Raw genomic sequence first — 144,179 nt, 5'->3', positions numbered from 1 at the left:
CTGGTACCAAGCCTGCAGAAATGGGGAGAGTTGTGTCAGGAATGTGGCATAAAGTCTTTACCCAATCAAACATGCAGATTATCAAGAATGAGATTTCCGTATCAGATCGGTTGGTTAACAACGACCGCCTCTGGTGCCGTCGTTCAACAGGATGCCGGTGGAAACTGTGCTGCTGTTGGCCAAAGACAAAGGAAGAGGAACGTGTGTTCTGACGCAGATAAAGAGAAGGAAAGGCTGCAGTGTGGAGGTGCAAGTAAAGGCCTATGACTGGTGAAGGGAGAGAGCTGGCTGATATGATGGAGAGAATGAGCACATATAAGTTGTGAAGGCAAAGAGAGGATCAGACAGGATCATGAATTTGAAGCTGGAGGCTGAAGAGGTGAATGTTGTTGGTGTTTATCCCCCACAGGCTGGACGTTAGTTAGAAAAGAAAGAGGAATTCTTTAAAGTGTCCCCAGGAGAGAGAGAGTGGTGGGTGGAGCAGACTTCATTGGACAACAGAAGAGACGAGGAAGTGTTGGGTAGGTATGGTGCCGACAAGAAAAATGGAAGATCGTTGGGTTGGCTCTGGAAGTCGAGGAGAGTAAGTAAATAAAGGGTGAGGCAAAGATTACATGTTGGGAGTTGTGGAAGAATGTCTCAGAGAGTACAGGGAGGAGTCGAGAAAGGCTTCGGGTGGTAAGAACAGCTGAAGTGGTGAGGGAAGCTGCCAGAAGGTGTTTGGTGTATCCTCTGGAAAGACAACAAAGGACAAACCGTAGGCTTGTTCTTATACTTTACCGCAGCACTCAAAGCACTTCATGCAACATGCCTCATTCACACCCATTCATACAAGCTCTTCTGTTCTATACCGAAGTGCATTGTCTCTAACATTCAGGCTCTGAACACACCAGAGAGCAGCTTGGAGTTCAGTATATCCTGAGGATACTTTAGCATGCAGTCAAGTGGAGCCTCCAGGGACTGAGCCACTAACCTTCCAATTAATAGAGGACTTGCTCCTGAGCTACAAACACTGAGATTTGGTTGTGGAATTAGGAAGTACCGAAAAGTATCCAAAAGAAGACAGATCAGCGGAAAAAAGGCAGTATAGGCAGACCTGTCATCCCAGACAGGTCACCTGGTAACGTCTAGGAGAGAAGGCAGTAAAGAAGAGATAAAACAATCTTGAAAGATCTTGAAGAGAGTAGGGAAGCCTTAGGAATGGTGAACAAGAGTATTGTACCAATTTGTTTAAAAAGTGCAGACTGTAGTAAATATAGAGCGATGAGACCGATGAGCCATAGAAGTTATGGTGAAGAGTTGTAGAATGTAGGTTAAGGACAGAGCTGACAATCAGGGAGCAGCAGTACGCTTTCAGGCTGAGTATGAGCACTACAGATGCAACGTTTGGTTGAGAAGCATAGAAAAGGAGTTTGAGTTTGTCCATGTGGATCTACAGATTACAGAGTGACACAGAGTGTCAGGAGTGACAGGGAAGGTTCTGCAGGCATTACATCAGGAATCTGAGCCCCTTCTTATTTGCTGACAGATGAGACCAGGCTGGAGTTACCGTGGATGTTTTGAGTCGACATTGTGAGAGTAGGGAGAAAGTGGAGGAGAGCTGGAAGAGGAAGGAAAGTGAGACTGAGGAGGACAGGCGATGCTGCATGGAGTAGAGGTAGTGAAGGTAGATGAGTTTAAATACCAGGGGTCAACAGCCCAAAGCAACAGGCAATGCACAAGTGAAGAAGAGGGTGCAGTGGAGTGGGTGGAGATGAGCGTCAAGAGTGATTTGTGACAGAAGGATAGCAAGAAGAGTGAAAGGAAAGGGATGGCAGCGCAAAGAATGGATCTATGTGGATCCCATGTGTGAAAAGCTGGTGTGCAGTACGAGGGGATGTTATACTGTTTGGGGTGACCCATCGAGATTCGTTAAGTTAAACAGTATCAGTTATTAAGTTGTATCAGGTCGTTGCTGCGTAATAACATTTTGAGTAAAATGTGGAATATTAAAGGTTGATTCAGGTTCCTGTTTTCTGTGCTGTTGGAGAAACTGTGAAAGAACCAGGCTGGTTCGAAGGGTATGTTCAAACTGTCTGTGCAACCTCTGTAAGAAACGAGAGGAGTGTAACACAAACCAGACTCACTTTGTGCCACATCGCACTATATTGTGGGTTTTGCATGTTTGCCACAAATCACATGTGGGATTCTTGTATATTACAGCGATCAGTTTCCCAAAGCACAGCATACGTTTTAGTTTAATGGTTGTTTTCAGTACAGTCTAAAACTGGCTCAAAGACACTTCATGTTCAGCGCATTGAACGCTCACTTTACTTTATACTTTTACCAAAGTTTTTGTTTTTGGCTTCCTGTTTTCTTGTGACATGTCCGAGAAACTCGAGGTTTTTTATAAGCTGACTCAAATCACTAATCTTTAAATTCAACAAAAAGAAACTCAAATCTATGCAGAAAGGATGCAAACTGCTTTAAAAATGTGTGCGGGAAAATGGTCAGCAATATTAGGGAAGTTTCTGACTTTGAGTTAATGCTCCAAAAACAAGTGGAAGCTGTTTTTAAAAAGAGAGTTTCATGCATCAGCATTAAAATACTCTCTGAGAACTTTTTAGTTCTTCTTGATTAGGATCAAGATCACAAGGGGGTCACGGAAGACAGCTAAACACATAGAACTGCTAACCTAGCCAGTCGTTGAACTTCTTGACCTCGGAGGGCAGTCCCAGTTCGGTGAAGTCTCCAGCATGGATGAACACATCCCCGTACGGCATCTGGATGGCATCAGTGCGGGAGTGTGTGTCCGAGATGCACACAAAGCGTGTGTAGCCCGGTGGCTTTGGAGTGTCGTGAGGCATTGGGTCAACCCTGAGACAAGAAAAGGAACAGAGGACAAGAAAGCAGGGAGTGAGGATGCGAAACGGGGCCACTGCAGCTTTTGCTGTACTGAAACAATACAGCAGAAGGGACAACAATGCTATACGTAAAGTCTCTGTGGTAAGAGGCTGACAATGAAAAAAGTTAGAATTAGTATCCAACAGAAAATCATCCCCACAGACTGAGGCAGATGGGGAAACAAGAGACAGCACAAAGGAGGAGGGAGAGGCCACAATAAAAGCACGGTACCCACAGAAGCAGAAAAAGAAATGTGCAGAGATAGAAAAAGAATAAAGCACAAATATAGAAAAGAGCAGAGTCCTGTGGGATTTCCAGTGAGTGTGCAGATCCATGGGGTCTCTGGGGGGGAGAAGGAGAGCTGGTGAATAACCGTGGCCCACTTAAGTGAGCTTTCCTCCAGGTACCTTAACACCCAGCCCTACTTCCTCCTCCTCCTCCACCCATACCACTAGAGACAGAAAAAGATGAGGCGACGAGGGAAGCAGATACACATGCACATAAGACAACCAGCAAGAAATGAGTCACGAAGTAATAAAATACAAAAGAGGGTTCATAGAAAATATAGCACAACTGATGGGACTGAAATATAAGATGATGTAAAGTGACTGAGCTCCACAGGATCTCTTCTTCACATGACTGTTCGAAAGACTCTGTGATTTTATATAATAGCCTAAAGTTGAACTAAAGCTCAGAAATAGACTGAGTGACTTAATTGCACAAGCTGCCACAGCTAGAAATTGAACAAGCAGAATTGAGGTCAGTTATAGTCATGCTATAAATAGCCTGATCTAAGGTAGCTAAAGGGGGGTATTAGAGTGTTAATGTGCTGGTTTGACAACATGCTGGGAGGAGGAACCCTTGGACTGAGCAGTTTCTGTCGTATTGTAGCCCTGTTTATAGAACAATGTCTGGATATGCATCAGAAGTTAGTGAGGGGGATTTTTGCCTGTGCAGCTACGCAGAAACACCCAGGTCGGCAGGCCGCAGCTTTATTGATATATACTGAAATACCCGTCATTAAAACTACAAGAGAGGCTGTCAAAGGTTTATGGGAGGAAGAGAGAGACAAAACACACACATTACATAAAGCTTGAATGAGCATGTCACTGAAATAAGTATTTGATCCCCAAGGAAAATGTGATTTGGTACATGATGGAGAAATCACTAGATTTGCATACATTTCAGGAGGGACTCCAAACTTTCCAAGCCCTTTAGGTTTCTTAGATGTTGCTTTACAACTCAAAGACGCAGCTCCTTCCACAGATTTTCTGTCGGACTGAAGTCTGGAGACTGGCTAGACCAGTAGACCTTAAGAGCCATCCACGACCCACCTTCAGTGTTCTGGCTGAGGGAAGGTTCTCGGCCCCTAAATGCAGTGAAGTCGTCCTGTACCCTAATACATATGCCTACCCCCATGTTTGACTGCAGAGAAGGTGTTTGGGTCATGCTCACGTCTCTTCCTCCAAGCAAGGTGGGCTGAGTTGATGCAAAAGAGGAAGATTTTGGTTTGATCGAATCACCCCACCCCCTTTAGTTGCTTCTATAAGTAATATATTAGAGTTTTAGATGTGGCGTTTCAAATCATTTTTAGCCTTGATTTGCCGTTTAATAATGTCAGCTTTTGACATTACTATATAATACTTGATCTGTGTGGTCAAAAAGTAACTGCTATTGTCTTTGAAGCCCCAATGTTAAAAAACAAGAAACCATATCTTGACATTTATAAGCTACATACTCAAGAGTGCCATTTATTGCCACTTACTGCTGCATCTTGAAACAGTGGAAATCACACCTGAATGAAAACTACCATTAAATATAAACAAGGGGAGAAAAAGGGATTCAGAGCTTCAGATTTCACAAGAGCCCCACAGAAACATCCTACATATGTTCAAAACCTGATCACTGACAATTCCTTACAAAGGCGCGATCTGAAGCTTCTTATTTACTTGGTTGGAATTGCAGTTACGCAGCTGTCTGCAACATCCTGCGGTTTGATGCTCTTGTTATGAAAGAAGTGTTCGGTGCACGGCTTCTTAGCTTTAGGAGATTACTTCTAACCTGACCGTGATTCACAACGTAGAACATGTTACAGAGTCTACTCATTTATTGAACAGCTTTAATGATGTAATTTAATACTATAATTAAATGGCACCGCTGGCCAGATATTGAAGTGTAGCAGAAATTCAATTCAGTCTTATTAAAACATTCATATCTTTATGCTTTACTGGATCATCTGTGTCTGAAGACAAAATATGAGTATGAATTATGTGTTTATATTTTGAACTTTTTTAGTTGAAGTTCATAATTAATGTTATTCATATAAATAATCAGCAGTACTGACAGAGACTCCAAATTGCTTTACATTTTAGGGAGAAGGATAAAAAGTGAGCTTATTGTAGAATAAGTTCACATATGCATGGTTTGTTTTTCATGAAGTTATAAATGCATATCATCCTTTTTGGATTCAAAGTAGAAAACTAGCCTACAATCTACAAAGAGACAATCTGGAACTATGTTATAAAAGCCTCCCAGTACAGGCCAATGGGATTTCGTCTCACAGATGACATGACTCTTCTGGCTCCGTGGCTGCTGCCATGTTGATTTTTTGGAGCCAGAAGTGACAATATACTGACTACGTGGTTGAGTGCAACCATCTCAGCCTTGCAAGCGTGGTTATCAAGCTACACTCACTATGCACAGTCACAAAAGCATGCTGATCAATGCTAAGCTACAGACTGATAAAATCCTCAGATTTCACTAACTAAATATCCTTGGATGGGCTGTAGCGACACAGTGGGTGATATCATGTGTCAGATAATAACAATAATAACTTTGAGCAAGCCACAAGTGGCCATTAGAGGAGCTGCAACACCTGCACTGTTTTTGGCATTTCTGCACTGCAGCCTCGCAGGTTGCTGGTTGATCAGTACTAGCTTAGCATAAACTACAAAGACCCTTTGTGGCAGGAATGACTGACTTCCAGTCTGCGTCTGCACAGACTCACATTACATATAAAGTGAACACTTGGAAGGCTTTTATTTTTTGCAAAATATTGCGTAATGTAAATAATTTATTTAAACTTTAAATATTGAATTTTATTTTACATTTTAAATAAATAAAATTATTACATTATGTAAAATTCCAGTAACTATTTCTTGCATGTTATTTTAGAGCCTGAACTATAAAACAATTGCAAGAAAATTCAAAAGTAATTTTTTGCAATTTATTCCTTAAAAATGTATTGTGCAATTTATTTTCAGTTTTTCGAGGGAAAAAAGCAAAATAAATCACTCTGCTGATGTGGAAGTCTCAAGTTGGCATTACAACAAATAGCTGTAGCCATGGCAACAGATGAAGAAGCTTCATAAATGCAAAGAAAGGAATGTTATTAATTTACATGCATCGTTCCAGGAGCACACGAGATGCAAACGGTCAAAACAGTTTAAAGATGTAGATTAAAAATCAGTGTCAGGTATCTGAGCAACGGCAGACAGTTTGTATTTATTTGACATTAATCATTTCAAAAGTATTAATACATTATCATTATTATTATTATTAACCCTATTATTAGTCTCCTGAAAACCCAACAAACAGAGCTCAGTCCAGACATATACTTTATGTGGCAACTGCTGCTGATCAAGAAGTAGCTGCAACACTCAGAACTATAAATCATTATCTCTACATTTCTGTTATACAGTGTGTTAGTGCAATTTAAAAGATAACCAAACAAAGATATCAACAAATGTTTATGAGCTCCAACTCTCAATGACAGCAGGATGCTCCATGATTACCAGCAGCTACATTTCCATCTACTCACATGTGAACGTGAGGCGGCTGGAAGCGTCCCTGGTTGATATTGTAGAAGGTGAAAGCCTGAGTGGGGTTGGTGCTGTACTCATCCACCTCCACAGCAGTCCTGTTGCCTCGCTGTGAATGTGACTGAGCCTGCGACTGCTGCCGCCTTGCGGCCATGATCTCTGACAGGGTGAAGGCCATGGTGCTAGGGACCAAAGCAAATGGAGGAGTGCAAAGTTGTAGCTGCTGGTTGTTTTTGCTTTAGGGCAGTGGGTGGATTGTCCCTGCCTTATGAGAGGCTGCTGGGAAATGTCCTGACGAGTTCAAACCCTTGGTGCACACACAGTCCCAGTGACCTGAGGAGACAGCATCACATTCTTCTTCTGCACCTGCAAAGAATGCAAAAGAGCAGAGCTGCAATTTGGCGTATGACGTATTTGCAGGAGAACCCTTATTTGAATAACTGAAAAAAGAATCATTGCAGTTATCAAATATTTAAACAAAATGTGCCGTGGAACATTAGCACAGCAGCAAACAAGTGTTTGCTATCCAAGGATACTGTGGAATAATGGCACAGTTAGCAGTGACACTGCCTCTTTGTGTCTGTGGGGTCCCAAAAAACTCTCCATGACTAAAGCAGGTGGTGGAACAGGAGTTGGACCTACTGATTTAGACTAGGTTTAAATCACAACGGACCGTTTAATGGGCACAGTGAACAGTACCTGAGCTCAGCTGGCCGGCTACACTGAACTTAACCCTCCTGCCATCCTTTAAAAAACTCACACCCATCACCCTAGGGACCATTCTCAGCCACGCCATAAAAAGACCATATATCCATATTTTATTCCACTTTAAATTAGCCAACCTTGTAAAACTACTCCTCCCTGAAATATTCATGTAAAGTTTTAATTATATTTTCGTTGTTTTAACCCTTCAAATCCCAGTGTTATTACATGAGCGCCCTGTGTTATAAGCCCCAAAAACCAAAAAACGAAACTAAATATTTCCACAAAAAACCAGTTGAAGTAATATGTGATTGTCATTATAAGTAGGCCTTTAGATGGACCAAAGATTGGCACCAACATACATTTTGACCTGCCATTATTTTTTTTGCATTTTTTTTTGCAATTTAAAAATTAAAACTTCAAGGCCCTGAGTCTTCATTGACATCCAAGAAAAGAAGAAAAAATAAAATCATATGATGATAATTTGGGGTTGAAAAATAGCGTTTATAATGGAAGTCAATGGGCAGAAAATGGTCCCCAGGGTGATGGGTGTGGGGATTTCTGCTGCTCAGCCATTTTAGGCTGATTTAAGGAATTCACACTGGAATATTAACATTGACAGGTAAAAAACTATCCTGTGGCAAGTTTGGTTATATTCCACTGAACACAGTGGAAATGGCAGCCATTTAACACATAGCAGTGGCACAAAAAGGTCCCAAGAAGGCAGGAGGGTTAAATGGCTCAGAGCAACTGCTGTGTTATACACAATACTGGATACCAACTGCACCTCCTGGCAGGGATAACACTGTCACTAAATACAGACCTGTACTGTGTCTTATGAATATGATTTATTTTATTTTTTAATAGGGTCAAAATAATAACTATTAAAGTAAGATTGCAGTTACCTTAAAATAGACTAAATCACAGTTACACTACAACCATGGATGATAAAAAGCACAATTCTGACACGAGGCACGCACAAACATCACAGCAGTGTCTACATGTAAAGGTTTAAGTATATCTGTTAGCCTAGGTTATAAAGAACGAACTGAATTACCCAGTTCAGTGAGAAGCTAAATGACAAACGTGTGTTTGGGCACAAATGTGTGTTCTAAATTAAATTAAAAATGCTCTTTAGGTTTTTCGTGTGCTACATTGTTCTTTTCATTCGAGTTTTTCTTTTCAACAATGAAGTGAACTGATCATTTCCTTTCACTGCCCATCCCTGACGTGTGAGACCTCCCTGTGTGTGTCGCCCATTAAAGCTCAGATTTAACTCTGCAGCTCATTTTTCAGAGGCTCTGACGACTGCTGGGAGAGCGCAGAGCCGCTGAGAGGTGCTGAGATGACGGAGACGCTGGAAGACGGAGGTGATAATTTGGGGACAGGCTGCTTTGGCAGAGTCCGTCTGGACTGCCACACGATGTCGGCGTGCCATCTCGATTCCTCATTCGCTGACGCGACAGATACACACTTCACACCCCGGTTGTTTGTCACGGGCAAATCCCAGCATGGTGGTCGGTGGATGTGTTTCAGGAGTGTGTGCAGCACATGTGCGCATTAGCAGGTTGATGTGTATGAAGGCCTGCGCATGCATATTTTAATGTGCTTCTGTTGTTATAAATGTGACAGTGACAATCCCTCACACTGCTAGTGTCAGACAGGAATGTATTAGCAGATGCTGAGACTGTAACACACTGGGCTCAGACGCAGCTGTCGAAATCACGTAGTCGACGACTGAATATACAGCTAACATCAGCCTGTGCTCGCCCTCCGCCCTTATTTTACTCGTTTTCGATTCTGTCTAAAGAAAAGGGTTTAATCCATTGCTAATAAATAATAAATAAATAATATGATCGATCGATTAAGGGATTTAAGCAACCCGTGGTGATCTAGGTGAACTCTTGCAGTTGTGAAAATAACTGCATTTCCTAAATCTTTCCAGAAAGACGGATCAGGATTTATTTCACTGCTAAGCACTACGTGGTGGAGAGTAAATATTAACACAAGTTGTGATTTATTTGTGACCAAATCAAATAATTTTGGTGTCGAAATCTAACCAAACAGAGGCTGAGTGTTATAAGTCACAGGATACAGGCCTGGATTGGATTTCTCTGCCAAAGGTCAACTATGATGCTCTTATACCACGTCACCTCCTCTAAAGATCTCTTACGACCTGATGGGGGCGCTACACCAGCTAGTCTGCAGCCAAATACAGCATATTGATTCCACATGTTGCGTTGAGCCCTGAACTGAACAGCGACATAATTCTCCAGCTTGAGCAGATTGACAGGTTACAGCTCTTTAATACAAAGTGTGCATGACTTCCAAGTGAGTCCATGTAAGAATATTGCAGGTAAGCAGGTGTCATGTGTGTTTTCTCTGCATTTTCTACACAGGCTGCACCTCATCCAAGCCGAGGGACTACTTCCAGTACTGAAACCTGTCTGTAGTGTGCTACCTGTCAGAAAAAATCACCTTCAATCTCCTGACCTAATTTACCCCATGTTTTCTATTTTTGCATATGTTATTTGAAAGTAATTTGCAGTCGACCTATTGCACTGTTCAGACACAAGGATGTGTTGGGATTGGCTGCTTTTAACCAGCAATTCATTCATTACTTTAAGATATTATTACCAGTGTCACTGAATCATATTATGGTAATAAATGCCACCATTATCTCAATATTATGGCTCAACCTTAGCTGCTATTATTTGATGTTGGTGCTATCAGCAGCTCAGTAATCTCTGAAATGTAGGGTGGTTTCTGAACGCTGAAACAAAACTATATCTGACACATAGCTTAACAAATTCATTTTGCTTTTCATTTAAATATGAAAGCGTGTTAGAAGAAGCATCTGTACCTACACTGGAAATGTTGGCCCACAGTGGGTTCGTACGTGCTCCGCTGAATGCACAATCACAGTAGTTGAGGGCATTCACACTGAAATTAAAAGAGTGTAAGGCGCTGAAATGGTGCGCGCCTGCTGGTATCAGTGTGACGAGTAATTGAGCGATGACAGAGACGGGACTGTACAGCTCTGGAAAGCTATCGTAAGGAAAGAACGTTGTCTTTTACTCAGACAGTTTTCCAATTACAAAGTAATTTACCAGGAAGGTGAGCTTACATGCACCTATTTGCATTCGGTATGACATGCTCTGCTGCATGAAAACCTCAACGTTTTTGGTTTAGTTTCTTTTAAACGGGACTTTTGGTTTCATTAAATGAATAAAATGGCTGAGTTTGTTCACACAGCACTAAATTCAATCTGAGCGCAGGCTTAAACATTTACATGCCAGTGAGACAGCCGTATTGATTAAAATTAATGTACATCTGTTCCATCAGACATCCGCGAGACTGACAACATGTTGGAGACAACTTCTGTGTGGACAGCCTGTTTGTCTCTGAAAATGTTTCTCATAGAGTCTCGTCCTTTGTTATTTTAAAGCGAGTGTTTCTGCCACCGGAAAATCCTCTTTTCTTCCGCTGCATTTTACCAGCTCCCAGCAACATTTAACTTATGTGTGAAAAAGGTGGATGTCTGATGGAAACATGCTAACATCAACATACAAGCATATCTAGGAAAGCAGGAAAGCAATAAAAGCAGTCTTCACTCCACTGTTGCAGTATTGTTCTGTTTTAGCCTGAATGTGTGTCCCTGTTTTTATGGGTGTACAGAAAACCATCAGTGGATTACTGTCACTTTAAGAAATAATGGGTGCCATTTTTTCACGATTTCTAATTGTGTACATTTATGTTGTCTTTTGCTTCATTGTGCTGAATTTTAACAGACTAGCTCCTGTAAATTTCACAGAGATCATATCCGCCACCTCTCTCTGTAATGTCCAATTCAAAATCTTGTTTAAAACATTCCAAAATAAAAGCTGTAAATGAATTTCATAAATTCCTTAAATAATTCTAAGTTTAAATTGATTTGCTTATGCGTACTTTACCTCAGGAGCATTACCCCAAAATGTATCTGTGCTTTAAAGTGTACTGAACCTCATGTGAGTGTAATGCTGTTTTTCAGCACACACTGCAGAGAAGAAACCGGTCACACAGCCTAACAAAGGAACTCCTGTATTTTGTAAGATGGGGGGTCAAGAAAGAAGAAGGACTCGTGCACACTCGAGCCCACACAATCTGTTTTACACGTTCACAAGTTTTCACTCACAGACTCTGTCCAAACAGAAAAAAACATTTCCTGCAGCCAAAACTCATTAGCTCGTGATTTTTGTGTTCTCTGCAAAAGTGCCTTTAGATCATCTGAGTTATGACAACGTCGTCTGATTAAAAATGGGGGTCAAGACTTCTGGTGACAAGACTAATACTGTCTGCAGTGAAGATCACAGTTTACAGGAATAATTAAGATGCAAAAAATTGATGAGTTGACTGTGAAAATAGATACAAGTGCTATTTACTATTTTTCTGGCTCAATTTGTTTGTCATTGTTTGAATTCATAACAGAATTACAATGCTTTTATTATCTCCACTGTATGGGCCCCTAGTCTATTTGGTAATTGGAGAGAAGAGAAGAGAAGAGAAGAGAAGAGAAGAGAAGAGAAGAGAAGAGAAGAGAAGAGAAGAGAAGAGAAGAGAAGAGAAGAGAAGAGAAGAGAAGAGAAGAGAAGAGAAGAGGAGAGGAGAGAAGCCCTGCAGCGCTCACACGGATCCATCAGTGTTCACTAGTGTAAGTGGAGCGGCTGATAAATGCAGAAACGTCTGATTGATGCGCTCTCCTCATGGGGACATTGTCATATTTAACAGCGACCGTCACATTAGACCGTGTGCCGATCCTCCCTGCTTATTCGCCCGTTTCCTGCTACGTATGGACACACAGAGAAAATTAAAGTGCATCTGAGTGTGTCGCTGAATTACAGTTATCTGTTTTACGCGTAGCCTGGAGATAGTGTTGGTCTGATTTGGAGTCACGGCTCTGTGAAATTTGGTGACGGCTGAAAGAAATTTCCTATCCAAGGCTGAAAAATACAAGAGAATAACATCCACAAAGATTTCTGTGCCGATTAACTTCTCTTTTAATGCGGCGTTTTTCACCTTTAATTCGCTCCTGCTCACTTTGTCTCAGCAAAGCGTTTTGCAGGCAGAAACTTTAATTAGAAATCAGGTGAAAAGTTCAAAGTGCGTCTGTGATTATCGCCCTCGTGCGCGTTTTGCAGAGGTGTCCGTGAACTCACACCGAGTAACTGACTTCTAATGAAACTTTTCAGCCGTTTGGTCCACAGGCTGCACCAGCTGTCTGCTTCTCACACGTGGAGCCTGGAAGCTCCGCTATCAGCCTTCTTTTCAGTCTGAACTGCCCTTTGGATGCGGTGCTGTGGTGAAGTATGAACGACTATAAGAGCGTTCCGGTGAGCTCCGCTGGAAAACGCGACATCTGGGGACGTGTATATATATATATATATATATATATATATATATATATATATATATATATATATATATATATATATATATATATATATATATATACATATAGATATATACATATACATATAGATATATACATATACATATAGATATATATACATAAAGCTCTCTGCAACCGAAGCCGGGTGAGTGGAAATGTTGGCATCAGGGCTGAGATTAACCCGAGAATATGCCGCGGTATGCGGGTTCGGGGCAAATCTCTGCTCCGCTGTCTCATGCATTGTAAACAGAGCTGTAAAATAAATAGGAGTCTACCTACCAGCTTCAGTCGCAGTGAGGCTGCTCAGTGTTGGATGGTGTGGAGAGAGGAGTGTCTGCGCTGCCACAGAGACGCGCTGGTCAGTTTGAATGCGTACCCCGTGGTGCACCGGCACAGCGTCGTAGGCACAGCCTCTCTCTCTCTCTCTCTGCCTTTCTCTCTCGCCCTCTCAGTCCGGCCCACTGTGTTTCACCGGTGAGCGGTACAACGAGGAGGAGCAGAGCAGGGAGGGAGGGAGGACCGAGAGCAGCTGCGTGCGGCACCACTGGACTCATTCCCGGTCAGAAAACCCGAGGAAGCAGTTCGGTGCAGTTTTACTTATACAGGACCAAACCACAACAACAGTTTCCTCAACGCACTTTATATTGTAAAGCAAAGACCCTACAATAATACAATAATATGACCGCTTGACTACACGGGGACCACACGGCCCGTGTCCATCCGTTTGACGGTGAATGTTTCTGTTCAACATGACTGTTTCATTCACTAAATCGGTTCATGTGCTGAAACAGCAAACGGACATTTCTTTTCTTATTTTCCCTGCGGCTGTAAAACGATCAGAAAGCAGCATTCAGTCGCTCTTTTTAATTTCAGAAAGCGACTGCAGCTCTGTGACATTTACAGTAAATATAAAATAAAGCTCTAATCCGGGTTAGTTTATTTATTTTTTGTCAGTTTACATTTCTAATAATTATTCAGCAACAATAAATTTGGCTTGATAGGCTCAATTGTTATCAAACGTTAGACGTGATAGTCCAGTCATAATGGTTATTGTCAAGTTAATTTCTCATCTATTTACATATCTCATTAACCTGGAGGTGCAGTGGTTAGCTCTGCTGTCTTACAGCTAGAAGGTTGCGAGCTTTAACCCTGGCTGTATGTTCTGTGCGAGTCTAAGCAGTGTTGATGGATTAGCAGCCCGTCTAGGGTGAACCCTCTCCTCACCCAAAGAGCGCTGTGGAAGGCTTTACCCTCATTTGACCCTAACTTGAACAAGCAGTTAAGAAAATAGAAATCATGGATCAAAACTGTAAAAAAATGTCAAAAAGAACAAAGTTAATTGTCAAGTTTTTGGGTTTGGATTCTTGTTTATTATACAAGCCAACATTTGTGAAACAAGCGCGACAGTAAAACTGTGTGAAACCACAACACAACCTCAGTCTGAACATGTTGGCAGGATTTCACTTTCTATCAAATGCTGTGGTTTGCATACTGACACTTTACTTCTTCAGCTGAACAGTTTGAACTACTTTATAGAAGTTTGTAAGTAAACATACTAAAGTACTGCAATAAAGCGCAGATTTATGCTACTTGCACTTTAGCACCTTTAGGTCAATTCATACAATATTCTGCTTCTACTCCAGATTTCAGGAGGGGAGATACTTTTCACTTCACTGTCTGAAGCTGTTTAGTTACTGGCTACTTTATAAACTGGGATTTTTATACATAAAAATTAGATTATACAAACATAGCTGACATATCAATTAAGTGATCAATCGACCATAATGTTAACTGATAGATAATTTAATGTGGAAACATTTCTCACTATTTCTCTTATTATTTACAAACCAAATGAAAATAATCATTAGTGCCAGTTAACTGGCACTAATGATTATTACTGGATGAAAAAACTGGGTGATAAAAATGAGCTCCACCTCTATCGATGAATACTAATAATCCAGTGATAGAATTTATGCTCCGTTTATTGTTGTTCTTTCAAAAATTCTATTTGTTTTGGTGGCAATTGCCAGATAAATACAACTACAGCAAAGAAGGAATCACAATTACACATAACACGCATAAACAAAGTCCTTCATAATAACAGCAACAACCCATTGCAATAGCATGAAAGCAACACAAGAAACATCAGAAAGTTTAACCTGGTGTGATCCTGACCTCTGTCCAGACTGCATCCATTCAAATTTACCAAAGAGAGGCTGTGATACATCGCATCGTTGTACCGTGTCGTCGGTGACCTGCAATCTCTCTGGATATATTTATCATCTTATTAAGTTTGTTCTTATTAAATACAGATAAAAAGATCCCAGGCAACAGAGAAACAAAAGGAAAAAATGCCACCAGCTCACTGTCTCCAGTTTTTGATACATACATATCTTAACATGCATATCTTGACATGGGATGCAGTAAGTCCTTAAACAATTGAGGAAATGGAACAAGTGGAAGGTAAAACAAGAAGATGCACGCCTAAAAGGCGATCTACAGCATATCCGAAAGAGGACCTGAGAGATGCATCTGAGCCTTCGGTTGATGCAGCCTCATCAGAAATGCGCTCAGGTGGCTATCAAGAAGCTATTCTGAAGGAACTGAAAGACGGCGGCACGGCTGATGTGTGCCAAATTACACAAGACCTGGACTGAAAATCAGAGCTGCCACAGAGTGTTAATCCAAATTTGATATTTGAAAACACAATGGAGGCTCTTTCATGGTTTGGGGCTGCACAAAACAGTCATATCAAAATGTTACAAATGTTGAAAACCAACATATAATGCTTAATGAGAGCTGCACCGAGTCATTTATCCACTGATTACAGATATAAACGATGTCTGCATGATCTGATATTAAAATAAATGTACATATTGTACCCACGAGCAGGATCAGGACTATATCGCTGCCACTGTTTGCAGCTATTCAACAAACACAAGATGTATTTTCTTCAAGACCACAGATGTTTTTAGTGCGTGTCCTTTTCTCCATGTGTGGCTTTCAGCACATGCGATGCTCAGATTGTCACCGTAGAATCCCGCCCCTTCTCACTCACCATGTGTTTATACACCACTCTGCATTTAATTATGAGTTATTATTATTCTCTGGCTCTCTTCCACAGCGTGTCTTTTGTCTTGTGTCTCTCCACTCAGCCCCAGCCGGTCACGGCAAATGGCTGCACATCGTTGAGCCTGGTTCTTCCTGTTAAAAGGGAGTTTTTCCTTCCCACTGTCACCAAAGTGCTTGCTCACAGGGGTCATATGATTGTTGGGGTTTTCTCTGTATTATTTTAGGATCTTTACCTTACATTATTAAGTGTCTTTGGGCGACTGTTGTTGTGATTTGGAGCTATATAAATAAACTGAATAGAATTGAATAGATTTTTGAGCCCTGATCCAAAAGGTAACTGCAACCAGAGCACTGTAGACACTTAAAACAGACTTCCAGTGATGCAGAATAAATGAGCAATATTTGTCTGTTCATAGTTTTTAATGAGGAAGGAGGATTCGGTATCAGACGCAAATTATTTTTCAACCATGCTTGGAAGACACCTTTAAAGGAATCTGCAGACAAATGTGTTTGAAGAACTTCAAGCTGTGACAGTTACACTCTGCCCTGTGCTGTGGTAGTTTGTTAGAAAACAAATTAAAAGAAATGCTGTACAATAAATGTTAAAATCAGAAGATAATTCATGCAAAAGGAGCTGACACTCTTAGTGTGGTGGCCCTGATCCCTTTGGGCCATGACTATGACAGCGTGCCTTGCAGCAATAAAATGCATCTCTGTAGCAGATCTCTGCAGGTAAAGTGTTTCACTTCCTTCAGCCTGTGACCTGTTTCCTTGTTCATTACAATGTATGTTATTAATGTATAAAGCAAAGCAAGCAAAGGCTTGTAAAATCTTCATCATTTCTGCTGAAAGGAGAACTTCATCATTTATTGGCTGTGTGAGGGATAATCAGTCAAATTACAGCATTACAGCACATCCCCACCTCTGCTCCTGTTTATCCTCAGGTAATTGGACTGGGATTTAGGCCAGTAATGAGCTGAACAAACAGAGCGCAATCCAGAACTCAAATATATGCCCAGGGTGGAAGCTTCCAGAGTAACAGGCTGAAGTGAGTGCACCATCTGGTGGACACTTCACTCAGACACAAAGCAAGTACAAAAAACATCAGTTGAATAAAAAACACCAGTAGCGCTCCACCCTCTCACACCGGACCAACAAAATTACAGTTACTCAGAATAACCTCAGTTTCGGGCTTTTGTATCTTCATCTCTTGAGTGTATCCTTTGACGATGACACAGCTTCCTCCTCGAGAGTCCATCCATTCGCTTCCGCTTATCCTTTTCAGGGTCGCGGGGGGCGCTGGAGCCTATCCCAGCTGTCATAGGGCGAGAGGCGGGGTACACCCTGGACAGGTCGCCAGTCTGTCGCAAGGCTAACACACAGGGACAAACAACCATTCACACTCACATTCATACCTAGTGACAATTTGGGTTATCCAATTAACCTATCCCCACAAGCTGCATGTCTTTGGACGGTGGGAGGAAGCCGGCCCCGGAGGGAATGTTGACACACACTCCTCGAGAGTGTTGAACACAAATCTTTGGTGCTATGCAGCAAAATTACAAAAAGCAAAATGTGTTGTTTTCTAAGTAGTAACGGACTTCAGTACTGCTCACACACCTGGACTAAAGAAGCTTCTCGGACGAGAGGTGAAACGTCTTCAAGAAACCTGAAGAAGTCCAGACGCTTTTCTTCTGTTAAGACTACGATTGATGACTGAGAACCACAGACATACTTTACACTCAGTTCTTTCAATACTGCGGTAAAATCACCAAATTGGAGATGAGACACTTCATTTCTGGCTGATTTTGCTGAAGTAGAGCCTGAAGAAATAGAAAATATGGTTCAAATTCTTACAGTGTTGGCTGCATATATATTAAAAGTTCAGTATCTGGTTTATGCAGTGTACACTATATTATGCACATAATAGGAAAATAAATAGAATAAAGTTGCATTTTTGCAGATTTATAACATACCTTATATGCACCCAATAAATGTGTAATTTGACCAAGTGATCACATTTTCCTAAGCAATCGGTCCGTGTTCTGTCTTTATCACTTCATAGCCAGTGAACTTTCAGAAGAGCAAATGACTGAGGAAGGGAGACAAGACAGCGAAGGGAGAATAATCTCAGCATCTGGCACGGTCGCATTTGCCTGCAGATGCTGGCAGCTGATTGGACGTCCTGGAAAGATCACGTAGGAAATATCAGATCGGCCTGTCAAATATGATTAATTACTAACAGCAGAGAAGCTCAGCAGTTACAGTGATATTATAAACAGGCAGTGAACTCAAACATTAAAGTAGACCGCTGCTGCCAGTCAGGTACAGGCCACTCAAATTAGCAATATATTAACATTTATATCACATATAATAGATTTGATATAATTACAGTGATTGTTCTTAAAATGGAAGAAACTGAAGGAAAAAAAATCACCATTGATTTATCACGAGGAGGTGATACGACTGAAAGAGTAGAGAATGTAATTTTGATGTCAAAGCGACCATATTTGACACAATAACACAAAATGAAACATGAATGAAAGTATGCTTGCTGTGACGCATTATCTCACTCTGTGGAGGCTGTTGCTTCCATTTCAAACTAACAGTAATGTTGGATATTTCTATTCCAGTGCTGCACAAAGAACAAAAACTGAGGAAAGTGGGATAAATATGTCTCTTTTTGTGACTTGAAATGTGTATAATTTATCCAAAGTCACTGCACGTTCATATTTATATATCTACAGTAAAGTATTATAGGAAGACCACTACAGAGGGCCACAAGCTCCACTCTGTCCCTGCCACCCTCAACCCCACCCAGCAAGAAAGACTCTTCTATTTGAAAACTAAAAGGCATTTGAGGCACATGTGCATTTGAAGTATATTACAGCTGCATTATTGTACTTGGAAAGAAAATACAACCTAGTCTGATTTTGCACTTTGCACAGTGCATATTTTTCAAAAAGTTGAATAAAAGAAAATTGTTATTTTCCAAATATTTATTCACATGTTTTTCAAATTTTACAGATTCCTTGATGTTTCTTGATCTCTGCACAGCTTCTCACTGAAACTGGCTCTCTTTAAGTGTGCAGTATGGCTCCTGCATGATTTAAGAAATAATCACTACTATTTAAGACCTTTTTAAGACCTCAATAAATAAAACTTAAAATGGAATATTATTAATGCATCTACATCTCAGGTTTCTGAAACAGTCCTGGTAAGATATAAAGCGGTCCATCATAACAACAGTCCCTGCATAATCATGCTCAGTGCTTTCTTTTGCCACATAACAGGAAAGTGAATCTAAGACAAGGGATTCATGTTTATGTGTGATTTTCACCACTTTCTGGGCTTCAGCCAGTTTATTGGTTATATTCAGTTAGAATGTCATTGGAGCTAATAGGGGATTGCATTGTTCTGTAACACAGTAGTAATAACGTACTAATTTGAGAAATCACCTCTCACAACTACACTTAGAATTCACATAATGAGTCAAGGTCACTTAAAGTGACTGTGGTAAAAGTTATTTTTGCAACAGCTGGTGGAAATACGACTATAACAATACTAATAACACACAGACTATATGGGCAGTTCTAGTTATCTAGTATTTAATAATGTTACTGTTTTCTTACACCCCATGGCTTTCACTGTGCTTTGTTAATCAAATAAAAATGATAACAATAATAAAGAATACAAAAAAAGGAAAATTAGAGATGCTAAAGATTAGACATACAGTGGCATGAAAAAGTGTTTGCTATCGTCTTGATTTCCTATTTTGTTTCAGATCATCAAGTAAATTTAAATATTAGACAAAGATGACACAAGTATGCAACACACACTTTCTAAATGTAGGTGTTTATTACTAAAATAGGAAATCAGGAAGGGGGCAAACACTTCTTTCACACGACTGTATGAACTGTCATGATGTGACTGTTTAAGAGTATTTTTACTGTTTTTCTTTTTCTTGTTAGTCCTCACACACAGACGCGCGCACACACACACACACACACACACACACACACACACACACACACACACACACACACACATATATGTATATATTAGTGATGTCAATAGATTGAAAAAAAAAATTATCTGATTAACTGATCTCACAATTTTCTATAATTAATCGCGATTGATCACAATTACTTGATCAATAGTCTGGCTGTAATTACATTTTTTCAACTTTATTTAAAAAGCTTGTAACTGACATTTATGCAATATAATGAGTAAATGCAGAATAAACACAAAGAATGTTAAATGCTTAAATTCAAAGAGAATTTGAACAGTTTTCCTTTAGCACAGGCTCAACTTTTAAAAAGCCTATATGCTAATAGGGAAGTATACACTGATATATAATATATATTAGTGCTGTCAAACAATTAAAATGTTTATGCAGATTGATCACAGGGGAACTGTGGATTAATTTTGATTAATGATTAAACATCATTTATTTTTATTCTATATTAACCACATGCTAACCAGTCCCCGGCCTCCTTCCTTTTGCTTAGCATACATGCTCAGGGTCAGGAGCTCTTTGTCTTGATGTCAGTGGCTTCTATCTCCTCCTTTGGCCAGTTTTTTTTTTCATCCCATCAGGGTACCTGATGTACAGGAGGTGACTGATGAAGGCTCCATTCCATAATCTGTATCCGTAGCCAGTCTTGTCAGTGATCTCACTGAGGGGTTTCAGGCCTATGCAGAACAGCAGTGGGGACAGAGCATCTCCTTGGTAGATCCCGCACTTGATGGTAACTTGTGCTATGGGCTTGGAGTTGGCCTCTAGTGTTGTACGCCACATCCCCATTGAGTTCCTGATGAAGGCTCTCAGGGTCCTGTTGATCTTGAATAGTTCCAGGCATTCCAGGTTCCAGCTGTGGGGCATTGAGTCATAGGCCTTCTTGTAATCAATCCACAGGTTGGTCAGCCTGGTCCTGCAGTCTCAGCTGACTGCTCGGTCTACCAGCAGCTGGTGTTTTGCGCCTCTGGTATTCTTGTCCATCCCTCTCTGTGCCCTGCTTTTGTATTGAGCCATGTGCCTGTTCATCTTAGCCGACACAGCAAATCAGTTTACCAAAAGCACCTATGCAAGGCCTAATTTCTATATTGTGTGAGTCCCAGCTCCGGGATTGCACATTGCCCAACTAATGCTGCACCTGAGCCAGTTAACATAAAAGCAAACCCAAATGCAAAAGAATCTGTTTTAAAATGCAACTCTTACTCTAAAATAAAGCAGTGAAGAGCAACAAAAGGAGAAAAGGAAAACAGTAACACAATCTCATGTGCAGCCTGCTCTGATATAAATTACATGTCAGTGCATAAATAACACATTTTTATCTGTTGAATGTATTGAATTACCACACCTCCAACTGACTGCTATGTTTACTACACAACTTAATTATTGTCCTCTTAATCACTACTAAAAAGCAATGTACAATAAACATCAGACACATTTCATCAAACTTAATTAAAAAGAGCTGACTTAAAAAAAGCATCTGTACCTTGAATCTCTGCTGTAGGGCAAAATAATCACAATGCGTGTGAATGGCAGCTAAATCTAAAGAGAGAAGAAGAGCACTTGCTGCTACTTCCTCCCTTTGATCCCTTGTGTCCTAAAGCCTTCCCCATTACATCTCAATCTATTTCCTGACCATGTTCATTCCACCTTTTGCTCCTTATATTTCTGGTTTTGTTTTCTGTCGTAGCAGATCCACCTTTTTTCCCCTTGTCTATCTGTATGATCCACTTCAACACTAAACTGTGTTACACAAGGTGCACGAGCACACAGGTAAGGTTAGGGAGAGGCCGGTTGTGTTAAGAGATTTAATTGGGCAATCTACTGTCAGTAGTAAAACTGAACCAGTGGGCTGCTGTCAGTGCTTAAGGGGCTTTCACGCCATCCTGTAAGCTGCATGATTATAACAACAAAGAGGAAAAAAATTATATCGACCAATTGGCCCAGTGCGTAGGCCCACCAGGCAAATGCCAGTTTGTATGCCAGATTTCCAGCCCCAGTTACAAACCAATGGTAACAGCTGGTTGTGGAAGAAAAAAAAAGTGAAAATGCACTTGAACAATCACAATGAAGCCGTGGTAAGAACACAGCTGCATTACTAAATATTAAGAAAAATAAAACTGCCCACATACTCTGTTCTTTATTCCCAGTCAGTAAATCCACAAGCTGTTGTATGCAAAAGTAACTTTTACCTCATTACTTTGGAGTTTAATGCACAAGAAGAAAACCAAACACCTAAAGATCTTTGAGTGCCCCCTACTGGGCTATTTCGGTTTGTGCAGAGTTGGACAAAATCCAGCATAGACTTGTTTCCTGTGTAGGAACGAACTGTCACAGAGGTGGAAGCTGAGAATAGTGTCCAGCTGCTGCAGCATCAGCATAGAGCAGCTGATGTACCAGCTGACTGTTGCAGCATCACTGTATGCCACAAGTCCTGCACACCTCTCTTTAATTTGGAAGCTCATCATTTAGCCTGGAAAATAGTTTGCTGCTTTATAAAAAAGAAGTTGTTTTGTTAGTTGCAAGGCACTGTAATTATGAGGCAACTTAAAGGTTTGATTCTAGAGGAATGGATGTGATCCTCTCTTACTGTATAGAAATAACCTCACTTCCAGCATTCACACCACCACCTCTTTACACTGTCTGATTCTGTAATATAGCAGCTACAGTGTATGGCCATCATGCTATCAAGTTAAAATACTGGAATCAGTTTAGTTATAACTCTCACAAAGGACATCCACCCAACCTGTAACTTTTTGTCTGTTACAAAAACAAATGACACTGTTAACTCCCTCTGCTTTGAATTCAAAAGAGGTCATTATTAACACGATTTAAATTAATGCATGTATTAGGAGTAGGTGGGACAATATGTAAGAGTTATATTTAACAGGCTGTACATTGCTTTAATTATTGGATTTTTCATCTGATAAGCTTTTAAAGAGAAACTGGAAATTTCTGAGACCCCCAAAAATGAAAGTATCTCACCTCCCTCTCTGAATAAAATTGGAATAGTGTGTGGATGATGGTGACGCGTATTTCTGATGTAGTGTCCAGATCTGCGGCACAGATTGTTTCACTTGATGATAAATGCAGTATTAGCAGTGTCAGCTAAATTTTCCGGTAGTGTACCGGAAGACGGTTGTGCCAATAGCACGTAGAAGCACATCTGAGATAAGAGATGAGCGGATAGGAGCGTTTCTCCTCTGAGTCTGTTCGACTGAAGATTCCACACGCAGTCAGAAACGAGACAAGTCAAATCGGGTTTCTGCTACTATTTTATTTAATTTGTTCAGTACTGGAGTTTCATGGACTAAACAATGGCACACCACTGCGTTACAGTTTCTCTCTTTGGATACAACCAACTAACACAAACGTTAAAATTATTCCTCTACAGAATGGACTAAAGTACACATACACAACCTCTGTTTCTATCACAGGCACCCAGCACAAAGACTCACACAAAGAATCAGTCACGCAGCGCACACGTTCTGTTGACACTCATAAACCACATTCGTACACCCACTCACAACCGAATACATTCTCACAAAAAAACAATTATAAATTTTTAGAGCATTTCATATATTTTCCATAACACTCATAATGAACAGGACCCACCTCAAACAAGAAGGAGGCCGTACCGCAGTATGGAGCTGAATATCTAACAAAACGACTAATTTGGGAAATTACACAATGATTTTGGTGAGAACAGCCTTGAGGACACACTGTATTTCCACATGTAGCTGTCTTACAGGGATGATTCTCAGCCAATGCAAAAATAGATTTTTTATTTTCCTTACTTTAAAAAAAAAAAAAAAAAATTTATTCTGGACAAAAACCCTAAACTTTGACCAGTTTATCCCAGGTGAGTGCCATGCAGGACCATACTGCAGGTTTTGCTTCAGCCCATTAATTACAAGTAGTTCACAAAAATGCATACTGTTTTTCAAAGCAAAAGTCTTTTCATTGATTTCCTACCTTCTGGTTTCATTTCAGAGCACTATGAAAATCAACTTTCAGACTTTAAAAATCCATCATTGTAGTTTTTGTAATATCTTGTATTGTGGCGTACATTCAAGAAAATGTGTTTTTGGAACATCAAAGACAAACATGCTGGTCACAGCTAAGTAGTAACTAACGAGTTTGTACCATCGATTCTAATAGATCATTGAATTGGTTTCTGCGCTGTTTCTGATAATGACTTGGATCCAGAAAATGAAACAGTTACATTTTATTGACTGCTCCTTCACGTGTTGACCCAGTAATTTCATTGAGGACAAATGGCATTCACTGGCTAACAGCTAATGCAGCACACCCACTAACAGAGACACATACACATGATACATAATATAGCCACTAGCTGGCTCATCCTAGCTTTCCTTAGCTTTAAAGTTAGCTAGTAATACTGTTGACACTGAGGGAGCATCAAGTAATACTTTGGATTTTATCTGCGACATTCACACTGAAGTCACTCCACAGACTGTTACAGGCAATGCAAATTTGAAACTAAAAGATCTGAAACTGTTGAGTAACTGTGCTCTGAGTTTCAAAATGGTCCATGCTAGCAAACTGCACGCCATGCAAGTTTATATCAAGTAAAGTTAACTGTCATAGTGCACTGAAGGTTTCGTAGCTTCTACTTTGAAAAATACTCAGCAGTGATTTGTGTTTGAGAACAAAAGTAGCAAAACCATCAAGGTGGTAATTTATTTGAACGTCAGTGTGACAAGCTCCAATTTAGCGATGGCTATCCCTTATCTTCCTTGTGCCCAGCACAAAGACTAGAATGACACAGGTAACAGGACATTAGTCTCTAAAAAAATGTCAGCACTGATAAGGGATTTTACATTTTTACCATCAGCATGCATGTTGTTGAACAGAATTACACACAGATAAGTTCAGTGAAGCTGTAGTTGCTACAAACACTCGGGCAAGAGATGCTTCTCTTTCCGACTGCGCCACTACATTCACCTTCAGACCAACACTCCACTCACTCCTGACTCGCTTTTCAACTCCAGTCTCAGTGTGCAGATGTAGAGTCCATCTTCAATATGCGGTATAGGAGTTTATATATTAGTAACAATGGGAATGACACAGAAACGTTTAGTTTGTTATAAAAGAAAAGTATAGTATACTCACATTTCCTGTTTAATGGAAAAGTGCGCATCTGTTTGAAGTCATTTTAGAAACTTGTAGATATTGTGATGTATAATGCCATCATGCAAGAAGCGTTTACAGAGACACTTCTTCTCTCTGGCAGCTATATAACGTATTTGAGGGCTAAAGTAGGACTGGGGGAGTGGAAACACGTACTGTAGCGATGGCGGCATGGCTGGCTAATCCAGCGCTTGCACTGTATTTCTATGCGTTTCAGTTTATTCTACAGTCGAAGGCTTTGAGATGCTTCAGCCTACCTAACTTTCTGTGTGTGTGTGTGTGTGTGTGTGTGTGTGTGTGTGTGTGAGGGTAACTGCAAGCTACAGAGTGGAAGCACAGGAGACACAGCTGCTTCTTTTTCCTATCACCACCACACCAGGCACATAACACAAAAAGGTAACAAAACATGTAACTTAGATCCTTTCCCCTACAGTTTAAAATATAAAATTCAAGTGCAATGAAAGTTCCAAATACTAGTTACACCAGGTACATTTCTCTATAACGTAACAATCTGTTACTTGCAGGTAGTTTTATCTCATCTCAAAATTACAATGTAGATTTTGCAATTTGCCCAATTTAATCTTTCCCCAGTGGATAAAGCATCACTGGAGTGGAAGGATTTAGATGTCACCACTTTAACATTTCTGATTTAAGTGCACTGATTGTTTTCTCATCTCTGTCTTGTGCACGACAGGGCCAATAAAGAAATCCAGTTCAGGCTGTGCTCTGCGTGGGCACCTGTGTATGTCCACACGCTTGTTCGCAGATCATTTTTAAAACATCTGCGCGCCCCTCCGCAAGTTCCAAAATGTTCAGTATAAATATTAAAAAAGGACATAACAACACAGAAAGCAAATAGGAAGACTGTAGAATACAGTTGTTAGAGAATGTGCAAACAATGGGAAATGACTGTGAGAAAAGAAGAAACAGAGTTTGACCGATATATTGGGTAGCTGATGCTGGCCTTTTGTTAAGTGCTGCTGTGTAATAGCATGCGGATTCAGACTTTTAGAGGACTTTAGAGTTTTTTAATATGCATGTTTTAAACAACAGCTACATGTTGATAAATTTGCTTTGTTTTTGAGTTGGATGAGAAGATGAGGTTTTGTTAAAGCTGGAGTAGGCAACATGTTTGCCTGTGTTGGTTATGTTCTCATAACCTTGGAGGATTTTGTATTTGAAGTAGTCTGACAGGGAATAACACCCTTGCACCTTCACAGGGTTCTGCATTCGGGCTTTAGTCTAACTCTTAGCGAGAGACGTACAGTTGCAGGTCTTTTTACGCCTGATCAGCTAGACTATAAAACAGTACAAAGATGGAAAAGGTCATGTTGTAAGCAGAATACAGTGGAGGAATGGATTACGGCTGGTTAGCCTAGCACTGACAGACTAGGAAAGACTAGTCGATAGACCGAGTCGTCTTTTTTCCACGAAGCTGCGCATAATATTTCAGTTTTTTGGCGGTGGGCATGGGGGTCTCCCGCAGATGAAACAAACTGACATGTGGGATGTACCATTACCTACAGGTTGGGACACTGCTGTTTCGCTGCACATCCTCCACTTGATTACCACTTTATATACATTCTATAAAACATTCAGAGGAAGGAAATATTTGCCAGATGATTTTACTAAATTAGTAAATTACCATAGTTACTGTACTGTTTCTGCTGAAAAATATGTATTCATTGTTACTGCCAGATAAACCCTTACTCAGATAGCATGCCTGTGGTAATTAACAGTTCAGTGCAAAATCTCCAAATTTAAGAAAGAATATATCAATACAATATACAGTATAAAAATATAAATACTGGCCTTCAAAAACCTCTATCGGTCAAACCTTGTACAGAAAGCTCCATTGTTAGTGATGTCTTACGAGTTAGAAAGCTCAAATATACATGGATGAATAGACAGAGGCAGGGCAGAAGTGGGATGGGGGTTTGGGTTACATTTAGTTTGCTGGATTTGGAATGATGCAGGATGTCAGGGTTGTTGACCAGGACCGCAGACGGGCCTGTCTATTTGTATGGTCGTAGGAACCTGGAGACTTTGGAGCGCAGCAGCTTGATGAAAGAACGAGGGAACATCTCTTTGGACTCTGCTGCTGTGTACTTGAAATAGTTCTGGGGGTGAGCCAGCACATCAAATAGGGCTTTTATCAGCTTCTTGTCCTGTGGGGAGAATAAAGATACAAAGACTGTCAGCATACTGGACCCATCTTATGAGGTGATGACTTTTTTTTACCTTATATGTTAGTGTGACCTTGGAACAAAGATCAGCTGGTAATATGATCACATTACATGCATACCTTGAGAATCTCCTGGTGATTCTCAGAGGCGTATAGCCTGCCATCCCGCACGATGTCTTCTATCAGCTGCTGGTAGTCCTCTGCAGCATAACAGGGTTAAATCAGTGGGTGAAAATACGCAACGCAGTGAAATAAAAAGCTGTAAGATTGTTTAAGGTTGGCTGTCGCTGAACTGCGATGAAGCTGACTCACCATCGTAGGTGACGTATGGAACTTGGAAGCCTTTGCCGCTGTTCCCCTCGTTGGACTTGAACTGGATCCAGAGCTTACGGGAGCGGGAGGTGAAGGCGATGGGTCGCTCGTAGGTCTGACACGTCTCGTAAGTGGTGATGGAGGTGGGATGGGCTGAAGACACAGCACACAGCACAGTTAGAATCTTCTAGAGCTTGTTTTTCTTGGAGCATGTGGAATGACCTAAAGCTCTAGAAAAAAAGCTGATCTTTAAATCGGTCCAGTCTGAAATGAATGATAAACAGTTCAGGTGTGACAGCATGACATACTGTGCCACTGGACACATGTGCATGTCATGGCAGCGTCATTAAAGTCACTGTTCACAGGTAAGCATTTAGGAAAGAACCCCAGTGCCATATACTTTCTTACAGGCACTGCCAACCCTACCACTGTGCAACAAACACAAGCAGGCACACTTTTGCATCTTCATTTAAAGAAACGTGAAGTCAACGAGTTCATCAGTTCTGTACATTCATATTTCTGTTTACCGCTCTTCCTCATGACCAGCACGTCTCCACATTCATCCTCAATGGGGAGGAAAATCTCTGGCACCACAATGAGGATGCGTCTCTTGTGTGGTGGATTTATCATCCACACACAGTCCACGTTGGATGGGTAATCTCCAGGGTAGTTAGGAGACTCAATGTAGCCTGTGTACTCTCCCAGCTCCCCTCCGCACACCTGGTCTAAGGACAAAATTGTAGAAACCCTTTGGAGTATTTAAACCAATGCCAACAATATTGTGATATACTTCTCATTATCAACCACAATGGGTAATAGTGGGCAGCTTTACTTTTGCACTGGGAGACGTTGGTAGCACCATCGAAGTCGGTGGTGGTGTTGCCCGGGCAGGTGATGCAGTAGTTCTGGCTGGATTCTGACTGGTAGGTGCCTGCTGGGCACCGGATGCAGCGGTGGGTACTGGAGTTGTAGTAATGCCCGGGAGCACAGTGCACTGAGGAAAGGTAAGGGGTAAGTGTGCACACAGTACAACTCTATTAAAGAGCAGACACACAAAGAAAACACTGAACCGCACACTCACTAAACAAAATCAGTTTGCACCAAGTTCCATCTCAACACATCTGAGCACTACTTTATGGCCCCTTAGTTATGTGGCTTTATTAACCCATTAAAGTGACAGCATTGTGTCATTCAGACAATGCGCTCCTTTATGATAGTGTTTACCACAGATTCGATCAAACGTAACCAAACATTAAGAGAACGAGCCACAGTAATCAGTGTGAATCAGCTAAACGCATCATTAATATTCTCATTTGCTAGTGTCGTGAAATTTTCCAGATATTTCGTCTTAAACGCAAGAAGTTCAGCATAAGTCTTATTAAAAGGAAACAAACAAACAAAAATAGTGGTTTTCATCCTCTAGGATCATCAATGGATGAACATGCTAAATTTCTAAATACACTTTACTTATCTCAGTGTGGACTGACCTGAATACATGACAACAACCAACAATCTCTCCACACATCTAACAATAAGACAGCCATCAAACCAGCGGCAGCTGGCCGCAGGGTTTAGGACAGTGGCTGAAGCAAAAAGAAGTTTGGTAAAGTCGTGAAACAAGACTTTGATCAAATGTTTCTGGCACACTGTCAGGGAACTCCGTCCTTACTGGTCGCCTCTGGCACTTCTATTTTAATTGTGTTGTTTATTGTTGTGTATTATTTGAACTGAACTTGCACTATAAAAGCAATTCTGACAAGTACCTTCAAAATAAACCACAAAAAGAACAAAAGACACACCTCTGGCCTCACAGTCCCTGAAGGACACAGATCCTTCATACTTGGTCATGAGGCCTCCTCCACAGGGGAAGCATAGGACACGGCCTGGTTCTGGCTGGTAGAAGCCCAGCGCGCAGGGCTGGCATGGGCGGAACCCATCATCAGAAAAGTGACCAACTGGACACTGACCTGAGGGGATGATAGAGGAGAAACTTTCTTTTTGGTTTTCATTTCTTCTTTCTACAACATTAATATTAATATCCAGATTTTCTGACATTATAAAATGGAAACAATCTCAGTATTAGTGAGGAAAAAATGGGATAGGGAATTACCTCCACACTGGGATACATTCTTGGCACCAGCGATTCCCTGTCCTTCAGTACTGGGACATGGCTCACAGGAAAGTTGTCCCACCGTGTCCTGGTATGTACCAGGGGGACACTGGACACACTGCTCTTGCTCCCCACTATAAAATGTCCCCACACCACAGCTCACTGAGAAGAAATACACAAGTTAGATCGATAGATCCTGATGAAACAGTAACACCCAGTCAACTCTTTCAGCTGCAAACATACCACACTTTCCATCTCTGAGGACTTGTCCTGTGCTGCAGGTCTCAGCACCCTCTGCCGCCTTAGGTGGCTTCTGGGCCACTTCATATTCGGTCCCAGAGAACTGGATGTAGAACTGCTGTTTGGTGATGGACTTTCTGAGTGTCCTCATGGCACTCTGCAGCCTCTGCTTCATTCTCTCCCGCACACAGTCCACGTTACACGACTCTGAGGAAACAACATTCAGACCACATTTCGATCATAAATATTTGATTTCTCTGTAGATTTAATGTTTTTGTGTCGATTATATTTAAAGCAGAGTTAAGAAGGATCACCACACCTGAGGCATCTTCCTCCTTCATCTCCATCTCAAACTCAGCGGTAATGTGTGAAACCTCCTTTGAAGGAGATTTGCGTCCTCGCCGGCGCTTCTTAGATGAGTCACACTTGAGGTTGACAAACGTTACCTGGCAGTCATCGGTGCAGGGGAACTGGCCTCCTTTCAGGCAACCAAAAACAGTGAAGAAGATCAAATTTAGAGTGGGCTATAAACGCCAGTATAATATCAGTGCCAGATGCTGCTGTTTAAATATGACAGTTCATTACCTTGGATGTTCTGCTTGGATACGTCTCGGTGTTTCTCCTTGTTGCGGGGCTTCAGGTGACACTTGGCATCTTTGATCTTAAACCTGGCCTTCTGCTTGATGGGTGGTGCCAACGTGTCTATTCATACAGAACAACATAACCTCAAGATCACTTTACAAATCAACTCTTTATTTGATCATTTATAGGACGCTACAGCCATCACATAACTGCTCATTTGCTATTTGTTGCACATTTGTTGTGTGTATAATCTCAGTTGCTTGTTTGTGGTCTGGTTAAGTGTGTGAACAAACTCAGAGTGAAAAAGAGGCAAGTGAAGAAGAACTTGCTCAGTGCATCATGGGAAGCCCCCAGCAGTTTACTGCAGCATTTAATTAGAGCTATTTCGTTATATTTGGTAACTCATAACATATCCTGTTCTTTCATTTTGTTACTCTCTGCCTCCCGCTCTACTTTTGGAAACTTTAGTCACCAGTAAACCTGCAGAGTAAACTCCTCTGTTAGTATAATACACTGAGATATGACAGGACCTGATCATTCAAGATTTTAAGCTAAATTCCAAATTCAACAGGAAGGTCAATGAAGAGACAAAAACATAACAGAAATGTGGTCTCAGGCCAGTTAGTAATCTTGCATGTAGTTGTAAATTATGCTTATTTATGTATGGATTATTATGTATTTATGGATGGATGTTGTATTTTCAGTATGTACCAGCTACTGCCTCCTAACTACCTGCAATTAAGATAAGTGCTAAAATAATAAATGCTACCAGAATTTAATGAGTAATTTGTGTAAAAACAATTTCTCAAGTGGAGACGAAGCAAATCCAGAATAATATTTTGTAGAGTCAGTACATGTGCAGGGAGCATAGAATCCCATCACTGATCTGCACCTACTGTGTCCCATTATGTTTACTGTACCGGCACAGGCGGGTAAAGCCGTGGTGACGTTCCTCTTCTGAGGAGGTTTACCAGGCTGGACGGGCACTCCGCAGCTCAGTGTGTAGCTGTTCTCTGAGTCTGTGAGAAACAACAACGCAGAACAGGATTAAGTGACCAAAGAAAACCAAAACCTGATGATGAGAACAGGTTAGGACTCTCGTTGTATGTTTCATAGGATGGCCAAAGGCACAGTTGTCAGCATTATTAAAACAAGTTTGGTAGATGTTTAGTGGTATAAACAAAAATGTGACCTTTGATTGTGAAATGAAGACCCAGATGAAAGATCTATGAGCCATGCTTTTCTCTGTTAATACACGTAGAGACAAAGATGCATTTGGACGGGGAAGTGAGGGATTAAAAAAGAGCCCGGGCTCCTTTCAGCCACAGGAATTTACATGGCTCATTCCTCCTTAAATTAAGATGTACTCATAAAAGACACAAAAACAAATATTTCACTTCATGCCTGAGAGCGATCCATCATTCTCACACAATAGCTGCCAAGTAAAACGAAGGGACAGCCATGCTGTGGAAAAATTGGCATGATCAAAGAATGCAATCGATTTACAGATGTGTGTTAAGTACTATTGCAGGAGGAGAGGCTGGGGTGCCAGCAAAGAGGAAGGATGGGTGAAGCCAACAAAACCTCTCAGAGTGAAAAACACATCAGTCTGAGCACAGAGGCCCCTGAAGAATCCACAAATATGGCACTAAAGAGCGCAAGCTTCATCAAGAGGGGAATGGCACAGACAGACCACCAGAGGGCAGCAACACATGCTGCACCAGAGCAGCACAAAGGACTGTTTCCAACATACAGCTACAGAGACAGAATAAAAAACCATCGATGGCAATCAACATGTTAATGTAGAGATTTTACTGTTGTGCTATATAAATAAAACTCTATTGAATTACTGTTAATTAATCTTTAGTTTTTAGGATTAGTTATAGATTAGATTAACAATTAATCATTTTGAAGCTACAAATGAAGCTGACAGCAGGTTAACAATTGCTCTCTCCTTCCTGTCTGACTTTCTGCAAACTTGTTTGTGATCCTTCCTGTTTTTAATACATATTCAGTGCAGGTTTGCTTTGGGTTTTCTTCATTTTTTCAATCAGTTTCTTTACAGATTTACAGATTCCAGATTCCAATTACACATTTATTTGCACCAAACAACCATTTAATGGACTGGAAAAAAAAATGACGGCATGAATATAAGTTGTGTCAGCATTAAACATTTGTGGTCGACAGATGAAAAGGAAAACCCAAAAAACCAAGCTCCTACATATAGAACACGTCCTGGTACGAATCTGAACATCACGGACCCAAAAGTTCACTGACAAAAATAGAAAAATATATGATTAATAGGAAACACTGTTCTGCCATGAGACGCCAACATGAGTGTGTTTGTGCACACCTGCGAGGAAGAGGGCATTGGAGGGGCAGGACAGTGAGCAGACCTCAGCTCCTCCGCTCTTGATGCAGGTTAGCTGGGCTCGCGGTGCTGGCTTCCCATTGGGCAGACATTTCACTCCCTCTGAGGAGTACAGAGTCATATCACTTCTGTTGTGTGATCTGTCCACCGTGCCTCGCACATTCACAAATGTACACACAGGTGTGTGTGGGCTGGTGCTTACCGATGCAATCTTTCTTGTTCCAGTGGAGTTTCTGTCCGGGTGGACACACACACTCGTAGCTGCCCTGGGTGTTTATGCAGCCGTACTCACAGCTGCCGTTGTTGATGCTGCACTCATCGATATCTAAGACAAAGACAGGATTACAGCACGTGCGTTGGCATTTCACTTTTCAGCTTTCACGTCTAATGGATTTTATGCACCGCGAAGGAGAGGCGATTTGTACAGGGTGTATCCCACCTCCCACCCTATAATAGCTGGGATGGGCTCCAGGCAAGCGCCCCACCCACACCCCCTCACTCCCAGCACAACTCTTAACTGGATAAACACTTAGGAAAATTGATGGATTGAGTTATGCAACACTCGTAGTGCTCTTTAAGGGAAGGTTGCAGATGAATACGGCTTAAAGGTCATTTTAGACTCTGTCTATTGTTTCAGGTTAATTTAGCAGCAGTTATACATGGACTTCATCCTGGAGTTTCATTCTGTGTTCTTTGGGTTATTTAAATCTCTCCCTCTTATTATTTATATTTGAGGGTATTATTGGACAGGCCCTGCTGGCGACCTGTCCAGGGTGTACCCGCCTCTCGCCCTATAACAGCTGGGATAGGCTCCAGCGCCCCCCGCGACCCTGAAAAGGATAAGCGGAAGCCAATGGATGGATGGATGGTATTATTGGACATCATGCAGTGGAAATGAAAGGAAAGAGAAATGAGTTAGGCTGCGTTCACTCTGCAGGTCTTGATGCTCAATTCAGATTTTTTGATCAAATCCGATTTTTTTGTCTGCTCGTTCACACTACAAATAAAATGCGACAGCAAACGCGCTCTAGTGTGAACGCTCAAAGCGGCGCATGCACAAAAGAAGACGTCACACACAGACGTCTGTTTAGACCCAGACCAAACAGTGTTGTTTGACTGATGGCCTTAATATAAAGACTTCGGACTTTACGTTTCCCAATTTTTGCTTTAAGTTATTTTGTTATTTACATAATAATGTAAATAACCTAATAATGATCCTTGTTGCTGTTTCAGAGGAGCGCTGCTTCAAAGGATAGCTGCAGATTTCTGTCAGAATCTGCAGATTATACAGTACAAATTAAATGTTCACGTTGTCTTCCCAAGAGTTTCACTGGATGGCCAGGAAGCGTTCACCATGTCTTCTTGGGCGCTGATAATTGGCGTCTGTCTTGTGTCAGTGACGTAAAAGACGGATTTAATGCGACGTGACCATCAAACAGCAGTCGCTTTCTAAAACATCACATATGTATCGGATTCAGGACCACATATGAAAGTGACCCAGGTCGGATTTGAAAATATCGGATTTGTGCCGTTCACACTGTCATACCATGATCAGATAGATGGTCGCATAGGGTCAAAAAAATCGTATTTGATGCGCTTTCACCTGCAGTGTGAACGTAGCCTTAGAGACCAGCCATGTACCAGCACCCTAGGATTAACGGCCCTAGAAGACACTAAACTCCGCCCACAGAGTACAATTTACTTACAAAGTTCTCCTTTCCAAATCACATATCAACCCGAAATCTTGACTAAGTTTTACGTTTTACATTTCTCAAGGACTCTTTGTCCATGTTACAAGTCTTTTCATTGCCTCAAACTGTAGAGAATCTAGCCTCTCTCCCTACTGTACATGCGTAACTGCCTCTTAGGTACATGTGATATCTAAAGCTGCTAAAGGTGAAAACATCTGCCTTCAGAACACCAAAGCACTTCAGTGTTGTCACTATTTTTTCCTGCTTTCACTTGAGTGTTATTAGCTTACTTCTGTGCTTAGATGTTTCCTGTGTCTTTAGTTCTCAGAAGCTTCTTGGATGAGGTGAAACGTCTTCAAGAACCTTTTCTATCCAGGCTCCTTGGACAGATTATAAATTGCTACCTTTTCAAAAATTAAATGACCTTTTTCCATTGCTGTGTGATTCAGTTCATGCCCTTTACAGGTACCAGCAGAGTACATGCATCGCCATGACCTTCAGTATACAGGGAGTGCAGAATTATTAGGCAATATTAATATCAAAGCTGAATGTTTTTGGAAGTAGTTTTTAGTTTGTTTTTAGTTTTAGCTATTTTAGGGGGATATCTGTGTGTGCAGGTGACTATTACTGTGCATAATTATTAGGCAACTTAACAAAAAACAAATATATACCCATTTCAATTATATATTTTTACCAGTGAAACCAATATAACATCTCCACATTCACAAATATACATTTCTGACATTCAAAAACAAAACAAAAACAAATCAGCGACCAATATAGCCACCTTTCTTTGCAAGGACACTCAAAAGCCTGCCATCCATGGATTCTGTCAGTGTTTTGATCTGTTCGCCATCAACATTGCGTGCAGCAGCAACCACAGCCTCCCAGACACTGTTCAGAGAGGTGTACTGTTTTCCCTCCTTGTAAATCTCACATTTGATGATGGACCACAGGTTCTCAATGGGGTTCAGATCAGGTGAACAAGGAGGCCATGTCATTAGTTTTTCTTCTTTTATACCCTTTCTTGCAGCCACGCTGTGGAGTACTTGGACGCGTGTGATGGAGCATTGTCCTGCATGAAAATCATGTTTTTCTTGAAGGATGCAGACTTCTTCCTGTACCACTGCTTGAAGAAGGTGTCTTCCAGAAACTGGCAGTAGGACTGGGAGTTGAGCTTGACTCCATCCTCAACCCGAAAAGGCCCCACAAGCTCATCTTTGATGATACCAGCCCAAACCAGTACTCCACCTCCACCTTGCTGGCGTCTGAATGGGACTGGAGCTCTCTGCCCTTTACCAATCCAGCCACGGGCCCATCCATCTGGCCCATCAAGACTCACTCTCATTTCATCAGTCCATAAAACCTTAGAAAAACCAGTCTTGAGATATTTCTTGGCCCAGTCTTGACGTTTCAGCTTGTGTGTCTTGTTCAGTGGTGGTCGTCTTTCAGCCTTTCTTACCTTGGCCATGTCTCTGAGTATTGCACACCTTGTGCTTTTGGGCACTCCAGTGATGTTGCAGCTCTGAAATATGGCCAAACTGGTGGCAAGTGGCATCTTGGCAGCTGCACGCTTGACTTTTCTCAGTTCATGGGCAGTTATTTTGCGCCTTGGTTTTTCCACACGCTTCTTGCGACCCTGTTGACTATTTTGAATGAAACGCTTGATTGTTCGATGATCACGCTTCAGAAGCTTTGCAATTTTGAGACTGCTGCATCCCTCTGCAAGATATCTCACTATTTTTGACTTTTCTGAGCCTGTCAAGTCCTTCTTTTGACCCATTTTGCCAAAGGAAAGGACGTTGCCTAATAATTATGCACACCTGATATAGGGTGTTGATGTCATTAGACCACACCCCTTCTCATTACAGAGATGCACATCACCTAATATGCTTAATTGGTAGTAGGCTTTCGAGCCTATACAGCTTGGAGTAAGACAACATGCATGAAGAGGATGATGTGGACAAAATACTCATTTACCTAATAATTCTGCACTCCCTGTATAAAGCACAGCCCTTACACAGCAGGCTGGATTTCCTGTGTGTCTTGATGCCTTTCTAGCACACACAGCATTGTGTTTTTAGCCTTCTGTCAGATTAGAGCTATTGTGTCACGCATTAGGGAGCCTCTGCACCCACGGCTCTGCCAGTACTTTACCAGCTGTACTTCCTTTGACGAGCATTAGTACTGGTCAAAGGAAGTACTAAGCACTGCACACTGAGATCACCCCATAGAGCCTGTCATCTTTGACCATCACAACAAGCAAACACATCATACTGAAGAGCTCACTGCACATCTTGGCAAATGGCCCTGTTACAGATTATTAATGCTACTCACTTCTGCTGTCATTGTTTTGATGTTGGGGGATTTCTGTAATTTCCAATGAAATGTGATTTGTCTAACTCACAAATGGACTTCATTCATAGGTCTTGTTCTCTTGTTGCTTTTTCTTCTTCTCTCAGCTGCTCCCTTTAGGGGTCACCACAGCAGATCATCCCTAACATATCCTCCTTCACTGCATCCATGCATCTGTGCCTCCCAGCTCTATATTAAACACCCTTTGCCCAATATATCTACACCATCTCAGCCTGGCCTAGTTTCCCCTCTGATATCCTCATTTCCAGTCTTGTCCATTGTGGTCACTCCAGCTCCGTCAACTGTGCCACCTCCAACTCTACCTGCTGTCTCTATGTTTCCTTTTCTTTGCACCTTTACACAAACGAACAGATCCTATCGATTGTCTAAGACTAGATAAAAACTGTGTTAAAAAGTCAGTTTCATCATCTTGTTGTGTTTCATGTATTCTTCTCTTTCTCTGGGAAATAAATCTGAGCTGACACTCACCTCCACAGTGAGTCAGACCGTACAGGATGTATCCTTTGTTGCACAAGCACTCAAAGCTGCCAGGGTAGTTGATGCATGTGTGATCACAGGTTCTCTCAAAGGAGCACTCATCAATGTCTGAGAAAGACCGAAAAGACACAACAGGTGAGGAGGAAATGAGTCAAAGTAATACTACAGTGTAATAATACAGAATGTCTTCATTCACTCATTTCCCCATTCATCTGGGCATGCGTTCTTTGAGCCAGCATCCACCCCTCTAGCATACCTGGGAGGGTCTTACCAGGTCCATCAGCTGTCAGGCATTGCTCTCTCATCCTCCCCCTTTACATCAGTCTATGTTGGCCTTGTGTTTGTTTTTGTTAGTTTATTTTTAATCAGTTCTTTTTAATTTAAGTCTGTCTCTTGTGTCGACTCCCTTCTAGATAATACTAACTGTTAGTCCCATGATTGGTCACTATAATATGCCTTCATACACACTTCTCATAAAAAATGATGTGCCCTTAAATGACCCTAAATTTGTAGCATGGTGTCCTTTATTTTGGATATTCATTCAAAGGGTAAAGACTAAAAGCATCGTTCTGTCGGCTGCTTTCATACTGACCTAAGCTTATCTAATGAGTTGGCGGTCTGTGTTGTTAAATACAGTTTATACAATGTTGACTTTGTACATTATGGTCCGATTAGGGTAAGTCAGGGTGTATTATAGGGTTTGGGTTTGACAAGGTGCTACTATGTAAGTGTGCCTGGTGTCTTTGGGTTCCCGGTCATATCTACCCCTCCCTCTCATCAATATTAGACAATATTCATTTTGTTTCCTGTCACGGGGCTACTAGAACATGAGATTCACAAAGGATAGTGACAAATGTTCAGTCAATTAAGGAGAAGAATGACTGCGATTGTTCAAATCCAAAACAAATTTGTATTCTGATGACAAATATTTCAGGGTATTAAGTATTTCCACTTCAAAAGTTTCACAAAAGTCTGCTGGTGCATCTCTGGACAGGTTCAGTCAAATAGATCTAAGAGAATACAAAGGCTCTCCTGCTGCATAGAAGTAAAGGTCAGTGGAATGAGTAGATTATCAACAATCTGATGGCAAAGACTCATTTCAGGGTGCTCACCAAGTACTGAAGAGGCCATGTCATTAATGTGCACGTTAGAGTAAACAGATTCAAGCATCCCACACTAAACTAGGACAAGACTTATTCTAATAAAGCTGGAAAAACTTCCCGGGAATGAGGCTGAGGCACATTCACTGTTGCATCAGTGTGAATATGTGTGCACGAGTGCGCATGCCTGCCTGCGTATGTGTTTTTGTGTACTTCTCCTGCGCCAAATATTATTAACCTAGCAGGAATGGAGGGCAGCTTTTTAGGCTCACCTGGTTTATTTCAGGCTTTTCTGTGGGGCTTTAAAGAGGCTAAAAATACAACATGTTATAATGGAGGAAGTTTTTAAGGGCTGGACGTTGGCTCTGTAAATACTCCAGGCAAACGTCCATGTCAGGACGTAGGAATAGCTCGTCTGTTTAGAGTTTAAATAAACCGAGCTGGGAACACAGGAGCTGCATATAGTGATTTAGGATAGAATGAAGCAGCGCTGATGTCTGGAGCGTGATCGTTTTTTCAGTGAGATACACCCTTGGTGATGATGAGGTGTTTTGATAGCTATTTTAGATGTTTATTTAAGTGCTGGCAATATCCCGTCTTTATAAACAGTAAGAATGGAGGGAATCATTCGTGGAAACTAATGATGCAGCCGTGGCAAACAACTAATCTTTCTGCTTAAGTTTCTCAGCTAGGTCTGGAAAATGCTCTACAGTTGGCATGTAGTGCATAACCAGAAGCTATTTTCTCTGGAATTACTCAGAAGCACAGAAGATGTTTACGAATGAAACAGTATATTTCATTTTAAGGTTATGTTGAGGCTGAACATGCTAGATGGGGCAGCTATTCGGAGCCACGAAACAGTGGCATAGGTGTGTCAGAAGTAGAGAGTGGTGCTGTGATGTGGCTGACGGGACTCAACACCACGCTCTTAAACACTCCAAAAGCAATGTAGAGTTACTCCAACACGCCGCGTACACAGTTTTTCCATCCTGGGAATTTGAGGCTGAGGGCAGAAGTACCTCAAGGTTTAATTGTTAATAAAAAAATCATTTTGTGTCTGCCTGCCTCCTGTCTCACTTGCTGTGACTTGTAACCAGGAATCTGCCTTTGGTCATATAAGCATGAGCACTAAGGAGGCCTGTTGACTAGACACCCAGCTGACGAAGCAGCTACACTGTTGCAACAAGCACATTCGTTACATTCTGAGAAACATTTGGATTTTATGGAAGTATTTGTATTTAACTTTCCACAGGTTCAGATGAGATAACAAAAGGCCAAAAGGTCCAGTAGCATGTTAACTTAGCACAACTATAGGAAGTGGAGGTAGTTCCAGTACACTGTATCTTTGCACTTGACGAGAGGTCAAAGTGACTTTATGATCTTTATATACAGTGCTGCACAATATCATTGCTCTCATTTCAGTTAAGCAACAGACTTTTTAGCCTGACATTTATAATAAAACAACAGAAGAAGAAGCATCAGAAGCTACTTTCAGTTGTTGCCTTATTCACAAAGGTTTGATTTTACGCCAGATGCCCTTCCAGACTTTTTTCTTCTCACAGGATCAGACTGGTAAACAAATGCATAAGCCACTACTGCTAATATACTAATAGTAACATAATTTATTACAATAATTTTATTTACAAAAAGAACAGGAAATGATATATCCAGAATAATACTATAAATTATTTTGCAGTGATTTTCCTTCCATGCTTCACTGTGTTCACTAATGCCACAGCACTTTGTCACAGCTGGTGATATACAAAAGTCAAACTGTGTCACTAGCAGCTGAGAGCGACTGACCTTGGCATGTCCTTTCATCTGTGAGAAGTTTGTGGCCTTTTTGGCAGCTGCACTCAAAGGAGCCCACAGTGTTTCGGCAGAAGTGGTCACAGCCTCCGTTATGCTCCTCGCATTCATCAATGTCTGGGCAGAAAAAATACAATGAAAAGAGAAAGGCAGCAAAACTTTGTGTCAGAACTGAACTTGTGATTTATGAAATGTGACTTGAGTCATAAAATTAGATGTAACATTATCTACACCTACTTTCAGTACCATTGGTATTAATTTAGAGTAGTTGTCAAACAGCTAACAGATCATCTGCAGAGGTTTATTTGAAGAGTTTCAGTCAGGTTTCAGAGCTCATCACAGCACAGAAACAGCTTTAGTGAAGGTTACAAATGATCTTCTTATGGCCTCTGACAGTGGACTCATCTCTGTGCTTGTCCTGCTAGACCTCAGTGCAGCGCTCGATACTGTCGACCATAATATCCTATTAGAGCGATTAGAACATGCTGTAGGTATTACAGGTACTGTGCTGCAGTGGTTTGTATCATATCTATCTAATAGACTCCAGTTTGTGCATGTAAATGGAGAGTCCTCTTCACACACTGAGGTTAATTATGGAGTTCCACAGGGTTCAGTGCTAGGACCAATTCTGTTTACATTATACATGCTTCCCTTAGGCAGCATCATTAGAAGACATAGCATACATTTACACTGCTATGCTGATGACACCCAGCTCTATCTGTCCATGAAGCCAGATAACACACACCAATGAGTTAAACTGCAGGAATGTCTTAAAGACATAAAGACCTGGATGGCCGCTAACTTTCTGCTTCTTAATTCAGATAAAACTGAGGTTATTGTACTCGGCCCTGAAAATCTTAGAAATATGGTATCTAACCAGATTCTTACTCTGGATGGCATTACCTTGGCCTCCAGTAACGCTGTGAGGAACTTTGGAGTCATTTTTGACCATTTTTTTTTCTTATCTTATCTTAATTCAATTCAATTTTATTTATATAGCGCCAAATCACAACAAAAGTCACCTCAAGGCGCTTCATAGATACAGAGAGAAACCCAACAATCATATGACCCCCTATGAGCAGCACTTTGGCAACAGTGGGAAGGAAAAACTCCCTTTTAACAGGAAGAAACCTCCGGCAGAACCAGGCTCAGGGAGGGGCGGGGCCATCTGCTGCGACCGGTTGGGGTGAGAGAAGGAAGACAGGATAAAGACATGCTGTGGAAGAGAGACAGAGATTAATAACAGATATGATTCAATGCAGAGAGGTCTGTTAATACATAGTGACCTTAATGACCTTGTAGTACCATATCACCCTATTAGAGCACTTCGCTCTCGCTCTGCAGGCCTACTTGTTGTTCCTAGAGTATTTAAAAGTAGAATGGGAGGCAGAGCCTTCAGTTTTCAGGCCCCTCTTCTGTGGAACCAGCTTCCAGTTTGGATTCAGGAGACAGACACTATCTCTACTTTCAAGATTAGGCTTCAAACTTTCCTTTTTGCTAAAGCATATAGTTAGGGCTGGACCAGGTGACCCTGAATCCTCCCTTAGTTATGCTGCAATAGGCTGCTGGGGGATTCCCATGATGCACTGGGTGTTTCTTCTTCACTTACTATGTGTTAACAGACCTCTCTGCATTGAATCATATCTGTTATTAACCTCTGTCTCTCTTCCACAGCATGTCTTTATCCTGTCTTCCTTCTCTCACCCCAACCAATCACAGCAGATGGCCCCGCCCCTCCCTGAGCCTGGTTCTGTTGGAGGTTTTTTCCTGTTAAAAGGGAGTTTTTCCTTCCCACTGTCGCCAAAGTGCTTGCTCATAGGGGGTCATATGATTGTTGGGTTTTTCTCTGTATGTATTATTGTAGGGTCTACCTTACAACATCAAGCACCTTGAGGGGACTGTTGTTGTGATTTGGTGCTGTATAAATAAAACTGAATTGAACTGAATTTCAAATGCATCTTTGGGCACGAAAAGAAGCCTTTGGTAATTCCATGACAAATATCATAACCAGTAATAATGTCAGCAACAAACATCCTGAAAGAAGTTTTGGAAAAAGATTAAAACCAATTTTTCTCTCATTATGCTGTGAAAAAAAGTGTTTTAATCAAAAACATCTGATATTTATATTTTATATTTTCTGCATTTTTCAATCAGAAACGCCCTGCTGTAACTCTCCCTGAATGCCTTTTTCTCAAGCAGAACATAACAAAAGGCAGGGGGGCTGATAAAGTGACAGCTTCATTTAAACATACACCATGTGGGTACAGTAGCAAGACATAAGCTGGTTGCTCAGGCAGACATTTCACAGCCCATTGTTTTTTTGTGGTGTCCAATCTTGTCTGCAGAATCACAAAGAAATATTTGAGGACTGGAAACAGTCAGCTGGCAGACAGAAAACAGCTGACTGCATCATTGTTATAAAACATAAGAACTGGGGCGTAGTAAATCACGAGTGATGAGTAAGAGTACCCATATGGAAAAGATATATATAAATCTTTTACTATTTCTTTTCCATATGGGTATGAAATACAATATATATATCTAATATTTTTTGAAGAAATAATAACAAAACAGCTCACCATGTTACATGAAATAAAAGATCTAGAAAAGGAAAAGGAAAAGAAAGAACTTGGTGGAACATCTCATAACTAAACAATTAGTTAAGAATAATTTTTTTGCACATGTCGAGGAGCGTGTCAGGCTACATTTCATTGTGTGTTATACTTGTATAACTATGCATGTGACAAATAATAAAGAACCTTGAATAAGAATTATATTTGTCAGCAGAAAACTGCAGTTTCTCGATTTTATCATTTTATACTTCTTTTGGCTGCTCCATTTAAGGGTGGTCACCACCTGTCTCCACCTCATCCCATCCTTTGCATATTCTTCTGTCACACTTTTGCATGTCCACCCATGAACCTTCTCTTCAAGAAATCTGAGAAATCTGTGGAAGTAGTAAACAGGACAAGACTTTGGTCCTCCAGATTGCAGTGCACGTATTATCTTGTCCATGTATCTGATTTAGAAACTGTATAAAATACTGTAATGTTGAGAGTAATTCTAAGGCTTAAATGGATCCAGTTTATAATTTCAGAGGTCTAATGTGCAGCCATCAGCTTAAAAACTCTTTAAGCATTTATTTTTTCGTATATTCATATATTTATGAAAAAATAAATGTATATAAGAGCATATATCTTAGCTGTTCCTGAGACCATGCTCTACTGGACAGAGATCTTAGACGTTGTTCCTGGGATCTGCTGGAGCCACTCGGCTAGCTTGGGGGTCACTGCACCGATTGCTCCGATTACCACGGAGACCACCGTCACCTTCACCCTCCACATCGTCTCGAGTTCTTTACTGAGCCCTTCGTACTTTTCCAGCTTCTCGTGTTCCTTCTTCCTGATGTTGCTGTCATTCGCTAGATCGATCACTACGGCCGTCTTCTTCTGTTTGTCTACCACCACTATGTCCGGTTGGTTAGCCACCACCATTTTGTCCGTCTGTATCTGGAAGTCCCACAGGATCTTAGCTCGGTCATTCTCCACCACCCTTGGGGGCATCTCCCATTTTGACCTCGGGACTTCCAGGTTATACTCGGCACAGATGTTCCTGTACACTATGCCGGCCACTTGGTTATGGCGTTCCATGTATGCCTTGCCTGCTAGCATCTTGCACCCTGCTGTTATGTGCTGGATTGTCTCTGGGGCATCTTTACACAGCCTGCACCTGGGGTCTTGCCTGGTGTGATAGACCCCAGCCTCTATGGATCTTGTGCTCAGAGCTTGTTCTTGTGCTGCCATGATTAGTGCCTCTGTGCTGTCTTTCAGTCCAGCTTTGTCCAGCCACTGGTAGGATTTCTGGATATGGTAAATGGTAAATGGACTAGTTCTTATATAGCGCTTTTCCACTCTTCTGAGCACTCAAAGCGCATATCAGCCACCTCCTCTATCTGCTGGTGGTGCATACCGTGCAGGGCCCTGTCCTTCCTGGTTTCTGCTGCCTGAGGTATTCACTGAGCACACTGAGTGGATGTTCGCTGTCTCATCCTGGACTGTGGTTCTGACACTCACCAGTCCCGGCCACCTTCCCCAGACCTAGCATACAGTCTCAGGATGCTGGACTTGGGATGAAACCCTCCATGCATGGTCAGGAGCCTCCTCACCTTGATGTCAATGGCCTTAATCTCTTCCTTTGGTCAGCCCATTATCCCAGCGAGGGTACCTGATCACGGGCAGGGCGTAGGTCTTGATAGCCCGGATCTTGTTCTCACCGTTCAGTTGACCCCTCAGGACCCTCTTGTCTGTCTGCAGGTGCTTGGTGGTTGCAGATTTCCTAGCGCTATCTTCATGGTTCCCATTTGCCCTAGGTACCTGTAGCTATCCTCGATGTCTGCAATGTTGCTTTCTGCTAATTCGATCGCCTCAGTTCTGACTGTCTTCCCTCTCTTTGTTACCATCCGACTTTACTCTTCCAATCCGAGTAAAGCAGCAATGACATTCCAATGCTGCATTTTATGGTGGTGTGGATCAGTGAATCGATGTCTTTTTCACTCTTGGCATACAGCTTGATGTGTGCTACTTAGCTACACCCAATAAAACCAGTCAAACAACTGGGAGACAGACTCAGTGATTGAGAAATAAGCCTAGTAAAGAAACATTGGCGACTGTAACTAAAACAGATGTTTGTCTATTTATATTGCTCAAAAAATGAAGGGAAAATTTATAGTCACGGTATAACAGAGAGTCAGTTCGACTTCAAGAGTATCAGTCTGTTCAATTTGGAAGCATAAACCACTGTGAATCAATTTCAGGTACTTTGGTACAAACATCAATAGGACAAAATGACAATAGGTGCACTGGTGAAGCAACAGCAAGACCACTCCCCAAAAGAGAATAAATTTGCAGGTGGTGAACGCACACCATTGCTCTGTCTTATAATCTGTCCTGATGGACTTTTCTCTAGTTTTGCTTTTTGCTAGTGCTGGTAGGATGAGACCGTACCTACAGCCCATTCAGGCTGCACAAGTAGCACAGCTCCTCCAGGATGGCACATCCACACAAAGTTTGCACCAGATGGGCGACCTGTCCAGGGTCCTGCCTCTCAACCTGAGACAGCTGGGATAGGGTCCAGCCCACTCATGACCCTGAACTGGACAAGCAGAAGGATGGATGGATGCCAGATCACATAATTTCAGTACCTAAGTTATCCTTTAACAGTTTTACCTCAAAGTGTATATTTACTCCCCTCACCTCAGTCTCTAAGCGTATATTTAGTCTTACTCTTCCTACATATATTGTTGTTTTTTTGCACTGAATGGAACTGGAGCCTCGTCGTCTCGTCTCTCTACTGTACTGTATGTAGCAGAGATGACAATAAAGTTTATCTGCTCATTGCAAATGACACATGAATGAATGTTAAGTTATGGTTGTTATGGTTAAAAACCTTAGTTAAGGTTAAGAAAAGACTGAAATGAAGCATAAGATACAGTCCATTTCTACATTTGAAAAATACTACTTTAGGCTTAATTGTAAAAAATTGTAGCATAAATTTTCAGATTCTAAGAATTCTTCAGTAATCCAAGTTTTAATTATAAATATGAATATACAGTATCAAATGTAAAGTAAAGAAAAGTTTGGGAAGCAAAGGAAACTGAGTGCCAGGACTTCAGAGAAGCATCATTAAAATCATATTTGGGCCTTCTTGCTGCCAAGGATGGTGAGATGAGAGCAGTTTTCCCTGTTGTCCTCTTCAGTCTGTTTTCTACTACGGCACATTTGCAGCTTTCGTTACAATGTTTTATACACCGGTAATCCAGGACAATTCTAAAACTGAAGCAGTTTGGATTTAGGACCTTAACAATCATTATACAATGCTTCGTCAGCCAGTGTTATGTAAACACTGTTTGTGATGATTCAGCACTCAAACAGTTATGTGGTCCTGCTAGAAACTGTGTGCCAGTGAAATAAAATCTGGATACCTGAGCTCTAGCTCAGGTGTGGTGCAGCAATCCACAGCCACAGATTCAGAACAAATAATGCAAAGGCAACCCTGAGGCACCAGGTTCACTGCCAACCACAAACCTGCTGGTTTCTGGTTTCACCAGCTCCAAACCTCAAATCTTATTTCCTCCCCTCTTCCAACTTAGCGCGGCCTCAGATGAACCCAAACTTCAAAATAGTTCATCTTTTTCTTAGGAATACATTTTAGTACTCTTCTTTTAAATCTCTTTAGAACAAGTGCATCCTTTCCAGATAAGGACTAAAGTCTTTCTGTTTACTCACACAGGGAGAACTAAGCCCAAAGGAAAAAAGGTGGATGGGGAATCGAGAAAACAAAAGAGGAGAGAAAGAGGACAACGGTCTGGCATATTATACACACTAAGCCTTTTTTGATTGGTGCTCTAAGTGATGAAAACTGTGAGGGATTAACACCTAAGCCCTTAAACCAGGGAATAAGTTGAGGAAGACACTACAGAGAAATAGTGGAGTAGGTGTGTGTGTGTGTGTGTGTGTGTGTGTGTGTGTGTGTGTGTGTGTGTGTGTGTGTGTGTGTGTGTGTGTGTGTGTGTTGAAGTGGGGGGAAGGGTGGGGGGGGGGGGGAGGACAGGAAAGTATATGATGACAGAGAAAGAAGGCGAGGGACGAGGAAGAAGGTTCCCACCAACTACGTTTGCTTTTTTGTCTCCAATTTGACGTCTTGGTTGCATCGATAGTTATTTTTTAGATGACATTTCAAACAGGAAGGTTTTATTTTTCTAGACCATCAACTACCACGGACAGATTTGTGTCTTTTTATTGTTTGTATATCCAGATAGCTAATCAGTTTAACGTTAGTTTCATAAAATGGTTAAAACACTGACTAACGTTACTTTTTAATACACCAATAAATGAGAAAAGACTCTGAGGACCAGACTGGTGTATTTGGTACATCCAGAAGTTCAAACTACTCAGCAATGTTATGGTTTTAGGTTTTATTTTAGTTTTCACTTTTTGTGTTTTTAGTGTCTGCTTTTTCCCACCATCTTCTGTCTCCAGTTGTGCTGAGATCCAGAAGTGGACAATGGATTGCTGCTGCCAGAGTTGTGGTATTTGCCAGTTCTGCGATGACTAGCCGGTCAGTCAGCCGATCCGTCGCCTCCTTTATGCTCCAGCAGTCAGCCAGTACTCTCAGAGGGCAAGTCTGTGTATTTTGAGGGTTTGAATCACACCTACAGTATTTTGCTCTTGATCTCTTATTACATATAATCTTGTTATGTTCACTCCAGTGTAATGAGACCCATCTGAATTTGTGCATTTATGCTGAATGCTGCCTTCTGTAATACTAACACAATGCAGAGCAGCTACCCAAGTTTTCCTACCACCGAGATCAATTCTCACAGTGTAAGACTTTGGATACTCGTCTGAAAAACAAGGCAGCATATCAGAGATGCTTGAATCTCTTGTAATACTGTGCACCTTAAAGCAGATTACATGCAAGCTGGAGAGTAAATAATTTTGCATTCATTCAGTTGATCTTTGGCTTTGGAAAATAGTTTTTACTCTATAAAAAAAAACCTTTCCATAAAGCTAGGAAATCCTATTCCCTCATATTTGTCTCTGAAAACAGAGCCAGTGTTCTGATAAGCCAAGTATTAATTCAACCAGCATTGGCTTTATGAATTTATTCCCTGATACACTTGAGCAGAGTAACTCTAATCATAGTATACACAACTGCTGATGTTTACCCACAATAACATCTTTCTCTGTAGCATCAGTCTTCAGTCCCACAGACCCAAGCTACCGGGTATTATTGAACTGATAGCTCTGACTTTGAGGTTTTGCTTATGTTACATTCTTGGTCCTTGGATTATGGTTTCTGTGTCACACCATTTCTATGCCTCGTGTTCCCATGTTCCACGTTTTGGTGTTGAGTCTCAGTTTCCTGTTTTACTTTGGTAATCCTTGTCCCATGTTTCTGGGTTCAGTGTTGCTTCCCCGTGTCACATCATGCCTGCATTGTCCCTCGTGGCTCGCATTCCCTAATTATGCCAGTTTGTATTTAAGCCCTGTGTTTTTCCCTGTTGTCACGTCCTCCGCGTTAGCTGTGTCATCAGGTTATGACCTGCCACGCCATGTATTCCCAGTTTAGGTCTTGATGCATCTCAATCATCCAGGAAAGTAAATCTCCAAAAAGTTGATTCTGTTCATCTGGACGTAGCGTTTTGTGGGAGAAACGTTTCGTCACCCATCCAGGTGACGTCTTCAGCCTCAGCTGACTGCAGGTTTCCTTCCCACTGAAGGAACAATGGGCTGGGAGGTCAGTTCCTTAATCTTAATTATGCAAATTCTCAATCTTTAATCTCCCAGCCCATTGTTCCTTCAGTGGGCTGGTTTCAGTCATTATGTAAATGTACTGTTTATAAGATTGAAACCTTTGTAAGAAGTCACCTGGAAGAGTGACGAAACGTTTCTCCCACAAAACGCTACGTCCAGATGAACAGAATCAACCTTTTGGAGATTCCCAGTTTAGGTTAACCCTCCTAGTTTGAGTTTTGTTATTGTTTTATAGTTCTCATGTGTCTAAGTTTGTTTTGCCTGCAAATAAAGCCAACGCCTCAAGTTTAATATTCCGTCTTTGAGTCCTGCGTTTGGGTCCAACCACTTCCTGCCACACAGCTTACCGTGACATGGTGAGAGTTAAACCCTTACCTGGCCCACCGGTCTAATTATAGACTGATTTCTAACTTTTTTTATTTCAAAAATGAGTTGTCAGGTAGTTAACTGGTCACTTGCAAAGGAATGGTCTCCTTGAAGAACAAGAAACAGCACTAGTGAAGGTCATGAACGATCTTATGGCCTCTGACAGTTGGCTCACCTCTGTGCTTGTCCTGCTCAGTGCAGCGTTCATCACCACTGACCACAATGTTGTAATACAAAGATTAGAACAATGTTATTATTAAATTAACTGTCATGCAGTCGCCTAAAACATATCTTTGTGATAAATTCCGGTTTGTGGAGTTAAACGGGGATCCTTCCTCATAGAGTTGCAAATGGTTCCAATCAGGTTACAATGTACTTTTTACATCCTTCTTTTAGGCTTAACTGGCCTTAGCCTCCCATGACACAGTGAGGTTATTCTTAATCTGAATATGTCCTTCAGCATGCACATTCAACAGATATGTATCACTCCCCTCATTCATTTGAGGAGCATCACTGTTATCAGAACATGCAGTCTCAGAGTCTCATGAGCACTTTGCTCTGAGACTGCAGGCTTACTGATGGCTCCTGGAGTTTTTTAAAAATAGAATGAGAAGCAGAGCCTTCAGGTACCAGGCTCTGCTACGAGCTTCCATCCTTTAGTTATGCTGCAATAGGCTGGTGGGAGGGCCCCTGTTTACTCTTCACTCATTTCTTTTCACTCCCTGTATCTATACACCATCATACTTTAATCATCAGTGATGATTAAACTCTGGCTGTCTCTCTCATAGTGTGTCGTTTCTCCTGTCTCTCTCTGATCTCTTCTCTTTCCTCTTACCCCCAACCGGTGACGGTGCAGTGCAGCTGCTCTCCAAACCTGGTTCTGCTGGAGCTTTGTTCCTCTTAAAAGGGAGTTTCTCCTTCCTACTGTCGCCAAGTGCTTGCTTATAGGGCATCATGTGATTGTTGGGTCTTTACTTTTAGTTGTAAATTGGCTTTTCTCCACATCTTTGTGTCTCAAGTATTTCTTTGTTTTATTGGCTCTTGCTGGATCATCTTTGTACAGTGCCTTTTGTTGTAAGTGTTTTGTTGTTGTCTCTTTAGTGGCACTAAATGAGTCTCAAACACACATTACCTGCTTTAAACTTTCACAATCAAAACTTTTCAAACCCCCACTTCCCAAGTAATCTTCCACTGGGAAAAAAAAAATGAAAACCCTGCAGCAAAAACGTACGATGGTTCATGGATATCATGAAAATGTTAACACATGTAAGAAGCAGTGTGGCTTACACTTACATGGCTTACTCTTATATATTAAAAATGTAGATCTTTATGGCCTGAGTGAAGAAGTCAGCACAAGAGCACAAACACGCAAAAACCTTCTGGTTTATTTTAGCGTGTCATATTCCTGCCATACATAGTTTTCTGCTTAGACGGGATAATCCACTTCAGTCATGGAGACTGAAGTCTTACATTTCTCTTGAATAATTACTAATAGATCTAAGATTTGCATGGTTGCTGACATCAACCTTCCAGAGTTTGTGATTTTGAGGGACTGTGATGTTGTGATGCTGTGACAGTGAAGAGGAGCACCTGTGGTAACTTGCTGTTGTGTTAATTAACAGCACCATTACATGTAAGAAGTAGCATGCATTTAATGCAGTGTGTAGCTTTAACCAGTTGGAGCCAGTTACTACCAGCATCAGTAAGAGGTGGTGAGAGCACAGGAGTACGCGCACACGTTCTCTCAGTGTGGCGTGATAGGAGCCCCATAAAACAGTAAGTCATCCACTGTGTTTTTCCAGCAGGGCAGACTCAGCCTCTTTGGCCCGATCATCTCAGTCTCTATCCTGAGGGAGTTTCTGCTGAATGAACTCTTCATCTAAATATGGAGCTGAGACAGGAATCCAGAATGAGCTGGCTTTGCGCCACAGTAGAAATGTAGTAAACTGTGTCCCGCCGTGCCCTGTTTAAAGGGATTGTCCCTCCATCTGGCTGCGCTAAAACAGATTTCCCCGTGGCTGATGGGAAGAAAATAAGGCTCAGGGATCTTTCTTTTTTATGGAGTGTAGGACAGGTAAGGGCATCCAGACACATGCAACAGCCTGTCGAACACTCCAGACTGTGATGTCATACTTACAGATAAGTACAAGGAGGCTGCTGATTGCTCCTTTTTGCTTTCTGCTCTTCACTGTCAGAAATTCAACTTGGATTTCATTTTTGTGTGTCATCTGCTCCTACTTTCTTTTTTACACATTGTATTTTTCTGTATCTTCCTCTTTCGTGTCTAACGTGAGGCTCTGATTCTCTCTGAGGATTTTAAATCAATCAGCTGCTTTCCTGTTCCTCTGTGGCTGACCGCAGAACGCATGGCTATCTTTCCCTTCAGGTACCAGCCCAGGCACACTTGGCCTCAGGACTTTGAGACTTTAGGAAGTCAAGAGCTTTTTTGGGTTCATTTTCTGCATCTAGTAAGTTCAGTAATCGTTTAAAAAGAATTTACCTAAATTCTCTCAGGTATACTGGCCTATATACCAACTAAGGAACACACACATACACACACCATCACTCCCCTTCTGCCCACATTGTCTCCTCTAATGCCTCTAATGTAACAAAGGTAGCTACCACCATCTACCCAACACAGAAAGCTTCCTAATTATTCTGGCAGCTGCAAGCACTAGCACACACAACCCACACTTAATGACCCCACCAGGGACCGCTGAACCTTATAATGGGGTATGTAATTACCCTGAATGGAGCTTAAATAAGCTTTGAGGTTAAATAAATACATTAAGTTTTAGCACATCTTGAAATGATCACATCTAGAGAGAAGACACAGGACAGTTAAAGACAAGTGAGGTTGTGTGATATGTGTGGCATGTCAGAGTTGGTCTTTCTACACGGAACCACTGCTGCAAATCCATCCATCCATCCATCCATCCATCCATCCAGGAGGAATCCAGGAGTCAGATGCCCAAACCGCCTCAGCTGTTAGGAGGAGGAGCGGCTCCTACTATGACTCCTTCGCAAATGGCGGAACTCTTCATCCTCTCTCTAAGAAAATGCATAAAATATCACCTGAGGAACCCAGTCATTTTATATAATCATAAAAAGAGTGCAATCCTCTACCAAGACCAATGCATTATTTCACAACTTTAAAGTTTCCTGCATCACAGTTCAGTGGGTTCATGCACCTCTCCACCAAGCTTAGCCTTTTAATTTTGCATTCAGACGATTTTGCCTTTAGCCATCATGATGAATTTACAAGGGGCCAAAGGGTGAGTGAGTTAAACAGGACAATAAAACCCAACAGCATTTGGTGGGACTTTATCCTTGGAAACTGTCTAATGGGATAACGTCAATAAATAAGATCACTGAACACAAGGACATTGATATGAGTTAAGGTTTTCACAGCTAGCAAGCAGGTGGGTAATGCTGTCTTTAAAAGGAACATTTGAGAGTAGAAGGTGCTTTCAAAAATACTTGTCAGTTTACTGGAGGAATTATTTGTCTCTTGTAACACCTAAAACAAGACTAGCTGCAGCCAGCAGTTCCTCACAGGAAGCTGACTCATCAGAAACAAGAGTGATTTGGCTACGAGCGCAAAGGATGAAGCCTAGCAAAAGTGCTGTTGAGAAACTCAGGGGAATCATAAACCAGAGTATTTGCATTGGGCAACCTCAGGATGGTGCTAGAGGTCAAATCACAGGACCCCCAAGGTACGTGACATTCATCATCAAGGAAGTGTTTACTGACAGTACAGTCGACACTAAACAACATAATTTGTAGCTGGGCTATGCAGTGCTATCACAGCTAACAACACAGCACTTCTGCTTGTGTTTGCATGAGAAAACAATAGAAGAACACCTTTATGGATAATGAGCACATTGATAGCATCGTGCAGGTCGTGGGTTTGTTAATGCAGGTGAACTAACTGCAAAACAAGCTGGACTGAGCTGAGACTCTCTGACAGGGTGCACATGCAATGATGTGTCCTGCCTTTGTAAAGGGAGTGGTTGAACATTTCAACCCCACTACCACCACCACACACACAAACACACACAGATACACCCACAGGCTGTCTCTCGGGATCCATGTCTGACGTTTACTCTAGACGATCAATAACTTACTCCAGCCTCCAATCAATAGTTCCAACCTTTACCACGTCTCTCTGAACACCACGTAGGTCTACCAGACGATTCAAACCGATTGTGTATGAATGTTTATGTTCAACAGCCAAATTTAGTACTTTTTAGACCTTTTGTAAAGTCACTTTAAGGATTTGGATTTACGAGAAATTTATCAACTACAATAAAGTAAATAAAAAGCTGGCGAGAGCAGTCCACTTCCAGCTGAACCTAGGTAATGAATTTTCTGAGAGTGTGATGCCACTCAAACACAAAATCAAACATTACAGAGACAATGAACGGCTTCTTTAGGGATAGAAAATGTGTCAAAATGTTTATTGCAATGCTGAATTTGGAGTGTTTCTCAGTAGAAATTAAAAGTGTGCATTAACACGGAAGAAATGAATTTAACAGCGTGTAGCAGCAGAGGAGAATCTCGCAGAAAAACGGTGGTTCTGGAAACAGTCATAAAAGTTTAGAGCAGAGCATCGTTTCGACTTTCAAACACAGAGAGGGAGAAGTTTACCTGACATGACACTCACTAAGTCACTCCTGCAAAATCTGTCTGCACTGCTAAAGAAAATATTCTGGAACCTTTTAACAAAAAGAGAAAAAAATCACAAATGAGAAGACTTGCTGACATCCACCTGAGCCAAAGGAAACAGGCCTCCCGACCCCTTCTCTTTCTCTCTGTGAGCCTCAGGCTGGGTTTGAGGAGCCCAGTGTTTGGAATGAGAAACCTGACTCCAGTGGAGACCCTGATGATGCTGCAGAGCCTGATTAAGACCTAGCAACTGGCCCAAGTGATCAGTGCTGTGGACTATACTAGCCAACTGGAGGAATGATGGACTCTAACTCCTCAACTCTGACTGTTGCCTCCAGAGGTCAACGGTAGGGTCTCCAGTATGATTGCCTGTCCATTTCGTTGAAGCAGACTGACCAGGAATACAGCTCTGGTCACTTAAGCCAATATAAGATTTGTTGCAGGAATGTGCACACAGACCTCCTGAGTATAAGCTGTGTGGTTTTACCAAATATTTGCAGTAAAAAGCAATTAAATGGAATAAATTTGCAGAAACATGAACCTCCACAAATAATTATGCACGGGGGAAAGGAGATCTAGTTTTCTTGAAGAGCGTAGGTGTTCTTTGCGGGGTGCTGGTGGTGACGGGGACAGACATCATGCCGGGAGGCAGCGTGTATTTGTTCAGGTATTAAATGATCCTAGTGTTCGATCCTAGTGCTGTTTAATAACAAACACTCCACGAGGGCATGTGGGCCAGGGCTCCAAACTCTCACAACAGTGAAAGAGTCAGTGATCCAGCCCGCTTCAGCTGGAACAGAGACGGCCGGCTGCGATTGAGTCAGTGTGTCTCAGGCTTGATCTCACTGACCTGCGACTTCTCCCGAGGTCAAAAGTGACATACGAGTTACTAAATTATGTTTCTATATAAACTGTCGGACAAATGTGTCATATTGAAAGACTGAATGAGTCGCATCCAGACTGTGGCTCAGGAGGCAGATGCTGTTAGTAACTGAGGTTGTGATGGTGATTTTGGTCAAACGTAGCCACCTGCCCGCCGTGTTTTCTTGACCGGGAGCATCTATAAAGAATGTAAACAAGATTAAAAATGCTGTCACAGCAAGTTCACGCCACACTACCAGATCACTTTTGTACCAAAATATAAAAAAGGTGTCACATGTGCAACTGGTGTTGTTACAAGAGTGTCACAGCTTCATCCTCACATCACGAGTGTGAAGCTCTGTGCAGGTGTCTGCATACCAGCCAGTTATTATGACCGTGTGAACTGGTCCTCGAGACACTACACCACAATGCACCAACTACACATGTGTCCTTCAGGGGCTGAGTGAACTCCAGAGACAGCTAACAGGAATGTACAATCACCTGCAGGTGTTGGGCCACTGACTCATGTTCAGTGCTTGACTTTTACAGAACGTTCATAGCACATGTAGCATAATTAAACTTCCTAGTGCAACTATGAAGCAGAAAATTGAAACATAACCATCGCTAATCATAGTAGACTGAAAGCAGGGTATGTGTTAACTGACAAGTTGTTTCTTTATGCTTGTGTTTTTCAGTCACTAGTTCTGCTTCAAAACACAAAGATCAGCAGAAAGACAAACTCACAGTAAGGGACGAGCACAATTGTTCATCTAGATGATTCCCCTTCTGTAAAGGTCTATTAATTTCCCCATGAATGGCTGTGATCATGTCCTTGTCTCGGTTTGATGTGAATGTATGTTTGTCTGTTTGTTTTCACTTCTCTTTAAGTAGAGAAGGAATGCAGGCCAGTGGGAACGTGTCTTCGGTGCCACTGTAGTGGGATTTGTACGCCGACCACACAGAAACACAGATAACCGCACGCAGAGGTCCAACAGCGTACATGCAACCGAAATCTGCGTTAATTAACCTGCAAAAACAGAAGCGCGCACACATGTGCTACAGTAACATATAACCACCAGTGTGCACCATCTAATCAAACATCTGGAAGCTGTTAAAAACAACCTCTCCCTCTGTCTTTCTCTCTGACCCAGTTGTCGGCACGAGAGCCTGTGATGAAATGGCTCCTCTGGTTGGCGTGTCTGTCATCGTGAGAGGCTGAACCGCCTTGTCTTTCAGCGCAGATGAAAGAGCGTTTATCAGACTTGTGGGTTTTAAACATGCCCTACATATTTATATTGAAGTGATTATGATAGACAGGCACGACAGGGCACATCCCCTTGGCTTTAGATTTAAGTTGGATGCAAACAGGCCGAAGGAGAGCTGTCTGTCTCGATCAAGCAATTTAGAGGCACATTAGACGGGAGACCACCTCATAGCACGGCGTTTATCTTGCCACTAACTACTATGTTCTGAAAACTGCTAAATGCAAGCAATTATACCCTATGCACTACAATACACTGCTAACACTACTGTGATTACACGCGCCACCAGAGTGGAATACACCTACACACACACGACGCACATAAATACGCGTATATGTCCTGGAGCAGGATGTTGCATCTTCAAGGTAACAGGAAGCTGTCACCCCGCTTTAGATTGAATGATGTCGAGAGCCCATATACACAGTAATGATATTAACACAACCTAACGGAAGATGTTAAAATATTCAGTCTTTTACATCCAGGACTGGCTGAAGTGAAGCAAATATTCTTAACTTAAGACACTTAAAAGGGTGTAATTTTGTTGCTAATATACACCAGTAAGTTGAAAATTGGAACTGATAAGGCGTCACACACGGTTCAGAAAATGAACGCACATCCAAAGAGTTTAGACACTAGAGACTGTTTTGCAGCCAGTCGTCAGACAGGAACCATTATCACACATATGTAAAGTATCATGAGTGGATCTTGAACACTAAACAGTAAACTCTGCATGAGACACGGGGTAAAAGCATGGACTGTAAGTAAAAGATGGCCACAGCCACCTACTGGTCATTGCGTCTTTCAGCTTTAATGGCGATGCGGTCGCGTTTTTCTTGGGCTGTTGACTTTGATCACTTTTTCACTGTAGCCATTTCAAATGAAGAGGCAAACAGTAAGCCCACATTTAAGGACCTGTGGGTGATGTCACACTGTGGCCATATTTCTCCAATCTTACATGTTTTCTGACCTGATAGACACTGATGTGAGCTGCCTGCTCTGTGTTTCTCAGTTCCCCTCAGCGCTGGATTTATGAAGCCCGGGGGCTGATCCACAACCAAATTATGTGGGCGTGGGACAGCTGGACTGCACTCCTATCCATCTTTCTAACTCAAGGCAAAAAAGCAGAGCGGGGAATCTTTTTTTTCTCCACTATAAATGCTGGGTTCTGTCAGCATCACAAATCACCCAAAGGGACAGTGTAAGTGTTCGCACAAGATGCTGGGCTCTTAACTTGACATCTGAAGAGATGATCTTCCAGCTGTGATCTTTACATAACTGCCAGCAGATGATGGTGCTGAAAGGGTCGCTGGAATCATTTTCAGTATACATCGTGTGCAATAATTCCCTTTGACTGATTTCTGTCTTTAAAACGACTCAAAAAACAACAACAACAAAAGGATGCAGCACCAGTTGTTTCAGCAGGTACCTCAAAACAAAAGCAGGTCTTACATCTTTACGTGACTTTATCTTCAAGTATTTATGGCTGAGCAAAGAAGGAGCATTGGTTCTACTTTGACCCCCTCCAGCTGTACTATTGTGCAGTTTGTCATAATGAAATTAATCAGTCACGCTATTAAGCTTTTAGTAAGGTATTAGCAAGTAAATATCATTTATATAGCATTACTCCTCCTTAGTAAACCATTTATGAACACAGCGATTATTAGTAGCACTGTTAGCAGTACATGGTTACACCACATACAACAGTGACAGCTGTACATGGTGTAACAGCAGCAGATGGATAAACATATCAGCATAAATGACATACCAAGTACAAGTAATGACATATAAATGGAGAAATAAACACTTGCTTACTACCTCGGCATTATGATAAAATCTAGTGCCACCACACTGGAATCAAGTTGTGACATGATTTAAGTACTGTACTGTAACACAGGGTGGGACCACACAGCTTTACAAACTCAAAGATCAGTGATGCTCCAACAGCATTTAACATGAAACTCAGGTACCCATTAGTAAAGCTAATTAGTTTAAAATTAGTTATGAAATTCATACCTGAGAAATTGTATATTGAAATGATTAAAGTCAACAATTTACAAGCTACAGGGTGACAATAACAGATCATGTTTTTTCATTATTAAATTTTTTGTCATCTTAATAATCATAAATTATGGATTTCATCCTTTTTAGTGGTTGATTTGTTGATTTTAATTTTTACATTGTTCTCTTTTTAATGATTTCACTTGCACCACGTTTGCTTTTTGGTAATTTTTTCCATTCATTTTCTTGTTTTTTGACTTAGTTGACCTAGTTTTATATAAGCTCTTGTGTCATAACAATAACATGTTAAATCAATGCATCCAGTCAAAGCTGGCTAACATTATTAATTAATCATTTGAAATTACGCTGACTCGTCTTGCCTTGTGGTTGAGTGCTCTTGCAGGTAAATGGATGTATTTACTGTATTTGCAGCTGGATGGTGCTGTCTGTGTGAGCGTGTGCACATCAAGGTCGAAGAAGAGAGTGTGTGTGTGTGTCAGAGAGAGAGAGCGAGAAAGGCCAGCGTGGGCCTCACTGTTCAAACATCTCAAAGTTTGCCGACACGTCGTCTGCCTTGCAGGCCTGAGACAGCTCTGGCTCCAGAATTTCACACACCTACATGCCACATTCTCAGACTGCCCCACAGTCATTTTGCAGACACACTTTATCTGGAAGACATGCACGCACACAGTATTTTAAATTATAGGACCATACTTCCATAAGACCAGCTGTCCAGATTCTGGACATCTTGCCTTGTGCAAAATGACCAATTCCTTGATTCTACGTCGACATCTATCTCACGTCCATCACCTGTGGGCTGTTTACTGTAAATGTCTCTCTACACATCAGATATCACTCACAGAACGTACCACACTGAAAACCTGTTCACATCTTCTATTACACACCAAAATAAACTTTTATTTTCAGGCAAATCTTTACTGATATGTAGTTGGCATGGGTCAGCAAGGTGAAATTACACAAAGAGAAGGTGCTACTGTCAGCCAAAGACCAAAGACTGGGAGAGGCAGGACGTGTGTTTGGAGGCAGTGAGAAGCAGAAGAGCAGAGGTGAGAGTAAGGACCATCAAGGGAAGCAAGGATGGTGGATTCAAACTGTTCTACCGTACCATAGGAAGCTAAATGGAGTGGGACTAATCCTGAAGGAAGAGTATGTGACTGTGACTCTCAACACTCCCACAGAAGCTTAACATTTATTAAAATGGGGCAACTTGGAGTTCAGTAAAAAGAGCGAGGGAACTGATCTTTGAGTAGATGGCCTATTTTACTCCCAGAGGCATCCTTAACTGTTGTGGAGGTGTAGACTTTGTCAGACAGCATAATTAGTTTTGAATCTGGAAATCGAAGGCGTGCTGTCATGAGCATCAGTGCGTATGACTCCAAGTTGGATGTTAGTTAAAAGCGAGAGCTACTCTATAGAAAAGTGGCGCAGAGTGTCTGCAAAGGAGGTTTGCTTTGTTTGGGACAGACTCCAACAGACATGTAGGAGAAGGAAATCGAGCTCATGGATAGGTATGGTGTAAAGGAGAGAAATGCCAACGGTGGTGGAATTTGCAAAAAGGATGGAAATGGCTGTTGAACACTTTAAGAAGAGGAATCGACATAGCATAACATATAAAATTAGAGGAAGGTGCACACAGAGAAGAATGTAACTGGATGGCATTGTGTGGGATGACTTTGAAAATCAAATTGAGGAAGTGAGAGAAGGTAAAGGACTAAAAGCTGAGAAAGAGTGTTGATGGAGAAACACAGGAGTTGCACTGTGTCTCTGTGGGTGCCAAGAGAGGAACTGTGGTCCTGCACGAGGAAGTCAGGAGTGGCAGAGAAGCATGTGAGGGTGGGATGGTAGGAGTGACAGATGGTTTCAGAGTGGGTGTGGGATTACATGAGGGATCAGCTCTGAGTCCCTTTTTGTTTGCAATGGTGACGGACGGGACAAACGAGGTCAGGCAGGAGTCTCTGTGACAAGCTGTGATGTTTGCAGATGACATTTTGATCTATAGTGAAAGTAGGGAACAGGCTACAGTCTGGAGAGGAGGAGGGGTGCTTTGGAGAAAAGAGGAAAGTCAACAGAGGCCGACAGAATGTGAGAATCAAGTATAAGAGTGAGGAGTAGTGGCAATGAGTTTGAACACAGAGAATCAACAGCAGTGGACACTGCATAGGACAGGTGGGTGAAGAAGAGAGTGCAGGCAGGGTGGAATAGAGATGAGTATCAGAGACGGTTTGTGACAGAAGGAGATGATTCCATGTGAAGCTGACGTGATATTATATTGTTTGCTTTACTTGCTGCTTTGTTGAAATATTTCGGCGATGTGGGACTAGGTCTGTTCATGATAATATGAAGTTTAACTGTGATAAACTGCAAAAAATTGCAAACCTATTGCCGAATATGTCCCGGTCCTGGGTCGGTGGCCCAGTGTTTTTGGTTTTGTACTTTTACTTTTGATTTCATTACGAAGTATGACTGTTTGTTTTGGGTTCTGTCCTAGTATTTCAGCTTCCTAGTTTTGGCAGTACTTCCTGAGTTCTTGTTGTTAGGTTTTGTTATTTGGTTTCCCAGTGTTTATCCTCTTCTCTGTGTTCCTTCTGTCTGTCCATGGTGTTATTCTGTCTGCTCATGAGTCTGCGTCTGGTAACTTCTGTCTCGTCTGGCTCGCTCTGTCTGTCGTGTACTTCCTGTTTTACTTTGTAGGTCTGTGCCTTATGTCTGTGCGTTCAGCTCTGTGCGCTCCCTGTCTCGTCAGTGTAATCAGCGTCAGCCGTGTCTCCCAGCTGTTTCCTCTTAGCTCTGTTCACCTCTTGTATTTAGTGTCTGCGTCTTCCCCTGCTCGTTGTCGCGTCGTACCCTCTTTCACTGTGTGTTCTGTTTGCCAGCCTGTCTACCTGTTTAGTTTGTTCCGTATTCCCAGTTTAGTTAGTTTTTCTGTTCAGTCTATCCCAGCAATAAAGCTGAGTTTTCTGAATTACTTCTGCCTCTGTGAGTCCTGCATTTTGGGTCCTCTCTTCCTGCCTGCACACAGCCACGACAGAATGCATCCACACTAATTCACATTAAACAGAAATTCACACTAATCGCTTAAATTCAGTCGAGCCAGACCCTCACAGATCTAAAATAAGAAAGAAATTCCTCCACAAACTGTAACAGGATGGCGATTCAACACAAAATGATATACACTGCTTGTCAAACTTGCCTTGATTTAGAACCAGCTGGCAAACACTTGAATTGCTTTTCCAAACAGATGTGTTTTTATGAATTAGCAGTTTTTTGCAAACCTTCACCAGTCTGTATATCAGTGACATTCAGTGCAATTACTGAGAAATCACTTTTATTTGCTAATCACAAGGTTGCATTTTTACTCTAGTGTGAATGAAACATCACATAATTTTGTTGATAGTCAAATTTCTTCAGCTGGCTGTACTTCGGTGATTCATCTTAGAATAGTGTTTGAATGCTTTACTTTCACTAAAGAAAAGCTCTCAATTGTTATTGTGTATCTTACAATATTAGGCGCCTCGAGGCGACTGTTGTTGTGATTTGTCTCTATAAAAATTGAATTGAATGAAAGGTCCTGAGGAGCTGAGCAGACAGAAGCCCCTACCCTCTGGGGTTCTTCCACCAACTGAAGACAAACAAACAGAAGTGGCCTGCTCTGCACTGCTGGACGTATGAATGCAGTCTTTAAAATGAGAGCTGATGACACATTCTCAGATTGTTTGGGACCGCTATTCTGCTCTTTATAACCTCTTTATGCATTTGAAAAGTTCAAAAACAGAAAACCTTGAAGCCCTTTTGTTGCTTCTTTGTCCAGCCCTGACAAAAATAAAGACTTGTGTGGGACTGGGCTCCAACCCAGCCACAGACCCACAGGTCTGCCTTACTCCACGAGGTTGTTTGTTTAGAGGAAAGTCAAAAGGCTATAATAATGTGTTTGGATTGTTAAGGCCCACGCTGCAGCATCTTCTCCTCGGACCACCGTCATTGACGTCATAGCTCGGCTCCCAGAAGGGGAGAAATGCTCAACTGCAAAACCAACAACAAGCAGCAGCAGAGCAAATGACCACGAACGAAGCTTTGTGCAGATCGAAGTGAAGCGGATGGTGAGGCCAGAGTTTGGCTGTGGATCACTCAGAAAGCAGTCGTGTGAACCGTGTGAAACTAACCCTTTCCACTCACATAAGTCACACACATGTATATTCACACACTATCTTCTCTTTACTGACCTTTGCATGTTTTTCCATCAGGCTGGAGGGTGAATCCCACAGGGCAGCTGCAACGCACCCCCGTAGCTGTGTCTTTACACGTCCTGTCGCAGCCGCCGTTGTTGACGGCACAGGTCTCTGCAGACGGCAGGGCAGAGATGGGAGAAAGGAAAGAGGGCTTATTACCATGTGAGCCCTACCTTTGAAAAGATGAAAAAGCTATTTCTGACACCTGACACAGGTTGAGACAAAGCTTCATGCGGTAGAAGAATACAGTATGAAATGACAGCACAGTGAACTGTATCCTCGTCTCATGTAGCTTTGTCAACACATGGATGAATCCTATGACAACTGCAGTTTTTATGAATGGAAGAGTTTTATATATTCATTTACAACACTTGGTAGTATACACACGTCAAGATTTATTATAAACAATGTATCAATACAACAAGACAAATTCCACTGAGGAGTGTGAAGAACTCTGAGATCGGTCCTGTTTCCAAAAGTGACAAGAAAACACAAGGGTCAGTAGATGAAAAATAAAGTTAGTGGATTGAGTGCTGTAAGTCTAGAAGACATTCATCAGAGCTCAAGTGTATATTTTCCTAGAGAAAAATGTTCTTGTATCTGGTGGAGATAAGTATTCCCTGAGCTGATCCTAAACAAACACAAGTCCATGGTAACTCTGGCTTACCTGCCCAGCTGCTGTTGCTTTAGCAAAGCTCAACACAAACCTGCTCAATGGGCCTGCAGAAGTGCTGAAGAGGCTGAAATTTGACATCCAGAGGAACTGATTAAAACTACACCTAATAAGGAAGATTGGCTTTGTATCTGTTCTGCTTCTGGTGGAGGTGACTGAGATCCAGAGAAAATCGTACCAAAGTATTTCTGTAAGGAATACTAGAATATAGTATAATAACAAATTTAAGGAAACAAACACACCTCAGAAACATCCAATCGAATTTATTTAATTCCTAAGAAGATGACACTCTGGACCTTAAATAGCGTTGGCAGGGACGCCCCCCACCTCCTTTCTCTTGGCAGCTTTTCCTTTAATTAAAATGCTAGGAGATTGTGTGCCCGAGTGAAGTAAAGAGCAAAGTAGGAAAGGCCTATTCAGTCAGGCAAACACATCCACATCTAAAGGTCAGTGCATTAGCATAATGCCCTTTCAGAATGCAGAGTCACAAACACATCTGAGCCAAGATGGCTGATGTTTGCTATCAGGAAACAGGAAGGTATTTGTACATTTGTTTGTTTTCCCTCATGCAGCACCAAACAACATCAGTCTCACGCCACCATCCCATAATCTGTGCTTTCTGGTCCGTATGTGTTTGTCACTCTGCATTCATCATCCTTTTAATGCCCATTTCTCTTGCTGGAAAAGTTTCCAAGCAAGAATGCAAAATGATTTCAAATGTAAATGTCTGGCTCAAATGAAGCATTTCAGAATGACAGCTGGCAGTTTTGTAGTTGCAAAGACTGGAAGGAGAGATACCTCGACATCCAGGCAAGACACAGCAGAGCCCTGTCCCGGACTCAGGCCTCTGTCAAGTGTGTGTCTCACAAATGTCTATTGCATTGAGGTCAGTGTGTCTGCATAGGTGTGTACAGTAAAAGTGTATGTGCCTGTCAGTGTGTGGAGATGTTGTTTATGGGTCAGGGTGATCTATACCGAGTACAGTGGGCCCTGTCATTAGCTGAGGGTGAGCCTCTCTATCGCCACGCCCAGCCCAGCCCCAGGGCCAGGCTGAGCTCGGGAGTATTGATGAAATGCTGGGCCTGCCTGACATCCGGCACAAGCCCCTCATACTTTCCTCTCCAAGCCTAAAACTCCAAATACTTCTTTCAGGTTTATTTGAGAGTGAGTGGTGGGACTTGTAGCAATAATCCGTTCTTTGTATTTTATTTTTATTTTCTACGATGGAGGGTGGATGCAAAGAAAAGAGAGACAGGCTTTCACTGGTGCTTGCTGAAAGTTTATGACAGTGCTTGCTACCAAACAAATACTCGCTGTAGTCTTGTGTTCAGCATGCAGAAAAGTAGACCTGAAGATTATATTTCAGCTGTGGGCTCTGCGGTGAGTACGTTACATAAATTAAATGTGAGCAGTTCAGCGTAGACGGCTGCCTTGATTAAAACAGGTCGTCATATGGTGATTTCAATGATGCTCAAAGATCGCCCTGCAAAAATAACCTCATTCACTTTCTCATGTCTGACCTTGTTAAAAAGTAACAAAATCTGTCAGTTCACAGCTCTAAAGTGCACACATTAACACTAATTGAAATTTTGCTTTCATCCACTGCAGCGTCTTCCTGATTGCTGGTTGCTTGTGTGCACAAGCAGTGTACCAAGCATTACAGTTGATGAAGTTAATATTCATTATTCAGGTTATATTCATTTACTTAGTCAATTACAAGAAGACCCTGCGATGTGCACAGCTGCTCCCTTTGATTATTCAGTATCACGTCCATACATCAGATATGGACTCTAAAAACCCCAAGAAAGTGATATATACAAATTATAGAGGTTTCCTTCAAACATTCAAACTTAAGCGATGCCTCTGGTCAGAATTCTTTTAAAATTTTAGAATTCTGCAAGTGACACGTCTATTAATGTGTCAGTAGCCTAAAACACGCCATTTAGTATGGCTGCTCCGAGTAAAGTTAAAAATGTTCTCCTCATTGCTAAGCATTCAGAACTGCTTTTGCCAGTGTGGTTAACAGGGGTCACATCTTTTTCCTTGTGTCTTGTGTATTTGTGCACATTTTAAAGGCTTGTTATGTTTCTTAGAGCACTGTTTGTTGCTGGAATGTGAGCTAATCCCTCAAAAACACGCCCAAGTCCCTGACAGCCTCACATAGTGATCATCCCCCAGCTCCATTTATTAAAAAATACTGGCAACTGCCAGTGCTACCCCTCAGCCTCCTAACAGATGCACCTAAGGTATCAACTACAAAATCTTACGTCACCTTGTTCTCAAGTTGTAGCATTCACAAACGTTGGCGTCCACGTCACCTGGTGTGGGGATGATAATACCCCATGTAAAGCCTAGCTCAGCCCAGTAGAGCTATTTTGTAGTATATTTATATTTTACATAATTTTAATATTTGACCATAAACATATATATGCTTATACTTGTTGATGTGGCCATTTTTAAAACTGCTATTGTTGAGAGGAGGCTGGAAGATGATACAGACTGAAGAAGAGTCCAGCTTCAGCTGTCAGGATTACAACAGGCCACACAGGAGAAGAGGAATAAAAGGTAAAACAGTTGTACATACATATCTGTTACACTCCTTACATATTAACACTGACTGCTGTTGCCAACTCTTTCCATGAGAGGAGGACACATATCCTATTTATTTAAGCTGGGGAGCATAAAACTGTGCATGCTAAAGCAGAAAGGATTAGGACCTGCTGCACTGCTGTAAAAAGGGAACAGTGGCATGACCTCTCAGCACTCGACAAGATCCACTGTCGATCCTGCGGTGGCCATGTTACTGAGCTATGTATAGAAACACCAGTGTTGGGGAGTAACGGAATACATGTGCCGCCGTTACATATTTAAAATACTAAATATGAGTAACTGTATTCCGTTACAGTTACTCTCATTGAGTAACGTAACAGAATACGTTCCAAAATACATTTTGGGGCATGTAATCTGTAATCTGTACTGGGATACATTTTAAAAGTAACCTTCCCAACACTGATAAACACACACATAAACACACATGACACACGATCAACTGTGATGATTTCCCTTGTAGCACCATTTATTTTTTTTTATTTTTACATTTTGCTCTCTCCTGTACCTGATCCACTTTTAGCTGCTCATACAATATTAACACCATGAGCTGTCACAGAATGATTTAAGCCTAGTCTCTTTCCTCCCTATTTCCCCTCTCCCTCTCCTTATGGCTCGTTTTAGCAGCACATTTTCATTAGAGCCTCGGCTGCAGCTCGATCAGTCTTAAACACTGTGTCATCTGCAACAACGAGGGTGGACACTGCAGCACCATTTCTCTCAGAAGCAGAGAGAAAAATGATAGTAGTGTCAAATCTAACATACTGATGCTCTCAGACAGTTTCAGTGCAGCAGTGGTGAGGTCTCTGTGCTCTAAGGAAGCACATATACATATTTATGCTCACAGATCTGAAGGAAGCATGTGAGGTATTAATGTTTTACAGAATTAGGGTCATGTTTAGGACCAGGCTAATATCGCTCTATGATATGTTAGGGCACAAATCAGCATTTATCAGTGTCAGTCAAATTTTAATTCAACAGCAGTTATTATCAGGAATTGACTTGTCACGTCAGATGGGTTCTTAGTATTTAGTTTGGTTTGGGTAACACATGTGTCACCTGCTGTTTGCTGTAAATCTAGTCTCAATAGAGACTTTGGACATGGAGCTGTCCAACACGACTTATTTCAGCTCTTATGGGAGTCTGCTGCATGGTTATTATTGGTCCAGCCGATATGGTTAATGGTTAAAAGCTAAAATGGAAAGATCTTGTTGACAACCAGCTAGGCATCAAAAAAGGAAAGAGTAGATCTTTATTACACATGACATGAATGAATTAGAGGCGCTGCTTGTTACAGAATCGTGTTTCTCTGTGGAGGTTTGTGCCATTCCAGCGTGGCATACATGACAGACTTTCAGCAAACCTGTAACACTACTTTTGGGGCAAAATCAGAAGAGGAGGCTTGCTGATATGACAAGAGATGAAGCAAGGTTTAGAATGTGAGCAAATCAAATATTTGGTAAAAAGATGAATGGGAGCGGAGAGAAAATGGAAGAAAAGCTAAAGAGGAATGAGGAAGCCTGCGAAACCCAATTTTCCATCCTTGCTTCAAGCCACAGTGGCCAGAACCTGCTTAAAGAAAACTCGTGTAAGTTTGAAACATGTTTTAATGGACCACAGAGTATACAGGACATTTGGTAACAGCAGGACTTTAAGTTGCTCGACTCCTGTCTGAGAAACAAAAAGACCCCAGGCATTGAATTAGAGTAGAAATGTGTTGCTTCAGAAAAGGCACATCTTGACTGATCCACCCATTTGATTTGGTGAAAGTCTGATTGATTGAGGTGCTACAAAGTCATACTTGATGGTAGGCTCCAAACCTTCATTAACTCAATCGTAGTTTGATGTTTTTAGCCCACCCTTGGTGTTTTTGGAATTAATTACAATTGGGATTAAGATTAGTGGCTCCAAAATTTTCACCAATAGCACAGACGCTGATCTGCAATAAATTTAAAGGCGGAATAGATGGATACATCCTCAAAGTGGTACAAACCATCACTGAACCATCAATGTGAACCAGGGATCTGGCTGCTACAGTTTCACAGCCTCTTACCTCTTCGATGGCTACGGTTATGAGAACGTTCTGCTAAGTACAGCTGGAACCTTTTATGCTACACTTGTGTCAACATGGGGAAAGTTGGGTCTATGACCTTTATTTTTCTATAAAGCCTTTTGTTTTGGAGCATCAGTAATCAGAAATACAGGAAGTGGAAAACAAAACATTTGGAGTATAACTGGGAAAGTAAATGTTAGTCACTGAGAAAACCTTCGAGGCCTCCAGAGGTTTGAAAAGTAGAGTTATTCAGTGAGACTTGTTTTACCCGTGTTTTTAAATCTCATCAGATATGAGAAAAAAAATAAAGCAAACTGTGACTGTGGGGGTAGATGCAGTGAGCCCCGAAGGGTTTCCAATTTTCTCTTGATAAAATTTAGTTAGAGAGGAGAAGGAGAAGGGCGCGGATAGGAGTAGAGTCGGGAATACAAGCACAAGCGCCATAGCAACACATAGAAAGAGGAAGAAAAGAGTTACCCATAAGTAGCCGCCGTTTCACCCGCTTGTCCACATCAGCTACTGACGTGGCATTGAACTCAGAGCTCTCAATTGCAGCCTCATCTTTCTCTAAAACACAAGTAACAAGGGGACAAACAGTGAGCAGCAGGTTAATGAGAAGCCCAAATGACCAGACCTTCAGCCCCTCTTGGCGTTTGAGCAAAAAACCAAAGCCAAGAAGCAAGAAGCGATGAAGAGGCGCCAAAATCCCTGTTAGAGTGTTAATCCCCAAACAAATGATGAACCCCCAGAGCAAATTAAAAGAACAAAACAAAATGAAATGAAAATGATCAGTATCAGTGTGGAGCTTTCAAAATGAAGCGGTAGGTAGACAATAGGTAGGGAAGGGGAGGAGCTTCAGGGCCCACATATGAGTAGATTTGTTTAATGATAGCGGTGTGGGGTTTTAGGGGTGGGATGGGGTTGGGATGAACAGTGGGATCGGGGTTTATTTCTTTGATGGAGCTTCTGTCTTAGACCAGCCATGCTTTGTCAGCAATGATTTCCTCACATTAGGATGGAGGGACACGAGAAAGAGAGGGAGGGGAAGTCACTCGTGGAACATGTTCGAGACGAGCTGCCTTAAACGTGGGCACAGAGACGAGAGGGATGACAAGAAAGAGCAGAAAGAGTGATGCACAAGAGGTCACAGGGTGGAAGGAGTTGCCTGAAGAACTGAGCAAAGATGAGATGATTGAGAGGGAATGAAAAACACAGAAGAGCAGAGAAAGAAGAAAAACATCAGTCCCATCATGCCCCACAGTGGGAGAGCTATATGAAGGAAGGAGGTCTGAAGGGATGGGGTTTGAAGGGGGTGTAAGGAGAGCATGCAGAGAAACAAAAAACAGGAGGAGGTAGTCTGGGGGCAGCGCTGGTTGCCTGTTTGTCTATGGCACATGTCACAACTGGCTTTAACAGTCAACGCTGGAAAAACCACATTCCCAAAGGCTGGGCAGCGGAGGTGGGGTGGGGGTGGAAGAAGGCAGTCGGATGGCTGTTAAAGAGGCATGCATGTGCTGCATTGGGGATGGTAGGTTTGGCGATGAGCAGGAGAGGGAGGTGGTCTTTTATTGGGCTTGAGCCATTAAGGCCTGAATGAGCATCTCTGTGAATGCACGCCACTCGCTTCAAAAAGGACAGGCCTTGGATGTACATGCTCGGTCTCATGAGGTGTGGATGGGGGAAAGGGGCATAGATAAGGGGGCAATTAACGTCTGCCTCAGCCTGCGACCATTTTCTCCCTCTCCTCTCAGGCACATGATGGACAAAGTGGAGGGCTCTCTGAAGCACACTCAGGGATGAATGCAGGCTTTTCTGGTGCTGAGCTAGTGGATAAAATGTAGTTATTTGAATGTGTGTGAGTGCCGAAGCAAGAGCTGCTGCATACCATCTCTTGTGTGAAATAATCTGTCAGAGTGGGAGACATAGTGGATGTGGATGTGTCAGACAGGTTTAGAAGGGGTTGAGGGAGAGAGGTCCCAGCCACTCATCCCTAAAGAGTCTATGGGACTAAGTGGTGGTCGAAGTCCCATAGAGAGGGGAGTTGCTTTAGAGAGCCAGACCTACAGAGAATGAGGAGTGGGAAGAATTGAACCACTCTACTACTACAGCGAGGAGGAGATGGTAAAACCAATGCACTGGGGACGAAACAGAAGGACCAGTGTTGCTACAAACAACAGCAGCAGCAGCAAAAGAAAAGTCCTTCAATTAAAAAAGAAAGAAAATTGAAAGGAAAAAGAACAAAAGTGAATTACAGGCTCTCCTATGCAGCTGAGCAAGCAAACAAACAGCCAGACAGATTAATGAAAGACAAACGGTCGATGTGGCATGTGAGTGACGCATGCAGCAGGAATGGCAGGTAATAAAGTGAGGATGGGTGAACCCTCCAAGTCCCTTTTCCTCGGTTAACATGTATGGAGCAAGAACAGGTACAAGTGGATGGAGTTGCAGCGACTTTGGTTTTTAACCAGTCTGTGAGATGGAGGGTGAGGAGGTAGTGAGAGAGCTGGAGGAGGAGGTTAGCTTTGCTTTTATGGGAGCTTTCTCTAAGATCAGGCTGCAATTGAGATTTCCATTTTTAACCACAGAGTCTAACAAAAGGTCCCCCAACCCATAGTCACTCTTTCCTCTCGTGCACTGAGGATTAATCCCCATATCCACCTGATTCGGTTTGAACATGGTTGCTCAGACAAGACAGGCAATCAGGTACTATCACCAGAAAGCAGGAGGAGGGAGGAGGAAGAAGGAACAGAGGAGTAGCGCTATATAGAAAGGGTCAAAGGGGGTGGGGGTTAAAGGTAGGCCCATAAAGCAGTTGGGACACTCAGACAGAGGGGGTCCTTGCTTTGATCAAAAAATGAAGAGAGAGACAGACAGAGAGAGAAAACACACAAGACACTGGGAAAAGAGGGAGAGAAGTGTTCCCGCTCTCATTTTGCTTCCTCTTCACAGCCTTTTCTTCATCGAGTGTTCCAGTTCTTCAGAGCAGCTGGAAGGAAAAAGGGTTAGTGGCAATCAAAACCCGGCGCTGCTGAAGAGCAGCACAGCAACCTGCTCCAGTGTTAAGGCTGAGAGACAGCGAGGCAGGTGTGTCCAGTGTTCAAACACAGCCATCAAAATGTCATCAGATAATTATGTGTTCACCAGTGTTCACAGACACGACTGACCACAGACTCATCAGCTCATCTGTAACATTAAATATGAAATCACACTTTAGGTTTTAACCTCTCCTTGATGTATACGTGTTGTGTTCACCGAGGTTCAGCTGGCAGTTAAAAACCACCTGTGAGCCACAGTCACACAGTCTCATCCGAAGCTCTGAACTCGATTGCTAATAATCCAAGGATTTCTGTCTGGAAACATACTTTGACCTTTTCTGGAGTTCCAAACAGCCACATAAGACTCATTTTGCTATCCTTAACTTTCCAAATATGAGGATCTTCCAGCTTTCAGATGTCAACCTCCGTCTCGTAATACACATAAACGCCTGGGTTTTTGTCCTATTTTCTTTAGCTGACTGGGATATTGTCATTGCTTTTGATCAGCAGCTCTTTTAGCAGGAGACACAGAGATTTTTCCTGTGCACCAATTTAACTTGAACAGATGGTCTCTGCTCTCATTTACTCTGAGCCAAAGTGAAGCTTCTTCCTTAAAACTTTAAATAACTAAGAACAGCAACTGAAAATACTAACTATGCTTAATAATTCACTCCCCAAAATTAAATAATTTTCACAAATATTACACAAGAATGGTCATTTTAAGGACTGTATCTAGTGTGCCATTTCCTTCGTGCAAACAGTGAAAACGTTGTTTATTCCGTACTGTAAGACACCGGAATATCTGCGCTGCTCACAGTCCAAGCTAGCCAACACAGGAATCTACCATGCAAAGTGTTTGAGAATCATGAGAGGCCACCTTCACGTCCTACTGCAAATCCTTACAGTAGCGACATTGATTTAAGTACACTGAGGACCCTGATGATTATTAGAATATGTAATCTGACGATCAAAAATACAAGTGATCATGTGTGTAACAGCAGCACTTGTACCCATATACTTAAACTACGACAAGCTCTGATAAACATGCTCTGAGAGCCGGGTTGTAGTGATGAAAACTGCTTTCAGGTTTAGCAAAGTTTCTTAAATTTAAGTCAACAGTAAGAAGGAAAAGCTCTGAATGGCTTCACATACCTGGAATGCCTTATTCATGCTTTACTGATCGGAGAGCGAGTGAGATGAAAATGAATCTCCTCTAAGCAAGAACCAGGATGTGTACAAATGATCTGTGTGAGCAGAGACAGCTCCCTACTGCTCGCTGACTGAGCTCATTACTTCTGATATAATGAATGTGATTATTATTCAATATGTGTTTAAAATATGTCACCACTGTTTCCTCGGTCCTGACATGTTACTGCTGGCATGCTTAATAAATACGAACTTTAGCTCTCCTAAATAAGCTTGGATACAGTAGCAGAGTTGGGTTTGAAAATCATTGCACTGAATCTTTGCATTTGCATTTTACATGTTTTTGGGAAAAGAACATTTATTTGTGCTTCTTCAATTATATAAAAAAGCAGAGTTATTTTAATTTGTTACACTATATTCTCTCTTGTCTTACTGTGTGTGTGTGTGTGTGTGTGTGTGTGTGTGTGTGTGTGTGTGTGTGTGTGTGTGTGTGTGTGTGTGTGTGTGTGTGAACTTTTACTCTCACACAAGCATATTTAATCTTACAGTATCACATTTCTTATTTATATAAACCATCACTGACGGTGTCAGTGGTTCTAACTATGCTAACAACATGTTCAGATATGATTCCCAAACAGTGGAGTATATTATAAATTCACAGTAAGTTTGACAAATGACCTGAAAACTTTAAGTAGTCCTGGAAGTATGAGTCACAGTCAGGTCTGCAACTATGATTAACTGTACATGTATCGCAGTGTTCCCTTCCTGTCGAAGCCCAAAACATTAGTAGAAATTCTCATCAAAGCTTTGAATCCATCGTCTTTTTTAAGGTCTGTGTGAAAAGCTTCCTCGCTCCCTCGTGTTCACAGAGCTTAAGTACGGTAAGGTTGAGGCAGTATGGGGGAAGAACTTTTAGGTGATCTGTCTGTTGACTCACCAGCTCCAACCCCCCGTACATGTTACTCTTTGTTCTAAGCTATAAAACTGTCTGAGGCCTTCCATTATACAGCAGATGTTACAGTCAGGCAGCTGTGAGAGCTTCGGGGTGTGTGTAGAGAAACTCGGTGGCTGTCACTCACCAATGCAGGTCTTGCTGTCTGAGTGCAGGGCATACTTCTGGTGGCAGCCACACACAGGCCCCGTGTCTGTGTCGTTGCATGTGTGCTGGCAACCGCCATTTCCATAGTTACAGGTCACTGAAGATAACACAGACATCAGCTCTCTTTAGAGTTTATAATACAGTGCCAGTGTTCATTTACTTGTTTATTTGTCTATATTTGTTTACATTACTGATCTCTGGTCATTTGTGCTGTAAGACGCAATCAGATTTATGCTGGTCAACAAGTCAGCGTGAGTGAGAGGACAGAGAGAGAGCTAGAGGAGAATACACTGAGTGGGAATTAGATGGGATGGTAGCAGAAAAGGGAGAAGAAGTAAAAAAGAGAGGGAGCAAAAAGTTATTACGGTGGAAGAAAGGGCGAGAGAGAGGAAACGCATACTGAAGCATAAAGACATGGAGGAGAGAGAGAGACGGGATGTAACGGACGGAGAGGAGACTGAGCATCATGTTCAAATCATTTCCGTAGCAGTTTCTATATGTTGCTGTTTCTGAAACGACCGGACATTTTAAATACAAATACGCACAAAAAACAAGAAACCATCAATATTTGTCTGCCTAAGATCTGATATGTTTTACTCTTTCATCCACCTCAGCCTGGATGGAAAGCTAGCTTTATGGCTCCACAATAACATCAGAGTACCTCCTTCTTATTTGCAGCACAGGAGCTTTGTCTCTATAAGGGCACAGGAAGAACTGACTGTGTTGGTGATTGCCATCCTGGCTGCTGCCAGGGCCTAAGGAGCTTGGAAAGAAAAGTGTCTGGACTTTTTTAAGTTTCTTGAAGACGTTTCATCCAAGAAGCTTCTTCAGTTTTAAGAGCAATTGGTGGAGAGTCCCAGATTTAAGCCCTATGGGAGTGTCCCCAAGGGGGTCACGGACCCCCTATTGATCCTCCACCTAGTCACTTGGTTATGAGAGGTGAAACGTCTTCAAGAAACTTAAAAATGTCCAGACGCTTTTCTTTCCAAGCTCCTTAGACTACGATGACCTGGATGAAGCTTCACAGACCAAACAGTGATTACTTACGTGCACTGAATAAACTCTATACAAGACCAAAGGCTTGAGTTTGGTCATTAACCGTTCAGGGAAAGTAAAGTAAATCTTCCTGTAGTACTCAGGAACAGTGTCTGGTCTTAGTATCTAGCAGAGAAATTCAGTTTCAGCTTTTGTTCCTTGGAACATAAAAACAATCACCTATGAATTCCTATGTTATCATTTTTCCATCATTTTCAGGTCCTCCTATTTTGCCGAGAGTTCACAGGTCACAAAAACCAAGTGTAAATAGAAAAACTTAGATCCTTAAGACTCTTCATCCTGTGTCGATTAAGAACATCAAACATAGAGAACTGGAAATGCGATTAACAGGCATAAGAATGACAGAGGAAAGTGAGGTCTGTGCGTCTGTATGTGTGATACTGGAGGCTTTGCAGTCTGCCAGTTCTTTCATCACTCATTTACTACCGTCCACTGCTGCCATGCTCAACAGGCCAGCACAGCACCGGGTCCCTTGCCGCTAATGAAATATTACCACAGTGGGGGAAACATTAGAGCTTTTTTGAGGCTTTCAAAATCTTAATACTCTCACTGCCTAAAAGTATAGCGAGATGATTTGCCAAACATTGTAAGTGAAAGCTCACTTTCCCCCATCAAAAACAGCAGCCCAAAATTCCAGGGCTGCAGGCTCTAGGTGCGAGGAGTGAGAAACAGGAACTGAGTTGCAAAAGGACATGAAATCGCTCTTCTGAATCCTTCAGCACCTTCAGCTTGGCTTGAAACGCTTAGCTGATTTTGGTATTAAATGTCCAACCGTATATTTTACCACGGGAGGCCCGGTGGAATTGGTCCATTCATTGCTATTGCAGATGTTTATAACAGGAACATTTTGATCCTTCGTGGCACTAATACATCACCTCAATAAAATCAGGTCTATAAAACAAAGTGATAACACCTTGCTGTCATGTGAATTGTAAAATACAACGACAAGCACACATCTATGAAAAACGTATGTAGACTTAAAGGCACGCTGTGTCAGTGAGTTGACACGGACACTGTGTGCGTCGGTTTGGGTAAGTGAAGGTCAAATGTGATACATACATGTGCAGTCCTTCTGATTTTTGGCCAGCTCAAAGCCAGGACGGCATTCACACGACACGCCGCCTTTCCCCGGAGCTTCCCTGCAGATGTGGGCGCAGCCGTGGTCCTTGTTCATGCAGTTCATTCCATCTGGGTGGGAACACGGAGAATATTTAACACTTTACATAAAGAAAGCTTTTTTACCTGATTATACAGAAGCGAGAGGACAGTCCTGATCTTGACTGACTTAGCCCCTCAGTCTGAAACAAGCCTTTTTAGCTTTAATGAATTCTACTATTTGAAACTACTTTCTATGGGCAGAAATCTGTGCCATCAGACACTGAATTTGAATAAGTTAAATGTGAATTTGAATCGCTTGGATTGAATCTGAATTATAACTTGAATAAATGCTTTTAAAAGCTGAATATGAATTATCCTAATTTGAAATTCAATTTATTGGTTTGAAAATGATCATCACTAAATTGAAATTGAATTTTATATTTTGAAAATGAATTCATTTGCTTTGAAACTGCATTTTACCCTTTAAAAATTTAGCTCTTGAATAATTTCAGATTCACTTCTCACCGTTCAGTTTCAGTTCCAAAATTCAGTTTTTGGGACTTACATCCGGAGTAATGAGCGCAGATTAATAGAACTACGTTTTACTAGCGGACCGAAAGTGTTACTGACGGGAATCTACAGCGTCTTGAGCTGAATTAAGACTTCAGAAGTCATTCGTCATGTCGAATGACCAGCGGATAAACTTTCAGGTTGGTAATAAATGTATTACAAGAACAAGCGTCATGTTAACAAATGATAGCCGTACAGTAGCATTACAAAATGCAAAAAGGAGCCTTGAGTGTTAAACCCATATTACTCCAAAGGTGGTTTTTAGTTGTCTAGCTGACTATCCCGATTCCTCTGCTGACATCCTTCACCAACTTCATCATCCTTACACCCTTAATCACAGCTGTAAAAATCCCACAGGGTGCCGTAATCACACACGGCAGGTCAGCCGCAGTATTAAAAGGAGACAGCAAGGAGACTTGTAACTGAAGAACTGTGGTTTCTCTGTTAGATGTGTTATATGTGACAGCAAGCCCAATCTTCAGGGTGAGCTGAACAGCCAAGGGTCATTAAACCGCTGCTTTTCTTTCCTAATGCTACGAGCCAGAATGATGCTATCTGAAACCTCATTCTCACACACGGTAGAATCTCGACACGTCTTCATCAGGACCAATTAAAGTCTACATGTCAATGCTTGACCCATCTCAGCTTCCACTAAGGCTTTTTCTTGTCAGCACTTACTATTTCTTTGTTCTAGTCTGTTCATCCATTCGTTCAATCACAGAGGTCTGCTTGATGTGCTCTTAGTCTACTCCTGGTGATTTACAGAGCACATTGTGGCAAGAATATGTGAAATAGGACAGGGGAGGAAGCAAAGAAGCAGAGGATGGAGGATCAAGTAGTGAGGAAAACGCCAGCCAAAGATATCACTGAGCTCTGGCAAGAAATGGGGAATTCGTTTGGGTTTGTGTCACAATCAACTGACTTTCTCTACAAAACAGAAGTTGAAAATTTGATAGGGGGCTTCAGTTTGAAAGAACGGTTTGTTTCATCCTCGTAAGAAGTTGTTTTTCTTGCATAGCTTTTTAGTGGCTGGTTGCTCATACGACTCCTTTCACTTAATAACTGTTGAACAGTCTTTATTCTCCTGAAATGGGAGTGATAATGAATGATTAATGATTTTTAACTGTACACTCTTAATTTGACTATTCAATCAAAGTGCAAAATCAAAAGCACTCATGCAGGAACATACATTTACATACATTTACATAGCTGACAAAGAGTAAAACCAAATCCACCTCACATCACATAATTCAGCCAGATTGGCTGGTACTGATATGCAGCCAAATCTGGACCCTGTACAACTCATAAAATTAGCAGACCAATGATGCTAGAGGGTAAAAAGCTCTGAACATATGCCAAAGCATGCATAGATCTTATTTGAAAACTAAACTCATAAGAAAGCACTGTTTCTACAACCGGTTTAAACTTTGGAGAAGTCAAATAAACGGAGAGAGAGCGAGAAGACGGACACAGGCCCGGCCGTCAGCACAACTGAGCCTAAAACAGCAAACAGAGCTGCGGGCGCGAACTGTGGCCAACATGACGAGGGGGTTAGGCTGCCTGGCTAAGCCTAGAGCTCACTGACACACTCAGTGTGCTGCATGGGTTACTGGTGAAAAACGGCAGAGGTTCATGGACCAGATCTTAAGACGTTAGAACTATAATAAGTGTATGAAAATAAAACAAAGGATTTTTTAAACCCATACGAGAAAATGATAACGGTTGAATCAATTCCCATTTTAAAAAAAGTTGCACCAATAATGGAACAGTTAGGTGAATAAACACAACCGTAAGAAGTCAAAATCCATAAAATCTAACTGAAATTTTCTGATAAAGCAACCCAACAAACACCTTGAGTGACTCCTGCAGTCTGAACAAGCTGTAACAAAGACTTTCACTCTTTGTGAGTATAGTTAGGCGATATTTGCAGAAGTTATGCAGATCAGCTGTTTATGTGGGCATAACATAAAAACTACACACACACACAGCTGAAGCATGACTGAACGTCCCTTAACCAATGTGCTTTTTCAAAGGCATAAAGAATATTAATGCATTTAAAATATATATATATCTGACCTGACCTCTGACCTGTGGAGTCAGTGGTGCTTTGAAGTGAATAAAACACACCAAAAAACAATGATATGTGCTGCCTGTGCCAATTGTGACTGCATTTCTTCACTTAGCAGTGAAAAGGTAAAGAAAGGGTTGATCTTTCTTCTTTCCAGCTCAGTGTGCAGCTTTGTTTAGACAAAGAAGGTCAGCAGGTTTACAACTACTGAACGTCCTCGCTGGGAGCCCCAGAAGGTCCAGACAAAACACTGAGGCACATCCTCGTGGCCCTGTAGGAGCCCCCAGGATAGACTTTGCCTCTCACACAGGCTCTCCTCTGTCTCTTTTATTATCCTCTGTCTGTCTTTCTCTTTCACCTCTCTGCTTCTCTTTATCCAGCAGTCCTCACATCCCTCTCCTGCTCTCTCAGGAGGTCTGACTCCAGATGAGGTCCAAGCATATCACAGCCATGTTATTACAACCTGACTCTTGCAGCGTTACACCCCAAAGCCCAAAAGTCTGGCTGGCAAAGTACAATCAGAGACAGAAAAAAAGGAAGGAATGAAGTGAAAGACAGAGATGGATAGAGGGAGACAAACTGAAGAAAGACGAGAGGAATGTGGAAAAAGAATGTTAGAAGAAAGGCGAGAGAGGGACGCAGAGCGGGATAATTTAGAGTCTCCGAGTTACTCTCCTCCCCGTTTCCTTTGAGGGTGATGAGGAATGAGGTGATGCTGACAGCGAGTCTCACAACCCGATCTCCCCACTAGGGACAAATACACATTTGACAGCTCAATTCAACTGTAGATGTTAAAGTTTCAATAATGTGAAACACCTATACAAATACGACATAAATGGAGTCTGGGAGCTAGTTCGGTCTGTCAGTTGAACTGTGTTCGCCCCAGTATGCTCACATTATGTACCAAACACACCCCTCCCAATTTAGCAGCCAATTCTCAATAAAAAGGACATTTCCCTGACATGTTTCTACATCCACCCACGCCACCAACACCCACCTTCACTTTGCCGCTCCAAGTGGATAACTACTCATTACTCCTCTGTTCAAATGTGTGGCATGTTCATGGGGAATGACGATGATCACTTCAAATGTGTCTTTTCTGACTGAACTATATTTATAAATCCCATGAGATTAATAGAAACACCTTTTTAAAGTGAATTTCTTTTGTCAGTTACTCAGGTTCAAACTGGACACCTGATAGATGAAAACGATTAGACTTAGTTTGGTCAGAGTTCTCATCTTTATGCACTCATTTAATTCTCCACTGTGTAAAAAACACCTAATATTAAGCAGTAAATTGATATCCACTTATTTAACAAAAACATGACCATTGTTCACTGGCAGCACTACTGGCATCACATTTAGTGACCACTGGTTTCCTAACCACTGGTTGGATTTCTTGATGACAGCCACTTCTCCTTTGTACAGATAGATATCCCATGCAAGGGCTTGGCCGTGCATGATAGTTCCTCTTCGTCTTCCTCATCGTTTTCTAGCTTCAGCTGCCCGAGGCTTTTCTGGAACAACTCATCTCGGGGATCATCATTCACTAATCGTGGCCCTCTCGCTTTCCATTGCTCATAGAACCTCTGGGTAAGACTTTTGAAGTGTTTTGGTCTTGATGTCAGTGGCATTTATTTCCTCCTGTGACCAGCTTATTATTCCAGATGGGTATCTGTTGACTGGTAGGGTGTATGTTCATCTTCACTGAGTCCCACGGAGTTCCTGATGAATGCTATTAGTGGACAATTTGTCTTGTACAGTGCCAAGAACTCCAGTATCCATGTTTTCTTGTAGTCAGTTCAAGTGGTGCTCAGATTGGTCTGCCTGGTCTTAGTGTCCTGACGTACCATCAACCAGTTTTTTAAGTTTGTGCTTCGGCTCTCTGGTGTTATTTTCAGTATCTGAACTATGTCCATGGATTGACTCATATACCTGCTTGGCTTGGTTTCTATGATGCCTAAGAGGAGCTTCCATGTTGTGGAGAGGCAGGTAATCAGCAGGTAGCTTAATGGTGTTACACCCTTTGGAGCTTCATGATCAAGATTGTTCTACTCTGTGTGAGCCAGTCTGAATGAGTATCTGGTATAAGCTGCCTCCTTATTTGTGCTGCCAGGCAATTATGGAGTGTTGTTTAGCTTCTTCAGCCAGTAGGCATGGATCATGTCAGGTCCTGGTGCACTCCAGATCTTCATTGCAGAGACGTGTTGTTGGATGTCTGCTCTTAGATCCACCAGCCATTGATGTGACAACTCTTTCCCTCAGATGTTCTTCCAGCTCTGGGTGGGTCTGCCCTTGTGTGATCCTTCCTTTGTAGCTGAGAGTACACCCTGAATGGATCTTTGGAGATCAAAGCTCCTCGGGGTGGCTGTAGCTCAGGTGGTAGAGCAGGTCAGCTAGTAATTGGAAGGGTTGTGGTTTGATCCCTGTCTCCTCCGGTCTGCACGCCACATGTTTTTGGACTTTGGGGCGATGGTGGCTCAAGAGTTGTGTGTTCGTCTTGTAATCGGAAGGTTGCCGGTTCGAGCCCCGGCTCGGACAGTCTTGGTCGTTGTGTCCTTGGGCGAGACACTTCACCTACCGCCTACTGGTGGTGGCCAGAGGGGCCGACGGTGCGATATGGCAGCCTCACCTTCCCTGATTTTGACTTCCAACCTTCTTCTCCATTGGGCGCCTCCTGCATCCTTAAACTTAAACCCAAGTGCTCCTAGGATTACTCTGGTAGTGGTGTATATGAGCCATATGGTTTCAGTGTTACATCGTCTATTTCAGCTCCACTGCTCTCTTCTATCAGGGCTGGATCATTATTTCCATACGTTGTCCAATGCGCTCTAGCCCCAACATCTCCAGCTTTCATAGTAGCTTTCGGCCATTGAAGTTACTGCACTGAGCAACTAGGTGCTTCTTGGTCATTGCTGATGTTGGCTTTCTACTCATCAAATCAAATCAAATCCCTTTTATCATCACATCACATGTGCAGGTACATTGGTACAGTACATGTGAGTGAAATTCTTGTGTGTGAGCTCCACAAGCAACAGAGGTGTGCAAAAATACAATAACACAAGAACAAGCAAAATATAGGAATGGCTAAATCTGAGAATTATATGAATAATATATGTACAATATAAGCTGTCTCTCAGCCTGCTGGTTCGGGACCGGATGCTGCAGAACCTCCTTCCTGATGGAAGTAGTCTGAACAGTTTCTGGCTGGGGTGACTGGAGTCCTTGATGATCCTCCCCGCTTTCCTCAGGCACCGCTTCCTGTAGATGTCCTGGAGGGAGGGAAGCTCACCTCCAATTATCCGTTCAGAGCACCGCACTACTCGCTGGAGAGCTTTGTGGTTGTAGGCGGTGCTGTTGCCGTACCAGGTGGTGATGCATCCAGTGAGGATGCTCTCAATGGCACATCCATAGTTCCCAAATGCATTGCACATAGACCCTCTCACTGGGTTAGCTGGTCCAGTATCATTGCATTACTTATTATCAGTCCTTGCCCATATATGCCTTGTTCCTTCCTCCTGACTCAACCTCTGTATACTTCAATGAGTAAAACTGGTCAGCTATGCTGGTTGTGGGTTATAAGAGAGTAATTCATGTTTTGTTTAGGCAGAGAAACATTAAATAGTCGGGGAGGTCCAATAACCCTGAGCCTGAAATTTTGTCATGCTTCCTGTACATCCCACAAAAGTGGTGAACATAACAGGGATTTCAGCCATAAGCTTTTAGCTTCTGCTAAGCTTATAAATGATAAAAATTCTGTTCACTTCATTGAGCTGGCAATATTGCGTCACTGTTTTTTTAAGAACTGTGGAAAAAAATTCCAGTTATTTGACATCTACATGTCCAGTATCATGTAATCGTATACATTACTGCACACGTGCAAAGTACCATCAAAAATGAATGCCTAACCCTCTGACACTAAACACATTTTGAACCTCAAATATGGCTTCAAACTCGTGGGGACGGGCATTTTGTCCCCATTAGTGACTGTTGGTCCCCACAGTTATAGTAGCTTGCCAATCCTCACAAAGACAGACACACACACACACACACACACACACACACACACACACACACACACACACACACAAGTTTCCAGTTCAGTAGTCAGAAAACCACCCATAAAAGAAATCAAACAAACAGAAACAACCTCCACTTTAAAGAACACTTTTACATAAAAGCTTTGAAATCTGGGATATCAAACAGGAACAGTTTAAACAGTTTATATTGTTACAGTTTCCTCTTCAAAGAAAACCCAGTTGCAGACTAGCTAACAGAGCAGCTTGCCATCTGCAGTGCCTTGGGTACGGTTAAAGTCTATTTAGTGGTTTCAGTCGAGGAAATACTTCCAAAATGTTAAAAAAAAAAAACCCTCTATGCAAAACATCCTTTTAATTTTTCAAAGACATCAAACTTTGTTTTTGCTAACCCAGAAAATTATAAAACTAACCCTAACCAAGGGAATTCAGCAACTGGTTCCAAAAAGTGGAACTTTTCTCATTTTCTGACTTGGAGAAATAGGATGTGAAGAAATCTTCTTTACAAACTGGAGCAAAGAGGCTCTCCACCAGAAAAGAAAAAAGCAGCCCCTCTTAGCCATCGCCCCCCTCCCTCCACTTTTCCATCCATCTCTTGTAAATGCCATTTTAATTTAAATCTGTCAGCCGCTGGCTGTGTGTCTCTCACTGCTCTGCTCAAACCACAGTGCTATAGGTGCTAAGCCATGAATTTCAATGAGAGCTTTTCTTCAACTCGCTGCATTGAACTCCTTTAAATAAGGACTGTGCCTTTTTAATAACCCTCCCCAATCTCCTGGTTAAACACAAGAGGAAACAAGCACCATTCCCACCTACACACACACACACACACACACACAGAGTTTATTTTGCTTTCTTTCCATCATCTGGCTCTAACCTAAGACATATCGGCATATCAGGAATGCAGATTTAAATACTAACTTTGGTTTTGAGTTATGAGCATAATTACTTCAACAAGCATAACACCAAGCAATGATGCTGTATTATTATTATTATTATTATTACATTGTGGACAATGAAGTAAAACTTGGACAGCAGCTGAATCAGTTCACTAAGATAAAGTGCAGATAAATTGTTCTGAAATGTGGAATGGAAATATTGTTTTTATCTTCCACATAAATGAAGCCAAAAAGAAAAGCAACACACCCAGAGAAATAATACAGAGAGGCAGCAAATAACAAAAGGGAAATGTGGTCTTTGTTCACAGAAATGCAACCACTATGACACGTGCTATTAAAAGTCTTTAAAGTGTTTAAAGCTGCCAAAAAAAGGATTTAAAAATAGTTAATTTTTAAATAAACATTTGTTGTTGAAACAGTGTTTAAAGGCGTTTAATTGTAACATTGTTGTTCTCTATCAGTACAGGAGCTCGAGCATTCAAGATGAAGGTCTCCTTCATCCAACACATGTTTATATTTACTGTTTTGTTCATTTATTTTGAACAATTTTTCTACAAATCTAAAACATTACATTTCATAACATCAGTCACAAACAGGATGCAGCATCAAAAACCACCTTGGCTTTGGTCACTAGCAGATTACCATGGTCGCCTGTAGTTTGCATGGAAAATGTTAACACTCACTAACTAACCACCATGTGGTTGTGAAACCGTAACATTCACCTTCAAAGTAAAAGTTATCCCTTACAGTTTCACTACAGCTTAGCAAGTAATTGTGTTTGCAAACTACAGGGAGTGCAGAATTATTAGGCAAATGAGTATTTTGTCCACATTTAGTATTTAGTATTTATTTATTTATTGTCATTGTCAAGAACAATGAAATTGCGTTTGGGGCTTCCATACAACCCAAAAAAAAAAAAAAAAAAAAAAAAAAAATCCTCTTCATGCATGTTGTCTTACTCCAAGCTGTATAGGCTCGAAAGCCTACTACCAATTAAGCATATTAGGTGATGTGCATCTCTGTAATGAGAAGGGGTGTGGTCTAATGGCATCAACACCCTATATCAGGTGTGCATTATTATTAGGCAACGTCCTTTCCTTTGGCAAAATGGGTCAAAAGAAGGACTTGACGGGCTCAGAAAAGTCAAAAATAGTGAGATATCTTGCAGAGGGATGCAGCAGTCTCAAAATTGCAAAGCTTCTGAAGCGTGATCATCGAACAATCAAGCGTTTCATTCAAAATAGTCAACAGGGTCGCAAGAAGCGTGTGGAAAAACCAAGGCGCAAAATAACTGCCCATGAACTGAGAGAAGTCAAGCGTGCAGCTGCCAAGATGCCACTTGCCACCAGTTTGGCCATATTTCAGAGCTGCAACATCACTGGAGTGCCCAAAAGCACAAGGTGTGCAATACTCAGAGACATGGCCAAGGTAAGAAAGGCTGAAAGACGACCACCACTGAACAAGACACACAAGCTGAAACGTCAAGACTGGGCCAAGAAATATCTCAAGACTGGTTTTTCTAAGGTTTTATGGACTGATGAAATGAGAGTGAGTCTTGATGGGCCAGATGGATGGGCCCGTGGCTGGATTGGTAAAGGGCAGAGAGCTCCAGTCCCACTCAGACGCCAGCAAGGTAGAGGTGGAGTACTGGTTTGGGCTGGTATCATCAAAGATGAGCTTGTGGGGCCTTTTCGGGTTGAGGATGGAGTCAAGCTCAACTCCCAGTCCTACTGCCAGTTTCTGGAAGACACCTTCTTCAAGCAGTGGTACAGGAAGAAGTCTGCATCCTTCAAGAAAAACATGATTTTCATGCAGGACAATGCTCCATCACACGCGTCCAAGTACTCCACAGCGTGGCTGCAAGAAAGGGTATAAAAGAAGAAAAACTAATGACATGGCCTCCTTGTTCACCTGATCTGAACCCCATTGAGAACCTGTGGTCCATCATCAAATGTGAGATTTACAAGGAGGGAAAACAGTACACCTCTCTGAACAGTGTCTGGGAGGCTGTGGTTGCTGCTGCACGCAATGTTGATGGTGAACAGATCAAAACACTGACAGAATCCATGGATGGCAGGCTTTTGAGTGTCCTTGCAAAGAAAGGTGGCTATATTGGTCGCTGATTTGTTTTTGTTTTGTTTTTGAATGTCAGAAATGTATATTTGTGAATGTGGAGATGTTATATTGGTTTCACTGGTAAAAATAAATAATTGAAATGGGTATATATTTGTTTTTTGTTAAGTTGCCTAATAATTATGCACAGTAATAGTCACCTGCACACACAGATATCCCCCTAAAATAGCTCAAACTAAAAACAAACTAAAAACTACTTCCAAAAACATTCAGCTTTGATATTAATGAGTTTTTTGGGTTCATTGAGAACATGGTTGTTGTTCAATAATAACATTATTCCTCAAAAATACAACTTGCCTAATAATTCTGCACTCCTTGTAGTCTGCATCTTCACTGCACACTACGGGCAGCTGCAACAGTCTGGTAGCAACCAAAGCAATCGCAATTGTTTTTTCTGTGCAGCACCATATAGCTAATCGTCATCAGTTTAACTTAGCAACAACCATGACCACTCACAGTCATGCAGGCCTGGTGAACAGACCGGGCCTGCATGACTGTGGCTTTAGCAGTCAGTTTCACAGCCACTAACACTCCCAGCCAGTCTGGGCATACTAATGTTTTTGCTAACTGGTTACCAGGTAATTGCCAACCCGTCTCTATGGCTGTGGGACAGAGTCCTTGTTAATTATTCTTTCCATTATACTCCATTTCATCCACACAGTGTATCAAGTTAAACAAACTCAGCTTTGAGTCACATGACTGGGGCAACATGTCACATGCCTGTGAGTAGCCCTTCACAGACATTGCATCTTAGCATATCTTAGTCCAGACCACCATATAAATCTAATGAAGCAGTTTTTGTAATTACAAAAACAAAAGTAAAAAGGATGTAGAACTGTCACTATTATCTGTTGGTGTATAATTTTGCTGCTGCTGGATCCAGGTCCTGATACCAAGGACCTGATACGTGGTGTAAAGAAACTTGCAGGAATTTAAACAGCAGAATGTCTGAGGTGAGAAAGTGGCAACCAAGCCTGCTACAAGGTGTTGGGCAACAACTTAATCACTTTCTGTGAGGACAAGGCTTTATTCTTTATACAGGACACACCTACACCCATGGGCAGCCACACTACAGATATCCTGCTTGTTGGCTGGTTGCAGACTTTTGCACATCGGATAACATTGTTTTCAAATGAATATAAAAGTCACATTTAAAATTGGTCTGCTGCTTTTTATGATATGCCCACTGAAGAAGCCTGACATGATTTGGCAATAAGGTGAAAGAGCCATGAAACACATAATGTCAGCTGAGTAACGGATGGATCAACAGAACTATTGTTTGCATTTCATTTCTCCTTCCTATCCATCCCTCACCTGCAGTGTCTTTACTTCAAAACTAACACTCTGATTCAAAACTATAAATAAGTGATTAAAAAAAACACCCCATTATTACATGAGAGGTGTTTGGATTCAAGAGTCATTCACCAAAAATCACAGCACATGAGCAGCTACTGGATTCAAAGCAGATAATATACAAAATGGATGTGAGTGATTACACTCTGTAAGCGCCTAAACTGTCAATGCTGCCAAATAACCCAACTTTGACAACAGACTAAAAGCACCTGAACATTCACTGTGATTAATCACCTGTCTGAAGCAACTTACAAGTCCCTGCAAGTTGTCTTTCACAATGTACTGAAGTGAACTGGACTGCCTGAGCTTTAGCTATATCTAAAAACTGATGGAGTTCTTTGAAAAATGGTCAGCAGTTATGTTAAGTACACTTAATGTGTAGATAATGAGGTACAACCTGCAAACCACAAGCCTGCTCCTTAAACACACAAGCAGTGCGGGTGCTCATGCCCTCGGAGCTACAGCTATGGTGTCAAAGCAGCAATGCTTACATGGAAGCCAGAAACAAAAGCAGGGCAGCGTTTAGTGTGTAATGTTACCAGAGTCCAGCTGCTGATGTCATAGAGAGACAAATGTCCAGGGAACTGTTTGATGCACATAGTCACTGTTAACTGAAACAGTTTAAGCACAAAACACGTGTCCAAAGCAGGTAACTGATGAGAGTCAAAAACGTTTACTTCATGTGCAGATATATATGTGTGCGTGCGTGCGTGCGTGCGTGCGTGCGTGCGTGCGTGCGTGTGTGTGTGCATGTGTCTCATTTCCCATAAAGTCGTCTCCCCGTGTTTCCTGTGTTTGCTACTGTGCAGTGGCTGCTCACCAGCTCACCTCCACGCCCTCGTATTAAACATTTCCACCTACCAAAGACAAACTCTGAACTAAAAATACAGCCAGAACAGGGAGAAAAAATGGGAATTCGACCTTCCGCTCTCATGTAAATAAGTTATATTTACCCCTGAGAGAAAGACAAACAGAGGGATTACTCAGTTATTAGAATTTGCGTTAGGTTAAAAAGGTTAAAAATCACAAGCTGGAATAATATTTAAACAAAGTATTTATAAAATGAAAGAAGAGGGTTTTGGGAGGAAAGCATTAGAGTGTGCTTTGAGTGTGTGTGCATATGAATGTATCTGATCAGCCCATAGTGTGTAGTTCACTCCTGAGACACACAAAAGCAGCTTTTACGTGTTAAAACAGAATTGAGACACATGCCTGGCAACATTTAACATACTCAGAAACTCACAGCATCCAAAGCCAGATGCAAACATCAAGCTTTTCTTTTACCTGCACTGACCAGGAAAGTGAATACAAAGGATAAACATAGACCATTTTAGGTCCGGTTCTTTAATGTGGGGTATGAAAAGACACGAGTGCTGCAGTTTGGCTCGTCGTGCAGGGAAAACACACAAAACAAGATGGTTCAGCTTTATCAAATATGCCACTAAACCGTGACAAGGAGCAAGCATTCATACACTCAGCCTTATCTTTATGGACAGCAGAGAAATGCATGAAATCCTTTCATAGCTGCAGAGTTTGCAACATTTCTGGTAGTACTGTAGGTAGGTAGTAAGAAACCTCAAATCTTTTCATGTGTGGAAAGTAACAAAGTAGAAATACTTTGTTACTGTACTTCAGTAAAAATTTGAGGTACCTGTACTGATTTTGAATATTCATTTTTCTGACAACTTTTGACCTTTTTACAGGCGTGGGCTGCATCTTGTTGTATTCAGTGGCGTAAATCCACAAAGAGCAGTAAACCTCAAAGCAACAGCAGCACATGTTGGGATCCTTTTACCCACTCAGACTATCTCAGGAGTCCCACTGACGGCACTCATTCTTCTGTTAGGTTTGGAGGGGAAGTAAAAAAAATATTATATGTTCATATATGTTATTATATTATTATTAGATTAATATAGCATGAGGTGCAGTTGGCTTTGCATACATCGTTCCTTTTTTGAATACATTTCAGAGGCTGTACTTTTTCACTTTTATTTGAGGAAAGAAGTTGAATTAGTAATTCAGGGTATGTACTTGAATGTGTGTATTTTTGCCACCTCAGATAATCGACACTGCGGTCAGTCTGAGCTCATTGTTGATGCTTGTAGGCGTGATAAAGCCATTATAAAGCTTGTATACAGAGGTGAAAGTGTACAAGTGGTGCTTAAGAGCATTATCAACTATACAAAATACAATACAGAATAAATGCTGCCCTCAACAGCAAGCCTGACCCATAGTCCATTATTGTACTTTAGACTGCTGGAAAGTATCCAGTAGCTTATTCTCACACTTTTCATAACATAAAAATAATTATTCAGTGTCCTTTTAGGAACATTTCACAAGGACACTGAATGTAAGCTTAAATATATCAATCTGCCCTTTTTTCACTCTCAGTTGAGTCACTGCAGTCGTTGATTCTATTTTAGGGGCTTTTGCATCAACACATTAAACACTATAAAAACAAGTATCAGGTTCCTAATTGTCAAACTAACAATCATTTACAGTGAAGCTGTCGATATGAACCTTAATGGCATTATTTCTAGCTTTCGGTTAGCTTAGCTTTCAATTGATGCTATGATGATAGCAGCCAGGTACACAGAGTTCCCTGTACTTAAGGTTCCCACGTGGCCCAAGCCTGTCATTTAAAAGCTCTCTGTACCTCCAATTTCCTGCTATGGTTTGTTTAAACTGAGAATTCCTCTGTCATGAAGAGGATGTGTATGTGTGCGAGTCACTGTGTGTGTGTGTGTGTGTGTGTGTGTGTGTGTGTGTGTGTGTGACTGTTGTGCAACAACCTTAGCCTCAGTCTGCTTCCTCTCCTCGCACAGCTCCAAATAAACAGCACTGCTCCAATCCACTATGTTTTTCTCACTGTTTATTTTTCTCTTTTTCTACCCAAACATACACACCTCCCCCACAGCCTGCTCCCACTGCTCTCTTTCCTTCTCTCTCTTGACACGGTACAATATGTGCATATATATATATATATATATATTGTGTGGATTATCTCATTATTTCAAATAATTCCCAACTCGATTAGTTAGTTATGCTGCTATAGGCTCGGGGTGCTTGAGGACTTCGTGTCCTAACTCCATGTATTTGTATCCTGGGCTTAAAGCAGGATCTACAGGTGGGGGGACGCTAAGTTCCAGTGGAGCAATGCACCACGAGAAATGACTCACTTACAAAAAAGTCACATAAGAATTTCTACTGTGAGCTTCAATTTATTTGCTTTCATGGTGGACAGACTGTGGTCCACTGACCCGTGCTGCTACTGGCTCTGAGCTTTACTGCTCTTTGTTGATGTAGCCAGCTATATTCTACAATATATAAGCACATGTTACATAGATATTATGACTACTTTCAAACCCATATAAATTCAAATAGATGAGTCCAACCAAAGTCCTTCTAGAATCATCTCCTCTGACTCATCAGTCCCATTGGACCAGTAATTTTGAACCATTATCTAAATGAACTTTTTTTTCAGACAAATCTCTTAGATGTTTGACACCAACATTACACAACTTACAATCCAAAAGTCTTTGGGTGCCATCTGCTACTATCAGGTCCTAATATAGCAATGACTGCAGACACCCCAACCTGCACCCATCCAGAATCGTCACAATCACCTGTCCTCCTCGTCATACATTGTTTCTAAAATGCAGCCTGTCCATCTTTAGCTAGAAAGACAGATTATGTACCAAACCACACAGAAACATTTTGTTTGTCTTTGTCGAGCTGTTTAAAATCCTGCATTTGAAAAAGTTACTTGTGCCTAAAGGTGTGAATTGATGACAGGAATAAGAAGGAAAAAATCATTTTAATAATCATTTTATTTACTGATTAACCAAAGATATCTAACATTTGCCTATTTTGTCCTTTTTCTTTTTCATGGTCTCTCTATGCTCTTCTGCATTAACCCCGTCCTTGCTTGGTTCTGCCGAAGATCTTGTCCTGTTAAAGGGGAGTTTTCCTGTCCACCATTGCCAAGTGCTTGCTCTGACTGGCAAAGGGCTGTCCTTTTTGCCATCTGGTTATCGATGTAACCACACTACAGAAACGTCAGCTTACACTCAAAATGCTAAAAATACTGCTGGCGGCCAGAAGCAGGTACACCTGTGTGACATCTGACTTGAGTTATTCCATTCACAAGATTTTCTGAAAACTTGAGTTCAAGATCACTGAAATTCGAAGTTGCCTGAGATTTTGAGTAGATGCCTTTGCTATCGATTTCCTTCTATGAGGCTTTGTTCTCGAGTTATCACATTCACAATCTTGGCTGCTCACCTGCAGGGTGATGACAACACCCCATCAGCCGTTCACACGTGGGGGGTAAAAAGCATCAGCAAACAAAGGACGCTGCAGTAAATACAAACCATTAATGTAACATGATACTGTAAATTTAGTTGCATTACACTTACAAACATGTCCTCGCTTCCTTTACAAAGGTGGGCTTTGTAGTCATACGTAAATACTAAGATCACACGTCTGTTGTCATTAGGACAGGAAGTTGTGTTGGTGTGTGAGACTGGACCCTATAGGGTTTATATTGTTAACTCATAATTAGGAGACAGTGCATTTCAGGCCATTTTACAGAGAAACGAGAAAGTAATACAACGAGAAGTATAAAAAATTACTTTCCCCTCGGAGTAATCAAGTAACATCCTCCCTTCTTATTAAGAAGAGTTGTGTGTAATATGTGTAAAACATTTTTTGAGTAACAACCCCAACACTGATCAAAACAAAGAGGGGAAATGCCTCCAACACACAAACACTTGACCACACATCACACAATTAATTTGCATTAATATAATGTGTTTGATATTCTGCTTAGAGTCCGAATGGAACTGATAAGTGACTCGATAATGGAATCAGAATTGCTTAATTCATATCAATTCCCATTCCTAGTGTCCATACCTAAAAAACTGAAAGAAAGGTCCTCATCATCTTTATTGGGGATTTGTGTTGATGTGTGAGACTGTAGGTTTATATTGTTAACTGGTAATTAGGTGACACTGCATTTCAGGTCACTTTACAGAGTCATGAGAAAGTAATCTAATGAGTAATGTAGCAGATTACTTCTAAGAAATGTAATGGGTAATACATTACCAACAATCCCAACACTGGCTTGTTGAAGATATTGTGGGGTTAACCTAGTACGCAATGACCAGTGTCTACCAAAGAAGAGACCTGTAGGAAAACACATGCACTGAGGCATCAAAGGTGTTTAGGGTAACCACAAACTAACCACAAACTAACCACAAACTAACCACAAACTAACCACAAACTAACAATATTAAGCAGGTGGATTTAACATGGTTGCAGATCGGCGGTGCTTTGCGCACTCAGCTGTACTTATACCACTGTTACTGAATTTCCCAGAGGAAACCACCCGAGGGATTAAGAAAGTTCTATCTAATCGAATCTTATCTAAAGTTCATAAGATTGCAGGGGTTTCCAAAACTGGTCTCTGCTGGTTCAGTCTGTAAAACACACAGGACAGCTCGCGCACAACTGTGAGGCTGAAAACTGACTTCATGGAAACACTCAGACGCAGAATCGTTAAAATGTATCTTGATAACTAACAATCAGCATCGTGATTCTTTCTTTCTAGCAGCGTATTTTTCTTACCCAATATTAAAAATCCTCAAGTCCTTGGGTTCCACAGTTCACAGAGATTCAGCCGACCATGGCGTCCGCATGAAATGGTGTTTAAAATTCCCAACCTACTGCCAAGTCCAACTTTGCCAGGAATTTTGGTGTTGAGCTCCGAGAAGAATTTACAAGCATATTGTTTTCACTGTGTTTGGCTGAGGCCACATTGTCCAAAAGGCACAATAAATAAATCAGACAAAGAGAAGACCTCAGTCAGCTCAGAAGCATCAATTTATTCTGTAATACTACACTGCAACTAATCAACCTCTGCACTGCTGCTGCAAATCATAAAAAGTCAGGGTCACAGACAGTAACGTGAAACTTTCACTGGTTTAATTAAATGATGGCTAAATAACTGATGGCACAAGCTTTAGCCTGAAGTCAGCAGGTAACCCAAAGCCCCAGTTGACAATCCAGATCTCCCATTTTCGAAATCCCCAAAATGGAAAATAGCCTCTCTGTTCAACACGCATGTCACCGTTGGGCCTTTGAGCCATACCTGACTCATGCTGTCATAGCTTTCTCACGTCATGACAGATCGGGAACATTTGCTGGGAGGGCTACTTCCCAAATCAAAATTGGGAGCTCGCAGGCCAGAGTTTGGTTCTCGTCTGGATGTGCTTCAGACAGAGCTATGAAGCACAACAGAGTGGAAAACACACCATAATGGAACAAACAATTGTTGCTAGGCTTTATTATCCCCCAGCCGAGTGTCAGGAAGAAAGAAATGAGCCGCGAGCTGACACTTACCATATGCAAAGCAACAACCTAACACACAGCGTCTCTCCTTCTCTCACACAGACTCCTCTGCTTTTACAAACACCAAACAGTTGTATGTCTAATCGTTTGTCTCTAGAGTCTGTTAGAAATGATTCAAACTTTTAATACCTACAGTATGTTCGAATCTCTGCAGTAAAACGTTGTGTTCAGCAGCATCAAATGCTGCACGGAGGTCTGAGATGAGTCCACTGTCAGAGACCATAAGAACCTCCAATAGTGCTGTTTCTGCACTGTGATCAACTCTTTGAAGACTTTGTGAAATAAATGGAAGGTTGGAGATTCTCACTCTGTCTGGTGTGAAAAATTGCTGCTCATACTCACGCTGGTCATACAGTGTAGATCGTTGTGAAGTGCAGGAACTGTTCATTTCTACTGGTCTTCACAAATCTTTAAACAAATCACAAACCCATATAATATGTTTCCATAAATACATTTTGAGGCAGATAATCTGACTCAGCATTTACCGTCAGGTGAACTACAAATGATCACCAACATAATATCCTGAAAATACCAGAGCTTAAAGAAATTCTATATTGCACCACATAAAGTTACATTTTTATCTATCTAGTTACAGAGTACAGTTTTTTGGGGGCTCAGTTGCTTTTAAATAGTTTGACCTACTTTAGAAATAGTTAATTTTCTGCAAACTAGTGGTTGGAGACGCTCCAAAGAGTCACCACATAGCTAAGAGGCTATTAGATGACTAACGGGAAAGGAAAAGAAGGAAAAGGAAAGTTCTGCTCCATGAATCTGTTTTCATTTGAGGACTGTCAATCACTGATTTATAAAATATTATTTTACAAATACTATATAATTTAGTTATTAGTTATTCAACTGAAACCATGTGAGAAGCTTAGAAGAAGAATGTCTCTTTGGTGGAACTGTTGGACATCTTAAGTGGGACAAACGGCCCAAGCGGGACATTGTCTTTTATGTACATTATGTACGATTTTTTTAAGATGCAGAATTCTTCATTAATGCTCTGAAATAAATGCTGTTCAGCATCTTCTGACATATAGTGAAGCGGAAAATGAAATCTGGGTCATCACAGCATCAGTATGAGATATAAAAAGCTGCGTTCTTTGTGTAATCTGCAGAACTTGTACAGATTACATAAAGAACAGGAAGAAGGAGAAGATACAGGATTAGGGAAGGTGGGCTTGGAAATGTGCAGGGAGATTCCTGTGGGATATTGGGATGCTGCTGCTATTCCTGTCCAGTGAGAGGTTCAGGAGACAAGCTCTTGATTGAGGAGCTCTGGATGGGGCGGTGCAGTGGCGGTTAAAGGCTTGAGACAGCCAGCAAGAGCAGGGCAGCAGAAATATACCACAAGCATCTTCACTGGTTGTTTACCATGAAGATCCCCCTGACAGCAGCAGGGATTACACAATCTAAAAAGTACACAGCACAGAGGACGGGGTGGACAGACAGGAAGACCAGAAGTACTGAGACTGAGAAGGTGCTGTTTCTCTGTTAAGGTGGATTCCTAAAAGCATCGATGAAAAACAAATTTAGTGTTAACATAAATGAATGGATTAAATGAAATGGATCATTCAGTTTTTCAAATACATGATAATCTGCGCTGTGGATAGTTGACCAAACTTCGTCGGCTACATTACACAGAAATGAAGAAGAGGAAGTGTCCCTAGCTGTCACCTGAATCTGCTTCCCCTTTTGTAAGATGTGGAGAGAGCAAAAAGACAGGCATTTTATGGTGTTTCCAGTGAGCAAACACACATCTATTTGTGGATCTCTCTCCGAACATCTCAACAGAGAATCCTCTAACATCCTGATACTAGCTCCTACGTGCCTTCACCCTGACCACACCAACACTGTGACCACTCAGGCTAGAGAGGGACAGCACAGAGAGGCCAGTCTATCTCTGCCTTTTCCTTTTACCTCACTTTTCTCTCCTCTAACTCACCCTTCAGCACTTTGCCCCAGTGTCCCCTTTATGTGTCACTGAATAGAAGACAGATGACTGTCTTCTCATGTGTCTTTGAACCTGATTGCAACACTGTGCTCATTCATAGGCCCATTTATTGCATTTATAGAACGAGAAGAGAAAGCAACCCCTGTCCGTGTCAGGATCACTGGTCCTTCAGTGGTCCTTGCCACCACACATTGAGTGGATATTAAATGTGACAGATTGAATGGGTTACAACAGCAGGATAGTTTCAAAGGATTTAAAGAACCACAGCTGGCATCAAATGTCACGCGATCCATATCTCGCCTAAGTGTGAAAGTTATCTATAATCTACAACGTCTAAAATAACTTTACATTACGTTACTTTAAATTACTTTAGTTACAATAGAAAAAAAAACTGGTGCGAATGGTTGTCCGTGTCTATGTGTTAGCCCTGCGACGGATTGGCCACCTGTCCATGCTGTACCCTGCCTCTCACCCTACGACATCTGGGATAGGCTCCAGTCCATCTGCAACCCTGAAAAGGATAAGCGGAAGAGGGAGGGAGGGATGGATGGATGGATGGATGGATGGATGGATGAATGGATGTGATGGATGGATGGATGGATGGATGGATGGATGGATGGATGAATGGATGTGATGGATGGATGGATGGACAACAGAAAATGGTAGGGCTGTAAACAGGAATGGGTAAAAGTGGGGAAGAACAATCTGGAACAGCATACTAGTGCCTTAAAAATGTGAAAGAGGTTACTGCATATTATTGCTGACTGAGTTGATGTTTCGTGTCCTGCAGCCTGGCCTTGCTTTCAGCTCACATGCTCTTACTATACAGGGAGTGCAGAATTATTAGGCAAGTTGTATTTTTGAGGAATAATTTTATTATTGAACAACAACCATGTTCTCAATGAACCCAAAAAACTCATTAATATCAAAGCTGAATGTTTTTGGAAGTAGTTTTTAGTTTGTTTTTAGTTTTAGCTATTTTAGGGGGATATCTGTGTGTGCAGGTGACTATTACTGTGCATAATTATTAGGCAACTTAACACAAAACAAATATATACCCATTTCAATGATTTATTTTTACCAGTGAAACCAATATAACATCTCCACATTCACAAATATACATTTCTGACATTGAAAAACAAAACAAAAACAAATCAGCGACCAATATAGCCACCTTTCTTTGCAAGGACACTCAAAAGCCTGCCATCCATGGATTCTGTCAGTGTTTTGATCTGTTCACCATCAACATTGCGTGCAGCAGCAACCACAGCCTCCCAGACACTGTTCAGAGAGGTGTACTGTTTTCCCTCCTTGTAAATCTCACATTTGATGATGGACCACAGGTTCTCAATGGGGTTCAGATCAGGTGAACAAGGAGGCCATGTCATTAGTTTTTCTTCTTTTATACCCTTTCTTGCCAGCCACGCTGTGGAGTACTTGGACGCGTGTGATGGAGCATTGTCCTGCATGAAAATCATGTTTTTCTTGAAGGATGCAGACTTCTTCCTGTACCACTGCTTGAAGAAGGTGTCTTCCAGAAACTGGCAGTAGGACTGGGAGTTGAGCTTGACTCCATCCTCAACCCGAAAAGGCCCCACAAGCTCATCTTTGATGATACCAGCCCAAACCAGTACTCCACCTCCACCTTGCTGGCGTCTGAGTCGGACTGGAGCTCTCTGCCCTTTACCAATCCAGCCACGGGCCCATCCATCTGGCCCATCAAGACTCACTCTCATTTCATCAGTCCATAAAACCTTAGAAAAACCAGTCTTGAGATATTTCTTGGCCCAGTCTTGACGTTTCAGCTTGTGTGTCTTGTTCAGTGGTGGTCGTCTTTCAGCCTTTCTTACCTTGGCCATGTCTCTGAGTATTGCACACCTTGTGCTTTTGGGCACTCCAGTGATGTTGCAGCTCTGAAATATGGCCAAACTGATGGCAAGTGGCATCTTGGCAGCTGCACGCTTGACTTTTCTCAGTTCATGGGCAGTTATTTTGCGCCTTGGTTTTTCCACACGCTTCTTGCGACCCTGTTGACTATTTTGAATGAAACGCTTGATTGTTCGATGATCACGCTTCAGAAGCTTTGCAATTTTGAGACTGCTGCATCCCTCTGCAAGATATCTCACTATTTTTGACTTTTCTGAGCCTGTCAAGTCCTTCTTTTGACCCATTTTGCCAAAGGAAAGGACGTTGCCTAATAATAATGCACACCTGATATAGGGTGTTGATGTCATTAGACCACACCCCTTCTCATTACAGAGATGCACATCACCTAATATGCTTAATTGGTAGTAGGCTTTCGAGCCTATACAGCTTGGAGTAAGACAACATGCATGAAGAGGATGATGTGGACAAAATACTCATTTGCCTAATAATTCTGCACTCCCTGTATTTGATCAGTATTATGATGACCTCTCACAAGACTTCCTCTTTTCTGTCTTATCTCTGTGATGTGTTCACAGTGAGGATGTAAATAATTAATTCAGAATATTTACTATTTAAAAAGTAATTTCAAATGTACAAATATAACTGTAATAGGATAGCATCTTGCTAAATGACTGATATTTGTTGCACTTACAGCCTGAGGTGTTCTCTGGGATGTTAACCATTGCACTTTACCAAAGACAAAATGACTAATGCCCTGCGATGCTGCAAACTTTGGTATCAATCCAACACCAAGTAAATACAGGGCCAGTACTACAGATTCTACTAAATCATTGTGCTTGTTACTTTTCACAATAAGTTTACAATATTGAACACAACAAAATGCACCTTTCAGTTTTTCACGTATTTTTCAACTAGTTGTTTTGTTTTGTTTTGGGGTCTCTTGTCCTGCAAACAGGAGGAGCAGACAGAGAGAATGTGCCACAGATACAAACCTCACTTTTTGTTAAGCAGCTAATTGTTGGGGCTTTCTCTTATAGTCACTTTGAGGCAGTTGTTGCTGTGATTTTGTGCCTTTAATCCATAAAATATTTCCTTATAATCTGCAGCAGTGATAGGAATTATACAAATGCGGTTTCCATGTATAGCTTGGTCAGGGGCAGGATCTTGTAGCAAGCAGGGGGAGGAAGAATGATAAAGTGAGAATGTGCTACCACCTTAAGCCATTATTGGTTACACTTGGACAAGAACCATGAAAACTGAACACTGTAAAATTTAACTAACTGAAAAAATAAAGCAAGTCAAACATGCGAACACAAACCAAATTCATTTTCTTTTTTATATGTCTCAGCATTAACTTATTTTGGCTTGTTAGCCAAAAGTAACTCATAAAGGAGCTCTGTGAGTGCCTACATCGTAGTGAATTGTTGTTACAGTCTACTTACAGAACTTCAAGTTCACTAAAGTCCTTTAGGCATCAAACCATTCTGGAAGCTTGCTTAGTTTGTATTTGAGGAAAAACTATGAAAGAGCTTCAGAAAGCCTGATGAAATACTGCCCATCCATCCATTTTCTTTAACTTATAGTAGCTGTCATAGCGTGAGAGGCAGGTGCACTCTAGACAGGTCGTCAATCTGATTGATCAGACCATTTTAAAAATGATAAGGAAGTCTGACTCCTTGGAAGGACAACGTAAAGAAATGTGACTCAGAAACTGTTGATTCTGTTCATCTGGACGTAGCGTTTTGTGGGAGAAACGTTTCGTCACTCATCCAGGTGACGTCTTCAGTCTCAGCTGACTGCAGGTTTCAATCGTATAAACAGGACATTTGCATAATGACTGAAACCAGCCCACTGAAGGAACAAAGGGCTGGGGGGGTCAGTTCCTTAATCAGCTTTGACAAAAGTCCAGCTGGGATAACCACAGTTACTCAGGGCCTTCTTGATGTTCTTCTGCCTCCCTGGCTGCTGTGTCAGTGGGGATGGTGTTCGCTCTGTGTTGTAGCGTCCTGATGACGCCCAGTTTGTGCTCCAGTGGATGATGAGAGTCAAACCTTAAATACTGACCCATATGCGTAGGTTTCCGGTACACGTCAGCTTTTAGATGTCCCCCATTACTGATGGAAATCTCACAGTCTAAGAAGGCTAACCTGCCACTTTTCATATCCTCCCTGGTGAATTTGATGTGTCGGTCCACCAGGTTACTGTGATCCGTGAAATGTGGAACGACCTGAGATTTGATTTTCACCCAGGTGTCATCCACATACCTGAACCAGTGGTGGTGTTCCAGGGTAGGATAGCAAAGCCCTCTTTTCCACTTCTTCCATGTACAAATTGGCCACGATGGGTGAAACTGGGAGCCCATGGCACACCCATGTTTCTGCCTGTAGAACTGACCCTTGTATGTGAAGTAGGTGGAATGAAGACACAGTTCAAACAGACTTGGTCGATGCTGAGAGCGGTCCTGTTGCTGAGGTTGGGGTCATCCTGTGATCTCTTACAAACTACCAACGCTTCTGTGACTGGGATGCAAGTGAAGAGAGATGTAACATCGTACGAGACCACGGTTTCATCTGCCTCTTCATGCAGCAGCATTTTGTGTTCATAAACAGACACTGTGCAGGTTGCAGCTCAGCAGCTGTCTTGAACACCAAACTGAGTTACTGTTTATGCTCCTAAGTGCAAAGAGCAGCATAGAAGTGGACAAAGATAAGGATATAATAATGCCAGTTGTCTTTAAACAGCTGCAGGTCTTACTGACAGTACATAGTATAGTACTTTAGCCAATCTACCAAGAGTAGCACAGATTAATTTGTCAGATCTGATGAGGGTATGTCTAATCTACTTAATCATAAGTGCAGTCTGTTATGCATGAAAATGTGCACAATTTCTGCTCTGTGATATTGCAACAAGTGTTTATTGAACTAAAAAAAATGGTCTCTTGCACAATCAGCACATAGTATGCTTTCTAATGTTTGTAAAAAGTGCCAAATTAACCTACACAGTCTCATTTGTGTGCGTGCTGCTGACTATGCACACAAATTTAGTCTTCTGTGGTCTTTACATAATTTTTTTTTGCATGTTTTTTACTTTATTTTTGTGATGGACTTAAAAACTGGGAAGGAAAATCAAAAAGAATTGCAAAAAGACATCATATTGGACACTCTCTCCCATTTCCCTCTAATGCTCCACATTAAATTCTACTCTACATCAAAATCGACTACATCGACTACTGAGCACCATTTACGTGCACATTTGCACGTGCACTTTGTTGTCTGCTGTCTGTTAACATGAAAAAAAAAAGTCTTCCTTAGATAGTTAGATAGTTAGTTTTTGTTAATTTATGTTGTAATTCATGTTAGGTCAGTCTGTCTTGTCTCTGCTAGCCAGCTAACTAGGCCTCTTAGTTAGCTAGTTTAGTGTTTTCTGTTTATTTATGTTGTAAATTTATGTTGCATGTAGCACCTTGGTCCTGGAGGAACGTTGTTTCGCTTCACTGTGTACTAACTGTATATGGGTGAAGTGACAATAAAGCCAACTTGACTTGACTTGACAAGCATGAATAGCTCAGCTCTAAACATTTGGAATGACCTAAAACAATGTGCTAACTGTTATTCATTCACTGATTCTGACTCAAACAGCCAAGTAACAGCAAAGAAACATCAACTATTAAATGGCCGACTTACTAAATATTTATATGATAATACAAAGATTCTCCTTCACAAGTTTGTGTTATCAAACAAAATGAAAACTTCCCAAATGTTCACAGCATTTCTTCAGTTAATCCTGACCGAATGTGTCTTAAAGTACAGTACAGTGGACGTGGCTCTCTTTAACTCGCCGTGTGTTTTCCAGGCTTCGTTGAGCGGGCTGAAGAGCTCGTAAGAACAAAAAACAAAAAACGTTTTAGGACTAAAAAACAAATTTAAGCTGTTACGTTATTGCATCACTGCTGAGAAACAGTTTATTTGAAGAGTTCCAGTCAGGTTTCAGAGCTCATCACAGTGAAGCTAAGAGACAGATGACACGTGGATCTCATTAGGATAGAGATTTGTGTTGGTGTGTGGGACGGTGGTAATTACAAGCCAGTGCATTTTGGGTCATTTTGTGGAGAAACACAAAAATAATATAGGAATAGTGCAACAAATGGCTTTCTCCTGGGAGCAATTAAGTAAAGTACTGTATTTAAGAGTTCTGTTTAATATGTGTAACATACATTACTGTTTTTTTGACTAATGACCCCAACACTTCACAACAAAGACAGGAAAACATCACAAACATTTGACCACACAGTCTGCAGTTAATGGTCTTTGATATTACATTACATATTATTTTGAGAAAATAATAAGAATAAGAAATATTGATAATGGCATCAGAGTTGCTAAATTCTTATAAATTCCTGTTCATTATTATCAGACTGTCCTAAAAGCTCACTGAAAAGCCTTTGATCCAAAACACCTGAGAGAGTACTGACAGGGACATAGCTCTCCTGTACTGGTTTCACTTCACTGGATCCTGTTAAATTTAAAGTCCTTGTCCTCACACACACAAGGTCTTGAATAATCAGGCACCATGTTTTCTTAAAGACCTCATAGTACCGTATAAGCCCAATAGAGCATTCTGCTCTCAGTCTGATGGTTTACTAGGGCTTCCTGAGATATTTCAAAGTAAAAATGTAGAGTCTTCACCTTTCAGGACACTCTTCTGTGGAACCAGCTCCCAGTTTGAATCCAGGAGATAGACACCCTTTCCTTTTTAGATTAGATTTAAACGTTCCTTTTTGACAAAGCATAGTAGTTTATATATATAGTGACTGTTTCTTGGGTCAGGTGAACATGAAATCTCTCTTAGTTATGCCCCAGAAAGTTGATTCTGTTCATCTGGACTTGGGGAGAAACGTTTCATCACTCATCTACATGACGTCTTCAGGGATCAAGAAACAGACCTACAGGCCACTGTTCTGCTGCTAGTTTCAGTCATTGTGCAAATGCATTGTTTACAAAGGTTGATTAAACCTGCAGTCAGCTGAGAATGAAGAAGTCAGTTGGATGAATGACGAAACGTTTCTCCCACTGAAAACGCTACGTCCAGATAAAGAGAATCAACTTTTGGGGATTTCCTTACCTGGATATTTATATTCCACTTTGCATTTCATTAGTTATTACTGATTTCTGGCTCTCTTCCACAGCATGTCTGTCAGGAAGGGCAGTGGCTCTCCCTCCATGAGCCCAGTTCTGCCAGAGGTTATCGTCTTGTGTTTGCTCATATGAGATCATCTGCTCATTGGGTTTATTAGGGTCTCTACCTTAAACTATAAAGCCCTTGAGGCCTTATATTGAATTGTATTAACTCACATTAAGCATCACAATCTAAAGATAAAATGTTTTCCAGGAACATTTCATGTTTCCCATTTGAGCATCACTATCATTGGCTATACCATCATTCCAATAGCAAAACTGCCATTTTCATTCTGTGATTTTCAGTGAAAAAGTATTTGCCCCTTTCCTTCTGTTAGGATCTGCCCAGCTGACTTTGCAAAGAGAGACAATTGAGAAGTATATTCATGAGAAGTATATTCAGGCCCACCTCATCTCTAGTGGGCGTAGGGTTGTTCTTTGTGGACAAAAAGGATAGGACTCTCAGGCCATTTATGGACTTCCTTAGATCACTGTAAAAAAAAAGAAAGAAAGAAAGAAAGAAAAGAAATACCCACTGCCAGGAAACAGTTCTGCTTTCAAGCCCCTCCATCTTTACAAAGTTGACCTCAGTACCATTTAGTCAGAAGGGGACAAGTGGAATTCAACACACCACTGGACTACTTTGAATACCTGGTGGTGCTTGTTGGACTAACGAAACACTCCCCCACCATGTTTCATGTCCTAGTAACTGATGTCCTCGGACACTTTCTGAACATCTTTGTATTCAGCATGCTGCAGCAGTTAACTGAGATCCGTCTCTATGTGTTTCACACACCCTCAGTAACTTTTCTAAGTTGTGTTTTCAGAGGACTTAGAGGGGGTCGAGCAACATTTTGTAATATGGACTAACCATAGGAACTTGACTTATGTGCAGAACACCAAAGGCAGAATTCAGGCATGTTGGTCTCTGCTCTTTGGTTGTTCAGCTGCTCCGTTTCTTATCATCCAGGGTCAAGGAATATAAAGCCTGATGCCCCTTCCCATGAGTTTTCACTTGATAGAGATGATCTTAAGCCAGAGAGCGTTCTTGCATGCTCACACACAGTGGGGAAGATAATCCTGGGAGTTTAAGCTGGATCCTTGTCACAGGCCTTCTTCCATAGATTCTCTAAATCAGGACATTTCATAGTTCCTTCTCTAAATTATCAAACTCCTGCCACTGAAACGTTTAATCTCCATCTTGAACATGTTTTCAGGCTCAATGGCATTCCTTTGGAGATTGTGTCAGACCGACAACCCGCTTCATATCCCAGTTATGGAAGGTTTTCCATTCACCTCTCGGAGCCAACCTGAGTTCCGGATTTGCGGACAAACAGAAAGATTAAACCAAGAGTGGAAGGCAGACCTCCGCTGTGTTGGCTCAAGTAATGGACGGATGGATTGAATGTGCGCATAAGTCACTTACCTCATCTGCAACAGGTCTCTCTCCATTCAAAGTGCCCCTAGGTTACAAGCCTCGCATGTTTGTGGGCACAGACAAGAGCCCGCCTTCTCCACACAAATGAACAGAAAGGACGTCTCGCTGGCCTCCCTGCTACTCCCAAGGTGAGAGAAGGGTGGTTCTCCTGAAATCTCTTTCTAGGACTCTCCGCTGTAAAACTAAAATTGCTCCAGGATACACTGAACTTTTCACATGTCGCAGTTAAACCGTGTTTCTTCCAGTCCACTGCGCTCTCCAACCAACTGCGTACCTCCCGCCAGCTTGTATTCGACGGCAGCCTGCACACAGTGTTTGATGGATTGTGGATGTCTGGCACCGGGAGCATCCGTAGTTGATCGGGAGGAGTATGGTCCTGTTTAAAACTGCAATCCAATCAATTTTACACTCTGCTTATACATGAATACCCTCCAGTGTGGCTGAATTAAAATACTTCTGAAAAGAAGAACGGGGCAAACTTTCTCCACAGCGCTGTGAAAGACTGAATGCAAGATATTGCTAAAGATGCTGCTAAGGGTGGTAAAGCAGTTATTAGGTTTAGGGGGCAAATACTTTTTCACACAGGGCCAGGTAAGCTTGGATGGATTTTTCCCTTAAATAAAAGAATTATTTAAAAACTGAAAGTTGTCTCCTTTGGTTATCTTTGTCTAATATTTACAATTTCTTAATGATCTGAAACATGTAAGTGTGACAAATAAGCAAAAAAAGTAACCAGGTAAAGAGCAAATACGTTTTACAGCAGTGTAGAGCAAAGGCCGTTACAACCTAATCATGTTGTGAAAGCGACACGAAATTCATAATTTTCAAGATATGAACTTGTCATGTACAAACCGAACATGTTTTTGTGAAAATTATCTCCTCAAAGAAAGCACTGTGAAGAAAATGAAGTCAATATGAAGCCATGATGAGCTGGTACTGATGTTTCCAAACGAGAAGGAATCAGTTCATCCAAAACTCACAAGAAGGAAGCAACAGGGAGAATTTCAAGGTTTGCTTCAGGAATTGAAGCTGTATCATGGCCACTTTCTTACATATCTTAGGATCATACTGGGGCTGTTGCAGCTTTTTAGCTACCGAGTTTTGCCTCTGAGGAGGCAGTGAAATCACTTCAGACACAGAGCAGCATCTAGCTACTTGTCTCAGGTAAAATTGTATTATTCTACAATTTGTATATTCAGTACTGGTGTGCACGTTGAGTCATGTGTGCACTTGCTCAGATCTGTTGATTAGGATCAGAAAAAATGATCAGACTACATGGTCAGTGTCGACGGCTGCTCAGGTGACGCTATTTAGTTGACTCAAAATATTTTTAATGCACACAGATGTTACACATCTGGTGTGTAAATGCCTGAACAATAGGTTTTATGATGTGCAGATGGGTTTCTTTATTCTCAGCATCTAGATCTCCTGCAAGGTGGCATACATTGTTGTGGTTGTATTTGTATTCAGTGTATTCAGTGGTTGTGTTTTCTTCATCAACAAAGGCTAGGGTGGCTGTGGGGTTCTGTGACTGTCTTACTGAATTCAAAATGTTCTGTCTACCGTCCTAGGTTGTAGTCAAAATCCTCGGCTGAAACACAAAACTGAGTGATGAAAACAGTCAAGAGAAATAATTTTATGGAATGGAATCAGTTTTCAGGCCCCTCCTCTGTAGAAGAAGCTTCCAGTTTGGATTAAGATCAGGCTTCAAACTTTCCTTTTTGCAAAAGCATATAGTTAGGGCTGCATCGGGTGACCCTGAATCCTCCCTTAGTTATGCTGCAATAGACGTAGGCTGCCGGGGGATTCCCATGATGCATTGAGTTTTTCCTTTCCAGTCACCTTTCTCACTCACTATGTATTAACAGACCTCTCTGCATTGAATCATATCTGTTATTAACCTCTGTCTCTCTTCCACAGCATGTCTTTATCCTGTCTTCCTTCTCTCACCCCAACCAATCACAGCAGATGGCCCCGCCCCTCCCTGAGCCTGGTTCTGCCGGAGGTTTCTTCCTGTTAAAAGGGAGTTTTTCCTTCCCACTGTCACCAAGTGCTTGCTCATAGGGGGTCATATGATTGTTGGGTTTTTCTCTGCATGTATTATTGTAGGGTCTACCTTACAATATAAAGCGCCTTGAGGCGACTGTTGTTGTGATTTGGCGCTGTATAAATAAAACTGAACTGAATTGAATTGAATTGAATTGGAGGAATAATTAAACACAGAGCTTGTTTGCCACAGTTTGTCCAATAGCCTGCCTACATCTTCATGCCTATGTGGCAATTCTTTTTCCAGATCCATAAAGTTTTGCATTGGATTTTGACACCTCAAAATTATATTCCCATCTGGACTGACTGGGAAAAGCTTCACATCATGATTATGAGCTATTTTTATCCTCCTTATCAAGACTTGGTTTGGTGCTCATGACATTGGAAAAAAGGTCATCATCATAATTATCTGTGATAGAAAATGTAAATTCTGGAATTTTACAATGAATTTTATTCCACATATTCACATTTATATTAGCACTATCACGAGCACTATCATGTTTAGTGTTGCTCAAACTGCAAATCTACGACATCACTGGTCAGTTACAGTTATTGTCTTAGAACAAATAATTTGATGTTGCTAGTTGAGCCATGTGCTTCAAAAGTCAAGATTCAAAACCAATGAACCATCATATGAATTAGACTTGTTGCCTCACAGCAACAAAAAAGTGTTTTGTGTGCGGTCCACGGTGAGAGTTCACTGTGGACTGCACTCTTTCTCCACTGATGTCTTACCGTCAGAGCGGTGGATGCAGGTATGCTGGTTGTCACTGAGGAAGAAGCCCTCTGTGCACATACACTCATAGCTCCCCATGGTGTTAACACACACTTGCTGGCATCCACCGTTGTTGTCCAGACACTCATCCACATCTGTTTGGATGGAGAGATACAGAGAGAGAGAGACATAAAGGGAAGTGAGCAAGATAAAGTCGGCCACGACAGCGTGCTGGAATAACAGCCCATTAGACTTCATAAATAAACTTGTGTCAGTGAGAGTTTATGTGCCGGGAAATGTCTGATGAGACGGATGACACCAGAGTCAGGAATGCGAGGGCCACACGCACACGTGCACACACAGACTGGGAGAAAGGGCAGGCACGCTGTCCTAAGGGGCCGACCCTGGCACAGCGGGCGGCCGAACCAAACTTCAGGCACTGTAAAAGGGGGTGACAGGGGTGTGTTGGTGTGAGTGTCTGCATTGTGTCGTTGCGTCTATGTGTGTGTTAGTGCACACTGGTGGTGCACGAGTGTGTTTATAGGGCCCGACTGTGCTGCTGAAAGGCCAGTAAATTTCCAATGGGGCATGTTGATGGGCCTGAAGTGAACTGGAAACATGTAACACCCTTGACTGACTTTAAGAGGGATCAAACAGGGCCACCCCTGTGTGTGTGTGTGTGTGTGTGAGAGAGAGAGAGAAAAAGAGACTTTGCATTGTGTTTAGTCTGAGGTGGTGAAGTTGACGTAACAGACAGTGCAGACAGGTTACACAAACACAGGCAGAAGGAAGGACAGACAGACGAGAGGCGATGTCATACGTGCTGGGAGACTGAGGGGATCAAACATGGAGCTTTTCTTTCTGTTATAATTAGTGCTGTCAGTGGCAGTGCTGTTGCCCCGTGCGCGGGGCTGCACGGCGCTAACGCGTTAATGAGCTAACTGCGCTAATGCGTTGAAGCTGTTAATGCGGTTATGGCGTTAACGTCATTTTAACGAGATTAACGCTGACAGCACTAATTATAATTTGTCAAATATTTTCAGTGGTTGACAGGTCTGGACTTTAGGTAAGCTAAATTAGACTGTTATTAGTGAACCTTGCTTTAAATATACATATATATATATATATATATATATGTATATATAAAAACACCCAGCACGCCCCTGCGGGCGGTCTATCCTTCCAGCTCGGGTCCTCTACCAGAGGCCTGGGAGCTTGAGGGTCCTGCGCAGTATCTTAGCTGTTCCCAGGACTGCGCTCTTCTGGACAGAGATCTCCGATGTTATTCCCGGGATCTGCTGGAGCCACTCGCCTATCTTGGGAGTCACCGCACCTAGTGCTCCGATTACCACGGGGACCACCGTTACCTTCACCCTCCACATCCTCTCCAGCTCTTCTCTGAGCCCTTGGTATTTCTCCAGCTTCTCGTGTTCCTTCTTCCTGATATTGCTGTCATTCGGAACCGCTACATCGATCACTACGGCCGTCTTCTTCTGTTTGTCTACCACCACTATGTCCGGTTGGTTAGCCACCACCATTTTGTCCGTCTGTATCTGGAAGTCCCACAGGATCTTAGCTCGGTCATTCTCCACCACCCTTGCCCCATGTCCCATTTTGACCTCGGGACTTCCAGGTTATACTCGGCACAGATGTTCCTGTACACTATGCCGGCCACTTGGTTATGGCGTTCCATGTATGCCTTGCCTGCTAGCATCTTGCACCCTGCTGTTATGTGCTGGATTGTCTCTGGGGCATCTTTACACAGCCTGCACCTGGGGTCTTGCCTGGTGTGATAGACCCCAGCCTCTATGGATCTTGTACTCAGAGCTTGTTCTTGTGCTGCCAGGGGCACGGTATATATATATATATATATATATATATATATATATATATATATATATATATATATATATATATATATACCCTGCACGGTATGTACCACCGGCAGATAGAGGAGGTGGCTGATATCCAGAAATCCTACCAGTGGCTGGACAAAGCTGGACTGAAAGACAGCACAGAGGCACTAATCATGGCAGCACAAGAACAAGCTCTGAGCACAAGATCCATAGAGGCTGGGGTCTATCACACCAGGCAAGACCCCAGGTGCAGGCTGTGTAAAGATGCCCCAGAGACAATCCAGCACATAACAGCAGGGTGCAAGATGCTAGCAGGCAAGGCATACATGGAACGCCATAACCAAGTGGCCGGCATAGTGTACAGGAACATCTGTGCCGAGTATAACCTGGAAGTCCCGAGGTCAAAATGGGAGACGCCCCCAAGGGTGGTGGAGAATGACCGAGCTAAGATCCTGTGGGACTTCCAGATACAGACGGACAAAATGGTGGTGGCTAACCAACCGGACATAGTGGTGGTAGACAAACAGAAGAAGATGGCCGTAGTGATCGATGTAGCGGTTCCAAATGACAGCAATATCAGGAAGAAGGAACATGAGAAGCTGGAGAAATACCAAGGGCTCAGAGAAGAGCTCGAGAGGATGTGGAGGGTGAAGGTAACGGTGGTCCCCTTGGTAATCGGAGCACTAGGTGCGGTGACTCCCAAGCTAGGCGAGTGGCTCCAGCAGATCCCGGGAATAACATCGGAGATCTCTGTCCAGAAGAGCGCAGTCCTGGGAACAGCTAAAATACTGCGCAGGACCCTCAAGCTCCCAGGCCTCTGGTAGAGGACCCGAGCTTGAAGGATAGACCGCCCGCAGGGGCGTGCTGGGTGTTTTTATATATACATATATATATATATATATATATGTATATATATACATATTTGCAGAATGTAGTTTGGCATTGTCCTGCTTAATAAAACAAGACTTGCCTCTGATGAGAGTTAATACATTTAAGTTTATAATGTTCTACCTAGCTTACATAAATGGCAAGCAAAGCACACCAGCTAACCTCATCTCAAAGCAAATAAGCCATCCACCCATATCCTTCTGCTTGGTAAAGGGCAAGAGACAGGGTACACCCAGGACAAGCTGCCTATCTTTCACTCACCAATTAACCGGACCCATCCATATCTTTGGACTCTGGGAGAAAGCCAGAGTACCATGACATGGAAGCTCCACACACACAAAAAGCCCCAGGCAGGAGCTGAACCAAGGATCTTCTTGCTATGATGAAACAGTACTAACCGCCACAGCACCTTTAAAACAGCCATATTTACTCCAATTCAGAAAGGAACACTTTGGAAAGTCTGTCATAACGAAAAGGAAAGCTGGTAATTATTTACACTTAGAAGAACCTTTCAGCTTTAGTAAAATGAACACAGCACCTTAATTTCTAATGTCAGATAAGAGAGTTCAGACAATAACTATCAAGAGACAGGTCCATAGGACCTTCACATATACCTTCCACTGAATGAACGGATGTCTTTGTGAGTTCCTGTATATTAGCATGAGACCCGCTGCTCTGCACAAACGATATACTTCTGTTCAGTATCAAATGTAAAACTCTGAGCATAGTGTGACCAGCCTGTCTGCTAGCATCTGAAACTGTGATTTTGCTAAGAGGTTTTTCCTCTTAGGTACAGGTAGGTCTTTCCTCTTGTCTCTTGCACTGTTTACTAAGGTCGCCCCCCACATGGTGTTAAAGAGAGAGGCTCTTCAGGGAATACAGAAAAACAAGAACAAGAAATGCACCAGACATGACACTCCTCTAGTTACAGAGCCCTATATTATGTTCATTTAAAGGGAGGCCATAAAAAAGAGTACATATGTGTAATATATGGGCCGCTGTGTTGGTGGGAAATCATTTATATAGTTTCCAGCTTCGAAAAAGCATTTGCAAACTGGAACTCTGTCTTTGTAGTAACTGCTTGAATGACATAAACAACACAATTAGGTCATTCTAAAGATGTATTATTGGGGTGGCTGTAGAGTAAGTCAGTGACTAATCGGAAAGGTGGTGGTTCGGTGCCTAGCTTCTCCGGTCTGCATGCAAGATCCTGACCTCGTGTTGCTCTCTGATGTATCCATTGGTGTTTAAATATCAGACAGAAAGTACATAGTACTCGAGCGGTTATTTTGTGTTTAGTTTGTGTGTGCATGACATCATATGATGTCAGTGATATCATATCACTAACATCATCAAATGTCCTCATGGACTCCTGCTGTAGCAAGAGACTACCACAAGGTGGTTTTGACTAGTTTGGCAGGTGCACATCCCTCTCTCTGAGCGTGCTAAACCACAAGATGCAATCACAAAGCTTAAACTGTGAAAAATGAAACTCCATAGACTCGACTAGACTTCAGACTTTTATTCTACTGACCTTAACTGCACTGCATTTTTACCAAATGTAGGCTACTGTAGATGGCGCATGAATGGGAGTCTAGACAAGCATTGTGTCCTGGCCTTATAAATGCATGAGCTTCCAGTAAATGCGTAAATAAAGTGGTTTAAGAATAGCACAGAAGTCACGTTGTCCTCGCTGAACCCTCAGCTTTGTTTTTATTGCACTTCCTAACACTATTTCAAGCAAATCTCATGGTTTAATGCTTGTCATAATATCACTGGTTCATTTAGTTTCCAGGCTGGAGAGGGGGAGGGAGTGAGGACAGAGAAAGAAGAACTGAAGCTGTGTCCAAGTCTAAGTGATCTCTGCCAACATTTCTGCATGAACAAAGGCCAGTTCCAAAATGCACTCGTCTGTTTTGTTTGATTGCGCTTTGTAAACTCGTGTAAAAGTTTGTTTGGACACAGTGACAATGTGCTTCTCACATCAACTGAGAGGCTGAGGGAGGCAATTCAATTCAATTTTATTTATATGGTGCGAAATCACACCAGCTTCCTCAAGGTAATTAAGGCAAGGCTTAAAGCAAGGCAAGTGGGGTGAAAAACAAAATGGAAAAAGGCACGGAAAGGTAAGGGGGGTAAAGCTTGTAATTCATAGTTGCGATACAGTCATGGGGAAAAGAAAGTACACTCTCATTCAGACAGCATTAAAAATATAAAAACCAGTGGGTACATAGTGGATCCTAAAATTATCTATTTGCCATCTATCAGCATCAATATATGTAACTGCTAATAATGTACGTCTTAAAATGTAAAGAAGAGATTGCGAGAAATACCGTTCAACTTGTAACATCCTAAGTTGCATTATTTGTCCACTAGAGGGCACTCTGCAGCTTCCTTCTTGGTAACGCGTGTGGAATGCTACAAACGTAACAACCTGCTCATCTGAACAGTCAGGCAAAGCGTAAACAAGTAAATAAATAACTACACATAATAACCGTTAGAGAAATTTGTTCATGTTTTGCATATCTAAATCAATCAGTATTCTGATTTAGAATATTGGCTTTTAAAGTTTGAATTTATTGGCATCAGTCTTCCTATATCAGTCAGGCAAAAGCAAACCACATATTAACCAAAACACCTCAAACCAACAGTCGAGCACAATGAGGATGATTTTGCCTTGATTTGAAGAACGGGACAGCGGCACAATCCCGTTACTGAAACCTCTGTATACCAAAGTATTCTTAATGTGAAGCCAGCTAAAACTGGGCCAAAAAACATGACAATAATCCCAGGCATGCCATCCACATCAACTCTACAAGAATCACTGTGCAAAAAAGTAATCTGATTACTTTTTTCAGGTAACTTGACCAACACTGCTCCTGACCCAGCGTTTTCAGTTCTTTGTGATCTTTGGATTATGTCAGGTTCATTTGTGATTTATTCTACGGTTCCTAGGTTTTGATCCCCTGCCCCTCATGTTTCTCTGTGCCTTCTGTTCTGTGTTTAATCTTCTCTGCCTGTATGTTCCCCCTGTGTTGTTGCCTATGTGAGTTATTGTGCTTTGCTCCCACTCCTTGTGTTCCGTGTTTTCCTCTCCCCTTCGTGTATTTCTTCATGTTCTCTCCCTCTCTCTCTCCAGGCTGTCTGTGTACTTCCTGTGTTACGTTTAAAGTCCACATCTTGGTGTCAGCGTTTCTAGTTTCGTGTCCTCCCCGTCCTGTCAAGTGTAATTGTTCTCAGCTGTGTTCCCTGTGTGCTTCCACTTCCCTCATTACCTCCTGTGTATTTATGTCAGAGTCTCCCTCTGTTCCGTGTCGCGTCGCCCCTCATGGCTGTTTCCCTGTGTTTCCTCGCGGTTCAGTTAGTCATTTCCCAGCTTGGTTTAGTTCTGTTTTCCCCGTTCTCCTGCAACAGAGCAGTGCTTTTGAGTTTATTCCTCGTGTCTCAGTGAGTTTGTGTTTGGGTCCAATCCCTGCCTGCACACAGCTGGAACATGACAGTTCCCAGGTCACTGGGATAGGCTTCAGCTCCCCTGCGACTCTGACAAGGATAAGCGCAAGAGAATGGGTTCATCTCACCAATGAGGTATCTTCCAAAGTCTGTTTATTCTCTTTTGCTGGGCAATATGTGCACTGTTAAACTTTGGAAGATGCCCAGAAAGACTTTCACAACCCAGCCTTATAAATGACTATGTACAAGTACTTTTTTACTGTGGTGCATTTCTGTGTCTTATCTGTTGGTGCAGATATTCCACCAACAGCATCTCTTCCATACATTGGAAGTTGCATGCAAGTTTGTGTTTCCCCATGCAGACCTTGTCTTTTACATGTTGGACTGCTCTGTGACACACTGTCTCTGATGACTGCCCCACTGTGCAGTCACCTCTCAGATCTCCACATGAAATAAAAAGAACTTGTCGGAACAAAAATAAACTGAAGCGAGAGCGCCAGACATTCACAGAGGGCACCGAACCATCGACACATTGAGGCCAGCTGCGTCTAAGCCAAAGCCAAATAAATAAAGTCAAAAGAAGAAAGGAGCTGAACAGGATCACTCTTTAATCAGAACAAAATTAAGCAATCTTAAATCAATTAGAGCTCGACTCGTTGACACGGTGCATCTGGAAGACTTCCTGCAGACTCGCACACGTCTGTTGCCCTTTTTCTTTTTTCTTGGCTCACTTTTTCAAAGTGCAGTTTGTCATCCCAGGCTTCTTCAAAACACCACAAGTTTCTGAGGTTTCTGAATGTCATTCTTTGGGTCTGTTAAAAACCACGAGTCGTTATTGTTTTCCACAGGCAGGCCCAGAGAGTGTGAGAAAAATGAGAAATAAATTGAGAGTGAACTTTGAAACAAACAAGCTGGATAAAAATGTTGTTTTCATATTATTCTGTTGCCCTGTGATGGTGACCAAACACCGCAGTCAACTTACCACTTCCCCGTCAGCTTTGATCATCGGCAACCTCTCCTGCTGCGAAACCACACAACCTGAACCCGAAGCTGATCGGACCTGAAGACATATGTGTCGCAGCAATCGACATTATTCGCCAAGCTATGATTAATGAGTCAGAAAGCAGAGCAGTGCCTGTTAGCGACTCTTTCACCAGTCATGGAAGACATATGACTTTAATGTACAACATCTTTGCACTTATCACAGCTGATTCAAGCCACAGCACTGACATACGATGTTATGACAACTTGTAATATGAGAGCCAAGACACTATCTGTCTATGAATCAATAGTGTTCATATACAAAACGAGTGTGCAACACATTTTCTATACAGTAAATGTGCTGAATGAGACACTGGAGAGTGAGACATTATAACAAATACTGCCGTTCTGGTTGATGGGCAGCACGAAGAACAAGACTGGAGCTCGGCTTTAACTGCGGTTTGATGTTAGGCCAACACGTCACTCTCCGAAAGTTCTGTTTATAGGGTTACCATGCATCGCAGGGCACTATTTATCTCTTTAGCTAGCGACGACAGTAAACACGAAGCATCAGAGAGTCTCCATGAGTCAATACACAGGAACGTAAACTGCAGTGTCATATATCTTCTCAAAGTGGGCTTAATGTAGATGGATTCTATGTAACACACATCATATCTGAAGTATAAGCTAATCTTCTGGATCTTTGGTGGCCAAACAATGCTGTTCCCTTTTGGCTTTATGAGTTTTCAAATGGAAAATTCAAGGACCGCATTCCAAAATGAGATATTGTCCCACATTTGCAAAAACATCTGGGATCAGAGTAAGCCACACATCACAGGGCTACTACTAAACATGTGAGTAATCCCAACACCTTTGCCCACAAACTGACTGGATTTGTCTCGTTTGAATTCCTTGTTTTCAGCTGAACTTTAGGGAATAAAAAAGTTCAACAGAGGTCATACAGAAATGGCAAAACCACCAGGTGGGTAAAATAAATGGCAGCAGCCCAAAACAACATCATTCCATCTTGCAAATTTAGTAAATTATTTTCTGTTTCATGTTTAATTGCTGAAGACGCGTCTAATTCTATAAATATACCAGTGCCAGACCACAGTAGATACCATTTGTTGTTAAATTGTTTTTTAATGAGCAAACCATTTATAGAAACAATTAAGACATAAAAGATCTAAGAACAATTTTATAGTAAGTTATACACTTAATTTACTGTAATCGCATTACAAATGACAGATCGTTGGAAAGGCACACGAACTGTAGATTAGGAAATCCATTTGACATTTTTATATTCTGTGTAGCAATGGTGACATCACCACAAAGGACATAACACTGCATTAAAAAAAGCTAACTTCACTGCAACCTTCACATTTCTGAAGGTCTTGCCTCTCGTCCATACATTTAACCCCAACGGTCGAAAATGTTCCAATTCAGAGAAACATTTTCATGGGCGTGACTGGTTTCTTTGGTTTCTCCATTTAAAAACAACAAACCTTTACCATCGATCACGTCCCCCACTGAGCCACTTCAGGGTGCCGCAGTAGTTTCCTAATTTATTTTCACTTTGTACGCATCTGGCAGGGAGACAAATACTGTCATTACACACCTTTGGGGTCATTTGTATATCATGGTGTTTGGGATTATTGCCCAAACATCAAAGTCCTGGTGAATGATGGGACGCGCTGAATATTTCTGTTTGTCTGTCTCAGTTGTATTCTCTTTGCTAAAGATGTGGAACAGCGTCACATGAAAATGGGTCTGCATTTTGAAAATGTGACTTTTAGTTTGAACAGTGTTTGTGTAGTAACGCTATATTTGCTTCTTAAACGAACAGAAGAACATTTCCTTATCCTCCTTTTAGCTGTAACAGGTGGCAACATGAGGGAGTAGATGAGTAACAATTAACAAACTCTCTCTCTACAGATTTATACTAAATGCAGAGAATGCCTTTTATTGTCACTATACATGTGTACAATCAGACACAGAGATACAGAGATCTCCTGCTCAGTGCAGACATGGGCTGAGGTGCACAGTTCTACAGCACATATGAACAGTGTTCAGAAATATCCAATGTACAAATATACAAAAGAAAAAACCTAGATACATACCTTTAAATACAGGCATGTATTCAGGTATACTTATAGCTGTTAGCATAGCTGTTTCTGTTCACATTTGTAGCTGCTGATGTGTTATAAGACAAAGGTCAGCAAACAGAAAGATTTCGAAACATGCTAAAAACATGACAGAGAAAGATGGGAGGATAAAAAGAGCATGTCACAGATCAACAGAGGAAGCACTGGGCGAAGAGATGGAGGTGAAGAAAAACTCAAATAATAGAGTGAGAGAGGACTGTGAGGCAGAGATACTGGGCACCATCAGAGAACATGCTTTCAAAATAAAGGCATGGAATATTTATGAACAGGAGAATAAAAAGAGGGAAAAATGGCTAATCAACAAGAACAGAGAACTAAATGACAAATGCCAAAATACAGAGAAAAGGACAGGAATGCAGAAATTAGGAAAGGCAAACAAGTAGCTGGTAGCGGTCTGACTGTGATCACACACATCGTGCATCTGATTTCACACTTTACTGCCTCGTTTGAACTCAGTAACCTGGTTTTAATTAGCAGCAGTTCATAACAGCCAGTTTCAGTCACCATCTAATAAAACAAGTCTCGCACTGATTTCCTGTCACTGGGCTGCAAAGAGCGACCGATGACAGTTCCCACAGCAGTCAGTTGGTATCACTTGAATTAGTGGCACAAACACGTGCGGTGAAATGCCACAAACCACATGCCCTCTTTTTAAGGCTAACCAAGCTAGCGGCACAGGATGACAAGCCAGCAGAAAATAAACAACACATAATTATGGTGACAGCTTCCCACCAACCCACTGCTCCACATGTAAAACTGCCATGTTCTCAGGGAAAATCTCTTTAACAAGCATGGGCTGCTGCCATTATGTCTCTCTCAGCCAGTCACATTTAACACATTTCGAAAGAGTTCAAGTCTAAAACCCGAAGAAACTTGTGAGAATCGATTGAAATGCAGTTCCTTTAATGACCACTAGATGCTGACTTATAATGAATTAAAAGGAATATAGAATAAGAATAGCTCGTGCAAGCACAGCGCGCCCTCTTAGTGTTAAATGACAAGACAATGAGGGGAGAAAAACAATGAAAAGTTGGAAAGGTGTAAAGTTCTGTAGTGTGAAGAAACCTTTAGCGTGTTAGCAAGGAAGCCTGATGATGATGGAGAGGGGAAGTCCTGTTTCAAACAAGTGCAGGCTGCACCAGCACTGTCTGGGAAATCAGTCAGTTGAATGAAAGTACTGCATTTAACTGCATAAATATTTAATATTTACAATTGATAGAGCTGGTCGTCAGCAGTGTTGGTCAAGTTACTTGAAAAAAGTAATCAGTAACTAATTACTGATTACTTCCCCAAAAAAGTAATCCCGTTACTTTACTGATTACTTATTTTCAAAAGTAATTAATTACTTAGTTACTTAGTTACTTTTTAAAAACACGATTTACAACCTGAAGAGGTGATAAAGCGATAGATCTTTCAGCCCAATTCTACTTTTTCTGCATAATCCATCATACAAAATGTAATCAAATGGAAAAGTCTCTTTTTAACTTGTTTTATTAGTTTTAATCTTTTAACTTTATGCATCAAGCAAAAATTTAATTATCTGCAACATTCTGACTGGAAGAAATTAGTTTAACATTTAAACCTATTTTCTGCACATTCCAGCACATAAAATAAAATATTTTTTGTGTTTACATCTATTTGAAAGAGTGAGTGTAAGTAAAACACAGCAGAAAATAAATAAAGTCAAAGACTAGCGGTCCTGTTGCTCTATTTTCACCTGTATAGCAGGAGTGGGGCAGGCGGAGGTTTACCCTGGTGCAGGTGAGCCGCAGCGGTCAGTGGAAGAATCCGCGAGTTTCTCTGTGAGTTTCCCATTACGTCATAGCTACTCGTGCTTGTTGGAAGTTTAGGGGTTTTTTCGCTGTAAAAAGAAGTTTTCTCCCCACGCACAACGGACGCTAATGTTTTTGTCACTTTTTATGGAATCAAACTCAAAGTAAGGTCAGTGCTTCCACGCTTTAAACGCTGCACGCTCATACTCTCTCCCACACTCCATATATGATCCATTGTTGATCCGCACACAGCTGTTGTCACTAACGGCGCACTCGCTTACGTCACTGTCATGAGACACTCTCGCAAAAAAATCACGGTTTTAGTAACGCAGTAACGCAGCGTTCCTACGGGAAAGTAACGGTAATCTAATTACCGTTTTTGCAATAGTAATCCCTTACTTTACTCGTTACTTTAAAAAAGTAATCAGATTACAGTCAGAGACAGCCACACAGTGAGTATAGAGTATGATCTGAGCTACCTTACAGACATATGATAGATGTGGGTGATCACAAACACTACAAAACAAACCAGGAAGTCAACTGAAGCATCAACCTTTCATCATAAGGCTGTTTTGTTCTTAGTTTCTGAAAATTGATCAACTTTCCTCTCTTTGTCATGTGTGTCATGTGTTTGGTAGTGCAGTCAATGTTAAGAATGTAGCTCAATAGACAGTGTAGTTAATAATGCCTTTGACCATGTTTGTGCATGAAATTAAATTCTAATGGCAAACCTTCAACTTTAGCTTTAACTCTGCTCTATATCAGCTGTCTGAGAGTCATTCCTGTGAGGTGAATCCACAATTCAGCAGCTAGTCTCCACTGGCAGCTGCTGCCTTAGCAATCAATCTCTCACCTAGTCTCTCTAAAAGTTTAAAGAATGAGTTACAACACTTTCAAATGCCAAACATATCCCAGCAAAGACACACGAGCATCTGGAACGACTGTTCTTATGTTTCTGACGTTACTTTGTGGTCGTCAGTCAGCAGCACAGGACCGATGAGATAAAGTGTGTTTGAGCACATCCACGCAGTCCTGCATGTTACACGGGGCAGGAGAAAAAAACACAGAAGTCTAGCTGACTGCAAGTGGATAACAGAGCACTCGGCCTAAATGGTCTGATCTGTCAGTACTAAAGCACAGCCAGATATCTGCAGGAGAACTCTTCAACCCTGAGCGCCTCCCTGCAGTACACAGAAAAGAGCATAAAACAGCACAAATCATGGAAACCCTCCAACTGATGACAGAGCGACTATGCGAGCAAGGCGTCCTGAGCCAGACAGGTTTAATAGGTACAAGGACAAAAGTGCACACACTTAAACACACATACTCGTTTTTATATCTTAGTGTGGACATCTCATTGACATAGCCAGAAATGAATGTCTAAACCTAATGTCTATGTCTAAACATGTACACACACACACAGATATATAGATTACCCATCATCACTAAATGTGCACGCAGTATGCAGACACATACAAGATACTCAAGATGTTCTCATTTTGAACAAAGCTTAGTTATTTTGCAAAACACCACAAATGTCATTGAGGTTTGTATCCTGTTATAAGAGATGCACACGAAGGGGAATAATGCATTGAAAAATTGAGTTACCCAGACAGTTGTGTCCATCGTGGGCCAGCATGAATCCATCGTAGCACATGCACCTGTAGTTGCCTGGTATGTTGATGCATTCGTGGACACAGCCCCCATTGTAGTCATTCTCACATTCGTCCATGTCTGATGAAGACCAGAGGGCAAAGGTTAGTAATCATGCCGGCCTAAATGGTGTCAAATGAATTACAGAGCTGACGTAGCAGTTGAGTCATTAAAGCCCGGTTTCAGCGGTGTAGGCAGTCGCTCTTAACTGAAGTAAATTGAGAATAAACCATTTTTTTTTCTATATACTGTAGAAGTAAACGTGAAAATGACCACTTTAATGAACTAAATATTGCTGTTTGAGGGGAAATGCAGAGGGTATTTTTATTAGCACTGTGAGTCAAGTTTCAAATTTGCTTTCCATTTGGTAGCTCTGATCAATGACTCAATGCACTCTGTGTACTTAAAACCTAATAAGCTTTGTGAGTGGGCTCTCGCTCACTGCCACACCTCTTCACACAGTCTGGATGAAACTGGAACCCTTGAAACCTGAAGGCTGAATCAAGTCTGTGCATCGGTCACAGATGCTAAATGAAGTTACAGGTAACAGTATTGTATGTAAATATGTTAAAGGTGCTATGCATAGGAATATGAAGAGATGCTTCTGAGTGCCTTTACAATTTCACCATCACTGCCCTAGAGTGGATTTCCCTGGCGTGACATATCAAGTGTTCAGCTTGAGTAAAATTGTCTCGGACAGAAACAAATGAGAGTAAAGACACCAAAACAACACACAATGACAGCAAACACACATTAGAGAGGCACTCTAATGTGTGTTGTTTGATACAGTGATTAAAACGACACACACACGTCACCATAAAAGTCTGTTCCTGCTGGTTTCTTAGGTAGCAGGAAATCCATCAACCCTGATGAGTGCCATCCTTCGAGAGTAACCCCTGAAACATCACAGTACAGCTCAGGAAGGGAGTAGTTGGTTGGGGGATGTCAGTGAGTGTTTATTCATCTGGGGATAACCACCCACCTCCATGCTGAGCCAGCAGAGGTTTTCATCGGAGCAGCTTGCAAGTGGTTGCCATGCAGAGCCACTTAAACAAACAGTCCTCCCCCTCCGTGTGAACAGCAGGAGATCTGCCGTGCAGTAGAGGAAGACTTAAGCCCAGGTCCTCCTGCTCTGTCTGTGCGACGGCTGATGCAGCACAGGTATACGTGCACTCTGATTCAGGCTGACGTCTGTGCACCTTCTCTTCCTTGAGCCAAGTAGGATGCCGCCTGGATGGGTTAGTCAAAGTCATGTGCAGCCTTTCATTCTTCTTTCCTGGCTTCCTGTGTCCCAAACTCTCTCCCTTTTTATCTCGTCTCATTTTGCTCTGCTCCACACATCTGCTGTATTATCTGCCTGTCTATCTGCCTACAGTTCATCTGACAGGTTGTATACATGAAAACAATTTAAGAGTAAATTCACTGGAAAGAACCTCATCCGTGCACCTTGCCCGATGGCCTGATGACTCAATGAAAAGAGTTTTGTGCAACTCTGAGCTAGAACTCTGTGAGCTGTGAGTTACTCCTCATCCTGTTTTCCACAGATGAGGAGTAAGAGACATACTAAACCCTTTAGTCCTTTACTTCTGTGGCTAAAACAGATCTCCAGAGACTCTTGCAACAGCCTCGCATATGAGTGCAGTCAGCAACAGCACACAGTAATAGTTGACATGCAGTGACGTGGAACCGGCAACACGACACATTACAGTAAATAATAGAGATGCACCTAAAAACGTCCACATTTATCCTGCATTTAAAATATTTTAAATGCTGTACATGTGCATTTTCACAAGTAAAAGAAAGAAGGACAAATCGTAAAAATGAAACCCTCAGCCATTCACTTCCTTTCACAAGAGTGATGTTGTGATGTTGGCTCAAGCGACCGCTTTGAAGAGTCAGACAGACATAAACATAAAGGATCCTCATCAGAGAGGTTTTACTTAATGGTTTGAAAACAATTATGACTGCCACGATCTCCACCATGAAGCATCACAGACATGTTTACCGGAAGCCAATTATGCAGACTAACACACACAAGGGCATTTTAATTCGCTTTGTTTGATCTCTGACAAAACAAGCCCATATTGTGTGTAGGTCATGGACCGCTCCAATGTGATTGTGATTATATGAGAAGATTAATATCACTGCCTAACATTCAGTCCTGTTATAGGAAAAGGTAACCAGAGCCCTGTTTAAAAACTTTAAAGTGACCAAAGTACGTTAATTGAGCTACACGTGAGCACCAACAGATTGAGTTCATTTTAAAATGAAAGAAAATGCAACAAAAAATGGGGGAAAAAATCACTCATTTAAAGAGCATGAGCTTTGTGTATACAAGCTCCTCACGGCCATCACTGGCTCATCCTAAAAGGCATTTGCAACTAATTACACTGAGCTTGAATGGGCGTCTGTTTGGGGAAAGGTTGTTTGGACACTTTGCTGTGCTGCCAGCTCAGATGGTGTGGTTCAACACGATGTGGCACCTCCTTTGTCGTCTGCTTTTCATCTGTCAGAGACAAAGGGGAAGGTAAGGGCTACAACTAACGTTGCATATAGGGAGAAACAGCCTCAGCGCTGCGTGTGAGTGAAAAGCTGCGGGTGACTAATTGGTGTCTGTACTGTTTCAAACAGCCGGACCGAGTCTGTATCGTGGATTATGTTAAGATGGCCATATTTGAATACACGTCTTTATGGGCTTTTAAAAGCGCAGTATGCAATATCTCATGGGCATAATGACACAAAGTAAAGTGGGAGCAGGAGCTGCAATCGTTTCTGATTCACTCTTGTTGATAATTAAGGTTGAGTTTATGTTTCCGATCTAGTTAAATAGATGCAAATAATGCAGAACATCATGCACAATGCTAGCTTACCATTATAACTTGAGTCAACTACACATGCAGATGCTGTGCTGACAGGTGTGGGGGAGCCCGGGACTCGTACCTGCTGCCAAACTGAGCTTACTAAAAGAAACACTACAAACGCTCACAAAGCAGTGTACACAAGTGGGTAAAATAAATAACAGCATCAAGCGCCGTAATAGCCAATAAAAGGATACAATAAGACATAATACTATAAACAGGTAGTTTTAAAATGCATAAATAATAAATAAATAAACATTTTCAACACTAAGCTTGTTTAAACAATTAACTTTTCAGCTATTTTTTAAAGAATCTACAGAGTCAGCAAAATGTAAAATGTTCCACAGCCTTGGTGTTGCAGACAGAAGGGATCTGTTCCCTGTACTCTTTAGTCTCGTACAGGGAACAACTAACTGAATCTGAGCCTGTGAATGAAGAAGCAGTAGCTGAGATAATCTGGTGCCTAGTGCTCTAATTAACACAAGAGACAACGATTTTATATGTGAGTCGAAGTGCAGAGAAGAATCAAATATTTAATTCAATTCAATTTAGTTTTATTTATACAGCAACAAATCACAACAACAGCCATTTCAAGGTGCTTTATATTGTAATGTAGACCCTACAATAACACACACAGAGAAAACCCAGCAATCATATGACCCCCTATGAGCAGCACTTTGGCGACAGTGGGAAGGAAAAACTCTCTTTTAACAGGAAGAAACCTCCAGCAGAACCAGGCTCAGGGAGGGGCGGGGCCATCTGCTGTGATTGGTTGGGGTGAGAGAAGGAAGACAGGATTTATATAACAAGATTTCAAATGCAGGACTTAGCAGTCTTGCAAAAAGACGCAAGAGCCCGACTGTAACTCAGGAGGAGCAATAATCTCAGTCTTGTTGGTATTTTAAAAAAAAGGGTAATTGTTGGGTTTCTTTAGTAACCTGAGTCAAGCAGTGGCCGTAGACATGAGGGTTAGAAGACATATGCAGCTGAATATCATCGGCATTAAAATGATAAGGAATGCCATTAAAAGATTGAAGAATGCTAGCTAAAGGAAGCATGTAAGAAGGAAATAAGACATCAAAGGATGCACTGAGATCAAGCAGAATGATTATAGATTATAGAACAACTCTCTGCATCAGACGCCAATGTAGGACCAAAGCTGGTGCGAGTCCCAGACAGGACAGACGGCTAATATGTCTAAGGATAAAGGTTTCATTTTAGATTTCAAGTCCATCACCTTGGCCCTGTGACAGACTGGCGACCTGCCCAGGGTGTACCCCGCCTCTCACCCTATGACAGCTGGGATAGGCTCCAGTGCCCCCCGCCCTGGAGAGGATAAGCGGAAGCGAATGGATGGATGGATGGAAGTCCATCACCTTATTTACAAACTGATTAAGAAATGTGTTAAAAGCGTCATCAGCATGTAACACAGCATGTTGAGTTGTAGAAGAAACACCTTTGATAGTATCACATAAATCCTTGGATTATTCTTATGACAATTTATGCGATTGTGGAAATAAAAGTATCTAGCCTCTTTCATGCATCATTATAAGAGTGAAGGCCGTGAGTTTGATTATTTAACCAGAGTGAGTGGGAACTGACAGCTGGATAGTTTGTAAGAAGTTAACAAGGAGCTCCACATTATCAAAAAGAAGAAAACAGTTATCGATAAAGTGGCTGCGCTAAAGACAAACTTCAGAAAAAGAGTTACAGGAAACATTAAAGGAGACTGACTTATGGTCACTGAGAACAACTTCACTTATGTTCACACGGTCAATAGTAACGCCATGAGTGAAGACAGAGTCCAAAGTATGACTGGCAACATCACTACCCCCAGATACATGCTGAGCAAAGTTCAGAGTGCATGATGCTCAGGAACTCCTCAGTACTCTCTGATGTAAAAACCAGCACAGCTATTTACAATAAAAATTCAGAACTTGACAGTCTTGACACATTTAGAGTCTCACAAAAAATGCTTTTCCATGAACATCAGTCAAAAAACAAAGAAACTGTTTTACCAAACTAACAGATATATTATATTTTTATTTTATTGTTTTGCTTAGCCACAGAAACCCATGCTAATGCCGAGGAGGCTTGGAACTCTGCAGTTATTGCAGTCAGCACTCGGCCACCTGTGACTGCACGCGGTCAGGGATGCTGGTTTAGCTCAGTGGGTGAGCAGGTGACCATATGCCGTATGGCTGGACAGCAGTAGGCCCAGGTTTGAGTCTGACCTGCAGCCCTTTGCTGCATATGTTCCCCCGTCTATCTGCACTGTCTGTATCCATAAAAGGCCAAAATAACTGTGTGTGCTGTGATTCCTAAACACTTCCTTCTGTAACGTCATTTTCTGTTTCACCAAGATGCTTAAACTGGTCTATAATATAAAATCATATATACACATTAGTGTGGTTTAAGTTAGTGCTGAACCATGCTTGTCATCGTGGTAATAATCAGTGGGCTACAAGAGGCAGTGGTACAGTTCATAGAATAAACACACATACTGAGACAGTATGAAGAAATGCCAGCTAGCAGCAATGAACAATAGAAAAGTGTGCAAGTAAACAAAAGTCAAGCCACAGTCGCTTTTGTGACACTTTTTGCTCCCTGTGGGCAGCTGTGGCTCAGGTGGAAGAGCAGATTACCAGCCAATTAGAAGGTCAGTGGATCAGGCCCGGACTCCTTCGGTTGAAGCATCCTTGGGCACAGAACTCGGATTTCCCCCAATGCGTCGATTGGAATGTGAGTGTGTGTACAACTGTTAGAAAGCACTTAGGCACAGATACACACTGTATGATTGTGTGTGATTGAGTGAATGAGACTTGCAGCAGAGAGCTCTGAGTGCTCAGTTGGCACTCAAAGGTGGGATGTAAGTGCCAGTCCATTTGTCAGTTACACAACTGAATCATATGTTCAAAACAAGCTCCTTCAGTTTGCCACATTCAACAAAGAAGCATCAAAGAGACGAGCAGTCTGTGCTCATGTTTCCTGGAACAAACTATTTGAAACAATGGATGCATAACAGTCCACACAATTCAACTAATTCGTGGCAACTTTTCTGAACTTCTGCTTATTGCGTAAGCGTTAAGTGCTCATATGTTTGTTTGACAGAGAGATTAGAGGGAGGTGGGGAGCTGTGTAGAAGGAGGAGGAAGGCATTTCACTGGATCTACTTTGCCTCAAACAGTGCCACTTCCTGCCCCTGAGCTGTTGCTGACATCTGACAGCAGTGCCCCAACACTGACTCAGTGGCTGCTGCTTCCGCTCACATGCACGCATTTTCTAATTACTAGAGAAATGTTTATGCTCCACGTCTCATCAAATGAATTAGGCGCCTTTGCTGATGGACCTACACCCCCACTCCCACACTGGAATTATATTCTGAAGGGCACAGGGAGTAAATGAGAAAGGGGGAGGATGCAGCTTTCCTTTCAGGTAGGATACTGGCCTCTGAAGGTTTCTAGTGTCTGGATTCTAAGTTGAATAATTACATGCTCTGTTTACTGAATACCAATGCTATTTTATGGCAGGAATTAATAAATAGGTAAATCAGAGGTTACTTTACTTCAGAATGCATTTTTCTGATAACTTTTTATTTTTACTTCCTACATTTTAGCACAAACACGTATAAATGGACGGGTTGTTATATAGTGCTCTTCTACTCTGAGCACTTAAAGCACTTACACAACTTGCCTCTTTTGCTATCTAACACTCAGATGGATGCGTGGGAGTATATTGCCCGAGCAACTTGGGATTAGTATCATGCCCAAAGATATTTGGTATGCAGACGGGCTGCTCCAGTGTCCATACCAAACATCAGTAACCTTGTAATGCCCTGCTTTAGCTCCTGAGCTATAGCCACCCCAGTCTGTGGGTTCTCCTCCCTACATTTTCAAAACACATTCACTACTTTAGGTTTCATTGAAATTTTAATTTCACAGCACTGCACACCTTCAAATGTCCTAAATAGAGGGAACAATAGCACATTAAAGACAGTCTTATTGGTGTATCCATCACTGTGGCATACAAAGTAATAGTTGCAGTTCTACACACGTCTCTGCAGTTTCTCTCGTCCTGTGATTCCCTCAAACTCCAATCCCCACACCATCAAAATAAAAAATACAAACAGCAAGAAATTTAAAAGAAAAAAATAAAAAGAATTAACCATAAATAAGAAGGATGTAACACTCTCAACCCATAGCTGGACTCGCCATCGGGCATACCGGACATTTGCCCGGTGGGCCGATGGTGATTTTTCGTTTTTATGGGCCGATGATTTTTATTTATTTATTTTTTATGACAGTATAAACAATGAGACGTGGTGGATTGGCCAGATGCTGGCCGATGTGTAAAAATAACTCCGTTGTTTGGTGGTGGCATCACGGAGCTTCCACAGAGGCCAGCAGGTGGATGAGGGAAGGGGAGGCAGGAGGAGAGACCCGAGGCGGCCGCCGGTCCGAGTGTCAGGTGAACTGAACTTCAGGTAAGAAGTTATGACCTGCAGTCTGTCTGGGTCAGATATGAACCAAGCCTCGCCTCTGTCAGTGCGCCCCAGGGTGGCTGTGGCTACAATGTAGCTGCCATCACCAGTGTGTGAATGGGTGGATGACTGGACGTGTAAAGTGCTTTGGGGTCCTTAGGGACTAATAAAGCGCTATACAAATACAGACCATTTACCTTTTTTTTTTTTCAAGTTTAGGTGGAGTTTATTTTCGTTGTGCTGAGTTTTTACTGTCAGTTATAATAACTCGTACTGCGTGCTAGCTAGCATGACGGAGTTTCTACAGCTGGGTGGTGCTATGATGATGTTGAACTTTATTTTGTTCATAAGGTTAGTTAGTAGAGTTTCCAACCGTCCCCTAAAAAACTGAATCGTCTCGTATTCAGAGAAAATATTACGCGTTTCGTGTTGAGCTGAAAAGGAATACAGTTTATCCCGGACTTCTGCTACAATGAAAAAGACAAAAAGATGGATTTATTCTGTGTCTTTACACTGTCAGCTGCCTCTTCTTCTCTCATTCAATCATGAAACTGATCAGTGATCAGCTGATCGGCTCTCTTGTTTGTTTATCGCCCACTTTGCGCCAGAAAGAGGAAACCAGCGGATGTCGCGCTAAACAACAGCAGCACGTTTAAGCTTGATCAGCTGTTGTTAGAATTTATTTAATATTAATTTCTAGTATCAGCTGATGTTTGCTGGAGCCACAGCTGTAAAGCTGCTGGTCATGATGTCAGTTTGGATATGTGGTGAGAGGGAAACATGAAGATGAAACCAGGAGATGTCCTTACTGAATCATCAGAGCTGAACAGGTGATGGAGAAACAGGTTTACCTTTTAGGTGACAGGAATGAGTTGAAGTTATGAACTGTTTCTGAGAGATAAATAACACCAGGATCCTTTTTTTAGGTAGCTGACAGCTGGTAACTGTGCAGGGGCGGATCTAGCAAAGTGTTGCCAGGGGGGCAGGTAGGGCATTAACAGGGAGAGGAGGGCACAAAGAAATACTTTTCTTTCTCATTCTCATTTAAAATATCTTCCTTTTAAAAAATAATTGTCTGAATCTTACAACCAAAGTTTTTATCTGATGTAAAATGTATAGAAATCATACATATACCAACAAGACAGTGTACATCACTGTCACAACAGCGTCTGTTTTCATTCAACGGCTTTATGGCTTTTCCTGTAATACCAGGGGGGCCGGTCTCTAGTCAAAATGCCCGGGGCGATTTTTTGTCCCAGTCCAGCCCTGTCTCAACCACAAAAAGAGTAAATGAATTAAATGTGTACTATTAAACATTAGGTCTCTCTCCTCTCAGTTCTTTTTAGTAAATACTTTAAAAATTAAACCGCACATTCAGTTACTGTGCCCTACAGAAACTTGGCTACAGCAGGATAAATACGTTAGTTTAAATGAAACAACACCGCCGAGTCATACAGTCAGAATCCTTGAAACCCAGGCCAAGGAGGAGGAGTGGCAGCAATCTTTCACTCCAGCCTATTAATCAGCTAAAGACCCTGGAAAAGATCTAACTCGTTGAAAGCCTGGCTCGCTGTCATGTGGACCCTAACCAGAAAGGTCACAAACAAGTTTTAGTTCTTATCTAGCATCCTCCTGGCCTTAATCAGAATTTCTGTCTGATTTCTCAGACTTTTTAACTTAGTGCTGAGCAGAGATGGGCAGTAACGTTACTTGTAACGCGTTACTGTAATCTGATTACTTTTTTTAAAGTAACGAGTAAAGTAAGGGATTACTATTGCAAAAACGGTAATTAGATTACCGTTACTTTCCCGTAGGAACGCTGCGTTACTGCGTTACTAAAACCGTGATTTTTTTGCGAGAGTGTCTCATGACAGTGACGTAAGCGAGTGCGCCGTTGGTGACAGCAGCTGTGTGCAGATCAACAATGGATAACATATCGATTGTGGGAGAGAGTATGAGCGTGCAGCGTTTAAAGCGTGGAAGTACTGACCTTACTTTGAGTTTGATTCCATAAAAAGTGACAAAAACATTAGTGTCCATCGTGCGTGGGAAGAAAACTTCTTTTTACAGCGAAAAAACCCCTAAACTTCCAAACAAGCACCGAGTAGCTACGACGTAATGGGAAACTCACAGAGAAACTCGCGGATTCTTCCACCGACCGCGGCACACCTGCACCAGGGTAAACCTCCGCCTACCCCACTCCTGCTTTACAGGTGGAAATAGAGCAACAGGACCGCTGAGTCTTTGACTTTATTTATTTTCTGCTGTGTTTCACTTGCATCTATTTGAAAGACTGAGTGTAAACACAAAAAATATTTTATTTTATGTGCTGGAATGTGCAGAAAATAGGTTTAAATGTTAAACTAATTTATTCAAGTCAGAGAATGTTGCAGATAATTAAATTTTTGCTTGATGCATAAAGTTAAAAGATTAAAACTGATAAACAAGTTTTAAAAAGAGACTTTTCCATTTGATTACATTTTGTATGATGGATTATGTAGAAAAAGTAGAATTGGGCTGAAAGATCTATCGCTTTGTTACCTATTCAGGTTGTAAATCGTGTTTTTAAAAAGCAACTAGTAATTAATTACTTTTGAAAATAAGTAATCAGTAAAGTAACAGGATTACTTTTTTGAGGAAGTAATCAGTAATTAGTTACTGGTTACTTTTTTCAAGTAACTTGACCAACACTGGTGCTGAGTTCAGATAAAAGAACAGTTGAAAAGCTTTCAGTTTATCAGAAATGCTGCAGAAGAGCACTACCTTAACAGGAGTGACCATATAAGCTTCTTTTAACTGACTCTGTGTTGAATTAAGAATTTCATTTTAAATTATTTTATTTTCATACAAAATCAGGTCCCATCAGGGTACTTCACTTTCAGACTGCAGGCTCTGTTGTGGTTCCTGGACTTTCCAACAGTAGGATGGTAGACAAAGCTCTCTCCTGTCAGGCCAATCTTTTTTTAGGTTTAGGACCAGAAAAATACATAAATAAAGAAGCTCTCACTACCACTGCTTACAGAATAGTAACCCATAAGTTTACCTGTGCTTTTATTGTAACTGTACATTCTTCAGCCATCATATTAAAACCACCTGGATTATGTATACCACACTTCTGTAGGTACTTTGTGTTACTTACATAAGTGCTGTGTGAGCCCAGCTTGTTCCTCTAAAATAGCTCGGATTCATCAGAAGACAGGCGTTTCTCCTGGTGTCGGAATTTTCCACATCTTCTAATACGGCAAACAAATGTCAATAACAGCTGGCCACAACCAGACCAACAAAACAACTTTAAGGGAATTTACCACCAGGCCCAAAACAAACAGTACAGTTAGCAACAAGCCTGTGAAGACAGTCATTAGTGGAAGCCAAACAGACCCACAACCTCGGTCACACAAGCCTAGTGCCTGACAACCTCTGATGGCTACAGAAAAATGTATAATGTGGTGTCTGGCTGTCGCCTGGGGAAATCAGCAAATCAGCAACGAGAGTGCTGGTCCCAAAAACCTCATGTGATTGTTTTGGTCACTCACAGACTGCTGCAGTCACTTCTCTACAAACACAATTTACTCTCCAAGTTGTAGTGAATCTTCACAACCTCACACAACACGCGAGAGCATTTTCATCTTCAAAGTAAACATTTGTCTTCCAAGTACAAGTTGTGTAACACAAAACACACATTTCAAAGGCACAACTTTTCCTTTAAAGTCACAGAGTCACCGTTAGCGTCACACAGTTCCATTGTTTGTTTGCAAGTAGCTGGCAGATAAGTCAGCGTGATATATGCAAACTTATGGTTCGTGTCACGTGTTTTATCACAGCTTGCTTATTGTAAGTCTGAAGCTTCTTTTAGACTTCTACTTCCCAGGTGAGGACCAAAAACAAAGAGGCATGAATGTATTACAACAGTATAGCGAGCAATCATGTAGTAAACTGCGACATCCCAAACAGTTACCAGTTACCATATCATATGGAGGCTGTATTTAGTGGACATCTGATTGACAACTGCTCTAAAACCAACTAAAGTCTTTACCGCTACATACTGATTTAGGTTTTCATCCCCCAAAATGAATGCGAGCTTATCCATGAGTCTGGGTGACAGAGAAAACGAAACATAAAGTTTGTACTTTGTTTGGAAACCATAACATGTCACAGTCTATCGCTCAGGCTGAGACTGTGGTTGGATACAGAGCCACAAAGCAGCTGTGTGGTTGCCAAGTCAAGACCGCTTATGTCATCGGGGCTTTGTCTTTCAACTCTGTATAGAGTGAGATGGACTGAAGGCTAAGGCCGGTAACAGTCTGTGTGGCATTTCTTTCCTCCTTCTGCACTTTTTCTGAGTGGCATTACTAATTGCCAAGAAGCAGGCTGTAGATGTTGCCTTAAGGCCTCGTTATCTATATATAAAACTGGAGCCTTGGTGAATCTGACCTGCTCCACTCAGAGTGTGCAAGGAAGTGTCAGAAAGACAGACAAGCGAGAGCGGGAGGTGCAGCAACACACTCAGCGATGGGTGGGATGGATTTCTGTGAGTGTGTGAGCTGAGTTATATCATCTATGTGTGTCTGTAGGTAGCCAGTGAGGAGAGGCTGACTGATGACGGAGGTGCAGACACCAGGCAGACAATGGCCTAGTATCTCTCTGCCATTTCGTCTTCATGCCCTCCCACCTGCTCTGTCTCCCTCATCATCCATTCCTCCCATGAGATGCACTTTTTCTCTCTTTCTCTGGGTGTTCGCCGAGCTTCTCCTCGTGTCATTTTGGGATTTATTTCTTAGAGCAGAAGAATGTGGTTAGAATTAGGCTTAACCTAAAGGTACGTGACAGGGTGGTGTAGGTTTTGAAACAGGCAACGATGCAAGGCAGCTGTCACTTACTCCAATAGTCAAATGTGCACATTGTTTACCAAGATCTCAATATGCGCTGTTGTTACGTGTACAACAGAAACCTCCTGGCAACTGGGAAAAACCAGTTACCCTGTAAGTGACAAGTGTCGGGTAACCACAGGGTGGCTTTGCAGACAACCCACAGCTCTGCAGCAGCCAGGTCACTCACTCCCTGGATCATCACATGCTGAAATGGAGCTAACCTTTCCATAAAAGATGAAGGAATGGTGCATGATATAAAACAAAGAAATAACAGGCATCTTTGTCATTTTAGGAGGGTTCTTTTGAATTGGAATACCTTCACTAATCTTGTGGAGTTTCTCTTCCCTGAACTATGAAAGATAAATATGGCCTGGAAATGCTCATTTCTAGTGCAACATGTCGCGAAGGTAGACTGAGCACACAGATCATCTCCCGTGGTCACCAGAGCTCGAGTCCCAGCCATGACAAAAGCACAAGAGAGTGAGAGGTTTCTAATGGAGCTGCACAGGCCAACTCCCTCTGGAACCTCGAAATTGCGTTGTAGTTATGTCATCATCAACATAATCTATGGCTTTGTTGTTTCTTTACATGTATTGACACTGATTTTCAATATTTAGCTGAACTTTTGACCATACAAACTCTTTCAACCTTGAATATGAGCCAGACCTTCAAGATTTTGCAATTGTTTTGGTGTGAAAAAACCAAATCAGTCTACATTGTTGATTTCTTTGGACACTTGTTTATTGCTTGACAAACTTTCTCAAAACTAAAGAATTTTCCAGTAAAATATCTGCAGGTGTTTTTTTTATCAAGAAACATCAAAGTTCTCAAGAACTTTGGACGTGAGGTCAAGCTCGATGTGTTCGCAGCACAGATGTCAGATCCTCATCCAGGTGTTTTGATGGTAGAGAAAGCACAAAAAAGGTTCTCTACCATCTAATGCAAATGTGACATGTTGCTTCTTACTTATGTCCAGAAAAGTAAAGCTGATAGTTCACTTTAAAAGACGATGCCATGCGGAGCCACACTGTCAGGAGAGACATACCAAGCAAATGCTCGGAGAACTCCGCGGCCCCTTACATTGATCCACAACTGTCATGAAGTTTATAGACACGAAGGACAAACATGCTGGGCTACCACATGCTGCCAGAAAAGCTTCAGCGTACCTTGGCATTTGTTCTCCAAGCATCTTGAACTCTGCTACAGGAACAAAACACAATTCTTTCACTACGATCTCACGCCATCGTTTGGTGTTCAGAGTGCATCAGTGTAAAATCTCCCCTGTAAGATCCAACCCATCAAAAAATATCCAGAACATTCTGATGTTTATTAACCCTTACCACAAGATCCACAAACATTTTTTCGCTATATCATGTTGTGTATGACATATTTATTATATTTTTAATATATATTTATTATATATTTTTATATCACATTTGATACTTTGGGCATTTTTGGCAACTTTTCTTAACAACGTTAATTTTAGGCAAAAAAGTTTTGTCCATAACATTTTGAAATTATGGCAAGTATTGATCATGTTGCTGAGATAGAGGTCTATCATATATGATACAAAGGGCATTATATATTATATATATAAACTACTGTAAAGCCAGTAGCATATGATTCACACTCATTCAGCTAAAGGAGAATGATTCCTTCCAATGGGGCAAGAAAAACCATGCGAGCAAAACGCCCCTGTACAGAATGAGAGCTCCACTCATTGCTTAGAAGTTTCAGGTTCTTCAGTGTTTTCTGTGAGTTACAAAATGCTGCTGGTGACTTTGCTGAGGAGGTCAGTTTTGTCTTATAGTATATCAAGACATGAAGTGGATAACGAAAGCACTCCCTGATGCAGACACAGCACACTGCTGTGTTGCAATAACAGCTAATGAACAACTTCAGGAACCCAGAATTTTCTTTACATTGGACTTACTGTCTGTAGTGATTCAATGCAATGGAGAGGTGTTTACCAGCAAAGCAGACGTGTTAAAGAGCTCAGCCACTCTGCAACAACAAAGCCTGCATCACAGCAACATTCCAGTGGTTGCCAATTATATTTCAATCTGTTTACTGGAGTTAACATCAGAAAACGGTAGTTATGCACAGGAAACATACTAATAAAATCACTTGGGCAAACACTGACACTGTGGTTGCATGCAGTCTTATTGGTCATTATAACCCCCAATGTTTGCCAATGCTGATGTCACCATAACGCCCTCCATCACCCCACATCCTCCTTACGTTGTGCTAAGATGTTTATTAGTTTGATTTGGTCAGATCCACCCCATGACCATTACCTCCAGTGTCAAAAAGCAAAGATGGAAGTCTTCAGAAATCAGACTTGACACTATACACATAACTGTCTTTTGTGCCAGTGCTTCTACAGCATCGCCCTTACTTTCAGTACAGGCCACGGTTTATTTGGTTCTTAAGACGTGTCTATTTACAAAGCATGAAGAGTGCATCTGGAGGTCTCTGAAACACAGGTGCTCTGGACCTGGGAAAGATGACAAATGAGAGCAGCAGTCTGGGCTATCATAAATTTCTCGGTCAATGCACTTTTAAGAAATGGGGAGTAAAATGTCTCTTATAAGCACTTCTTTTGACACAGTTTTTCATGATCCTCTGAATGTTTCACTACACTGCTGAGTGATCATCCACTGATATGGAGTGATGCTGATAATAAAGACACAGAGATGACCTTAGAGCTGCGGAGAGCAAGCACAGAGACTCTGCTGCTTCCAGGTGCTTCCAGGAATAGCAGAGCCACTAATGGCGCTGGCCAGCAAAGTGGGCTGTAATGCCTGTTGATGGAAAACACAGCCGGCCAATTACAGCGACCATATCTAATCACCAGGGTCAAGGGTCAACTCCCATCCACCATCTGTCTTCATTTGGCGTCTCTGTCATGAGCTGTTGCTTCATTGCCAGTGAAGAGTTTAAAAGACCTGAATGTACAGTCATGAGGCAAAGGGAGGACAGTGCATGACACGTACACAGTGAACAGTGATGTCTTAGCTGACATTCAAGGTCCATCCATAGTGCACTTCACAAACATGCTCACACTGATTCAAAGGTATCTGTGGCTGATGGGACAGATCTGCTCAGACAGCAACATTACGGAGGGACATCATAACCTTGAAAAGTCTGGAGCCTCCTGCCGTCTCCTCTCAGAGGAGAGAGAGAAGCTGTTGTCATTCAGCACACATGGTTTAGAAAGACTGAGTGTCAAGTGTAATAAATCACCCTGTCTATGCAAACAGAAACAGAGACAGATCCGCGTGTATTCTGAGACATTAGTGTGCACAGTCAGTAATTATGCATGTCTAAAGGGTCAGTTCATCCAAAAATGACATCATTGTGAGATAAGAGCACATGCTGATAGTAGAGAAGAGAGTTCATGGAAAGATCAAATGGCAAGTTGTTGTTGTTGTGCTTTAAACTCACTGTAAAAAGTGGAAGATGTTCTACTGACAGTAGATGTTGTAGCATTTTATTTTAAAAAGTTAAGCTAGCTCTTGTGGATTAATAATAATTCTCCTCTATATGTACTGCATCACATCCTGTCTGGGAACTGTTGGATTTGAACTAAATATTAAAGTTTCTATTTGAAGTTTGAAAAACCCCACAAAGCCAGAAAGACAAAGAGTTTCTCCAACTAGAGATTAGAGGGTTTTTCCATAGCATTCCTTGGATGCATTATTTTTTTCAGTCAGTCACTTCTCACTGGAATTTCACATAATGTTAGCTAGCTAGTAGCTCACAGAGCTAGCAGGCGTCTAACAATTGAAGTTAAAAAAGAAAAGAAAACTGAAAACACAAAGACTGGACCGATGTTACAGAACAACTGCCTATTGAAAACCCATGAAAAATTCCCACACTGAGGACCTGAATGAAAAAGCTGCAATTTAGCTTGAACAAGCTGATTAGACCTGGTTTACATAATCTAGTTAAAGTGGCTATCCAACTCAGTGAGTTACAGATCAGCCACAGCGATCCTGTCATGTTCCTAGACTCTAGTTCTGATTGGTGAATTATCATTGCTGTTGGGAATGATGACTATTTCATAGTCAGCTGAAAATGTCATTTATTATAACCAGATCTGAGGCAATAAAACAGGAAATAGAAATATACTTAAATTAAACCAGTGTGGGAAAGATTAGATGATCACAGTGGTCCTGTGAGCACGTTTAAATAAATGTGTGACAGCCTAGACCTAACAGAGGGTGAGAGGTGGAGAAAGTGTATCTGTGCTGTCGGCTGTGGCTCCAGCTGTGGTGTGCTTTCAGGCAGGAGTGGAGGTGTGAGCGCACAGCCGGGTGCCGCCCCCTTCTCACCCCGACACCCTCAATAAGTCGCTTTCTCTCCGTTAATTAGGAGAACCCTGTGGGTGTGGGGTGTGGGGGTTGTGAAACAGCTGTCCATCCTGCGGTTGCATCAGAGGCCCAGTTCATGCACTCACATCTAAGCAAATTCACAATAATTATGATGAACATCACCTATCCTTCATGTGAGGAGAGCATACTCTGATACAACAGTCAAAAAGTCAGAAGCAACCAAGTATTTTAGTCTTCTTTCAAAGACTTTCAAAGATTTGCTGTGCTATTAGAAAAGTTTGTACACTGTCATCATTGTCATAGTCCCTCTGTGATCAGCGTAGAATGAACCTGTTATACATCTTACAGCAAGGCAACGTCTTTGACAAATCAGTGGAATAGCCTCAAACACTTTCACAATGGAAACCTGCTACCCAGTTAGCAGTAACTGACTTTAAAAATAAAGTTATAAAATTATAAAATGGAAAATTGTCATTCTTGAAAACAAAAAAGTAAAATGAATCACCAAATTTGCTCGAAGAACTGTTAATAACCTAACAACCTGCCCAAGCGAGTCTCTGTGTGAGAAACACCAGACTGGCTGCATTGTACACCTTTGTATAAGAGTCATAGTTCAATTAGCACCGCCTGTCAGATGCTCATATAGTATTAGAAACCACCATGCACCACCACCCCCACACCTTTTAGATATCAAATAGCAGCCATTATTCAAACCAAGTGTTTTACTCTTCCTTCAAAGACGTGTTACTGCTAGAAAAGTCTGTTTTTAGGTTGTGATCCAACGCTATCAACGTCTCCATGAAGAGGTTGTTTCAAGCTATTGCTAGATCTGCCAGGCATCTTGTTTAAAGCATACTAAGGACTTAAAGCTGTTTGTCTCAACCTATTGCTTCTGGATGTGCTCTCACTCTCAAAGAGGAGTAACATGAAGATGTGCTTTGCGTTCATATTCTATAACAACTGGTACATTCCTGCGTAAATCCCAGCCATTACTGATTGTGCTTTCACTGGGATGAACCGAAGGAAACGTAGCACTCACCCTCGCACTGTTTCCCATCTCCCTTGTATCCAGGCTTGCAGATGCAGTTGTAGGATTTGGCTGTGTTCTGGCAGAGGGCGTCGATGTGGCAGTCGTCTGAGTCCTCTGCGCACTCATCTACATCTGCACAAACACAAAACATCAGCACCTAATTAGACGCGAGTCCCTGGATCAATGAACTCCACGGTGTTGCATGTGATAACTGATATATTGTTGTGATGTGATGTCATCACTTTACACATGTGAGCTAACTTAACAATTACAGAAGGTTTTTTGTATTTCCTTTGTTTGTTTGTTTGTTTGTTTGTTTGTTTGTTTGTTTGTTTGTTTGTTTGTTTGTTTGTTTGTTTGTTTGTTTGTTTGTTTGTCCCGTTTGGTTCTTTAGCCGTCAGAATTGTTGTCTGAAGGCCAACAAAGATACCCGACAGATTTACTTTATCAATCATCATCATGATATTGATATGATAGTGGTTGAGAGAGTCATTGAGGCTATTATAAAACCGTTTACATACATCTGTAATTTATCATTTCAAACTGGTCGATTTCCAGACAGAATGAAAATAGCAATAACTATAAAACCACATTACATTCCCTTTTTACTCTTCAAAAAAAAGCAATTCGAATCATCCACAATGCAGGTTATAGGGAACATACAAACTCACTATTTTTACAGTCTGAAATATTGAAAATTGGCGATACAGTGAAATTCCAAACAGCATAAATTCTATTCAAAGCAAAAAATAAAGAACTGCCAGGTAATATTCAGAGTATGTTTTTTTTTGAAAGAAGGAAGTTATAATTTAAGGGGTTTTTGTAACTTCAAAACAATGAAGGCACGTACTACAAGAAAGAGCTTTTGTGTTTCTGTGCATGGAGTGAAACTGTGGAACAAACTGAATATGGAATTAAAGCAACGTCCAAACATAAAACTGTTCAAAAAGAGTTATAAAAATATGATCTTCTCCAACTATAAAGAAAAGGAAAATATTGAAATTAAGTGAATGTCTCTATTTAAAAAAAAAAAAATTTATGATGTGATATTACAGTATATATTATATCAGAAATCTGTTCACTGTTTTTATTACAAATTATATCAGTAAGGAAGCTGACTAAATATTAACTGATAATTTATGGCAAAGGGGTGGGATTAAATAAGTGTTTACTTCTTCCCTTTCAACATGTAAATTAATCAGAAGGTTTTTTGTATGTATTTTGTATACTACTTTTTTTCTCTCTTATTTTCTTTTCTAAGTGTACTTGTATATTGTTCACATGTTGAAATAAATTACCAATCAATCAATCAATCAATCAAATGGATCATCATCATGCCGTATCGGTCCATTTGATCGACCATTGTTGTTGTTATTTATTTTATTTTCAGTTGTTACAGACGGGACAGACATGGCTGTGGGACAGGAAAGGAAGAAAGAAAGAAAAAGAGAGGGGAAGAGGGACAGTGAGAAAGGGCACTTAAAAAGAGAAAGAAAAAAACCTCCCGGATCACCTGTTGAGAGAAAAAAAAAGAAAACAAGCAAAAAAAGAGAGCAACATAATAAACACAACACCATCGCATTAATCTAGCTAAGTGTGAATAACAATAAATACTAAATATTGAAAGTTGTTGTGCAGCACGCAGGATCGACAGCACACAATTTACTTTGAGGTAGCAGCCAGGTTTGTGTTAGTTTGTGTCTGTGAACAGTGAACACCTGTGTACACACCTGTGTGGATGAGCGTGCTTGTATTCAAAAAGGGTATTTCCATTTACTAAACAGGAAGCTCCTGTGTTGGATACACTTGCAGCAATGAGCAAGTGGTCATTGCTGCACTTTACCGAGACAGGAGCGTCCTTTGGTGACAACACATATATACAGAACAGATTCAGAAAAGGATGCTTTGGCTTGTTTAATTACAAAGTTTGCCCAGCAGGGGGCTCTGACTGTATTGTTCTCAGCACTGTCTGCAGTACATGTAGCAGAGTACATGTCAGAGAGCCCAGAGATAATAAAATCATTTGAGAAATAAATTGCTAAAGTTATTTAAATATAAACCAGTTGTTATGAACACGTAGTGTGCATCAGTTTGATAGTAATATTCCCACTGACACATTTGGGTTCTTCATATTCTTCTCTCAAACGAGCAGTGACTCCTGTTGAATATGAACAATAAGAGAATTGATGAGTGAAACTAGCTACTCTGTGCGATGTGTCGTCCAGTCACGTGAACACAGAGTGGCCAAGCGTGGAAACAGGTTGAGGTTCAAGCACCCACTGATAACTCTGATGAAACACACTGATTTAATACTGTAACAGTGTAACAATGTTCCAGCACTCAACTTCCACATTTCCACACAGTCTGTGAACTTCATTTAAGGAATGCTTTCCATTCTTGGTCTAAGCAACAAAACTTAAAACTGCAACAAGTGAAAGTCCTTCATTTATAATTTTACCAATGTGGAAGTTTCATCATGAAAAAATGAATTAAAGTATTAAAGTTCTCTATGTAGAAAAGCACTTTAATGACATTATTTTCACTCATACATTACTGTCAGGATTCAGCTGTTAGTTTTTTATACTTCATATCTAACTGCATGTATCTGCTCACTAAGATTGCTTTGGTTTATCTGGGCCCAGATTGTCTGTGCAGAGGTGCTACGAGCTCAGTGAGCTGTTCTAGGGGAATACTCGTCTCGTGACTTCTAGGATGGGGTTTTACCCTGATGTGTTGTTGCAATGGTAATCCTGCTCAGCATGAGAGGAAACGTCATTTGTTGTATGAGTTCAGGAACCAGTGGTGCAAAGCTAACAACTGAACACCTCTAATTTAAAAAAAAACCTGCCTAGATGCACCACTGGTTGGTCTCAGATAGCTGGACTCAGCTGCTGAAGGAGAGCTGTTCATGACTGGGCTTGGGGACAGCTCGATGAACCTGATTTTATGTTAAGGTCTTGTTGAAAGTCATTCTTTGATGAGGCAGCTCATGCGGTAGAGTGGGTGGTCTACCAACTGGAAGGCTGGTGAATCGATCCCCAGCTCCTCTAGTTGAGTCCACAGTTGCCTGCAATCCATATATGTGCATGTAGGATATATGTGTGCATGATTGGGTGAATGAAATGTGTAGTAGGGAGTGCCCAGCTTGAGTAGAAAGGTGCTATAAAGATGCTATATAAGTACCAGTCCATTTACCATTTACCCTGACAACCAGGAGACATGATCTGTCCTGCTTATCCTGTGTCTGCTCCAAGGTCTCCTCACCAACAGCTCACCTTAAACTCCAGCAGGCATCCTAATCAGATGCCCCGACCAATGTTGAGGACATATGTAACTCAAACTTCTACTTAAAAACCCGGGTAACTGTACTCAGGCTCTATTCTGGCACAGCTTGTATTGTATAGAGGTCAAGTATCCACGAACTCGAGAAAATATTGTGAGGACCATCAAATTAATAAAAGCAAATGAAAGACGAGTAATTACTCGTCCATCATGTCAGACATTTGTGTTATTAGACACACTTTTGTTAGACAATAAGAAAAGTGAAAACAGTTTGAGATATTATAACCCAGACTATTCTGTTCGATGGATCAAAGTGTGAGAGAAAAGATTGTAAAGCTCCAGGTTAAACCCATGGTTCGACCAGCTGTCTATAAATGATTTGAATAAAATGATGTGTGCTGCCTTATTCAGCTTTAATGTGACTAATTTGGCTCTTTTGCTGTTTTAAATCGTTCATTTTACCTTTTTGTTTTGCTTGAGAGTGTGACAGTGAAGGAGAGCTCTCCCGTCATGGTGCAGCTGCAGATGACATGCAGAGAGCAAAGGGCTTAACAGCTCTTCAATTGATCAAGTTATTGATAGAGGAGCTGGTCACATCTGGGCCTCAATCCAAGGGCAAAGGGCCAGCTTATTACAGAGGGAATAAACACACACACACATTCACACAAGGGGGGGACTCACAAACACAGACACAGAGATTTGTTGGATCCTACTGTCAGATCCTTCACCATCTCCACAGAGCTGCTTTCCTCGTCCTCCGCTTCCACCAGAATACAAAAGGCCAAGGTGTAGGCTAGCTACAGGCGATGAATACACCTTAAAAGGAATTTTCCAATAAATAATTTCCCAATGGAAAGAAAAAAAGTTTGGACCTAATTTGTGTAGAAGTGAGAAAGAGAAAACTAAAAAGTGGTCTGAGGGTTTCAGCTCCAAGTTGTAGCGTTTTATTTTATTAGATCATTGGAGGGGGGCATTTTAGGAGTTTGTCTGCGCTGCCTGCATCGTGGTTCGCTGTCTCAATAACCTCACCCTGTTCCCAGAGGTGAGAGTCTTAACAATATGCTGCTGCTACTACAGGCTCGTTATTGGCGCCTGCTGCCTGCCTGTTCCTCCTGGGACTTTTGACGGTCCTCCTGTCACCTTCACCAACCCTCCTCACCCCACATTTACACACACACACACACACACACACACACACACACGCACGCACACACCTTCCTCCTCGTCCCCTCCTCCAGCTCTGGAAAGCCGGAGACGAGATGCTACGTTTCGTTAAATGACTTGCGCCGTCTCACCCCCTGAGTAAAATCCTGAAATCAGGCAGCGCTCTCACTCCAAATCAAAGCAAACGAGAGCCCAAACCATAGATCAAGCTGTGGTTTCCGACTGAAACTGACCTTTGCGCGCAGGAAACAGAAGTTCCGGTGAAGTCTGGGAGACCACTAAACCAAATTGCGCGTCACAAATGCCGCACAGAGGGAAAACGGTGATGTAAAACAGAGGTCCTGCCAAAGTGGTGTCACTTAGCTTAATAGATCAAGTATGCTTTTATGAAACGCCCAAGTTAAATTCACACCGAGCGAAAATAGTGCGCAATCGCGAGTTTTCAGTGCCATGAAGTGTAGTTTTTGCATCAACACAGCGCTGTTATGTCACATGAAAACAAGTGCCATGTAATGTCATTGCTGTATTAATACACAATGCGATTGTAGTTAAAAGGTAAGTTTAAAGACGTCGGGATATTTGAAAGATTGTTTTAAAGTCTCCAGCGACAATATTTTCACTCATCATTTCCTCATCGGAGCCGGCAAGACAGAAGCCACCACAAAAGTACTAATGGTTGACAATAAAGCAAGACAGAGAGGAAAGGGGAGCGCTTACCTGCCAGTCCGGCATTCCCCATCACCCCGCAAGTATTTATGAGGAGGATGAACAAACAAAAGTCCCGAGAAAAACAAGCGCTCCCCATGCTGACAGACGGTGTGAGGATTCAGCACGGCTTTTCTGGGGGTTTGGACTGGACTGAGTGGTGTGTGTGTGTGTGTGTGTGTGTGTGTGTGTGTGTGTGTGTGTGTGTGTGTGTGTGTGTGTGTGTGTGTGTGTGTGTGTGACAGGAGAGGAGGAGGACCGCTTTCAGTGGACTGGCAGTGCAAGAGAAGAGAGAGGGGGGGGGGAGAGAGAGAGAGAGAGACGGGGAGGGGTGGTGGTGGTGGGGATCCTAGCTTTCTGATTGGCCGGTGTATGCCGGTAAGAACGAGAGAGAGAGAGAGTGGGCGACTACAGGGTGGCTACGACAACGTGATGGAGGTACTCGGGTTCTTTTCAAGCTCAAAGCTCTCCGATAAAAACATCATTGTGAAAAATGACCAAAAAGGCCGGCGACCCCCAAGACATCCCAGGAGCTGATTTTTTTTATTTTGAAGTATTTATCTAGGTTTTCCTGTGTGAAATCACTTGTATAGTAACCTCTCCAGATCTCTTTAGATGAATAAAACAGTAACGCATTAGTGTGGATATAGCCTGAGGCTATGGAGAGGGAAAGGTACTTTTTGATCAGAACCCACGCACATGACATATAACAAATACCGATGCCAAAAGTCAAGCGCGCTGTGAGCCACTAAAAGCTTTCGCCGGCGATACAGAGTCCTGTCAGCGCGCATGCAGCGATTTTCTTTGAGCAATCCTAATGTTTCCATAGCAAAAGGAGGTTATGAGTAAGAACAATCTATTTAAATGTGTACAAATATTACTGGGTTCAGTAGAAGCAGCATAAATCTTTGTTTTAAAAATGCACGTCAGACTGCGTTTCTTGCTTGGGTCAGATACATAGACTGTATATAAAAGATGAACACAGTCACTCACTGGTCTGATATTTTTAAAAATCACTACACTATTGTTGCTCTTTGCCATCACAGGGTCGTGAGCAGAGGCTCGGAGCCCCCCCCCCCCCCCCCCCCCCCAGACTATTGAATTATTTGTGTGCAGTGATTTTAGCGAGAATGCAGGCTTACGCAGCTTCCTCATTAATCTTTCAGACATCTTTTACATACAGCCAAGACCTCTGCCTGGATCCAGATCTTTGAATCCATCCACCCTCTAGTGGCTGATGACAGAAAACAAAATTCCATCCTCCTAGAAACTAGGTGTCACGCTGAAGCACTTTCTGATTTCTGGTCGGTACGAGGTCGGTGGAAGTGTTTGCTGGTCACATGGTTTCAGAACAAACCAGATCAAGAACTTGGTGTAAGGTGTGGTGAAGTTTAATGTGTTCATTTTTATTTTTAAGGGCTTTATTGGCATGGATGTTTAAATAAACAAATATCCAGAACATACAATAAACAGTAACAGCAATATAAATCCTTTCCTTCTTCTTCTCTTGGCAGCTCCCTTTGTTTTCAGCCGATCACCTGCCTCCATCTCACCCTCTTGCTCAACATGCCTACATCCATGAACCCTGGTATGGGTGTGTTTTCCTTTATGTCCCCGAGGTTTACAGTCTGGGAAATTACCTATAATTTTAATCTTTTAGGATGACAGTGTTTCTCATTCCTTGCACATTGATATGCTTTCTGAACTGTAACCGGCATGACTTTGGAGCTTTCATGGATAAGGAGGACACCTAGTGGCCTGATGTCAAGAGGCTAAGGAGTAGCAAATTAGGAAACAGACCTTTGGGGGGAAATTGAGTATGTAGTCATTTGACTGAAAGGAAAAGCACAATGAAAAGAAATGCAGGGATAGGAGGAGGTTCGCTGTCTTGTGACAAAATATTCCACGTGTTCTGAAGGGTCAGATATGGCCTGGCTTCTCTTTTTGTTAGAACTCAAGGACTACAGTTCATAACACTGTAAACATACATATGTGAAAATGAAATTATTTTTGTCAGACATATACAGTGGGGCAAAAAAAGTATTTAGTCAGCCACCGATTGTGCAAGTTCCCCCACTTAAAATGATGACAGAGGTCAGTAATTTGCACCAGAGGTACACTTCAACTGTGAGAGACAGAATGTGAAAAAAAAATCCATGAATCCACATGGTAGGATTTGTAAAGAATTTATTCGTAAATCAGGGTGGAAAATAACTATTTGGTCAATAACAAAAATACAACTCAATACTTTGTAACATAACCTTTGTTGGCAATAACAGAGGTCAAACGTTTACTATAGGTCTTTACCAGGTTTGCACACACAGTAGCTGCTATTTTGGCCCATTCCTCCATGCAGATCTTCTCGAGAGCAGTGATGTTTTGGGGCTGTCGCCGAGCAACACGGACTTTCAACTCCCGCCACAGATTTTCTATGGGGTTGAGGTCTGGAGACTGGCTAGGCCACTCCAGGACTTTCAAATGCTTCTTACGGAGCCACTCCTTTGTTGCCCGGGCGGTGTGTTTTGGATCATTGTCATGTTGGAAGACCCAGCCTCGTTTCATCTTCAAAGTTCTCACTGATGGAAGGAGGTTTTGGCTCAAAATCTCACGATACATGGCCCCATTCATTCTGTCCTTAACATGGATCAGTCGTCCTGTCCCCTTGGCAGAAAAACAGCCCCATAGCATGATGTTTCCACCCCCATGCTTCACAGTAGGTATGGTGTTCTTGGGATGCAACTCAGTATTCTTCTTCCTCCAAACACGACGAGTTGAGTTTATACCAAAAAGTTCTACTTTGGTTTCATCTGACCACATGACATTCTCCCAATCCTCTGCTGTATCATCCATGTGCTCTCTGGCAAACTTCAGACGGGCCTGGACATGCACTGGCTTCAGCAGCGGAACACGTCTGGCACTGCGGGATTTGATTCCCTGCCGTTGTAGTGTGTTACTGATGGTGACCTTTGTTACTTTGGTCCCAGCTCTCTGCAGGTCATTCACCAGGTCCCCCCGTGTGGTTCTGGGATCTTTGCTCACCGTTCTCATGATCATTTTGACCCCACGGGATGAGATCTTGCGTGGAGCCCCAGATCGAGGGAGATTATCAGTGGTCTTGTATGTCTTCCATTTTCTGATGATTGCTCCCACAGTTGATTTTTTCACACCAAGCTGCTTGCCTATTGTAGATTCA

The 144,179-nt window shown here is 41.7% G+C and overlaps 2 protein-coding genes across 3 annotated transcripts in view; both read right to left on the bottom strand.

Annotated features, from left to right (window-relative positions):
• Positions 1-13,237, bottom strand: part of mpped1 (metallophosphoesterase domain containing 1) — a 95,278-nt gene extending 82,041 nt beyond the window's left edge. Inside the window, exons 1-3 of the mRNA XM_014410944.3 lie at positions 13,114-13,237; positions 6,704-7,070; positions 2,675-2,856 (exon numbers count right to left, since the gene is read on the bottom strand). Coding sequence (XP_014266430.1) covers positions 2,675-2,856; positions 6,704-6,882 — 361 coding nt within the window. The 5' untranslated portion in view covers positions 6,883-7,070; positions 13,114-13,237. The remainder of the gene's footprint in view (positions 1-2,674; positions 2,857-6,703; positions 7,071-13,113) is intronic.
• Positions 13,238-23,183: 9,946 nt separating this feature from the next.
• Positions 23,184-141,247, bottom strand: scube1 (signal peptide, CUB domain, EGF-like 1). Of its 2 annotated transcripts, XM_076875747.1 has the most exons (23): positions 140,999-141,247; positions 135,845-135,967; positions 118,218-118,343; positions 105,518-105,652; positions 74,774-74,902; positions 72,639-72,755; positions 67,856-67,945; positions 62,040-62,156; positions 40,323-40,445; positions 37,411-37,527; positions 33,078-33,200; positions 32,858-32,977; positions 31,425-31,523; positions 30,508-30,624; positions 30,242-30,400; positions 29,926-30,129; positions 29,683-29,844; positions 29,372-29,539; positions 28,405-28,566; positions 28,100-28,297; positions 27,573-27,725; positions 27,381-27,460; positions 23,184-27,243 (listed from the first exon to the last, which is right to left on the bottom strand). In XM_076875747.1, the coding sequence occupies exons 1-23, from the start codon at positions 141,084-141,086 to the stop codon at positions 27,091-27,093; spliced, it is 3,063 nt and encodes a 1,020-aa protein (XP_076731862.1). In that variant the 5' UTR covers positions 141,087-141,247; the 3' UTR covers positions 23,184-27,090. The 2 variants fall into 2 exon arrangements, with proteins under 2 accessions (XP_076731862.1, XP_076731863.1); XM_076875748.1 differs by lacking the exon at positions 67,856-67,945 and having other exon boundaries at positions 140,999-141,246.
• Positions 141,248-144,179: the final 2,932 nt, after the last annotated feature.

The sequence above is a fragment of the Maylandia zebra genome, linkage group LG17 (genome assembly GCF_041146795.1).
Source record: "Maylandia zebra isolate NMK-2024a linkage group LG17, Mzebra_GT3a, whole genome shotgun sequence".
NCBI classification, from domain to species: Eukaryota; Metazoa; Chordata; class Actinopteri; order Cichliformes; family Cichlidae; genus Maylandia; species Maylandia zebra.
The sequence above is the reverse complement of the archived record's forward strand: the minus strand, read 5'-3'. Positions and strand labels throughout refer to the sequence as shown.

Coding starts and splice junctions, on each gene's coding strand:
- scube1 (XM_076875747.1), bottom strand. CDS start 141,086: ATGGGGAGCGCTTGTTTTTCTCGGGACTTTTGTTTGTTCATCCTCCTC. Junction 31,524..32,857: donor CAATGCCCTCTTCCTCGCAG/GTGTGCACAAAC, acceptor TGTTTCTCACAG/ACTCAGAGAACAGCTACACA. Junction 30,625..31,424: donor GGCTTTACCCGCCTGTGCCG/GTACAGTAAACA, acceptor CTGTATGAATAG/ACACGTTGGCACCACCCATC.